The 137,009-nt window shown below is 48.9% G+C and overlaps 13 protein-coding genes across 22 annotated transcripts in view; 7 read left to right on the top strand and 6 right to left on the bottom strand.

Annotated features, from left to right (window-relative positions):
- The window catches only part of SPINT4 (serine peptidase inhibitor, Kunitz type 4), a 1,658-nt gene extending 1,280 nt beyond the window's left edge, over positions 1–378 (top strand). The window contains exon 2 of the mRNA XM_008161205.2: positions 197–378. Within this exon, the coding sequence (XP_008159427.2) occupies positions 197–378 (182 nt within the window). The remainder of the gene's footprint in view (positions 1–196) is intronic.
- A 28,930-nt stretch (positions 379–29,308) lies between these two features.
- On the bottom strand, positions 29,309–40,924 carry WFDC3 (WAP four-disulfide core domain 3). The gene is given in 8 exon segments (XM_008161221.3): positions 29,309–29,524; positions 30,152–30,324; positions 31,276–31,430; positions 36,737–36,787; positions 36,789–36,846; positions 37,513–37,665; positions 38,336–38,424; positions 40,843–40,924. Coding segments are annotated over 7 exon segments (735 nt in total). The 5' UTR covers positions 40,899–40,924; the 3' UTR covers positions 29,309–29,524.
- Positions 40,875–60,885, top strand: DNTTIP1 (deoxynucleotidyltransferase terminal interacting protein 1). 4 transcript variants are annotated; one of them, XM_008158795.3, is made up of 13 exons: positions 40,875–41,126; positions 41,703–41,773; positions 42,652–42,748; positions 46,799–46,897; positions 51,957–52,025; positions 52,257–52,313; positions 52,565–52,623; positions 53,780–53,825; positions 55,822–55,880; positions 55,969–56,029; positions 58,815–58,886; positions 60,378–60,433; positions 60,534–60,885. In XM_008158795.3, the coding sequence occupies exons 1-13, from the start codon at positions 40,953–40,955 to the stop codon at positions 60,670–60,672; spliced, it is 1,059 nt and encodes a 352-aa protein (XP_008157017.2). In that variant the 5' UTR covers positions 40,875–40,952; the 3' UTR covers positions 60,673–60,885. The 4 variants fall into 4 exon arrangements, with proteins under 4 accessions (XP_008157017.2, XP_054580373.1, XP_027993499.1 ...); XM_028137698.2 differs by having other exon boundaries at positions 40,877–41,126; positions 41,661–41,773; XM_054724399.1 differs by lacking the exon at positions 40,875–41,126 and adding an exon at positions 41,233–41,309.
- A 668-nt stretch (positions 60,886–61,553) lies between these two features.
- Positions 61,554–65,034, top strand: UBE2C (ubiquitin conjugating enzyme E2 C). The gene is made up of 6 exons (XM_008158806.3): positions 61,554–61,866; positions 62,288–62,315; positions 63,071–63,157; positions 63,754–63,958; positions 64,067–64,126; positions 64,805–65,034. Exons 1-6 carry the CDS (start codon positions 61,766–61,768, stop codon positions 64,861–64,863), a joined length of 540 nt encoding a protein of 179 aa, XP_008157028.1. The 5' UTR covers positions 61,554–61,765; the 3' UTR covers positions 64,864–65,034.
- A 5,326-nt stretch (positions 65,035–70,360) lies between these two features.
- On the bottom strand, positions 70,361–73,192 carry TNNC2 (troponin C2, fast skeletal type). Its single transcript, XM_008158827.3, has 6 exons — positions 73,078–73,192; positions 71,601–71,652; positions 71,320–71,463; positions 71,106–71,220; positions 70,818–70,954; positions 70,361–70,539 (listed from the first exon to the last, which is right to left on the bottom strand). Exons 1-6 carry the CDS (start codon positions 73,078–73,080, stop codon positions 70,508–70,510), a joined length of 483 nt encoding a protein of 160 aa, XP_008157049.1. The 5' UTR covers positions 73,081–73,192; the 3' UTR covers positions 70,361–70,507.
- A 3,809-nt stretch (positions 73,193–77,001) lies between these two features.
- Positions 77,002–83,918, top strand: SNX21 (sorting nexin family member 21). 3 transcript variants are annotated; one of them, XM_028137805.2, is made up of 4 exons: positions 77,002–77,123; positions 77,365–77,632; positions 78,104–78,261; positions 81,801–83,918. In XM_028137805.2, exons 2-4 carry the CDS (start codon positions 77,371–77,373, stop codon positions 82,473–82,475), a joined length of 1,095 nt encoding a protein of 364 aa, XP_027993606.1. In that variant the 5' UTR covers positions 77,002–77,123; positions 77,365–77,370; the 3' UTR covers positions 82,476–83,918. The 3 variants fall into 3 exon arrangements, with proteins under 3 accessions (XP_027993606.1, XP_008157060.1, XP_054579707.1); XM_008158838.3 differs by having other exon boundaries at positions 77,002–77,632; XM_054723732.1 differs by lacking the exon at positions 77,002–77,123 and having other exon boundaries at positions 77,508–77,632; positions 78,109–78,261.
- On the bottom strand, positions 82,895–91,336 carry ACOT8 (acyl-CoA thioesterase 8). Of its 3 annotated transcripts, none has more exons than XM_008158856.3 (6): positions 91,132–91,336; positions 89,713–89,849; positions 87,231–87,456; positions 85,244–85,401; positions 84,583–84,777; positions 82,895–83,141 (listed from the first exon to the last, which is right to left on the bottom strand). In XM_008158856.3, the coding sequence occupies exons 1-6, from the start codon at positions 91,248–91,250 to the stop codon at positions 83,023–83,025; spliced, it is 954 nt and encodes a 317-aa protein (XP_008157078.2). In that variant the 5' UTR covers positions 91,251–91,336; the 3' UTR covers positions 82,895–83,022. The 3 variants fall into 3 exon arrangements, with proteins under 3 accessions (XP_008157078.2, XP_054579709.1, XP_054579708.1); XM_054723734.1 differs by having other exon boundaries at positions 84,691–84,777; XM_054723733.1 differs by lacking the exon at positions 82,895–83,141 and having other exon boundaries at positions 83,962–84,777.
- A 158-nt stretch (positions 91,337–91,494) lies between these two features.
- On the top strand, positions 91,495–109,225 carry ZSWIM3 (zinc finger SWIM-type containing 3). Its single transcript, XM_008158858.3, has 2 exons — positions 91,495–91,885; positions 106,800–109,225. Exons 1-2 carry the CDS (start codon positions 91,731–91,733, stop codon positions 108,730–108,732), a joined length of 2,088 nt encoding a protein of 695 aa, XP_008157080.2. The 5' UTR covers positions 91,495–91,730; the 3' UTR covers positions 108,733–109,225.
- Positions 109,226–111,912: 2,687 nt separating this feature from the next.
- ZSWIM1 (zinc finger SWIM-type containing 1) lies at positions 111,913–113,790 on the top strand. Its single transcript, XM_008158868.3, has one exon. It carries the CDS (start codon positions 111,928–111,930, stop codon positions 113,296–113,298), a length of 1,371 nt encoding a protein of 456 aa, XP_008157090.2. The 5' UTR covers positions 111,913–111,927; the 3' UTR covers positions 113,299–113,790.
- Positions 113,791–114,426: 636 nt separating this feature from the next.
- SPATA25 (spermatogenesis associated 25) lies at positions 114,427–115,546 on the bottom strand. Its single transcript, XM_008158874.3, has 2 exons — positions 115,461–115,546; positions 114,427–115,083 (listed from the first exon to the last, which is right to left on the bottom strand). Exons 1-2 carry the CDS (start codon positions 115,513–115,515, stop codon positions 114,452–114,454), a joined length of 687 nt encoding a protein of 228 aa, XP_008157096.3. The 5' UTR covers positions 115,516–115,546; the 3' UTR covers positions 114,427–114,451.
- Positions 115,547–116,869: 1,323 nt separating this feature from the next.
- NEURL2 (neuralized E3 ubiquitin protein ligase 2) lies at positions 116,870–118,931 on the bottom strand. The gene is made up of 2 exons (XM_008158880.3): positions 117,876–118,931; positions 116,870–117,109 (listed from the first exon to the last, which is right to left on the bottom strand). The coding sequence occupies exons 1-2, from the start codon at positions 118,615–118,617 to the stop codon at positions 116,994–116,996; spliced, it is 858 nt and encodes a 285-aa protein (XP_008157102.1). The 5' UTR covers positions 118,618–118,931; the 3' UTR covers positions 116,870–116,993.
- A 14-nt stretch (positions 118,932–118,945) lies between these two features.
- CTSA (cathepsin A) lies at positions 118,946–124,691 on the top strand. Its single transcript, XM_008158885.3, has 15 exons — positions 118,946–119,031; positions 119,205–119,392; positions 119,570–119,681; positions 119,906–119,956; positions 120,045–120,131; positions 120,355–120,510; positions 120,837–120,928; positions 121,264–121,348; positions 121,895–121,986; positions 122,068–122,146; positions 122,231–122,370; positions 122,980–123,055; positions 123,716–123,805; positions 123,978–124,082; positions 124,344–124,691. Exons 1-15 carry the CDS (start codon positions 118,978–118,980, stop codon positions 124,425–124,427), a joined length of 1,491 nt encoding a protein of 496 aa, XP_008157107.1. The 5' UTR covers positions 118,946–118,977; the 3' UTR covers positions 124,428–124,691.
- Positions 124,622–135,755, bottom strand: PLTP (phospholipid transfer protein). 3 transcript variants are annotated; one of them, XM_028137764.2, is made up of 16 exons: positions 135,669–135,755; positions 134,957–135,067; positions 134,771–134,870; positions 133,921–134,049; positions 133,475–133,630; positions 131,483–131,546; positions 131,342–131,405; positions 130,179–130,270; positions 129,020–129,196; positions 128,871–128,930; positions 127,323–127,490; positions 127,158–127,225; positions 125,688–125,730; positions 125,521–125,584; positions 125,365–125,441; positions 124,622–124,939 (listed from the first exon to the last, which is right to left on the bottom strand). In XM_028137764.2, the coding sequence occupies exons 2-16, from the start codon at positions 135,054–135,056 to the stop codon at positions 124,808–124,810; spliced, it is 1,494 nt and encodes a 497-aa protein (XP_027993565.2). In that variant the 5' UTR covers positions 135,057–135,067; positions 135,669–135,755; the 3' UTR covers positions 124,622–124,807. The 3 variants fall into 3 exon arrangements, with proteins under 3 accessions (XP_027993565.2, XP_027993570.2, XP_027993550.2); XM_028137769.2 differs by having other exon boundaries at positions 127,323–127,487; XM_028137749.2 differs by having other exon boundaries at positions 135,659–135,724.
- Between the last annotated feature and the right edge of the window lie 1,254 nt (positions 135,756–137,009).

The raw sequence follows: 137,009 nt of genomic DNA, 5'->3' as shown, positions 1-137,009 counted from the left end.
TGTAATCAACTTACATGTCCAAGGGCAAACGTACCAAGTAATCCTAATTCCAAGAGAAAACCAGACCGTCCTTCAGTGACTTTGAAGATGGGAATATTTCCAGACGAATGTGAGTAATTTTTAAGGGCCCGTGAAAACAAGATCGCTTGCTGAGTCCTAACAAATTCCCCCAACTCAATGAGAACCTCTTGTGCAGACCCCTGCAATATGGACCCGAAACATGGCAGCTGCTATGAAGTCCACTTTAGATATTTCTACAACAAAACCTCCCAAAGATGTCAAAGTTTTATCTTCACTGGCTGTGATGGCAACATTAACAACTACCAGCTTAAAATAGACTGTCAAGTAGCCTGTGAGGAAGAGTACAGAGTACCGTAAGGAATCCAACTTTGTCCTTGGGGAGAGGAAAAGAGGAGGCTCTGGGACCCCAAGATAAACCCTGATTTGGGAAGGGGAAGAGGGAGGACTGTCTTAATCGAAAGGTTTAATAGTTGGGTTGAATCTCAGGGTCATTTGTCATTTGGCAGTTAGGACATCAAAAACCCAGAGAGAGAAAAAAATCCAGAGAGAAAATAATAACCACCATTTATGGGACAATTACCCTGTGCCAGACACTGCACTAAGCAATTTTCGTATATTGGTCCAAATTAAAATTAAAATCATCCTAAAGTAGGTGTGAATAATAAATTATTATTTTTATGTGGCAGATGAGGAAACCAAACCCAGCTGAGGTAACTAACTGGCCCCAAGGTCACGTTATTAAGTGGCATAAGAAGGTTTCTAACCAGATCTGATGGTCACCCAGGACTTGACCATCCTACTACATGCACAAGGTTACCCAAACCTAATCATCATACTTTCAGACCCGTAAACTCTCCATAGCAACGTGGTGTGTTACACAACTAAGCTGGCTCCCAGCCCACATTTGACCATTCCCCAGTCACAGGCACTAGAAGAAGAGAGCGAGAGGGCTATGGTATAGCTGATTCCCAGGAGAGGAAGATAAAGAGTGACCTTGGGAGTAACTCAAAAGCAGAAATTTTGTTCAACTAATTTAATACTTCTAGTGCATCTTTGCAGTGCCTGGCACATGGTAGGCAATAACTACGTTTTGAGAAAATGAAAGAATGAGAGATTAACCAGTGGAACTGAAAGAGATGGCATCCTTTGGGCTTCCCCTGAGATAAAAATGACAAATTAATCTGTGGAGACTTTCCAAAAGCTATAAGATAAATCTGTTGTGTTTTGTTTTGTTTTTGTGTTTTTTTTGCTCAAACAGGGGCCATTTAAAGCCAAAGGAAGGCGGTGGTGCCAGAAATGCCTGATACACTATCTGAAGACAAATGTTATGATCTTGGAAAGATTTCCTTGAAACTCCCATCTGTTTGCTATTCTCTTGACTTTAGTTTTGTCTTTCCTGAGAAATAACTGTATAACCATTAAAATGAGATAACCTTGTGTCAGCCTCCGTCCTCTCTGAATATCTCTCCCCCTGCCATATGCAGAGTTGGAATGTCACCTGGTCCTGTCCATGAGCTCCCTTCTCCCTCCTGAACCATTCCTCACATATGCACACAATAGTGACACTTTCAGCTGTGGTCAACCAAATTTGCATAGGTTTGTATCACCTCCTCTCTCAAGTTGAGCTCATTAGTGGAAACAAAGTGCCAAACCTGTGCTCTAATTTGAGGAAACATTGGAAAAATTCAGAATGAGGGGTTTTATACAAAATGCCTCGCCTTTACAGTCCCTTTTCTTTTAGCACTCACTGGGTCCTGGTACTTCTGCAGCCAGTGTATAAAGTAACAAGTTTCTACATCAATCAACCTATCTATACTAATAAAAGCCTAGGTGGCCCTCATGTGCGATGTCATCACAAGATGGCCGCCACACGATGGCCGCCACAAGATGGCCATGCACACAGCAGAGGTGGGGCCTGGCGGCCACTCTGAGCAGTGAGGCCTGGGGGTGCCATGGCTTCACATGGCACAGTGGAGGCTGGTCCCAGCGGAGGAGGTGGGTCGTGGCAGGGGAGGGCAGTTGGGGGCAATTGGGCCGGCAGGGGAGCAGTTAGGCATCAATCGGGCCGGTAGGGGAGTGTTTAGGGGGCAATCAGGCTGGCAGGCAGAAGCAATTAGAGGCAATCAGTCAGGCAGGCAGGTGAGCGGTTAGGAGCCAGCAGTCCGGGATTGTGAGAGGGATGTTGGGATCGGGCCTAAACCGGCAGTTGGACATCCCCCAAGGGGTCACAGATTGGAAAGGGTGCAGGCCGGGCTGAGGGACACCCCCCCACCCCCGTACACAAATTTCGTGCACCAAGCCACTAGTCTATATAATAAAAGCCTAAGCAACCTTTACAGCGGAACAACCAGGATGACTGGTCGTTATGATGTGCACTGACTGGTGTTCACTGCACTCCCACAGGGGGAGCACTGCTCAGCCAAAAGCTGAGCTCACGGCTGGCGAGCGCAGCAGCAGTGGCGGGAGCCTCTCCCACCTCTGTGGCAGCGAGCCAAGTGTTAAGGAGCAGTGAGCAGGTGGGTGGTAAGGAGCAAGGGGTCCCGGACTGCGAGGGGACTCCCAGACTGCGAGGGGACTCCCAGACTGCGAGAGGGTGCAAGCCGGGCTGAGGGGACCCAGCCCCCTCTCCCCCAGTGCACAAATTGCACCAGGCCTCTAGTCTTACATAAAACAGTAGGTAAAATGGAAAAATTTTGTTTAATTCTATAACACAAACAAGGACCAATAGATTAGATATTTGTCCTACACCTTATAAGGCTGTAGCTAGTTTTAATAACATCCTTCCTCCAAATGCATTCCATATTTCTTATCTTTGACCAGAACTTCTGTTTAACTAGTCTCTTTATACATTGGGTAACCTAAATGAACATTCTAGACAGAAGAAAATGAGCTCACGCTAGGACTTCCTGGGTAGGTTTTAATCTTTCCATCTTTCAGGCTTTTGTGCCTTCTAGCTTCCATAAAACTTTACCCATTAGGACGATGTGTTATACATGCTCTAGGGCATCAGAGTCCCTCCAGTGAAGCATCAACCATATCCCCCTTTATGGTCAGGCTCACTCACTTCAGATGAAATATAACCCTTCTTTTTCTGCTCTACCAAGAGAATTTCCATTGAGGCCATAAGTGTGGATTAAGGAATATGTGATAACACCGTGAAAAGAGGCACAACTGAGAGTGAAATATACCTACAATGAAATTGCCGGGTCCAATACAGACTCCTTATTCTCTTGATGGATTGCTACTAAGTACATGGGTGCCTCAAGCATTTCCCAAGAACCTTCCATTATTAGTTTTCTACCAGATAGAGCAGAAAATGCAACAGCAAAATAATAAAGTAAAAGTTAATGACCCTCCTTGTTTGCTACCTCACATCTCTTTCATCTAAAGTTCATGCTCTGTGCCTTCCACTGAAATAGAAAATCTGATTTTTCTCTCCCCCAAAGACAGAAGAGCAGAACATTCGCTGCCATATTTACATATGACAATGGAGAGAGACTTTATGCAAAAAACAAGATGTCCAGCATCCTAGGAGATATTTATTCAAATCATTATAGCCTTGGTCCTTTCTCATTCAGTTCTACTAACATCCATTCTTATTATTACTGGGAGCTAGGCTAGTTAGCAAGTTAGACAAAAACATTGACTCTGTGGGAACCAAGGAGCAAGGAATCTCTAGACTTCATCCCACCTGGCCCAACAATGAGAAATAAACATCCGGAATAGGAACATTCATAGATAAATCAAATAGAAAATCCAGAAATAGATCCAAGTAAATTAAGAATATCAATAAAGATTTTTTTAATAAAATAGTATTTTTTTTAAAAAAAGTATGATGAAGTTAGCATTTCAGATCAAGGGAAATTTTGATACATTTCTCAATAAATGATAATATAATTTGCTATTTATTTGGTATAATAGTCAAATTAGATCCCTATCTCCACATCATATGCAGAAATAAATTTCAAATATATTAAGGTTGTAAATGTAAAAAATAAAAGTATTAACTTATATAAGAAAACATTTTGCTAAATTTGGAGTAACCTTAATAAAGGCAGAAAACTCAGAAGCCTCTAAATGTGTTTGGGTATTTATGAATGACAGATTTAATTAAATAAATATCTATAATAATAAAAGCATAATATGCTAATTAGACCAGATGGGCCAACAGCAGAATGACCATCCAGACGACCTTCTGGACGAAGCCAGAGCTGCAAGGGCCAAGCCCCTTGCACGAATTTCATGCATCAGGCCTCTAGTATGTACACAATTGCATAAATGTTAAAAGTACTCAATTGAAGAAACCACAACAAATAATATCCCAGAAGAAAACATTTGCAACAAATGTAACTACTAAGACTCAGAATTTATAAAGTTTCTTGTAAGTCATTAAGAAAAAAAGATGTGTGTGTGGGGGGGGGGGGGGCAATGGTAAGATATGTACACATATAATCTAATCTAATAATAGACAAATATGCAAATTGACCATACCTCCGACACACCCACAAGCCACGCCCACAAGCCACGCCCACCATCTAATCAGAGCGAGTATGCAAATTAACCCAAACCAAGATGGCTACAGCCACAGAGAGCAAGGTTTCCTAGGTAACAGAGGAGGCCAAGCTTTCTGCCTGCCATTTCCAGGCCTAAGCCTCCACTCAAGCTACAAAGTTTCAATTATAGAAGGTAAACAAATTCAAACAAATGGCGGCAGAATGGAGCTTGAGAGAGCAGGCCAGGGTTGCCGCCGGCAACAGGGGAAGCAAAGCTTTCCACACACCCTGGCCGGGCTCACCTGCTTAAGGCAACATAGTTTCAATTATAACCCCAACACAATGGCTGCGGCCTCGGAGGTAGCCCCAGGCTTGGCTTGGCTCCGCTCCAGGCTACAAAGTTTCAATTGTAGAAGGAAAATAAATTCCAGATACCAGGGCCTCCGCTTGGGTTACCAGGGGGCGTGGCCGGCCTGCAAACCACCACAGGCCCCTCACTCAGGCCGCCCCACACCCCAAGGGAAACCCCACCTGATCTGGGACACCCTTCAGGGCAAACCAGCTGGCCCCCACCCCTGTACCAGGCCTCTATCCTATCTAATAAAAGAATAATATGCAGATTGATCATCATTGCAACACACAATATAGCTGCCCCCATGTGGACACAAGATGGCCACCACAAGATGGCCAGCAGGAGAGGGCAGTTGGGAGGCACCCGGCCTGCAAGGGAGGGCAGTTGTGAGGGATCAGCCCTGCAAGGGAGGGCAGTTGAGAGGGACCAGGCCTGCAAGAAAGGGCAGTTGGAGGTGATCAACCCTCCAGGAGAGGGCAGTTAGGAGTGACCAGGCCGGCAGAGGAGGGAAGTTGGGGGCAAACAGGCTGGCAGGGGAGCTGTTAGGCATCAATCAGGCTGGCAGCGGAGTGGTTAGGGGGTGATCAGGCTGGCAGGCAGAAGTGGTTAGGGCCAATCAGGAAGGCAGGCAGGCAAGCAGTTGGGAGCCAGCAGTCCTGGATTGTGAGAGGGATGTCCGACTGCCCGTTTAGGCCCGATCCCAGTGGGATCGGGCCTAAACGGGCAGTCGGACATCCCTCAAGGGGTCTCATATTGGAGAGGGTACAGGCTGGGCTGAGGGAGAACCCCCCTCCGTGCACGAATTTCGTGCACCGGGCCTCTAGTACCTTAATAAAAAAATGAAAAAAATAAAATAATCAGAAAAAAAAAAGATATCTCAAGATAAAAATAACCAAAGTGTAAGAAGAGATAATTCACAAATTCAAAATGCCAATACCCAAGCTAAAATATTCCGATCCCCACTGTTAGTCAGGGAAATGTAATTTAACCCTTTGCACTCGCTTGCTTTTTTTTCGATTCCTTTATTCTACTCAGGATTTAATTTTTTAAATACCCCAGATTTTACAAAGTGCAACAGTAGAATAAAAAACTGGAGTTTCTTTTCATACAAACTTATTTATTTGGATTTTTTATATTTCAAATTATTGATACATTCAAAGAGTAATGTTAATCTCGACATCCGAGTGCAAAAGGTTAAAACAATGGTCTGCCATTTTTCATTCATTAGATTTACTACAAAAAGAAGTATTGGCAAGGCTGTGATGAATTGGGTAATATCTGCTAAATTTTATAATGCTTACCTTTGGACAAAAACCCACTTCTAAAAATGTATGCCATAGAAATAATTTTACATAAGGATTCATGTACAATATTTACTACAGCATTATCTGTAATCCTATCTAATAAAAGAGTAATATGCAAATTGACCATCACTCCAAGACACAAAATGGCAGCCCCCATGTGGTCAAAGATGGCTGCACCCATGTGGACACAAGATGGCCACCACATGATGGCCTGCAGGGGAGGGCAGTTGTGGCCAGTTGGGGGTGACCAGGCCAGCAGGGGAGGGCAGTTGTGGGCGATCAGGCAAGCAGGGAGGGCAGTTAGGAGTGACTGGGCTGGCAGAGGAGGGCAGTTGGGGGAGACCAGGTCAGCAGGGAAGGGCAGTTGGGGAGGACACAGGTCTGCAGGGGAGGGCAGTTGTGGGGGACCAGGACTGCACTGCAGGGGAGGACAGTTGTGGGGGGGACCCAGGCCTGCAGGGGAGAACAGTTGGGGGGGACCAGGCCTGCAGGGGAGGGCAGTTAGGGTTGACCGGGCTGGCAGAGGAGGGCAGTTGGGGGTGACCAGGCCTGCAGAGGAGGACAGTTAGGGGCAATCAGGCCAGCCAGGGAGCAGTTAGGCGTCGATCAGGCTGGCAGGGGAGTCGTTAGGGGGTGATCAGGCTGGCAGGCAGAAGCAGTTAGCGGCAATCAGGCAGAGGCAGGCGAATGGTTGGGAGCCAGCAGTCTTGGATTGTGAGAGGGATGTCCGACCGCCCATTTAGGCCCGATCCCACCAGGGTCCCAGATTGGAGAGGGTGCAGGCTGGGCTGAGGGACACACACACCCCCGTGCACGAATTTCGTGCACCAGGCCTCTAGTTATCTATACAAAAACAACTTAATTGGCTATTAACACAAAAGAAGTTAGCCTAGCTGGTGTGACTCAGCAGTTGAGCATTGACCCAGGAACCAAGAGGTCTCTGGTTTAAGGCGGCCCACTGGGAGTGTGCAGGAGGCAGCCAACCATTGATTCTCTCTCATCATTGGTGTTTTTGTCTCTCCCTTCCTCTCTGAAATCAATAAAAATATTTTAAAAATATAAAAATGTTATGATACATTGATATAATCCATATAGCTATTTTAAAAGCTCAACAAGATTCATCTACATAGCATGATTTAAATTATGACTTTGTTATTTTTAAATTAAGATAAAAGCTCTGTCAATGAAACCCACTTAATGAATTAATTGACCTTCCATCTTCCATATAAAATATACTACTGTATTGTTCCCATCTTTGGAGACACAAGTAAATAGATGGCTAAAACAGAATTTACCATCAAAAAGGAGATTCTAGCATTTAGAGAAGCAAAGAATACTGATACCTAAAGATAGGTCTCTAAGCATATGGGGGGAGGGAGGTTGAAGATTGGGTGGAAGGATTAAGAGAAGTGACTTTCTTTACTTTAATTCAATAAAGAAAGTGATGAAGATAGAAAACTTTTTGTTTTTTCTCTAATACTTTTTTTAAGAACATTTTTATTGATTTCAGAGAGGAAGGGAGAGGGAGAGAGACAGAAACATCAATGATGAGAGAGAACCACCGATTGGCTGCCTCCTACATGCCCCCTACTGGGGATAGAGCCGCAACCCGGGCATGTGCCCTTGACAGGAATCAAACCCGGGACCCTTCAGCCAGCAGGCCGATGCTCTATCCACCGAGCCAAACCAGCCAGGGCTCTAATACTTTTTAAATTTTTTTTTTTCTAGAAAAGTTTAAGACAGAAAATTGTCAATGAATGTTTGGTAGAACTTATAAGTATAATCATCTCATCAGTAAAATCAGCATTTATGTAAATATCATGCATGTTTAATAATAAACTCAGGCATTTCGCTATATACTGAGTTCATTTGAGTCATTTCATTTTATGGAGATTTTTAAATATTTTTACAAACTATTTCCTAGTGAATTTTTCATCTCCTTCATGTTTGAGTTCTATCCTTTTCACATTCCTTTTATTGATGATGTTTATTTCTTTTTTATTTGTCAATTACAGTTGAAGTTTAATATTTTATATTAGTTTCAGTTGTACAGCAACATAGTGGTTAGACACTTTATATAATGTGTGAAGTGATCCCTCCAATAAGTCTAATATCCATCTGGCACCATCCATAGTTATTACAATATTATTGACTATATTCCCTATACTGTACTGTATATTCCTGTGACTATTTTGTAATTACCAATTTGTATTTCTTAATCCCTTCACCTTTTCCACCCCACCTCGCCCCCAAACCTCCTCCCCTCTGGTAGCCATCAGTTTGTTCTCTGTATCTATGAGTCTATTTCTGTTTTGGAAGATGTTTACTTCTTCTGTTTTTCTTAGCTATTCTTGCCAATGTTCTGTCTATTTTAATGGTATTTTTAAAGTACAAACTTTTTATTTTATTTAGCAATTCTCGTGTTTATTTAATTCCCTAATGTCACCTACTATCTTTATCAATCTCTTCTGTCTACTTCCTTTATATTTATTTTGCTGGTTTTGTTCCAGTTTCTTAAGTTCGAGACTATGTTAACTTACTTTCAAATTTTTACATTTATACAGGGTGGGGCAAAAATAGGTTTACAGCTATGAGAACGTGAAACACAGAGTTTATTCTTGTATTATTATTTTTAATTATTTTTCATACAAACGACTGGAAACCTACTTTTGCCCTATCCTGTATACTAACGCCCTGATAATAAGTTATTGACAGCTGCTTATTATAGAGATGCTAATATCTTGAGCCATGGGTAGTCATGATCCCTAGATATGGAGGAGAGAGGCAGAGGCTGAGGTTCCAAAGTAGAGCTCTGATAAACCGTGACCTTGCAAGCTACATGGGTAGGCACCCAAGCACATTGTGTCCTGCTCACTCAGCTGATTCGGATGCAACCGAACCCTGTCCAGGCTTGGGCCCTGGAGAAGTGAACTCAGAGATATAGGTTCAACTCCTCCCAAAAAGAAGCTCCACCCCCAAGATATAATTTCAGCCAAATCCAGGACACTTCTGTCTGCCCTCTGCAACACCATGAAGCCAGAATTGATCCACTTATTTATGTTGCTCCTCATCTTGTCCATGCCTCTCCGTACATTTTCTGCTTTCATGTTCCCTCTAAAGGTCAGACAACAATTGTGCGAAAGTGGATATCTTGGAGGTAAGGCACAATAGGGAGGACGACCCAGGAGGACAGTGTGGAGGAAAAGGAGATCTAGGAGCCTGGGTGATGTAGTTGCCAATAAGAAGGAATCAAGTTATCCTTTTATCTCAAACCGTATGGTTCTAGAGCATCTGATTCCAGGACTTACACTGAGTTCCATCTATTATGGATTGGAGAAGCAGAAAGATAAATGTAATTCTGGCTGGTTTTGCTCAATGGTAGAGCATCAGCCAGGATCAAGGACACGTATCTCGATTGCAGGAGGCAACCAATGTGTCTCTCTCATGTCAATGTTTCTCTCCCCTCACCTCTCTCCTCCCTCCTTTCAACTCTTTCTAGAAATCATTGGGAAAAATATCCTCAGGTGAGGATTAAAAAAGAAAGAAAAAAGTAGAACTCACTTAAGTATTTTTCCAAAGGGATTTCAATGTAAGAGAAGTGGGGATTATGAAAATTGGATTGATGTCAGGAGTGTCCAGAAAATTCCTTTACTGGTGTGTGTGTGTGTGTGTGTGTGTGTGTGTGTGTGTGTGTGTGTGTGTGTGTGTTAGATGAGTTTCTATTCTATTTAACACATTTATACAGGACCATTGTGTTACACTCCATGGTTATGAGGCTGAGGCCATCATTTGCATGCTTAGGACACTCACATTCTATTTAAAATTAATTTGCTTGATTCAAATTACAATGGGTAAATGGGACAAATTCCTGGTTATAAATAAGGGCTGTAGACTTCAAGAAGACTGACATTAACTCTTCCTTTGCCTCCAATATGGTCATCATTGTTCCTGCTCTAACCACCTATCTTCATGGTCTCAGTAAGACCAGGTGAGTCAGGAAGGGTAGCCAAAAGGGGGGGCTGAATGGAGAGGACAGACATTGGTGGATGACAGGAAGATCTTTTGCCAGGCAGGACATTTTAAGCCTCCAGGGGTAAGTGTAGAAAGCCCCTCTTAGCCTGTGTGCTTACAGAGATTCTGTGGAGGTGAAATTAAGGGCTCTGACCTGTGTCCTTGGGAGAACAGATGAGATGTTAACTTCCAGTGACATGGGAAAGCATTTGGAGAGTCAGGAAATGGGATATATTTAATATGAAGAAGGGATGCTGTAAGGGATAGAGGAAGCCTTGGGTCTTCTTTCTTGCTTTCATATCTAAGGTCCTGGAGCTACCTATTATCCTTCTCTAACTGTCTATCTGAAGCACTGACCCAGGTGATAGTCTAGAATCACTGCTTCGTATCACATATACAGTGAAATTTATGCTCAGGGAACTCTCCCAGTGGTAAAGAATCAGGTGGGTTTACATGGGTTGATGAGCATTAGCAGTCTGAATCCATGAGGAGAAGAATGCCAACTTGGCAGTGGGGAAGAAAACCTGACTGTGGAATTCTCATGCACAGAAATCTGCGACTATCCCCCAAAGGCCGGCACCTGTAAGCTAGCTTTGACCAGATTCTACTACAACACGTTGACACATTTGTGTGAGCCCTTCATCTTCACTGGATGTGCAGGCAACAGAAACAACTTTAAACAGAAACATTTGTGTGAATATTATTGTCTTCCTGAAGCGTAAGTCTCTCAACTCCTCACCCCACCTCCAGTGACACTAAGTATTAGGAACCAGGGGTATTTGTTTGTTTGTTTGTTTGTTTGTTTCAGGAAAAAGTAAGTGCAAGACCAGGGGAAATTGAGCAAGGAGACAAATTATACCTGAGTTGGGGACAGTCAGTCATAGGCACAAATTTCAATGTTTTGGGTCATTTAGTCCAACAAAACTCTTGAAATTGTGGAGATTGAAGCCCAGAAAGGCTAATGATTTTCCAAGTTCACTCAGAAGGAGGACATGGATCTGGACCCACCCAGCACTTCACTCCCATCATCGTGGCCTCAGGTCATTGGGTCCTGTCCAACACCTTATTGTTGCATGGTTGAAAGAGAGGCTGGGAGAGTGTCAGAGAGCAGGGGAAGACAAGTATCTTGGTTCAGTATGGTATAGTGAAGGGTGAAACCACAGCCTTATGCTCAAGAGCAAAGACGTAACTTTATTCATTTGTATATTGTCAGAGGTTGGCACTATATTTGCTCACTAATATCTTCTGGGTAGACATATAGATCAGGAGGGACACTAGTATTAAAAACAGATAATAAAGTTCTGCTAAGATGTATAGGACCCACTGAGTCTACTAATGACCGTATCAGTCACTAAATTTATTTATTTATTTATTTATTTATCTATTTATTTATTTACAGGGACTGGGGTGATGGAAGACCAAATGCTTAATGTGACAGAAGGAAGACCAAATGCTTAATTTGACAGAAGGAAGAAGGAATATTCTTTATGAAAAATTATGAAAAAATTATTCTGAGTAAATAAATTAGACTATTTTTGGAATGGGTTTATTTATTTTTTTAATTACTTTATTGATTAAGGTATCACATATTTATCCTCATCCCCCCCCATTCCCATCCCAAACCCCTCCCCACGCATGCCCCCACCCCCCTGTTGTCCGTGATCACTGGTTAGGTTCATATGCAAGCACACAAGTCCTTTGGTTGATCTATCTCCCTTATCCCCACCCTCCCCTACTTTCCCTCTGAGGTCTGACAGTCTGATCGATGCTGTTCTTGTTCATCAGTCTATGTTGTTCGTCATTTCCCCTAGATGAGTGAGATCATGTGATACTAGAAATTCACTTATAAGAACCGGAAAAGAGACAAGCAATAATGGTTATGCTGAGAGGCAAATGAATCAGTCTATAGTGAGTTTCTTTCTGGGCCAACAGTTCTTTTGAGTCCCAATTTCTATGTCCAACAGTTCCTTATGTGTATATAACAGCAATTATATTTCAGTTCTGGATGGTGGACAAATGGTGGTAATGCAGGTCCAACCCTCTCTGGTTTGGTCCTGGGCAACCTGCAGTGACGCACAGCTGCTGACTGCTAGTATGGCAAGACATCGTCAGCGTCTTCCGTCTCTAGACTGTTTTTCTTCTGTCGTCATGACTGGAGCATTCCTGTCAATTCCTCTCTGTTGCAGGAATCCACATGGTCTCGGAGTTGTTTTCTGAAAATATACAAACATATTCTCGACCAAAAGTTAATAAAGGATGCTTTTCTATAAATTTGACTTGCGATCCTTTTTCATTTTTTTGCCCAAACGATTTTCCTTTGGCTTGTTTTGATCCCATGTATGTTTTACATGGGTGTCTTGCTGTTAGCATTACAAATGAAAGTTAATTTTCTAAAGTAAAAATTTTCTAGATGTAATCTACTTACAGGATATTTATCCTTACATGATATTCTTCTGCTATCCCCCCTTTTTTGGTTTAAATATTAGGAGGCTTTTGGAAATTTTATGCTGTAATCTTGATAGCTTTTAAATTTTAATTTTAAATTAGACTATTTTTGGAAGGGGTTTATTTTTTTTTTTAATTTAAAATTCTTATTCATTTCTTTGCCCAGATTTGCCTTTCCTGCTGATTACATATATAAAATTTTCACTGAAAATTTTCTGTGTGGGCCCTGATCTAAATTCATTCATCTCTTCCATCCTAGATTCTTCCAACGTAAACTACAAAGGACCTCTCTATAGACACCAACCTAACCATTTAATGAGTCAGTCTGAAAAAGGCAGTCATTATTGATATCTTCTTGGTATGATCTGCCAAAATTTAATTTGCTTCTGTATTTTGTCACCTACTTTATCAGATTTCCATGTAAGTGGCACTAAAATAATCATCATTGAATTATTTCATCTTACCCAAATCAATGACCATTCAATCCCCAACAATGCTCCAATTCTAGGGAAATGCCTCCAGTGACCCAGGTGCCAATAATATAGAAATTGTGACTTCACATCTGGGAACTACAAGTCTTGAACCAAGCTGAACCTCAAGTCAGAGTATGGAGGGTCATTTATTCCCCTTTTCCCTGACTGCCCTATTCTTATTCCTCATCAAGGGCCCAGCCTCACAAATAAGTCCAGTGATATGAGCAGCCTAGGCCAGTATTCTAAGGTCCATATACAATAGGAGGAACTGCAGCCCAGGATAAGGCCACATGTGAGCATTCTAGCTCAATCCCAACCATGGCAACCCTTGCTTCTGGACTATGGGCATAGCCTTGGAAAAATCTTGGGAATTGGTAGAAAGCATAGGTTAGAGATGTTGCCCTAGACCCTGACCCAGAAATTACTCCTGTACAAATAAATAAATAAGGACAAATGAAACAAGAAGGTCACTTCTGGATAATGAGCCAAAGTCTAGTGTCCCACACCATTCTGAGTCCATATAAAACAGTTCTAGCCCTGACATCATACATCTTACCTGGTGCTCATCGATGGATTCTGAAGATTTTCCTCCCTCTGACTATTGTGATTTTCCTCCCTCTGACTATATATACACACACACACACACATATATATAAAAAGCCAGTGACTAGAACACCATAACGACCGGAATGACCAGCCGGTCATGACCGGCTGTGGCCAGCAAACCAGCCCAATGTGGGGTGGGGCCAGCCGGCCAACCCCCCTGTGGCCCTTACCCTGGCCAGCCCCGACCCTGATCTCCCCTCTCTACCCCAATAGGGGGCGGAGCCAGCCAGCCAACCTCCTGTAGCCCCTCCCCCCAGCTGGCCCCACCCCAGATGGGCCACCACCCCCCCAATCAGAGGCAGGGCCAGCCACCAACTGCCTGCAGCCCCTCCCCCCAGCCAGCCCCATTCCCAATGGGCCCCCACCACCCCAATCTGCCCACAACCCCTCCCCCCAGCCAGCTCCGCCCCCAACTCCAATCAGGGGCAGGGCCAGCCGGCCAACCATCCATGGCCCCTCCCGCAGGCCACTGGCCCGCAATTGGCCCCCACCACCCTATTCGGGAGCAGGGCTGGCTGGCTCACCACCCACAGCCCCTCCCCATGGCTGGCCCCACCCCCAAACAGCCCCCCACTCCAATCAGGCGCAGGGCCTGCTGGCCAATCACTTGTGGTCCCTCCGCCCGAATCGGGGTGGGCTGACCAGCCAACCTCCTGCCGTCTCCTCCTCCTGACAGGTCTGGCCCAGATCAATTGAGTGGGGCCTGGCCGGCTGGACCTCACCCATGCATGAATTCATGCACTGGGCCTCTACTTGTTATATAAAGAAGTCTCAAGTGTAACTTCCCTGAAATGTGTTTCAGAACTATATTCTAGTGTTCCAAGGAATTACTATAAGTAACATACTCTCTGAAGACAAAGAATTGGAGACAATAACTACCCAAAGTCCAATTAGCCTCAGGCTTTCAGGTTTCTTCTGGAAGTTACCCAAGTTTCCTTCTCACTCAGTCCTAAATTTGCCTCCTAAAAAAAAGGTGCATGTGTGCTGTCTGTGGTGCTGAACGAAGACATACACAAATGCACACAAACATCAGTGAAAAGGCACAGAAACATATTGACATTTGTAGGCCTTCCCATAGAACTACATACCCTCCTACAAAAAAAACTTCTACATAAGAGAAGTCACACAGGGCATAAACCTATATGAAACCCAAACGGGGGACATTACATTCGAGTGAGACATTTTGAGGGGATAGTCCTGATAAAAGGAGGTCAAAAATGAAAAGATAAAACAAGGTCTTAGGATACATTCCAAAGACAAAATGAAAATATTATAGTCCTGACTCTGGTCTCTTCCCCAAGTCATGTCTGATCATTATAGAAACTGAAAGGGAGCCCTAACTGGTTTGGCTCAGTAGATGGAGCATCGACCTGCGGATTGAAGGGTCCCAGGTTCGATTCTGGTCAAGGGCATGTACCTTAGTTGCGGGCACGCCCCAGTAGGAGGTGTGCAGGAGGCAGCTGATCCATGTTTCTCTCTCATTGATGTTTCTAACTCTCTATCTCTCTCCTTTCCTCTCTGTAAAAAATCAATAAAATATTTTTTTTAAAAAGAAAAGAAACTGAAAGGGAAATTTTTATTTATTTTTTTAAATATATTTTTATTGATTTCAGAGAGGAAGAGAGAGGGAAAAGAGAGATAGAAACATCAATGATGAGAGAGAATCACTGATCAGCTGCCTCCTGCATGCCCCGCACTGGGGACAGAGCCCACAACCTGGGCTTGTGCCCTAGACCGGAATCAAACGCAGGACCCTTCAGTCCATAGGCCAGGGCTCTATCCACTGAGCCAAACCAGCTAGGGTGAAGGGAAATTTTTAATTATTTAAGACAGAGAAATTAGAAGTAGTTTATGAATGGTTTATTTCTGGTTCCAAGGGCCCCAAAGAGAAAGGATTTGATGGAGCAGATGTGGGAATGTGGCACAAGTTTGGCTGTCATTCAAGAGATACTGAATGCATTTTGCCTTCACATCTGGGTGCAGAGAAGAGGTAGAGAAGGGGAAGTCCCATGATCATCAAGCTCTGATCTCTTCCCTACTCAACCATCCCCTTCCATCTCCTTTACCGAAATAAATAGATCAGGAGAACACCGCCCATCTTTCCTAAGTCTTGCCCTCATCGGATCTGAGAGATCACTCTCTCCTTGTCATTTCTGTAGTCAGCAGCCTGACACCAGTCTCATCATGCCAGGGCCTTCTAGTCAGATTCATTCATGACCTAACTCCTAACTCCTTTTAGTCTCTCTGCTGTTACAGAGTAATTATCCTCAAGTACCATGTATATTTTTCAGGCCCTTGACATAGGCAAGACATGCAATGTTTATGGTTAAAATATATTTTTAAAAATCTTTATTGTTCAGATTACAATTGTTTCTCCTTTTTTCCCACCACCCGGTTCCCACTCCCCCTCTGCCCTTACCTCCCCCGCACTGTCCTTATCCATAGGTGTATGATTTTTGTCCAGTCTCTTCCTGTACTCCCCACACAGACACCCCTTTCCCCCTGAGAATTATCAATCCACTCCCATTCTATGCCTCTGATTCTATTATGTTCACCAGTTTATTCTGTTCCTCAGATTTTAATTTTTTTTATTTATTTTTTTTTGTTCCTCAGATTTTTAATTCTCTTGACTTTTAGATTCACTTGTTGACAGATATGTATTTGTTGTTCATAATTTTTCTTTCTTCTTCTTTTTCCTCTTTTTAAAGAATACCTTTCAGCATTTCATATAATACTGGTTTGGTGGTGATGAACTCTTTTAGCTTTTTCTTATCTGTGAAGCTCTTTATCTGCTCTTCAATTCTGAATGATAACTTTGCTGGGTAGAGTAGTCTTGGTTGTAGGTTCCTGCTATTCATCACTTTGAATATTTCTTGCCACTCCCATCTGGCCTGCATAGTTTCTGTTGAGAAATTAGCTGATAATCATATGGGTGCTCCCTTGTAGGTAACTAACTGTTTTTCTCTTGCTGCTTATAAGATTCTCTCTTTGTCTTTTGCCCTTGGCATTTTAATTATGATGTGTCTTGGTGTAGTCCTCTTTGGATTCCTTTTGTTTGGGGTTCTGTGTGCTTCCTGGACTTGTAAGTCTATTTCTTTCATCAGGTGAGGGAAGTTTTCAGTCATTATTTCTTCAAATAGGTTTTCAGTGTCTTGCTCTCTCTCTTCTTCTGGCACCCCAATAATTCTGATGTTGGTACGCTTGAAGTTGTCCCAGAGGCTTCTTACACTATCTTCAACTTTCTGAATTCTCTTCTCTTCTTGCTTCTCTGGAGGAGTGTCCTTGGCCTCTTTGTATTCCAAATCTTTGAGTTGATTCTTGTGATCCTCTAGTCTGCTGTTGGGTCTCTGTATAGTATTTTTTATTTCAGTCAGTGTATGTTTAATTTCTAGTTGGTCCTTTTTCATATCCTCAAGGGTCTCATTAAATTTATCGGCCTTTTCCATGAAATTCTTGAAAAACCTTATAACCGTGGTTTTGAACTCTATGTCCAGTCGCTTGTTCTCCTCCATTTCTTTGGTTTGTGATCTGTTTCCTTGCCTCCTCATTTTCGCTGCTTCCCTGAGTTGGTAGGGTAGCTTTGTGTACTAGGTGTCCTATTGGTTCAATGGGTCAGCCTCCCAGTTACCTGAGGTGGACACTCTTGATGTACCCTTGTGTACTGTGTGTCCCCCAGCAGGAGCTACAGCAAGGACTAGTTTTCTCCTCCTTTGCTTGGGCGGTTTTGGAGCAGTCTGACTGGAGCTGCAGTTAATTTGGTTAAGCTGCCACAGAACAGGCCATTTATATGCAAAAGCCGCTGTGTGGAGCCTGGGTGGGTTTGTAGAATGTGTAGGGCGGGGCCTCAGGGCAGGGCGGTGTCTCAGGGCGTCACTAGGCTAGGGCGTGGCAAACGGCGATGGCTGTCTCTGCCTTTCTGCGTTTCCAAGTCCCCGTGTCCCACGCTCCAGCGCAGTAAACAATGATTGCTGGGCGCACCTCTGCAAAAAAGTCACTCTCACTTTCTGACCCGATGGCCGAGAGTCCAGCTTCTCCCCATAGATGTCTGGGTCCCCTGCATGTCCCAAAAAACTGGATTTCAGAGTGATCGGGAGCTTGTCTCCCTGCGGGTTGAAGAAAAGACGCTCGCCCAGTCACCCGCCGCCAGCCCGATTCTCACGCCTCCCTACCTCAGCTTTTCAGTGTTTGTGTTCCTTTCTCTCCTTAGTTGTAAATCTACCACTCATCCAGCTTTCCCGTGGTTCTGGGTGGTAGACGTTTTGTCTTTTAGTTGTATTTTTGAAATTGTGCGAGGCAGCAGATTAGTTGTTTAACTTTGCCGCCATCTTGGTTCCTCCTATGGTTAAAATCTTAATTCCACCCAATATTCGAATCCCCCATGTCTGTCCCATATTATTACTGTTTCCCACCCTGTGCTTTTATCTCAACTTCACTCATCTTTTTATGAAAATCCTGGGTTTTGAGAGGAGAAAGTGACCTAAAAGTTCATCTAATTCAGCTTGACCTATTATGCATCCTGGATCTGAAGATCTGAAATGTGAGATGACTTGACATATGACTCACAGTATCTCATAGTTTCATTTATGTCAAGCATGGGGCCCACAACGAATATTTTTGCAGCCCAGCCAAAATAACGGTATGTAAGAAATGTTTTAATAAAAATTTCGTAACTTAATTTTTACAATATCCTGTTATACATAATTTTTAATAATGAACTACAACGTTCACTAATTACTATAATCATGTTGCATTCATTTCCCTTACATGCTTTACACACAGGCGCACCATTTCTCTCTACTAATTCTAGCAGTGAATATTTTAGCAGACAATTGCCATGTCATTAGTCTTGTACTGACTTGTTTGGTATGGGCAGCAGGAAATATTTGGCTTTCAGAGAACAAGAAAAATGAGTTTATTTGTGTTATGCTTATTAATTTGAGCAGTTATTCAGTGTCTGGTAAGTGAATGTTCAAGAAAGAATATTAATTTTTATTAAAATGTTCTATTATTTTATGTTAACAATTACTCACTTATTTCAGCCCTTTGTATTTAGCATGTCTCTATCGAAATAAACTTATGTCTCTATGAAAATTGAAGCTTTTGTGTGTTTTTTTGCAGCCCACATAAACTTAAACCTTGTTTATTTGGCCCGTGTTAGCCTTTGAGTTTGACATGCTTGATTTATGTCTTAGTACCTTGACACTCAGTTGGGAACTTTTTTCCATATGTGATGCAATCTTTTCTACTTCTTCATTCATTCAACACATTCATTGAGCACCTACTATTGGCCCGATACCAGAGAATAAGGCATGGAATAAGGTAATGAGCAAAGAGGGACATACCTGTCCTCATGGAATTGGCAATCTGGAGAAGAGGCAGACAACCAAATAACCACTCAAGCATCTGATGACCAACTGTGATACATGCTCCACAAGAAAGGCATGTCATTAGCAGGTGGACGAGGGGAGCTTAGTCTATCCATAGATTCAGAAATACTTTCCAGAGGAAGTAATATTTGAGCTGACATCTGAAGCATAATTAGTCACAGGGGGACAGAAATTTTTCTCAGAGGAAACAATATGTGCAAACCTTGAGTTACCTAGAACATAACATATTCAAAGAATTGAGTGCTACCCATAGAGCTGGGGGCACAGTGAGGATAGAAAGGTTGGCAGGGTCCCAGTCATGTCAGGGAAAGAAGTTTTAATTTATCCCAACTGTCATGGATAAGAATGGAGGATTTCAAAAAGGAGAGAAATGTTTTTAAGAGACCATTCAGGAATTCTGGTTCTGATAATGGCAGAATAGTTTCTATTGAACTGACTATTCTATAGATAGATGATTATATCTTGACAAAATGTTTAAAAAAATAACAACACTGTTTTAAGGCAGTGGAGAGTGACAAAATAAAGCAGAAACTGTACTAGCTGTAATCCTTGAAAGAAAACAACCACATTGGGAGAGATCCATTTTACATAGTTTTTCACTGAGGACAATCCCAAATCCAACCTGCATGTGGCCAGCCCCTTCTCTACCTCTTCTCTGCACCCAGATGTGAAGGCAAAATGCATTCAGTATCTCTTGAATGACAGCCAAACTTGTACCCCATTCCCACATCTGCTCCATCAAGCAAAAAGCCACAGTCTGGTGTCCTGAGCAATCAGGAGACATTACTGTATTCAGGATGGACTACCAAAGCAACTGCATACTGAGAAGGAAATCCAGAGAGGAGAGAACCACAAAGGGAAATCTCCAAAATATTTGTATAAACATCTTTCAAATTCTTTTGTTGTTGTTGTTTTAATCTTCACCTGAGGATATTTTTCTATTGATTGTTAGACAGAGTGGAAGGGAGAGGGAGAGACACAGAAAGAGAAACATCGATGTGAGAGAGACACGCCAATTCGTTGCTTCTCGCAGGTGCCCCAACCAGGACTGGGGATCGAGGCTGCAACCGAGGTACATGCCCTTGACCAGAATTGAACCCGGGAGCCTTCAGTCCATGGGCTGATGCTCTATCCACTGAGTCAAACCAGCTTGGGCAACTTCTTTCAAATTCTTGATTGACTCCTCAGTCTCTTCTGTGCAGGTACGATTCCAAGGGTTCAAGGTGAGCAATACCAGGAAGGCTGGAAAACCAGAGATTTCAACTGCTGCCCATCAAAGAAGACGTCTGAACCCTGACACACGAACGGGACTTGATAAACACCTCAGCTTTATCTACTTTGAAAGCCTGGAAGAACCATGACTTAGGAGTAAAGACAATGTTTCAGGACTAAAGCACCCATCCTAGAACTAGGGGATTATTCAAACAGATCTGCCCTAACAAAGCATAAAGCCAAATCTTCCCACACTCAAGGTGATCCAGCAATAATTTCACTGCCTGCTAAAAGAAAATACTACACACTCAGAGAAGGATGACAATCCAAAGTCTCTACAATGTATCATCCACAATTTGTGTGGATTTACCTACTCTAGGTGGCCTTTTGTGTCTGGTTCATTTTGCTTAGCACAGTGTTTTCAAGGTTCATCTATGTTGTAGCGTGTATCAATAATTCATTCCTTTTATGGCTGAGTAATATTCCACTGGATGTATATGCTATGTTTTGTTTATTTATCCGTTGATAGACATTTGGGTTGCTTCCACTTTTTAGCTATTGCAAATAGTGATTCTATGAGCATTCGTGTGCAAGTTTTCGTTTTCAATTCCTTGAGGTATATACCTGAGAGTGGAATTGCTGGGTCATATGGTAATTCCAGGTTTAACTTTTTGAGGAAGCACCAAACTTTCTTTCTTTTTTTAACGTGGTTACTAAAAAATTTGAAATGACACATGTGGCTTGCATTTTTATTAAAGAGTGTTCCTCTGGCCAGCGTGACTCAGTAGTTGAGTGTCAAGTTATGAACCAGAAGGTCACGGTTCAATTCCCAGTCAGGGCATATGCCCCAGTTGGGGGATCGATCCCCAGTGTGGGGTGTGCAGGAGGCAGCGATCAATGATTCTTTCTCATTATTGCTGTTTCTATCTCTCACTCCCTCTCCCTTCCTCAATGAAATAAAATATGTATATGTGTGTCTATATATATAAAAGCTAAGCAACTAGACCGGCTGAACAACTGGAATGACTGGTGGCTATGATGTGCACTGTGCCAGCCAAATGACCGATTGGGGCCCCAATCACCCCCCACAATAGCCTGGAGTCCCTCTCCCAGCCGACCCTGCCTGCAGCCCCTCCCCCCAGCTGACCCCAACCCCGGTCGGCCCCCCTACCCCAATCAGGGGTTGGGCCAACCAGCCAATCTCCCATGGCCCCTCCCTCCAGCTGGCCCACCCCAATCTGCCCCAATCGGGGCAGCTGGCCAGACCACACCTGTGCACAAATTCATGAACCAGGCCTCTAGTATGTGTATATGTGTTTATCTACACTAATAAAAGAGAAACAAGCAAATTAACCATCACTCTGCTACACCCACAAGCCATACCCACCAGCCAATCAGGAGCAAGTATGCAAATTAACCCAACCAAGATGGCAGCCGGCCATGGAGCTGGAGCAAGCAGGAGGCTTGGGTTGCTCTGGCAATGGAGGAAGCCAAGCTTCCTGCCTGCCCTGGCAGGCCCTGGCCTCCCTCAAGGAGGCGCTGAAAAAAAAAGAAAAAGAAAAAGAAGGGGCTAGGACCTTGGGTCACCAGGGGGTGATCAGGCCAGGATGGGACAGCAGGGGCCGTTGCGGGTAAGCAGAGCAGCAGGGAGGCCAGTTGGGGGTGAGCAGGCTGTCAGTGGGGGTCAGTTGGAGGTGATCAGGACAGTGTGTGTGGGGGGGGCAGTTTGGAGTGAGCAGGCCAGCAGGAGGGCAGTTGGGGGTGAGCAGGCCAGTGGGGAGGGTAGGTGGGGGCAAGCAGGCCAGCAGTGGGTGCAATTAGGGGTGAGCAGGCTGGCACGGGGGGCAGTTGGGGGTGATCTGGCTGGCAGGGGGGCATTTGGGGGCGAGCAGGCCAGCAGGCAGGCAGGTGAGCGTGTGGAGCCAGCAGTCCCGGATTGTGAGAGGGATGTCTGACTGCCAGTTTAGGCCCAATCCCTGTAATCCAGCAGTAGGACATCCTTCAAGGGGTCCCCGATTGGAGAGGGTGCAGGCCGGGCTGAGGAACACACACACACACACACACACACACACACACACTGTGCATGAATTTTGTGCACCGGGCCACTAGTATATATGTATATTTGTATATGTGTGTATGCAACATGATGGATAATGTCCTCAAGATAAATGTTAGCAAAACAGCAGAAGCATTCCACATCATATGAAAAGGGATGGCATAATGTTAGGTCCTAATTTATTAAGTGCAATTCAGCAGGCATCTGGAGTATAGACCCAGCTACATAATGCTTTCTTAAAGTGCTCCAAGTGGCTTGGAAAAGCTGGGAGGAACTCAGTGATCAGTATGTAACTAGGCTTCTAGAATATGTTGGTTCCCCCTCCCCCCAGCACCACCCCCTCCCCCCATTTCTCTTGCCCGGAAATGGTCTATGATTTAGACTTCTGCTGCCCTCTGGTGGCTCTGAAAATAAAAGCACCCAGTGAAAAATCCACTCAAAACTCCGGAGGTGGGGGAGAGGGGGGAGCCAGGGAAGGGAGCATCTGAGTCCCTCACCACTTCAAATAGGTCTTGAGCCCTCACTGAACACCCTCACCCTTATCAACCCTTGACCTCTGCCTCCAACAAAATCCAAAATTTTAGTTCAGCCCTTCAACGACCTTTCTCTCTCCCCCTCTCTCTCCCCTGTCATTGCCTGTAAGCAGGTCTGCAGCTTCAACGTGAACAAAGGTGGGATGCCCCAGATGAGAAGGAAAGATCTAGAAAGGACCCTTCTCCTGGTAGTCAGCTTGAGCTGCTTGGGGCTCCCCACCTCAGCAGAAAATAATCCTATATTATTTTAAGACTAGAGGCTCCATGCATGAAAATTCATGCACTGGAGGGGGAGGGTCCCTTAGCCTGGCCTGCCCCCTCTCACAGTCTGGGAGCCCTCAGGGGCAGGAGGCAACCCAGCTATCAGGGGAAGGCAATGCCCCCATCACACCTCTGCTGCTGCCACTGCCAGCAGCGCAAACCTCGGCCAGCCCTGGTTACTTGAGCCTCGGGCAGCCCTGGGCGGCTGGGCTGCCACCATCCAAAGCTTGCCTGCACCTTGAGCTGGCCCTGGGTGGCTGAGAGGCTGAGGGGACTGGGAGACTTCGGAGGTAGGTGGGCGGATGCCGCATGCCTGCTGCCGCGGTGGGGCTGAGGGGACTGGGCACCACTATCTTGTGGCTGTGGGCGTCGCCATCTTTGTAAGTGTGTGACAGTCAATTAGTATATTCCCTCTTTATTATATAGGATTCCCAGACTACTATATTTTTTTTATTGTTTAAAGTATTATAAATAGTAGTACATATGTCTCTTTTTTTTCCCCATTGACCTTCCCTCAGCCTCCCCTACCACCCCCAGCACATGCACTCACCCCCGCCCCCCAGTGTCTTGTGTCCATTGGTTATGCTTATATGCATGCATAAAGTCCTTCAGTTGATCTCTTACCGCGCCCCCCTCCCTCAACATTTCCCAGCCTTCCCACTGTAATTTGACAGTCTGTTCGATGCTTCTCTGCCTCTGTATCTATCTTTTTGTTCATCAGGTTATAATGTTCTTTATTATCCATAAATGAGTGAGATCATGTGGTATTGTTCTTTCACTGCCTGGCTTATTTCACGTAGCATAATGCTCTCCAGTTTCATCCATGCTGCTGCAAATGGTAAGAATTCCTTCTTTTTAATAGCAGCGTAGTATTCCATTGTGTAGATGTACCATAGTTTTCTAATCCACTCACCTGCTGATGGGCACTTAGGCTGTTTCCAAATCTTAGCTATGGTAAATTGTGCTGCTATGAACATAGGGGTGCATATATCCTTTCTGATTGGTGTTTCTGCTTTTTTGGGGGATATATTCCTAGAAGTGGTATTACTGAGTCAAATGGCAGTTCCATTTTTAAATTTTTGAGGAAATGCCATACTGTTTTCCACAATGGCTGCACCAGTCTGCATTCCCACTAGCAGTGAAGAAGGGTTCCTTTTCCTCCGAATTCTCTCCAGTGCTTGTCATTTGTTGATTTGTTGATGATAGCCATTCTGACAGGTGTGAGGTGGTACCTCACTGTTTTGATTTGCATCTCTCAGATGATTAGTGACTTTGAGCATGTTTTCATATGTCTCTTGGCTTTCTGAATGTGCTCTTTCAAAAAGTGTCTATTTAGGTCCTTTGCTCATTTTTTGATTGGGTTGTTTATCTTTCTTTTGTTAAGTTGTATGAGTTCCCTGTAAATTTTGGAGATTAAACCCTTATCAGAGATAATATTGGCAAATATGCTCTCCCATGCAGTAGGCTTTCTTGTTGTTTTGTTGATGGTTTCCTTTGCTGTGCAGAAGCTTTTCATTTTGATGTAGTCTCATTTGTTTATTTTCTCTTTAGTCTCTCTTGCCTAGAGTCTGTGTCTGTAAAGATATTGCTATAACATATGTCTGCAATTTTGCTGCCTACGAAGTATTTTTTTTTAATTTATTTTTTTTCATTTTTTATTAAGGTTTTATATGTGTACATATCTTACCATTGCCCCCCCCCCACTCCATACATGCCCTCACCCTCCAGTGTTTTGCGTCCATTGGTTATGCTTATATGCATGCATACAAGTCCTTTGGTTGATCTCTTATCTCCCCACCTTTCCCTAACCTTCCCACTGTAATTTGACAGTCTGTTTGATGCTTTACTGTCTCTGTATCTATCTTTTTGATCATCAGTTTATAATGTTCTTTATTATCCATAAATGAGTGAGATCATGTGGTATTTTTCTTTCATTGACTGGCTTATTTCACTTAGCATAATGTTCTCCAGTTCCATCCAGGTTGCTGCAAATGATAAGAATTCCTTCTTTTTTATGCTGCCTATGAAGTCTTGTAGGATTTTTATGGTTTCTTGTCTTACATTCAAGTCCTTTAGCCATTTTGAGTTTGTTTTTGTGTATGGTGTAAGTTGGTGATCTAGTTTCATTTTTTTGCATGTATCTGTCCAAATTTCCCAGCACCATTTATTAAAGAGGCTGTTTTGACTCCATTGTATGCTCTTGCTTCCTTTGTCAAATATTAATTGAATATAATGGCTTGGGTCCATTTCTGGGTCCTCTATTCTGTTCCATTGGTCCATATGTCTGTTCTTGTGCCAGTACCAGGCAGTTTTGAGAACTGTGGCTTGGTAATATAGTTTGATGTCTGGTATTGTGATCCCTCCAACTTTGTTCTTCTTTCTCAGGATAGCTGTGGCTATTCGGGGTCTTTTTTATTCCAGATGAATTTTTGGAGAGTTTGTTCTAGATCTTTGAAATATGCCATTAGTATTTTAATAGGTATTGCATTGAATCTATAGATTGCTTTAGGTAGTATGGACATTTTAATGTTTTGGCCAATGAGATAAGAAGGGACATCTTAAAGCCCACTGCATGGGAAAACATATTTGCAAATGCTATCACTGATAAAGGTTTAATCTCCAACATCTACAGGCAGCTTATGCAACTTAATAAGAGGAAGATAAATGATCCAATAAAAAAATGGGCAACAGACCTAAACAGAATATTTTCAAAAGAAGACAGAAGAAAGGCCAAGAGACACATGAAAACATGTTCAAAGTCACTTATTATCCGAGAGATGCAAATCTAAACAACAATGAGGTACCATCTCACACCTGTCAGAATGGCTATCATCAACAAATCAACAAACAACAAGTGTTGGCGAGGATGCGGAGAAAAAGGAACCCTCGTGCACTGCTGGTGGGAATGCAGACTGGTGCAGCCACTGTGGAGAACAGTATGGAGTTTCCTCAAAAAACTGAAAATGGAACTCCCATTTGACCCAGTAATCCCACTCCTAGGAATATATCCGAAGAAACTAGAAACACCAATCAGAAAGGATATATGCACCACTATGTTCATAGCAGCACAATTTACAATAGCTAAGATTTGGAAACAGCCTAGGTGCCCATCAGCAGATGACTGGATCGGAAAACTGTGGTACATCTACACAATGGAATACTATGCTGCCATAAAAAAGAAGGAATTCTCATCATTTGCAGCAACCTGGATGGAATTGGAGAGCATTATGCTAAGTGAAATAAGCCAGTCAATGAAAGAACAATACCACATGATCTCACTCATTTAGGGATAGTAAAGAACATTATAAAGTGGTGAACAAAAAGATAGATACAGAGACAGTAAAGCATCAAACAGACTTTCAAATTACAGGGGGAAAGTTTGGGAAAGGTGGGGGAGTTATGAAATTAAACGAAGGACTTGTATGCATGCATATAAGCATAAACAATGGACGCAAAACTCTGGGGGGGGAGGGCATGTGTGGGTGTGGGGTGGGGGGTAATAGTAAGATATGTACACATATAATACCTCAATAAAAATATTTAAAAAAATAAAAAAATAAAAAATAAACAGCGTAAAAAAAAGAAGGGACATCTTAGGAGGGGTGGTTTCTGAGGGAAATGGCCTCTGTCATTAAAAGAAGAGGACCATAGCCCTAGCCAGTTTGGCTCAGTGGATAGAGCATCAGCCTGTGGACCAAAGGGACCCGAGTTGGATTCTGGTCAAGGGCACATACCTTGGCTGCAGGTTCCTCCTCAGGCCCTGGTTGGGGTGTGTGCAGGAGGCAATCAATCAATGTGTTTCTCTTACATAAATATTTCTCTCTGTCTTTCCCTCTCTCTTCCATTCTCTTTATTTTTTTTATTTTTTAAATATATTTTAGTGATTTTTTTTTTTTTACAGAGAGGAAGGTAGAGGGAGAGAGAGTTAGAAGCATCGATGAGAGAGAAACATCGATCAGCTGCCTCCTGCACACCCCCCACTGGGGATGTGCCCGCAGCCAAGGTACATGCCCTTGACCAGAATCGAACCTGGGACCCTTGAGTCCGCAGGCCGACGCTCTATCCACTGAGCCAAACCGGTTAGGGCGACTCTTCCATTCTCTCTAAAAATCAATGGGAAAATATCCTCAGGTGAGGATTAAAATGAGGATTAAAAACAAAACAAAAAAAAAAGACACCATTGCCCTGGTCAGTTTTTCTCGTGGTTAGATGTAGGGAGCAGCTTTAGGGTCAAGCCTCGGGCTGACCTGTGGCAGGGCCACAAACAAGTCCCAACCTGGAGGGCAGAGCTCCCTCCTAGCATAATTAAGCCGGTCCTTGCAGCCCTCCCTAATTCCTTCCTAAGTAGCTAATGGGAGGTGCAGCAAGTGTTGCCAAAACAAGAACATTTATATACATGTTAATAAAATAAACCATCAGCTTGCAGTCTGGGTCTTTTCTGTCCTCCTACAGGCATGGGAGATCCACCGAGCCCCAGCTGTATTCTCTTGTCTGTCTTTTCTTCAATCCTTTACCGCCCCTCCTCAGGTTCACCCTTGGCCGTACTGGCATGGCACAGTTAGAGTGTTGTGGGTTCAATTCCTGGTCAGGGGCACGTACCTCAGTCACAGGCTTGGTCCCCAGTCTGGTTGAGGAGCATGCGGGAGGCAGCCATTCAATGTGTCTCTCCCATCCATGTTTCTCTCTCCCCGCGCCCCCTCTTCCCTTCCTTCCACTCTCTAAAAAGAGAATACCATTTGAGATAACTTCTTGAGGTATTTGACTATTTGAGATAGTCTTTCTGCACTGTCCTCTATACACACCTTCTTCCTGCTGTGACAGCTAAAGCTGCAACAACCATCTCACACCCACGAGGTGAAGGGCACAAGGACAAAAGCCAACATAATGATGGTGGAAAAGGAAGGAGTGAGCCTGGTCGTCAGTGCTGTGGTTGAGCTGCTGAATGAGCCTCGCTGCTTCTCTCCAGACTCCAATGTGAGAAAAGGCAATGTCTTCACTGGCCAAGCCACTGTGAGTTAGGTTTCTATTACCTGCAGCCCAACAAATTCCCAACGGAGAGACCTGAGAATTACATTCATTCTTTCATTCAATAAATACTTATGGAGGGCCTATTTTTTTTTTTAGTTCTATTTTAAAAACTAGAATTCTGCTACTAAGAATTTACCCAGATTTACCTGTAAAAGTGGGCCAAGATTTATAGGTACAAGGACACTAATGTCCAACAAGGGTTGACTCATTAAATTAGCTATTTTCATGGAATTCTAGTAAAAGAATATATGTGATGACATAAAATATCTCAAAAATATAAAAAATGATCCATTTTATACACATAAAAATGTAATTTTTAAAAATTATCTTGGTTCTGCCCTAGCCGGTTTGGCCTGGTGGACAGTGTTGGCCTGTGGACTGAAGGGTCCCAGATTTGATTCTGGTCAAGGGCACATGACCGGTTTGTGGGCAAGTAATCAATGATTCTCTCTCATCATTGACGTTTCTCTCTCTCTCTCTCCCTTTGTCTCTGAACTTAATTTAAAAACATTTTATAAAAATTATTTTGGTTCCAAGAACCTAAAAACATCTCCTTTCTACAGTAACGCTACCTGGAGGACACAAATGGCCTGCCTTGGAGTAAGAGCTGTGCCCCCAAGAAAGCAGGTCCAAGTGACTATAATAAACTGCCCCTCAGCCCACTTTCATTCCCATCCCATGTTCTCTGATAAAAGAGAACTACTCCTGAAGTTTAAGAGTGATATCTATGGCAACTCACCAAGTTTTATCTTCCCATCTCTCCCCAGCACCCATTTTCAGTGTTCTCAGAATGGATCACCTCTCCTTCCCAAATAGTCCCACACAGCCATGCTCAGACCCCTAGCTCTCTTTCCTCATCTTAGTCCTCAAGCAGCACAGACAAGCCCATCTGGTGTGGCTCAGTGGTTGAGCGTCTATCTATGAACCCAAAGGTCATGGTTTGATTATTACCAGTCAAGGCACATGCCCAGATTGTGGGCTAGATCCCCAGTATGGGGCATGCAGGAGGCAGCCGATCAATTATTCTCTCTCGTCCTTAATGTTCCCCTCTCCGCCCGTCCCCCCCTCTGTTTCTCTCTGAAATCAATAAAAATATTTTTTGAAAAGTACAGACAAGAGGGTCAGCACCAGCCTTTATTGGGGCCAAGAAGCACCACACACCCATTCCCCAACCCCAGGGCTGTTTCTTATGCTCAGGCAGCAGCAGGAACAGAAGCAGGCAATGAGCACCCCTGGGAGTATCACAAGCCCAGGACGGCACCTCTCCTGGCTTCCAGGACAAGCCCCTTGGAGTCACCAGAGAAGCTCAGGATGAATCAGGACAGCTAGGGCACCGGGGTCTCTGCAAGAAGAAGTAATGTCAAGTCACAGCTGTGCCCTCCAGGCTCCAGGTCCCCAGGTGCTTCCCCACCACCGGAGAGAGAGAAGCTTGGCATAAATTGCTCTCAGAAACCTTAATTGGCTCCCTGCTTCCTACACAATCTAGTCCAAACTGGCAATGAAGACGCTTATCATTCAGATGTCAACTTTACCTCTCCTGCTGTAGCAACAGCCGGTCTGTTCCTTTGCCCACTCTCACCTCCCACCTCCGCCCCGACTCCCCAAACATATCACATACATTTCACCCTCTGTGCCTTTGCTAACAATCGCCAGACCCTCTGTCCTGCATGTTCTCTGGGTTCTCCTCCCTTTATCACATTCTGCCTCGCCTTTAGGGCCCACGCCAAATCCTCCTGCTAGCAGGAAGACCTTCCTAGGAGCCCCACCCACTCTGAAAGCCTATAAGTCCATCCCGTCTATGGAAGGGTTCTGTGATATATGATCTGGAACATATGATCTTGCTCTCCAACTAGACGCCAGGGCAGAAACTTGGTCTTGGCCTTCTGAAGTCCCAACCCAGCACCTAAGCCAGTGCCTCACACACAACAGTTTACGTCCATTGTTTTTGAGGATGTTGGGCTGTACTCACCTAATTCATGGTCCCGTTAGGGTTCATGGCCAGCTGGCGCTTCAGAACCGGTGGGGCACAGAAGCGCCCGCAGCCTGACTTGCAGCACTTTCTCCCAGCTGGACAGTTCTCGTCCATCATGCATTCAACAATGCACAGGCCCACCAAAACTTTTGGACAATTACCGGCCCGTCCTGTGGGGAAGCAGGCACAGGTAGACACAGGACGCTCGGCTCCACTGACTCTGACTTCCCATCTGGAACTCAGACATGGGGGCTCCCAGCAAATCCATCCCAGAACCAAAGATCTGGCTGGGAAACCTTGAGCTGGAGGATCTGAGAAGATCCACGAGAGCAGTTGGACCAACATTGTTCAAATAGGGTCCCACAGGGAGCTCCCTAGAGGGAGCTGGGGGGTTGACACTTCTGTGGGCGTGGGGGTGGGGCTGGGCAGAGTGCAGAAGGAGCAAGGCTCCCAGACCACTGGCCTCCCAGGTGCTTGGGCTCCACAGGGTCACTAGGCTTCTCTGCCACCCTAGACCATGTTTGTGCTTTGTGCTCCTTTCATCCAACTTGACTATAATCCACTCATTTGTCTACCTGGGCTATATGTTACATAAGGACAAGAGTCTGACCCTTTCCTGGGAATGTAAATACTGTCTAAAGACAACATCTGGGCCGGGGCTTTTGAAATGGAGTTCCACGGTGCCGGGCACAATACGAGCACTCAAAATGTACATTTGTTTAAAACATAATACTGAAGAAACAAAGAAATCATATCAGGAATCCTTTTATCTGTTGCATTTATGTCCCTTCCAAGTAAGATTTCAGGAGGTGGGGAAGCTTTGTGCAAAGAATTAGGTCAGAAAATCCTGATCTGGGGCAATGCCCTCATTGTACAGGTAAAGAAACTGGCTCAAAAAGAGGGGTTGGTTTACCCAAGGTCACACATATGTGTTCACTAGTTATTAATGCCAACAAGGACCACTGGCCCTAGGAGGAGGGGTTGCCTTGGGTTGAGGGGCCCAGGAGGACAGGAAGGGTGAGAACTCTGATTCTGCCCAGAAGGCCACAGATGACTCCCTCCCAAACTGACTCTAGGACTCACGGAGCACTCAGAGAGCCCTTCCCCAAAAGTCCACATACCTCCTATTATGTCTCCTTGGCAGTTGTGCCCACAGCCGGTGCTGCAGCATTTATGCCCCTGAGGACAGGACTCGTCTCCATCACACAGCTCCTTGCATGGAAGGGGGTCGGGAGGACATTCACCGCCAACCTCTGCCATAGAATCAGAGCAGTGGGTCCCAGAGGTGTTTCCCGCTATTTTTCCTGTGACTCTTGAGTACAAAATACTAGGACATTTCTCATGTTGTCCCATATGTACGTTAATACAGATGTATGTTTAAAATGAACATATCCGGGTGCATTCATGCACATGTGATGCTGATACTTTATATTCTATGTCTCCTTTTCTTAATGCAGGCCATCAACTACTAAATTCATTTCAAGACTTGCCATTTGAAAAACACTGTTGAGGTCTAACCCACTTTCTGACGGTGATCGACATCTACACTGGTGACCCCAATGAGCCCCACCTCCTGGGATTCCTGCCCTTGTATAGCCCTCTCCCAGATTGCCTCTGGTCTCCACCATGTGACTTGCTTTGACCAACAGGACATCAGCAGGTGTGACCGGTGTGAGCAGAGGCGGGATACACAGTTACATAGTGAGGCTGTCCTCTTAGAACACTCCCTCCTGGAAGCCAGCCGCCGCGCTCTGTAGCAGTTTGATGAGATGCCCCATTAGAGAGAACCTGGCTGAAGAGAGGATCCTGGGCATCTCAGCCACCGTCGGGCTCCCCACTGAACCCCCAGACACATGCGGCCATATAAGTGACCTCAGCTACACCATGTGTTGTAAGAGCTGCCCACCTAACCCACACTACGTTTGTGGGTGGTGTGCATGCAGCAATAGATAACTGAAACACTGGTTAACAGAACCCCAGGTTTGTTCTGAGAGGCAATGAGGCCAGCCAGCTAAAACGACTTGCTTCCCCATATTCCCCTGTAACTAGGGGTGGCCACACACTGAGACGTAGCTGGGCCAACTTTTGCTCTCCTGATGTAGAGACGACACCTTTCAAACTGCCCCTCACTTCAACCTTCTTCCAGTGCAAAGACAGACACAGCACTGGGTGGTACCGCAGCCTTCTTTCAACCAGGAGGCAACTAGGATAAGGAGAAGTCCAGGGTCGCAAAGAGAAAGAAATTGTTTCATCCTTGTTGGCGTCACGGAGCTGCCACCCCACCCCTCGCACCTACTTCAGGGCTTCTCCTTATGCAAGAACAATGAGCCCCTGTTCAGCAAACTTTCTGCCATGTACAGACACATGCAGTGTTCCTGTTGTGTCTCTTCGCCGTCCCTATGAAAAGAATGAAACTCAGAGAAGAGAAGGGGCTTGCCCGGACTACAGAGTGAGTCAGCAGCAAAGCAGGACAAAACTCAGCCTCTCTGCTCGCTATGAAGCACTCTTTCTGCTACACCGCCCTTGAGGCACGCAGACACCGCTCCAGGTCCTGGGGAGCAGGCACACCCAGAGAGGTCACATCCCAACCAAACCAACTCGCCGTGACTCATTCACCTCAGTGTTTACTTCAAGTTTTTTAAATGGAAAAAAGTGACAGGCAATTAAAGGCTTTGCAGAAAACCAAGGCAGGACTGGCTCAGTGCCTCTGAGTAACAACCGGTAATGCATTTGCATATGGCTGGCTCCAGGAAATCTGCCATGATGGAAAAAGCAAGTGTTGGCCTCCAGGGAGAACACACGTAGCTAAACAATCAAGATATAATCACCCTGCACCCTAGGGTTTTCCTGAACAGCTCCTGTTTCAAATATTCTGTGCCACTATCAGATCACATCAGAACTACATGTCCCAATTTTTATTTCAGAAATAAGGTCACTATAACCACCAGATGCCTCCTCATTCCTCCCCACCTGCTTGACAAACATTAAATCCGGTTAACAAAGAACAATGCCTTTTGTCCCGCGGTGAAATCTCCCTGGTGGAAAACAACCAGCAACATAAACTTCTCATAAGCCCTAGAAAGTGGTGCCTCGAGTGGCACGCTTCCCAGATTTCACGATTTTGCTGAGCGTGGCCCTGAAGTGACCAACGTCAGGAGCACTCTGCTACTGGAAGGGGGTAGAGATTTGGTCTCTATGCTGGTCCTGGGGATGAGGGCAGCTGCTGGCAGAAAAGTGAAATCCCAAGACATCCTAAGCCAAGAAGGGCCCTCTGAGCTCTGAAACCTACTCCTCTTCTCTTGCAAATAGACATCCAGGAAAGGAGAGGGCTTGACCTGAGATCAAAGAGGGCAGAATTGGGTCCCAAAACCACATCACCATGGTGCCCTTTGAACCACATCACTATGATCCCCTACTCCACAAGGATCCCCCCAACACAAACCAACAAGCGCTGGGACTCACTCAGCCCAGTTCTGCCAGAAGAGAAGGCCTGGTGGTACACGGTTGTAGGAGTTAGGAAAACAGAAACAAACCAGTGTGTTGGGAGCCCCTGAGACCATCCTAGGTTTGGTGATTCACTAGGGCAAACAGGACTCAGCAAATAGATATGCTCATGGCTCTGATTTATTAAGTCTATAATCTCAAACCGTGACAAGGACATGGAGGAAAATTAAAGGGTGCTGAGAGATAGAATAACCGGGAACTCACGTTAGATCGGATACAGTGGCCAGCTCCAAACACTGGGCGGATTGTACCAGGCCCTACAAGCTGGCAGTGAGGGACCCGCCTGAGACAGATTCCCAGGCTCTGGTTCCAGGGCTGGACCTCAAGAGTCCTGGCAAGGAGTACAACCCTCTATTCTCTCTTATGGGCAGGCTGCCCAAGAGAGCTGCCTATGCCAGGCACAGACAACTCCACTGGGCACGGGGAAGGGGCTGCCACCTACGGAGGTCTGGCTGGAAGGAAAGAGGTTGTTGCGTGGTATGGCGTGGCTGGGTCTCAGAGAAGATGGGATCAGGGGAGGAGAAAATTACCCTGGTTCCTGGTGAAAGGGCTAATTAGAAACTGCATCAGGACGGGTTTACCTTAAGAGGCAAATGGAAGAGAGCTCATGGGTAGTGAGGGCCAAACACTGTACATACTTTGAATCATTACAACAACCTGCGAGGTTTATTCTTCCCACTTTGCAGCGAAGGGAACTGAGGCTCAGAGAAGCAGAAGAGACTTGGCCAGAGACCCACTGGCCAGTGACTGGTGAGGCTGGCACTGGAACCCAGACCTCTGACAACCAAAACCTATGCTTTTTCGGTGTAATATGCTGCCACGTGTACTCCTATGAGAGAAGGTTCCAGTTCCTTTAGAAAGCATAATGGAAGGCATAATGTAAGATCCTATTGGAGACAGCATTGAAGATAATAAAGTAATCTGAGTATTATCAAAAAATACTTTAAAACTAGAAAACACCTTGAAATACACCAAATACACTTAGTAAATGGGAAGTCATAAAGATAGAACGTAAGATCTGCCCTAGCCAGTTTGGCTCAGCAGAAAGAGCGGCGGCCTGGGAACTGAAGGGTTCCGGGTTCGATTCTAGTCAAAGGGTATGTATCTAGGTTGCAGACTTGATCCCCAGCCCTGGTTGGGGCACGTGCAAAGGCAACCAATTGATGTGTCTCTCTCACATCAATGTTTTCCTCTCTGTCTCTCTCTCCTTCTCACTCTCTCTAAAAACCAATGGAAAAATATCCTCGGGTAAGGATTAAAAAAAAAAAAAAAAAGATCACCCTAAGTTAAGTTATACACCTCTCCAATAAAAGTAGCCTCAATCTTTAGAAGGGAGGAAGTGGGGAATAGACAATGTGATAATAAAACATATGTGGAAGCACAAGCAAACAGAAGTAGCCATGACCATCTGAAACAAAGGGACATGAGGAGGGGACAGCCATGGAGACACACCATCCATTTCTAATGCCTTTGGAGGGCCGCTCGGGGGATGGGGAGGAGCCGAGGAAGAGAGCAGTTTTCTCACTTCTACTTCCAAATGCTCTCAGTTGTGTCACCTTTCTCCATCCCCACTGACACCTCCCTAGTCCAACTGCACTCTGTCCACATCATTCTCTCCCTCCCTGTCTCAACCATACCAGCTTTCTTTCAGTTTCCCAGATGTGGCAAGCTTCTTCTCAGCTTAAAGACTTCTGCGCTGCTAAACCGGTTTGGCTCAGTGGATAGAGCGTTGGCCTTCGGACTGAAATGTCCCAGGTTCGATTCCAGTCAAGGGCATGTACCTTGGTTGCAGGCACATCCCCAGGAGGGAGTGTGCAGGAGGCAGCTGATGTTTCTCTCTTATTGGTGTTTCTAACTCTCTCTCCCTCTCCCTTCCTCTCTGTAAAAAAATCAATAAAATATATATATATTTTAAAAAGACTTCTGCCAAAACCGGTTTGGCTCAGTGGATAGAGCGTCGGTCTGCGGACTGAAAGGTCACAGGTTCGATTTCGGTCAAGGGCATGTACCTTGGTTGCAGGCACATCCCCAGTAGGGGGTTGTGCAGGAGGCAGCTGGTCAATGTTTCTCTCTCATCGATGTTTCTAGCTCTCTATCCCTCTCTCTTTCTTTCTGTAAAAAAATCAATAAAATATATTAAAAAAAAAAAAAAAGACTTCTGCACTTGCTTCTCTAGTTCATCACACCCTTGATCTGGCTAACTTCAACTCCAGGTCTCAGGTTAAATGTCACTGCCTCAGACAGGCCTCCCTTGACCACCCAATCTAAAGTGAGTTCCCGGTTATTCTATATCTCTTAGCACCCTTTAATGTTCCTCCATATCCTTGTCAGAGTTTGAGGTTACAAACTTGTTTCATGCTTGTCTGTTAAGCCTCTTTCTCCCCACGAGTCTACGATCTCCACGAAGACAGGGACTAGATCTGCTTTGTTCACCACAGTTTACCCAGAACCCATCGCTGGATCTGACATATAGTAAACACTCAATAAATAAATATATACAGAAATAATGTATAAATGGAGAATTAGTTCATGGGGACCCTGTAAGAGTTTGAAAGAAGACATCTCTTTCAAACACCTCTTTACCAGAACCAGAATAAAATAGGACCCATTTCCAACAGGAGACAGCAATCCTATGTGTGGACAGGGGGGACATGGAATCTCAGAAGCAAGTGAGGGGCGGGGGGCAGTGCTGCCTTGTACACGTAGCAAGATTCTTTTTGCTGCCTCTTTGCAGATTCTCCAGCTAAGAATTTCATAGAGAATACTGCAACTGATAACAGGAATTGGAAATTACCCAACAGCGTTCAAATCTGCCCACAAATATAGATATGCCAAGATTTCCCTTCTGGAGCCTCTTCTGCCTGCCGAGGCCATATCCCACAAACCACCATGGCTTGGGTAACCTCCCTATATCTTCTCTTAGAAAAGATCTCAAGATATAAGAGGCACTTTATTGTTTTTCAGAGTAAAGGAAAACCAACAACGAGATGGCATGTGCATATCTGAGAAGGAAACGAGGAAGCCAAGCAGAGCCTGGGGTACAGAGCGAGGTTTCTTATGCCTCTTCTGTTTAGAGATCTGACGACATGGCTCTTGTTGCAGCCAAACCTGCAGCATTTCTTGACATCTGACGCACCTTTTAAAACAGGATTGCTTCCGAACAACCCTGGGGCAATCTCCTTTCCTCCCTGCAGCGGAAAAGGAGACAGCCAGGGAGGGAGAGAGAGAGAGAGAGAGAGAGAGAGAGAGGTGCCTGGTGACACCCACAGTCATAGCAGACCAGACAATCAGAGGAAGGAAGCCCTGGGCTTCATTTAGGACTCTCCACCTGGTGCTAAAGCAGAGACAGTGACAACATGGATAATAGCTCACATTTACTGTGCCATTTACTTGTGCCAGAAACCTCTCATATGATCCTCACAGCAATTCTAAGAGGTACAAACATGTATCCCATTTTACAAATGAGGAAATTGAGCCTTAAAATTTAACACTTAAAAGAACTATTTAAGGCTGATTTAAGGCTTACGAAAGTCTGTCTGGCTCTAGGGTTTACTCCATTCATCCGATCTTAAACAGGCTTCCCTTCACAGCTCTGCCTTCCAGCCTTCACAAGAACCCTGAGTTCAAAGTGAAAGACAGAGATAGATCATCAGTCACATGTTCTTCCCTGATAGACAAAGGACTGGAGGCACTGGGTGTTAAAGGAGAAGAGACCCCAAAAGGAGAAAGAAGAGGTGCTCTCGGCCAGTTAGATTTCCAGAGCCAATGTAGGAGGCAGGAAGTTCTCTGGGTCTTTCTAGCCCAGAGGCAAGATCAGGAAGCACACTTGGATTTTGCCCCTCATTCCAACATACCCTTGGGAATGCCTCTTCGGCAGACCTGACCACAGCCTGTGCTGCAGCACTTCCGCCCAGCCAGACACTACTCATCCCCTTGGCACAAATCTTTGCACGGGTTCTTGTCAAGAGGACATTCTCCTTCTTTCACCGCAAAAGAGGTTGGCGTAACTGGCCAGGCCTCAAAAAATGGGGAATGGAAGCCAAATGTACTTCAAGAACTTTCAGCCTCTCCAAACACTCCTATCTAAATACCCCTGCAACCATGTACCTCTCCATCCACACAACCAATAACACACACACACACACACACACACACACACACACCACTACTAAAGGACCAACCATTCTGCAACTAGAGAGAGAGAAAGAAAGACTGGGGTGCTCCTGTTCTCATGTAAGACTCTCTAGGACAGTGGTTCTCAACCTTCCTAATGCCGCGACCCTTTAATACAATTCCTCATGTTGTGGTGACCCCCAACCATAAAATTATTTTCATTGCTACTTCATAACTGTAATTTTGCTACTGTTATGAATTGTAAATATCTATGTTTTCCAATGGTCTTAGGCGACCCTGCTAGCGGTTCTCAACCTGTGGGTCGCAGGTTGAGAACCGCTGCTATAGAGCCTAAGACCATCGGAAAACACAGATATTGACATTATTGACAGAGAGGGTGAAGAAAGCCTGGGAAACCCACCCTAGCTGTCCCAAGAACCTCTGCACCCAGTCCCGTCCTACCGAGATGGCCATGTCCACCAATGAGGCCCTCACTCTGGGAGGAGACAGGGGACGACTTCTCTGGTCACTTTCTGTTACTGCTAGCCAGGGATGATGACTCACCATGCTCTCCTGCAGCCACCCAGGACGTCAGGCACCCAAGAACAAGAAGTGCCTTCAGGAGGAAGAGGGAGCTCAACATGATGATGATGCTGAGAGTTGAGATGAGAGCTCAGGTCAGGCCAGAGGTGTTCACCTTGCCCAGAAAGGTAGGACTAGGAGACTGGCCTAAATCCAGCCCCAAAGTTTGCTCTTTTATAATAGTTGCCAAGGACGGCCTCTCTGACAAGAAGAAAAATGATTGGTTGCTGGTGTGTGGGAAAATTCCTGTCACTATGAAAGGGCACAGAGTGGTGATCAAGCTCTGTAATGCACAATACGCAATAGCCCTGGACAATGGTGACAAACCTGGAAAATTGGAGGGAAGGCCACTGGATCGAGGATCAAAGAGAGCCCTAAAGGGCCTTGGAAGGACACAATGACAGGACTTAGTAAGAAAATAACCAAAGTTCATAAAATGCACTGTGGCTCTTGTTCATCCTAGCAACCTAGAAAACAGATACTTAGAAACTCAAAAAGCTACAAAGACCTATCTTTGTGTCTGCTCAGAACTAATTTAAATGCACCAAAACCTGCATTTTGGTCCCTCTGGCCCACACAGGCCATCCTAGGACTGTATGAAGGCTGGTTGACAGAACCACAAAGAATAGTTGCTATGATTCAAGTAAATCTAGACCATATAAAATCCTTTTATTATCTCTTCTTGCTCTATTTCTTTTTAAATATATATATATATATTTACTTATTTCAGAGAAGAAGGGAGAGGGAAAGAAAGATAGAAACCTCCATGATGAGAGGGAATCATTGATCCGTTTCCTTCTGCATGCCCCCCACTGGGGATCGAGCCTGCAAACCAGGCATGTGTCCATGACTGGCATCAAACCCAGGACCCTTCAGTCCATAGGCCGATGCTCTATCCACTGAGCCAAACCAGTTAGGGCCTCTATTTACTTATATTTTGCTTTATCTATCTGTTTATGACTTTGGTCAGCCATGTTACCTAATACCAGTGGCACTGCTTAGCCCAGTGAGGTTAAAGGGCAGGGAACATCCAAGACTCAAGATAAAATCCTCCTAATAGTGCCAAAGAGTTCAGTGTCAGGAAGTTGCCTTGTTTTTGTATTGTGGTGTGTGTGTGTGTGTGTGTGTGTGTGTGTGTGTGTGTGTGTGTCTTTTGCCTTATTGTTTTAAGGCTGATATTGGAGCATAAAGATTGATGTGCTTTATATACATTATTTTAATCCTCACTATAATCTTGCAGAGGTAAAAGTAGCTCAGAGGGGCTGAAGAAAATTGCCCAAGATCCTAAAGCTACTGTGTGGTGGCTGCTGGAATTTAATAAAAGTAATGACAGCATTGCTTGAGGGTTTACTTGTGCCACAGTTCTAAGTGCTTTATATTAATTAACTCACTTAATCCTCACTGTAACCTATGAGTTTGTTACTATTATCCCCATGCTACAGATGGAGAAACTAAGGTGCACAAAGAAACGTGGGTCACACAGCTAGTAAACGGTAAAACAAAGATAGGCAGGCCAATTTCGTAGTTCTTAATCACCATTCCATACTGGATTTCAAATCAGATCTTGCTAACTGCAAAACTCACACAGACAGGGCACATACCCAGGTTTTGAGTTAAATCCCTGGTCAGACTGCCTGTGGGAGGGAGTCAATCAATGTACTCTCTCTCTCTTTTTCTCTCTCTCTCAAAAAGCAATAGAATAAAATAACTCACCCACTTCCTACTACCCTGTGTTGGGACCTGGAAAAAGTAACTTTCTCTACCATAAATCAGTCCAATTCTATTCAGGGCCTCCTTACATCTAAGGCAGAGTTAAGGGGAGCTCTGGGGAACTCTATGGCTGTTAAACCCCTGGCATCCCCCGCCCACCCCAGAATCAGAGTCTGGGGAGAGAAGTCCAGCTCCCTGGGATTGGAGCAATCCACGGTCCAAGTCCCAGCCTTTATTCTGATGCCTTCAGACCCAAGAGGATGGCAGCCCCTGGGGTGGAAGCCTGTTAAGACCCGGTGGATGCCCAGCCAGCATGGCTCACTGGTTGAGGGTAGACCTATGAACCAGGAGGTCAGGTTGAGGGTTGGATCCCCAATGTAGGGCATGCAGGAGGTAGCCAATCAATGATTTTCATCATTGATGTTTCTAACTTTCTCTCCCTCTCCCTTCCTCTTTGAAATCAATAAAAATATATTTTTAAAAAATAAAAAGAATGACCCGGTGGGTGAGTGCTAGGGATGGCCTGGGCTTCCTGTCGTGGGGGTTCCGTGTCCACTCCAGTTCTGGGGGCTCAGTACAGGGCATATGAAAGTCTACAGTTTTCAAAGACTGAACTGCAGACGCTGCTGTACGAAACGCTCCCCTAAATTCCCCAACTTCAACCCTGGAAACCTGCTCCCCTTTCTCTGCCCCGCACTTCAGACGGAGAACGATTCTTGACTGAGCACCCGGAGTCCACACCCGCTAAGCGGCCCCTCCGCGGAGGGAGCCCCGCCCACCCACTCTCGCCAGGTCTCCAGGGTCTCCCGGGCTGGAAGCGGCGGTTGGTTCCCATGGTAACTCCGCTGTTCGCCGCGGCGCGCTTTCAGGCAGGCGGCCGCGCGTTCCAATGACGTCACGGGGCCACTTTCCGGCCCATTGGCAGAGTCGGGCTAGAGTTGTGAGGATCGGGGGCGCCATGGGGGCCACTGGCGACGCCGAGCAGCCGCGGGGACCCGGCGGGGCCGAGCGGGGCGGCCCGGAGCTGGGAGACGCGGGCGCAGCGGGGCAGCTGGTCCTCACGGTGAGAGTGCCCCGAGGGAGGCCGGGCGGCCTGGGCTCGGGCCGGCAGGGCCTCGGGTTCCCGGGACCCTAGCCCGCGGGCAAAAGAACGCGGTGGCTGGAGCTGCCGACGGGGTTGGCGTTTTTCTCAGTCCGACGACCAGGATTCAGGTTCTGGTGCCGCCCTCCTCGCTAGGTGACGTGGGTCAGTCCTGTCAAGGCCCCCGTTTCTTCTTCTACAAAGCGGAGAAGATTAGTATCTGCCTCCTAAGGTTGTGGGGATGGGATATAAAAGCGGTAAAGCGCCCCCAGCACGCATCACCTGCCACCAGAGTAGGTCCTCGGTAAACACTGGTTCCCTTCCTCCAGCCGTTCCTGAAAAGGTGGGGTCGGGACTTTTGAGGCAGGAATCTCTCCCTGAGTTTCTCTTCCCTGGAAGGGCCTTCCAGTCACTGCCCGCCCCCGATCCATCGCAAGGTGGGAGAAGTGGTGCAAACACCTGAGAAGCAGGGCTGTCTAGGTTTAACTTCATACTCACCCTCCGCCTTCACCCCAGTGTCACAGACTTCGGTGACACCTGCTCCCTTGGTCCCCACAGAATCCTTGGAACATAATGATAAAGCACCGGCAGGTGCAGCGAAGGGGCCGCCGCTCACAGATGACCACCAGGTAAGGATGACTCTGGATGGGACTTACCTCCCAGGCACTGTCTTGGAAGGCAGCTTTGGGGTCCTAGTTGTAGAGGGCTGAGAAGAGAGCGTCGCGCAGTAGAATGACCACTGGACTAGAAAAGAGGAGACTCAGATTCTGTGGCTCTGTGTGACCTTGAGCAAGTCACTTCCCCCTCTGAATTCATATTCAAAATGAGGGGAACGGATAGATGAAACAGTGCCTGAGCCACCTAAGCCTGGTGTGGCTCAGTGGTTGAGTTTCAACCCATGAACCAGGAGATCACAGTTGAATTCCTGGTCAGGGCACATTGGGGGGTTGCTGGCTCGATTCCCAGTAGGGGGCGTGCTAGAGGCAACCAATCAGTCATTCTCATCATTGATGTTTCTATCCTCTCTCCCTCTCTGAAATCAATAAAAACATATTTTTTTAAAGTGTGGCTAATAGTATCCATAGAGTACTATTACCCTGTGGTAATAGGGTAATAATTAATAATAATTGTCATCATTAAATAGATAATAAAAGGGAAGGGAGAGAGCACAAGATGGGCCTTTGAAATGCTGATTATATTTTTTGACCTGGATAGTGATTAAATGGATGTTCACTAACACTCTTTGTTAATGTGTATAGACTTTTCTATATAAGTATTATACAGCATTTCATAACACTTTTAAAACAATATTCATTTCAGAGAGTTATGAGATGAAATAAAGGCATGCATCTATGTAGTTTACAGAGAACCTGGGCACATAGCTAGTTTTCAGTAAAAACTATCTATTATTGTCATTAAAGGATCCTATGTCAATAACTAGCTGGGCAGACTAAGAAAGGATGTGTTTGGGATGTGTCCCCTGACTGTGCCTCCCTCCTGAATGCAGTTTCACAGATCCTGCTATCTCCATGGACCTCCTTCGAGCTGTGCTGCAGCCTAGCATCAACGAGGAGATCCAGACTGTGTTCAACAAGTACATGAAGGTGAGAGGGGACACAAAAGTAAAACATTAATCGGGAGAAAGACTCATGAGCAGTCCTTTCCTGCTCACTATCTCCCTGGCTCTCTCTAGTGCACACAGATATCTAGAGTTTTCCCATTCTGAACTCCCAAGAACTTTTTTTCTCTTTAGGGGTAATTTGAACACCTCTTTGGCCAAACTATTGTGAGGATGAAATGACTTTAAGTGTAACGTGCTCAGAAATGTGCTTGGAACATAACAAGTGCTTTTATTATTGGTTTAATAATATCACCATTCTCATTATTTAAATTCTTTTTCACCCTAGCCAGTTTGGCTCAGTGGATAGAGCATCAGCCTGCGGACCAAAGGGTCCCAGGTTCAGTTCCGGTCAAGGCCTCGTACCTCGGTTGCTGGCTCCTTCCTGGCCCAGGCCCTGGTTGGGGCTCATGCAGGATGTGTTTCTCTCTTATCAGTGTTTCTCTCTGTCTTTCCCTCTCTCTTCTACTCTCCCTAAAAATCAATGGAAAAATATCCTCAGGTAAGGATTAAGAACAAAAAAAAAAACTTATTTTCTAGGACCATAAATAAAGTTCTACATGATTCTACCTGAATGCCTCTCAGATGCTTCAAACCCAGCATATTCAGAACTGAACTCTGTTTTTCTTCCTAGACCTCCCTCCTCTATGTTTACTCATTCATTCAAGAAGTATCTACTGAGTGTCTACCATAATGGCAGACACTATTCTAGGCACTGGGGATGGGGATGTAGCAGTGAACAAAATGGACAATGTCCTTGCCCTCTTTTAGCAAATTTGTACCTTGTTAGGTAACGCCAGAGAGAAGGGGAAGAGAGTGACCAATGGGGAACAGAGGTGCTATCTCATAGATTGTGACTGGGAAAGTCCTATGATAAAAGAACGTTTAACCTTTTGCACTCGGATGTTGAGATTAAAATTACTCTTTGAATGTATCAATAATTTGAAATATAAAAAAATCCAAATAAATAAGTTTCTATGAAAAGAAACTCCAGTTTTTTATTCTACTGCTGCGCTTTGTAAAATCTGGGGTACTTAAAAAATTAAATCCCAAGTAGAATAAAGGAATCGAGAAAAAAGCAAGCGAGTGCAAAGGGTTAAGCAGAGATTTGAATAAAGTGAGAAAAGAACAAGCCATGCAGAAACCTGGGTGAGAAGCCATCCCAGCTGAGGGAACAGGCCAGAGGCCCTGAGGCAGGACTGTGCTAGGCACATTCAAAGCCCCCAAGTGGCCAGTGTGACTGAAACAGACTGAGCCAGGGGAGAGTAATAGGAGAGGTGATCAGAGACATAGCAGGGGCCCAGCTCATGCCAGAACCTTGAAGCCATCGTAAGGACTTTGTGTTTTATTGTGAGTAAAATAAAGCTCTTTAAAAATGAACATTTTTTAAAGAGTTACTCTGACTGTTGTATAGAGAATATACTGCAGGAGGACCAGGTAGGAGACTTGAGATGATAGTGGCTTGAGTGTTAACAGTGCAAATGTTGGGAAAGAGTCCAATTCTGTATGTATTTTAAAAGTAGTGCCCGGCCAATGTGGCTCACTTGTTGAACATCTGCCTATGAACCAGGAGATCTCGGTTTGATTCCCGGTCAGGGCACATCCCCAGGTTGTGAGCTCAATCCCCAATAGGAGACAGCCAATAGGTGATTCTCTCTCATCATTGATGTTTCTCTCTCTCTCCCTCTCCCTCTCTGAAATAAATACAAATAATAAATAAATACATGCATGCATGCACGCATCTATATATATAAAAAGCCAGTGACCGAAATGACTGGAACAACCAGAACAACCGGTCTCTATGATGCCCACTGCGGCTGGCCAACCTCCCGTAGCCCCTCCCCCCAGCTGGCCCTACCCCTTATTGGCCCCCGACCCCAATCAGGGGCGGGGGGGGGGGGCAGGGCTGGTCGGCAAACCCGCAACCCCTCCCCCAAGCCGGCCACACCCGCAAATGCCCCCTCTTCCTGGCCAGGCTGGCTCCCATGGGGCCCCAATTGGAGGGTGGGGCGACGGCCAATCTCCCGTGGCCCCTCCTCCTGCTGGGCCAGCCCCTCCCCCCATGGCCCCGATGTGTGTGGGGGGGGGAGGGCCCTGCCAGCCAACCTCCTGTGGTCCCTTCCCCCAGCCAGCCAGCCTCCCGCCCATAGGCCTTGATCACCAGGCAGGCCAAGGGACCCCACCCATGCACGAATTTGTGCACCAGGCCTCTAGTACATAAATAAAATTCCTCAATGAATTTCCATTGTCTCTGGGTAAAATTCAAATTCCTTATGGCATATATGGCCCAAAGTGATCAGACCCCAGCCACACACCCCTTATTCCCTTCATTACTATCCCTACTTTTTGTATGTCCCAGAATGCACCATGTATTCTCATACCTCCACACCTTTACATGTGCAGAAATAATGAAGCCAGTAAGGGAAGGCTAGGCCAGGATTTAATCTGTGATTGCCTGCCTCCAAAGCCCTTTTCTTATTGCTTATCCCAATAATGGATACCATGATTCAGGAACCTTCTCCCCTGGACAAATGCTGGATAAATACTATTTGTGGCACTAAGCTTCCCTCTTTATAGTCAGTAAAGATACCTCCTTATCATACTTGTGTTTGAACAAAGTACAAATAAGTTGATTACATCACAACTTTGATTTGACCTGACCTCATCTGATCACTTTGTTTGACAGTGTTCAGAAAAGATCCAGACTAGAAGGTCCTGGTTGAATCTGACTTTGTCCAATCTCAAAGGAACATCTGTAGGATGGGAGGAGTGAGACCTGGCCAGGGCCTCAGGACACCAGCAGCTCCAACTGACTGGGGAAAGGGAAAGCAGGAGGTTCCACCCCTGGGTAAAAGGGAGAGCATGAGCCTGAAAACTAGGTGATGTGAGGCCCCAAACCAAGGACTGAGAACACATTCATAATGAGAGCCCAACTCATGTCTCTAGAGCAAAGTGTTAGATCCCTCAGTAGTCACCTTTCAGGTCAAAAATATATTTTGCTATATGTCCTTACTGTGATTTTCTTTCTTACTATGATTTTTAATATTTGCATATTTATGGTATGGCTGTGCCATAATTTATTTAAGTTATACCTGGACATTTAAGTTATTCTTTGATTTTGCACTATTTACACATTAATGCTGTAATGACCATCTTTTGGGCCCCTCTATGATTATGCTCCTCCTTAAATGAGGATAGAGTGGGGAAATGAACCTGGAATATGAATCTAAATCTGTCTGATCTCAAAGCCATACTCAGAATCACTTTTCCCTTCTGTATGAGATATGATAAAAGCTTCTCTTCTATTTATTTCTTTGTGTTTAACCCATTTAACAACAGTACAAGAGAACAAATTCACTTTTATTTACTTTTCAATAAGTTTAAATCCTAGAGCATTACACGGATTCTGTGCCCCAATAGGCTTAGCAGGAAAGTTGCTTCAGAATTGGGCAGGAGCCACGCCACTGTTTCTATGAGCTTGAGTTCCTTTCCGCAGATGACTCTGGTTTTGTTTGCTTTGCCACCAGGAGTCACTGTTCTTTACTGTACACATCAGCACATCTCTTGCCTAGATAGTATTCCGTTTCACCTCGAGCATAAACACCTTCAGTTTCAGGAAGAGCTGTGTGCGTCCTCTAGTTCCAGAAACCCTGCTCATAGCCAGCAAAAATGGCCTTGGACCACAGCCTTCCAGACGTATTTGTCATTTTAGAAGTCCTGTTCCCAGCAGGCTTCCCCAGGCTCCAAGATGGTGGAGATAGCTAAAAGCTTCTCTTTTTATATATTTTTATGTTTGAGAGAGAAAGAAAGAGAGAAGGAGAGAGAGAAAAACATCAATGTGAAAGCAAAACATTGGTCGGCTGCCTCCTGCATGCCCCCAACCTGGGATCTATTCTGCAATCCAAGCATGTGCTCTGACTGGGAATCGAACAGCAACCTTTTGGTGCACAGGATGACACCCAACCAACTGAGCCACACCAGCCCGGGCTAAAAGCTTTCCTTTTATATTCAGTTTGCTCTTTGTACTTCTCCCTAGTTCTTCCAGAAGGCAGCACTGAATGTGCGAGACAACGTTGGGGAAGAAGTGGATGCAGAGCAGCTGATCCAGGAGGCCTGTCGCAGCTGCCTAGAGCAGGTGAGACCAAATAGGACCAGAGATGTAGGCAGAGGGCTTAGCCCTGGGATCTCCAGTAAGAAGTGTGATCCCGTCATCAGTGGGGGATGCCGGAGAAGCCACTTACTTCCAGGTCGGGCTTGGGGTTGTTGCTGACAGAAGGGGAGGGAAATAGTTACTACATGCCGGATACCATGATAAATGTTTTTATGTCATTTGTTAATTTATATCTGGGAAGAAACTCTCTACAGAAGACATATTTTAATCCCTAATTTACGGATGAAGAAATTGTGGCTTACAACAAGCAAGAGTTAGAATAGCTAAGGTCCATCTCACCTCTACAAGTACTTGTGACTTGATTTTTGAAGTTGTCACAGCCCCTAAGGACTATCACCCTTTCTGCCCCCCTGTCTCTCAGGGTGTGGTCAGGAGGCATGACATCAGGTTTATAAATGGCTGTGTTCCCAGGATAGTAGTGAACCTGTTTGCATGTGTCAGCTGCTGTTATTAATAGAAATTGTCAGCATCACCCAGACTCTGTGCTTGACTGTGAAACCATTAGCTGTCAGAGATGGAAATTTCTTCCTAATCAAAGCCACAAAGGCTGGTTTAAGTTCAGGTCTATAAGGGTAATTATCATAAGAAGATCGGCTGGCTAGCTGCTCAGGCACAGCCTCAGAAAAGAGCAAGATCAGGGCCTGGACCTCAGCTCTGAAAGGGCAGAAGAACTCCGTGCTGTCCGTGAGAGCTTACTCCGCTTCTTGGTGGCATTTGTCACAGTGAATCATGTCATGTTTCTTAGAATGCTCCTCTTGGCTCCAGCCTCATTGGCCACACCCCCTCAGCTTCCTGGGCGAGCTCCTCTTCTCTCCCTGACCTCTGGCTATTGGTGCACTCCTGAGTTCAGTCCTCAGACCCCTTCTCTTCAGTGGCCCATTCTCATTCTGGGCTTTGAAGCCTAAAAATTTAACTGCTGATGATTCCCAAATGTATGTCTCAGCCCTGAGCTACTTCCTCCATTCTATTCTCACAGCATCCAGACCCATCTTTTTTTTTTTTTTTTTTTTTTTTTTTTTAATTTCTATCCTTTTTTTTTTTTTTTTAATTTATTTTTTTTTTTATTAAATTTCTTTATTGATTAAGGTGTCACATATTTGTCCTCATCCCCCCATTCCCATCCCACCCCTCTCCTCACGCATGCCCCAATCCCCTGTTGAACTTAACCGTTGGATAGGCTTATATGCATGCATACAGGTCCTTTGGTTGAACTCTCCCCCTCCCCCCCACCCTCCCCCTACCCTCCCCTATCCTCCCTCTGAGGCCCGATAGTCCGATCGATGCCTCCTTGATTCTGGTTCTGTTCTTGTTCCTCAGTCTATGTTGTTCATCATTTCCTCTAGATGAATGAGATCAAATGTCACTAGATATATACTAATAAGAACTGAATGTGAGACGAGCAATAATATTTATGCTGACAGGCAAATGAATCAATCTGTAGCGAGCTTCCCCCTGGACCAACAGTTCTTTTGAGACCCAATTTCGATGTCCAGTAGTTCCTTATGTGTACATGTCAGCACTGACCCCTCAGCTCTGGATGGTGGACAAATGGTGGTAATGGAGGTCCGACTCCCTCTGGTTTGGTCTCGGCCGAACCCAGGGGCACGGCGTCACCTGGACTAAGGGGCACGTGGCCTCACCCATACCCAAGGGGCACGTGGTCTCACCCGGGCCTGGGACCCAGCCTCACCCGGATGGATCCAGGGGCGCACGGCCTCACCCGGACCCGGGATCTGGCTTCACCCGTACCCAGGGACGCTTGGCCTCTCCCAGACCCAGGGGCACGTGGCCTCACCCGGGCTTAGTTGCACAAGGCCTCACCTGGATCCAGGGACACATGGTCTCACCCAGACCCAGGAACGTTTGGCCCCTCCCAGACCCAGGGCCACTTGGGCTCACCCGGGCCTAGGTGCACGAGGCCTCATCCGGATCCAGGGACACATGGTCTCACCCGGACCCAGGGACGCTTGGCCTCTCCCAGACCCAGGGCCACTTGGGCTCACCCGGGCCTAGGTGCACGAGGCCTCACCCGGATCCAGGGACACATGGTCTCACCCGGACCCAGGGACGCTTGGCCTCTCCCAGACCCAGGGCCACTTGGGCTCACCCGGGCCTAGGTGCACGAGGCCTCACCCGGATCCAGGGACACATGGTCTCACCCGGACCCAGGGACGCTTGGCCTCTCCCAGACCCAGGGCCACTTGGGCTCACCCGGGCCTAGGTGCACGAGGCCTCACCCGGATCCAGGGACACATGGTCTCACCCGGACCCAGGGACGCTTGGCCTCTCCCCGACCCAGGGCCACTTGGGCTCACCCGGGCCTAGGTGCACGAGGCCTCACCCGGATCCAGGGACACATGGTCTCACCCTGACCCAGGGATGCTTGGCCTCTCCCAGACCCAGGGCCACTTGGGCTCACCCGGGCCTAGGTGCACGAGGCCTCACCCGGATCCTGGGACACATGGTCTCACCCGGACCCAGGGATGCTTGGCCTCTCCCAGACCCAGGGCCACTTGGGCTCACCCGGGCCTAGGTGCACGAGGCCTCACCCGGATCCAGGGACACATGGTCTCACCCGGACCCAGGGACGCTTGGCCTCTCCCCGACCCAGGGCCACTTGGGCTCACCCGGGCCTAGGTGCACGAGGCCTCACCCAGATCCTGGGACACATGGTCTCACCCGGACCCAGGGACGCTTGGCCTCTCCCAGACCCAGGGCCACTTGGGCTCACCCGGGCCTAGGTGCACGAGGCCTCATCCGGATCCAGGGACGCATGGTCTCACCCGGACCCAGGGACGCTTGGCCTCTCCCAGACCCAGGGCCACTTGGGCTCACCCGGACCTAGATGCACGAGGCCTCATCCGGATCCAGGGACACATGGTATCACCCGGACCCAGGGACGCTTGGCCTCTCCCAGACCCAGGGCCACTTGGGCTCACCCGGGCCTAGGTGCACAACAGACCCATCTTTTTAAAGATGAACCAGATTGTCTCACTCTGCTCTTTGAAACATGTTAGTGACTTCACTTTGCAGGTAGAATAAAACCCTCCTGCCTTGCTGTGACCCACAGAGCCCTGTGTGGACTGGCTCCTGCCTCTTGGACGTCAGCTCCTCCCACCTCACTATTGACTGTATTCTAGCCTACTGAACTCCTGCTTCTCCAGCACACCAACTCGGGGCCTTTGCACTTGCTGCTCTCACTGCCTCACGTGCTCTCCCCTTAACTGTTTAATAACTGGCTCCATCTAAAGTAGCCCCATCTCACTTCCTTCCCCACCTCCAGTTACACTCTGTCACTTCACGTGTTTATTTCCACTATTTGTTTCAACTTGAAATTATTAATGGTTTGTTTGTTTGTTTGTTTTCTGCCTTCCTTCCCCTAAACTCTGCTATAATCTTGAATTTTATAAGAGTTGAGGCCTTCCAGCGAAACCGTGCCCACATCCCTGGGACACAGAACTTACGAGTTGTTAACATTTGTACATGTAAAGGTGATGAAATGTCAGTTGGCAATAATAATAAACACAAACTCTGAGTTTATCCTTGGAAAAAAAAAAAAAAGAGTTGAGGCCTGATCTTGTTCACTGCTGTATTCCTAGCCCTAGAATATGACTCTTAATATTAGTACATTAAGTGTTTGTTGAATGATTGAGAGAGTAAGTGAATGAATGAATGAATGAACGAACAAGCAGAGTTCCTGCTTTCCTAGTTAAGTGAACAGGTATGAAATAACAAACATGTGTGTTGAGACTATGCACTCTTCTCTTTTGGTGGAGAAAATCAGAGGGTCAATTTTGGACCTAGCATATTTGAGTCATCCATGCATAGACATGAGCAGGCTGATATATAAGTCTAGAGCACAAAGGGGAGGCTACAGCTGAAGATTAAAAAGAAAATTGCAGTCATCAATTTATAGATGTTAATTGAAGCTGTGAGCATAGAAGAAAGCAGACAGAATATCTAATGAAAGAGGACAGAGTGAAAAGAACCAGATCTAGGAGAACGAGCCAGCAAAGAAGGCTAAGAGAGAGCAGCTAGAGAAATAGAAAAACCAGGGAAGTGTGGCCACAGGAGTCAGTAGAAAAGTGTTTCCAGAAGGAGGCAGTGCTCAGGGCTCTCAAGTGCTCCTCCTCCTCCTCCTCCTCACGTCAGCTCAGGCTACCTTCTCAGCAAGGCCTTCCCTGACCTCCTGCTTCACGGAGCCCTCCCTTCTGGCAATTCTCTTGTCACATCTGTCTGTGGTTTTTTTCTTCAGAGCATTTATCATGATCTGAGTCAGCTTGTTTATATGTTTATTTATTTGCTTATTATTCACATCACCCACAGAATATAAGCTGCGTAAAAGTAAGGACCTTGCTGTGTTATTTCCTGCTGCATCCTCAGCCAATTACCTCCTAGGCACATAATATTGTTAAATGAAAACGGCAGCTTCCTGAGGAGTATATAGTATATCAATGCATTTAGTTAGAAAACACACATAGTATATATTTATATCAAAAAAAGTGAGGAGGAGCCCTAACCGGTTTGGCTCAGTGGATAGAGCATTGGCCTGCGGACTGAGGGGTCCCAGGTTCAATTCCAGTCAAGGGTATGTACCTTGGTTACAGGTACATCCCCAGTAGCGGGTGTGCAGGAGGCAGATGATTGATGTTTCTCTCTCATCGATGTTTCTAACTCTCTATGCCTCTCCCTTCCTCTCTGTAAAAAAATCAATAAAATATAAAAAGAAAAAGAAAAAAGTGAGGAAGAATTTACGTTGAAATGTTAACAGTATTCTGTGGATACTGAGATGTCAGGTTTGATTTTTTTTTTTTTTTACATTTTCTAGTTTTTCAACAATGATCATTAGTACTCAATTTGTGTGTGTGTCGGGGGTGTTAATGAATATCTGCTTATGTGCATGTACTGGAGTGCCTTTGTACTGACCATGAAACAGCTGTCACTCAGTTTGGAGTATGTAAAAATGAAGGCAGAGAGGCTTCCCACAAAATAAGTGACTGTTAACACAATCTTTTCCTTTCAGGCAAAACTGCTGTTCTCAGACGGAGAAAAAGTTATACCCAGATTGACCCATGAGCTTCCAGGGATAAAGGTCAGAGTCACTGTCTTGGGGTTTAAAAGGGGGGCAATGATCAGACTGGGAGGCAGGGGCATTCCATGTTCCACCCATTTGTAGGACCAGGTCCAAATAGCATCATGCTGGGAGAGTGTCTGGGGCCTGGCTCAGGGAGGGTGTGGTCCAGGGCCCTGTCTTCTGCAATCCCAAGGAGCCTGCAGCCCCCAGGTGCCGGCCTTCCACTGATTCCCTTTCCTTTTTCTGCAGCGTGGTCGGCAGGCAGAAGAGGAAGGTGCTCATCGAGGAAGTCCCATTCCCAAAAAGGTAAACCATCCCCACGTTTTCTGGCTGGGCAAGGCCTCGCAGCCCCAGGGAGGGTGTAGGCTTCCTCGGTGCACCCTGGGGCCTTTCTAGCATGAGAGGCAGGAGCCCTGGGAATACTCTCTCTTCCTGTTCACTCTCAAGCACCATTTCGTCTCTTTGGAAAAACCATCTCTACCAGCGACCCTGGACCTGCAATAGGGTGGGATGGGGCTTCCACACGGTCAGGCTCTGACAGTTGTTCTTTGTGGCAGAGGAAGGGCCGGCCTCCTGGACACATCCAGTCAAATGACCGGGCAGCCCCTGGCATGGTGTGAGTAGGGACCAACAGAGCTGAAGGGAGGAGCGGGAGGGAGTGGGCCTGGAGGAAAAGCGGCCAGAGTTCTGTCCCCGTAGAAGTGAGATCTGTTTAAGTCACCATGGAGGAGGGTCACCGGGTTTGGGGGGTAGGAAAAGAAAGCAGCAAGGAGGAGGGTGTTTTATCCTGCTTTTGCCCCAGAACAGTTCAGCCAGCTTGATTAAACACCAGACTTTCTTTGTTGTTAGTATATATTAAATGTTTATAATGTGCCATAACTGGTCTAAACTCCTTACATATGTACTTTTTAATCCTTACATCAACCCTCTAATGAAGGTGTAATTAATTTTGCTGATAAGGAAATAGACTCAGAGAATTACTTGCCCAGCATCATATAGCTACTAAGGGGCAAAACTCCATTCCCTCTAGGATGGCATTTTCAAAGATTTTTAAAGCAACAGAATTTTTATATATATACATATATTTATTATTATTATTATTATTATTATTATTATATATGTATATATATATATTATTTCAGAGAGGAAGGGAGAAGGAGAGAGAGATAGAAACATCAATGATGAGAAAGAATCATTGATAGGCTGCCTCCTGCATGCCCTCTAGTGGGGATTGAGCCTGCAACTCGGACATGTGCCCTTTACCCGAGTCGAACCCAGGATCCTTCAGTCCACAGGCTGATGCTCTATCCACTGAGCCAAACCAGCTAGGGCCAGAATCTTTTTTCAAACAAAACTTTACATGGAAGCCCAATATTTAAAGCAGATAAAGCCTTACTGGTCTGGTTAAAAGCGATGGGGATAGCTGGTGCCCTGGATTAAGAGATGGAGTAGTAGTAATCATCAGACCTAGATTTGTGTCCCACCTGAGCAAGTTCATTCCTCACTAACACAACAGCATTGCTGCTGGTATTCCTTTTGACAGATGGGAACTGCAATTCAAAGAGGTTCTTGGACTTGATATCAGATCTCGTCCTGGGATGGCTTCTAGTCCAGTGCTTTCTCCCTTTGTGCCTCCTCTAATGGGTTACCTGGATGAAGTACACCCAGGCTAAAGTGAGAGTGTGTGGGGAACTCCCACCACCACCAGCAGGCTTTCTGCCAATCCTGGGCCTGAACTTAGAGAAGTTACCTTTCTTCTGTCCCCCAATCAGGTGGAAACCAAAATCCTGTGAACCAATTCGCCGAGAAGGCCCCAAGGTATGATTATGTGAGCATAGCAGCGACCTCCATCCTAGGGGGAGACTCAGTCAAGACTCTGGGCCCAGCAGGAGGGAAAGGGGCTGGGGTGGAGAAGGATGTGTGCATGCCATTCCAGAACCATCTTGCCCCTTCCCCAACCCCCAACACTGGCCTCCCAGAAGGAGCCCAAGCAGGGGTTGGAGTTAGGGGTAAACAAAGGGAAGGCTGAGTCTGCTGAAGCCTTCTCCCTGTCAAAGCTCGTGGTGTTTCCAGTACTCAGTATGTGACAGGCATGGCCCTCAATCTTCACACGGCTTCTCTCATTTAATCTTTATAACAACCTTATGCAATAAATTCTGTTACCCTTCTGTAGTTGAGGATCTTCCTTTCCTGCCAACTCCCTGTGAGCAGAAATTACATTTATTTAGTTATCTTATGTGCTTAGTACACTTGAGTCTATACTAAGGCTTAGGGACAAGTTCAAAGTCGCATACTAGTAAGTGGTAGAGCCAAGTCTCAAACATAAGATCCGTCAACACCAGAGTTTGTGTTGTTAACCATTAGCCTCTGTTGCCTCCGGAACATTGTTTACACGCCCTTTTAGCAGTAGAATCCTCTTTAAGTAAAATCACATGTGGAAACGCAGGCAGGTAGGTGAAAGGTTCACTGTCCTGGTTGAGGCTGTGTCCAGTATGAATGGCCCACCTCTTGTTGCGCTGGCCCTTTGCCTTCACACAGTGACCACACCTTTCTTCTAAAACTCTGCTCCCTAAAACAGGTGGTCCTGCATTCTCCGGGGTCTTTCTGGTCTTCCTCTCTTTGGGGAGTTCTTCCTCAGCAATGACCCATATAAAGGGGCATTCCCCAAAATTCCCTCCTTGGCCCACTTCTCCATCTAGTTCCTCTCTGGATGATCTAAATAATTCACTCCTATGGTTTCAGGGACCACTGTAGTAAACCTGCCATACCTCTTGGTTTGTCCCACACTCCCTTTCTAGTTTAAAACTGGTATATCCAACTACCTACTAGATCTCCCTGCCTGGAATTTCCATGGCATTTCCAACTCAGATATCCAAAATGGATATCAGAATCTTTCTTCAGCTGTCTTTTATGGTCTCTACTTTAGTTATCTTTGCCTCTTCCTTTCCTTCCACCCTGGATGCTTCCACCTCATAAATATATCACAGTTGCTATTCCCTCCTCTTCCTTACTGCTATCCTGGCTCAGACCCTCATCTTCCTCCAAAACTGCTCTGTTACAGCAACCTCTGAGCTGCACCCCCTGCCTGGAGTCTGCCACTTCAAATCCAGAAGCCACACTGCAGAAGAGTGAGCTATCTTTAAAGCAGATCTGCTCCTCGGTGACTCCCCATAGCCTCCAGAATGAGCAAATGTACTAGGGCCTTCAGCCCTCTCTGCTTCTCTCTCCAGCCTCATTAATTGCCACACCCTAATCTGTGCTCTCTCTTTTAGCAACACAGAATGGTTCATGGTCTCTCCAGCATCCCACACCAGCTCTCACCTGCCTTTGTTCATGCTGCCCCTTCTTCCTCCCCCCCCACCCTAACTTGTGCTCATCCTTCCGGAATCAACTTGCGAATTACCTCTTTAAGGAAGCCTTCTTGTTATCCTTCTCTTTGGCACCCCTCCCACCTACACTCGCCTGTATATCATTGCCCATCTCATGATGGTATAATTATCTATACCAAGCATGTCAAACTCATGGTCTGCAGGCCGCATGCCTCGTTTATTTGGCCCGTGTTAGCCTTTGAGTTTAACATGCTTGATCTATACACATAAGTCTGTGGACTCTGGAGTACAGAGACTATCTTACTCATCTCTTTATCCCCAGTATCTAGCACAGGGCCTAGCATAGTGTAAGTATTCAGTTTCTTGAATCAACTGTTTTGAATAATGGAATAAGGGTGGTGTTGGTAGAGGGGAGGGAGAGGAATGTTTCTTTCCTGCCCATCAGAGAAACCTCACCCTCACCAGCCCATCTATTTTTTGTGTAGTGGGACCCAGCTCGGCTGAATGAATCTACCACCTTTGTGTTAGGATCTCGAGCCAACAAGTAAGTCTTGGAGCTTTGGCACTGAGGAAGGAGTCCACCCCTAGGACTACAACTGCAGGAATCCTTACACATGTCGGTTATTTTTCAGAGCCCTGGGGATGGGCGGCACCAGAGGGAGAATCTACATCAAGCACCCACACCTCTTTAAGGTAGGTGAGAGCTGGGGGTCAGGCAGGCCATTGCAGGGGAATATGTGACACTAGGAACTGTACATGGCACCGATCTGGGAGTCAAGGCATCTGGGTTCTAGTTGCCCTCGACCTTTACCTTTTATAATTTACACAACAACTCTGTGCCTCAATAATAGCTACTTGTCTTGTGTGTTTATTGTGTACCAAACCTGGTTTTAGGTGCCACACATTATTTCATGGAGCTTCCTTTAAGATGGAATGGCTAAGTGAGAAAGGCTAAGTGAACTTGTTCAGAATCACTCAGTGGTAACTAGTGAGTCAGGTCTGTCCTCAGCAAAACCTGAGCTCTTGTGCATGTTATTAAACTAAGCCTCCCTCATTTTATTTTTGTTTAGTTATTTATTGTTAATCCTCACCTGGGGATATTTTTCCATTGATTTTTTTTTTTTAAATATATTTTATTGATTCTTTACAGAGAGGAAGGGAGAGGGATAGAGAGCTAGAAACATCGATGAGAGAGAAACATCGACCAGTTGCCTCCTGCACACCCCCTACCGGGGATGTGCCCGCAACCAATGTACATGCCCTTGACCGGAATCGAACCTGGGACCTTTCAGTCCACAGACCGACGCTCTATCCACTGAGCCAAACCGGTTTTGGCTGATTTTTTTTTTTTAAGAAAGTGGAAGGGAGGGCAGGAGGGGGAGAGAGAGAAACATCGATGTGAAAGAGACATCGATTGGTTGCCTCCCGCACGAGCCCTGACCAGGGCAGGGATCAAACCTGCTACCCTTGACCAGAAATCAAATCCATGACCCTTAGGTGCACAAGCCAGGGCTCCTTCATTTCATCATAATGGCTGTATAGAATTCATAAAATAAATATTCCATCATTTATTTCACTACTCCCCTGTTGTTAGATATTTAAGTTTTTTCCAACAGTTGCCATCATAAACAATGCTGCAGAGGCTCCATCACCATCTTCCGCTAAACTACAAAGTACAGAAGAAACCCATTTCTCCAGATATTTAATTACTGGACACACCTAATACTAGAATAGATCCCAGAAGATTTCTTTATAAATATTCATTTATTTAAAAGTTGATTGAGGAAGTCATTCCTAGCATCTTGGCATCATTGATTCAGTAGGGCTGACTCCCTAGGGGTTGGTTCAACCACAGTGTGACTCTCACAGCCCCCAGCATCCTCGAGTCCACACAGACTTAGACACATTCATCACAGGGAGAACATTCTTGAGGCTTTGTGGCAACTAAACCTTTATTTGTTAAAGGTTAATCCAAGGCTGTAGCAAACATACTCAATAAGGGGGTGATTAAATTTTCTTATTAAGTGTAATCAGGGAGCTTTGTTGTCTGGATATCAAGTTAAAGCCATAACTGGAAAAAATTCCTCTGAAGACAAAAAAGCATAGCGTTATGACTATAATCATATATCGGTGATTCTGAAGGGTAAATCCCGGGAAATGGGATTTTTCTGGGTCAGAAAATGCACACTTTTAAGTTTTTGACTGATGCTTATATTAGAGGCCCAGTGCACTGGGCAGGGGGGGAGGGGGATCCCTCATCCTGGCCTGCACCCTCTTGCAGTCCGAGACCCTGAAGGGGGTCCTTAGCACTGCTGTGGAGACCAGAGAAGCTCCCGCCAGCCATGAGCCTGGCTTCTGGCTGAGTGACCACCAGGGGGCAGCTCCTGCATTGAGCATCTGCCCTCTGGTGGTCAGTGTGCATCATAGTGACCAGTCATTCTGCTGTTTGGTCGATTTGCATATTAGCCTTTTATTATATAGGATGGGAGGTGAAATAATTATTCAAACTCAAAGTTAATAACCATACAGTTCATCTCTATTTCAAATGTTCTGACTGTTTTTATAAAACCTATCTATATTGAGCATATTATGTGTCAGATACTATGTTTAGCACTTTTTATGCACCACTTTATTCTTTTTTTTTTTTTTTTAAGAGGACGTTTATTAAAGTTGGGGACAGTGAAACAGGAAAGGGCGGGGGAAATGAGCCTAGGATGGGCTTCTTTAGCTCACTAAGAAGTCAGAGAAAAGGGGGCTCTGGGGACAGGTTTAGGGGGTTTGCCCAGGATGAATTGCCACTGACTATTGTTGCCCTAGTTGCAAGCCTTGTGGGGTCCCTTAGAGTTTAGGAGATGCATCCCTGTGGGGAAAGAAAGGGGGAAGGCTTGGGCATGCAAGCAGGCCCATTTTACTTATTCTTAACAACAACCGTGTAAGTATTAATACGGTCTTTTTCACAGATGAAGAAACTGAGCCTCAAGGAAATTACTGCCCAGGTTTATACTGTCTAATAAGTGGCAGAAACCGGACTTTAAACCTTTTTTGTCTAATTCCAAAACCAGGTTCTTAAATGTGATGCTATCCTTCCTTCCCCTGAGCATGAATTGTCCTGGTTTTTGTTTTAGAAAATATGGTCACCATAGTAGTCATATATGTTATAAGCTTCCTCAAATCATTATTTCAAAGAGGAGTAGAGCTCTATAATAAGAGTCAAACCCGTTGCCTGAGATGCTGTGTATTGAGAAACAAAGGGGTTGGGGATTAGATGGAAACTAAATCTCTGGAAATTGGGTCCCGCATCTGGTTTCCTGGGCTCAACTTCACTTTTTCTGAAGAGGTTGGTGAGCCCTCTGCATCCACCAGCTAGGACAAGGTCTTGTTCATAAGAACTGCTCAAGGGCCAAGAGTATGATCTGCGAGCAAATAAGGAAAGCCCTTCACACCAGGCTGATGTCTCCTGTGACTTCATCCCTCACAGTACGCAGCTGATCCCCAGGACAAGCACTGGCTGGCCGAGCAACATCACATGCGGGCAACCGGGGGGAAGATGGTGAGCACTGTTCCCTCGTGACACTGCCAGAGACCCACGCAGCCCAGGAGCCAGGGTTCTGGCTATTGGTGGCAGCTTACCTCCAAATCTGAGAGACTCTCAAAGTCTGAACGTAGAAAGGCAGGCGTGTGAGGGCAGAGGGGGCCCGTTCCTTCGTGCTGAACAGCAGGCTGGAATCCCTGGATTCCCTTTGCTGTCCCTAGGTCTCCCGCACAGCACCCCCTCAGCCCCTCCCCATCTCATTCCTCATTCATAGCTTTTATTAGCTAAACAGAAGAATGGCAGGTACAGGACACACTACTGATTAACCCTTGTGCCTGTTGACAGATTTCACTCATCGATCACAACATTCTTCACCTGACACCATTAAAGAATCTTTTCTCAACACAGTGCTTAGTCAGTCCTGGGATTGCTCTTATTATACTCTAATGGCCTTACAAACCAGTATGCCATCTCCTTTCTGGTATTGAAAGCTACCTTTCATTTTACTGCTATATTTATACCTACACCCTGTTTCAAAAAAATAGGTGAGGGGAGATAGGATCTAATATTAGGCCATGAGCAAGACTAGTGTTTTGTTTTGTTTTGTTTTGTTTTTATTGCTGACTTTGGAGACCAGTGCACTTCGGAGTTTCCAGCTCTAGGCCCCTCTCAAGAACACCTGGTCTGTTACAAAGTTTGCTGTGTCCTTAAGATGACAGTCAAATGACCCAAGGGACACACAACTAATTATTCCTGACCCTAAGACTAGAAAGACATGTCTCCCACAGAAGACTTTTTCATGTGATGAACAACATCCTCTATGGGAAGTTCACAAGAGGGCTCTCGCCCACTGCAGCCCATGGCATTGTGCCAGCAGCTTTACAGGCCCCAAGGCAATACAGCCCAGTTACTAGCAGTTTTCCCTTTTGCCACAAAGTTCAAAACCAAATAATCTTGGTTCCCAGAGTTAACACAGCTTCCTCCAATTTCCTGTTTCCATGTATATTTCACTAGCTCTCATGCCATTTTGTTATTAAGTACCTTGGGATCCTTTTTTATTTTATTTTTTAATATATTTTTACTTATTCCAGAGAGGAAGAGGGAGAGATAGAAACATCAATGATGAGAGAGAATCATTGATTGGCTGCCACCTGCATACCCCCTACTGGGGATGTAGCCCACAACTGGACATGTGCCCTGACTGGGAATCGAACCGTGACCTTATGGTTGAGGTCGATCCTCAACCACTGAGCCACACCCGGCCAGGATCAGGGTCCTTTTTTAAAAGAGGAGAAAGTTATAGTTACCAGTTTCCACTCCCCCACCCATAGTTTCTGTTTGAGTGAAAGATTGCCTCAAGGAACTGTCCCTATTTACTCCCCCTACTAAGTTATAAACTATGCCCCCCTCCCTACAGCCCTTATATCAAGCAAATGTTTAATAAAGTGTGGTTAAGCAACACAGAAATGAATCAGAGTTGATGATCACTCTCCTTTGCTCCTGCACCAGGCCTACCTCCTCATTGAAGAGGACATCCGAGACCTCGCTGCCAGCGATGATTACAGGTAAATCCAGATCTGTCCCCTACTCTCTCCCTACTTTACAGTACCAATGAGCCAGGGCCTACATCCTGTCTTCAACTTTTTTCCTCAATGTCTTTGTCAGAGGATGCCTGGACCTGAAGTTAGAGGAGCTGAAATCCTTTGTCCTACCCTCCTGGATAGTTGAAAAGATGCGAAAGTACATGGAGACTCAACGGACAGAGAATGAGCATCGTGCAGTTGAAGCACCTGCACAGACCTGAAGCCAGGTGGCCTGGCCACACTAGGCAGCCTTCCTCAGGACCCTTTTTCCCTATGGCTGAGGCCACCACTGAGACTGCTCCCACATGGATGATAGCGGCATTAAGCTGTGCCTCACAGGGGTGATTCACTACTGAGCATCCCCAGACTGGCATGTAGTTCTATATTTGTAAAGTTATTAGGATAAGAAGCAATTAAAGTTTGTAATAAACACAGATGATGAGCCTGCTGTGTGTTCTGCCTTGTGGAGGCTAACAAAACATCAAGGACTCTAGAAGTGGGTAGAGGAATGGACCAGGTAGGTACCCCTCTCCCATCCCAGGTTAGTCCCAGGAAGGTACTGCTGCCCTTCATGCTTTATGAGATGACGCTGGGAATACCTTGCACACCTCCCTGTCCCTCTGTTTCTTACTTCACCCAACTACGGCATGGAAGTAGCAGAATGTAATGGGTGGCAGACCAGAAGAAAAATGCAGAGTGGCTTTTATCACCCCCATTTTATAGGTTAAAACACTAAATATGTAGAAAGGCAGTATATGAGCCTGTTTTCTAATAGGGAGTCTGCTAGATTGCCATCAGCCTCAAGATTTTCCCCTCGCAATGGGCCCAGGACATAATGGGAGAGAGGCAGGGGTTGCGGGTTTCGGGTTTCAGGGAGGGGTACCAGGCAAGATTAGAGGCCCTCTCCTTCCCCGGGAGTAGGGTTCCGGGCTGGGAGTGCTGGGAGTTGTGGCCCGTAACCCGGCGATTAACCTAAAGGGGCACGTCCCACGTGCACTTTTTCTTAGCCCTTTAATGGTCGCCGTTTTCCAAAAGCCACCAATCCACTGCAGACTCGTTTTAATGGCAGCCTCTCCAGCCAATCGCCTGTCAGAATCAGGATTCCCGCGGCTCGGGAGTGGTGCGCTGGTGAATGCGTCCAGCAGTTTTACCGTGACGGCCCTCCGGAGCGCCCCATTGGCTGGATCAAACCCAAGCGAGTCTCTGATTGGCCAGCGCTGCTGGAGGGTTCAATTCAAATGCGGGCGGGTGAGCCCGCAGCCCTGCAGTTACAGTCGTGTTCTCCGAGTTCGCGTCGCTGCCAACGCTGCCCGGATGGCCTCCCAAAACCGCGACCCAGCCGCCGCCAGAGTCGCCGCAGCTCGTAAAGGAGCCGAGCCCAGCGGGGGCGCCGCCCGGGGCCCGGTGGGCAAGAGGTGAGTGGTGCGGAGGTGAGGCCCGGCCTGGCACGCCCTGGGCGGTGGGGCCCAGAGCGCAGGCTTCCGGGACCCGGTCGCCCTGGAACGACTGAGATATGGGAAGTTGGGGGGCACGCTAGGAGCTCAGGCTGCCCTAGAGACCCTCCCAGAGCAGTATAGAAATTTCGAGGTCTGGGCACGGGCAGAGACCCCAGAGGAGCAGTGGGGGTTCCGAACACGCTAGAACAGCGCCTACAAGTGGGGAGAGCGAGGACTCGCCAGGGCCCCCCTGTGGAAGTGGGAGTGTGCCCCCAAGCGGAGTCTCGCCTCAGGGAGGGGAATCCTTGGCAGCTCTTCCGGAGAGATGGGGTGGGAGCGGGGACCAGCTGAGGCCTGGCCCATCCAGACTCCCAGCTGACTCCAAACGTTCTGTCTGCAGGTTACAGCAGGAGCTGATGACCCTCATGGTGAGTGGCTGCCTGCCCGGATCCCCTGCCAGTTGGTCCACCTCCCACCTTGCACTCCTTCTTCAGTAGCTTCCTTTCCCACATCAGGCTCTTTGCTAGGCACAGAGAAAAGGGGTAAAAAGATGAGTGCAGTTTGCTCCCTTCTGGGAACTAGTTCCTATACCTCACCGACACCTTTTTCCCCAGCAGTCCCTACTCCTAATCCCATCTCCCCACAATGAAATTATCTCTAAAATAGGTTCCCTGAAGCCCTAAGAGACCTATCCCTGTTTCCCTGCCCTCAACTTTAACCACGCCCCGCTCTCCACCCTTCTCAGTATTGCCAGTTCCACCCCTTCTTGGAGATGCTTCCATCCTAGGTCCTTTTCCTACATTAACCCTGAATATTCCACTCAAATCCTTCAGTGCCCATATTGTTTGTCTCTCTCCCTAGTCCGACTAGGCTTTGCACAGATAGAACTGGCACTCTAGCACGGTGAATGGTATTCCCAGCAACCAACAAGACTGGGTGCTGGGAGCCTTCTGCTCCCCTGCATAATCCCTCCCTCCCTAGCCTGGCCCTGAACCACTCTAATCCCCACACTCCTCCCCAGGGGGCATGTTCAGCTCCCAGGAGGCCAAGCACTTTCTCAGAAAAGGCTATCACTTAGGTCTGAGTGCCTTATTTTGGATCAGAACGTGATGGGATTAAGGGGTTCGTCCATTGTTCCCAGAAGTGTTCTCGATATCCCCAGAGCTTTGTGTTTCCTCCCCAGACGTCTGGCGACAAAGGAATTTCTGCCTTCCCTGAATCAGACAACCTTTTCAAATGGGTGGGGACCATCCATGGAGCAGCTGGCACAGTAAGTGTGGGGTTGGGGTAGGGGAGAGTGATGCTGGGTCTGGGGAGAGGTGGGAGATGAAATCATGTGCCACATCTGCTTCCAGCCTTTAGGCTTGCAGGACACGCCCCTGTGTCTGAGCCTTCGGTCCTGGTCCCCCCTTCTGAACAGCAAGAAGGTGGCTTTAAAGCAAGGTTGTCCATCTTAGAGTCTTCAGGGGGCCAGGCAGCAAGGCAAAGAATGGAGGACAAGTGAGGACTTTGGCCAACGAGAGGGCATAAGTCAGCTTCCCATGGCTGTTTATCTGGTTTAAGAGAAGTCAGGACTTCAAATCTATGCCCAAAATCTCCCAATTTTTACATGTTAACAACTAATATTCTAATTGGACTAAAAAGCAAGCTGTGGCAACCCTCAGGGTACCAATTTACAACCCTTAGACCAGAGGATCCCTAATGCCTCCACCAGATGAGAGAAATTACCAGAACCAGTGTAAGAGTTTGTCTTCTGTCAAGTCCTAGAAAAACTAAAAGGTCCTAGCAAGGTCCTTATGTGGAGCTTGGGCTGGACTATGAGGTTCAGGGTGGCAAGCTTACTCCCGCCTCTTTCTCCAATGCCAGGTATACGAAGACTTGAGGTATAAACTCTCCCTAGAGTTCCCCAGTGGCTACCCGTACAACGCGCCCACGGTGAAATTCCTCACGCCCTGCTACCACCCCAACGTAGACACCCAGGGTAACATCTGCCTGGACATCCTAAAGGACAAGTGGTCTGCCCTGTATGACGTCAGGACGATCCTGCTCTCCATCCAGAGCCTGCTAGGAGGTGACTTCTGAGACTAGCCCTCCTCCCCCTGCAACCCGGGAACCTGTCAGGACTCCCCCAGGCAGCCTCTTCTGCCCCCTTGACCAATCTTGTTCTCTTCACCCACAGAACCCAACATCGATAGCCCATTGAACACACATGCTGCGGAGCTCTGGAAAAACCCCACAGGTGGGTCCTTCCTCCGCCACTGGGTGACCCCTCCCCAGCCTTGAAAGTCTCCCTCAAACAAAAGGAGCTCAGTGACTTGGGAAGCCGTTCCTACCTCTGCCTCGGTGTTTCTGGTTTGCCTCTTTGATATAAAATCAGAAAATTGATGTGGGTTGAGGGACTTTTTTAAAAAAAAAAATTTTTTAATACTCACCTAAGGATTTTTTCCCCCCATTGATTGGACTAATTTCCATTAGTCCAATTAGAATATTATTTTTCAGAGTGGAAAAGGGGGTCGGGGGCAGGGAGAGAGAAAGACATTGGTGTGAGAGAGACACACAAATGGGTTGCCTCCTGGTGGGCTGGGTATCAAGCCTGCAACCCAGGTACCTGCCCTTGACTGGGAATCTGAGACCCTTTGGTGCACAGGCCAACGCTCTAACCACTGAGACCCTGGCCAGGGCAGGTTGAAGGGGCCTTATAAGTAGAAGGCAAAGCTTTGTGCAAATGACTTGCTCACTAAGGCCCCCTAGTCCCCTCCCCAGAGTCACAGGAAGCCAAGTCCATCCAGGAGCTCTGACTGGGTGGACAGCAGAGGGAGAATCTGTTCTGGGAACTCGCTCCCCAAATACTAGCCCCCTTTGCATTCCTGCTGCCCTTCTCCCCGTCACTCACCAGGATCTGCCTGTTCTCTCCCAGCCTTCAAGAAGTACCTACAGGAAAACTACGCAAAGCAGGTCTCCAGCCAAGAGCCCTGACCTGGGCTGTCCAGCCTGTCTCCTTGTGCTGTCTTTTTACTTTTTTTCTCGGATGGTCTGTCCTTGCCTTGATTTCTGTATAGGACTCTATCTTCAGCTGTGGTGTCATATTTGTTTTGTGTCTGTTTTTTAAATTAAGTCTCTGGTTGAGCCCCTGTGATGAATATATTAAATAAATACGTTTTGAATTTTTGGGTTGTTGTGTTGTTGTTTTTTTTACAAGTTTCTGCCTTGTAATTACCTTGGGGCGGAGTCAGGTTCCTAGGATCTGGGCTCATGGCCCTGCTTCTCTCTCCAGGGAGAAAGGTTTGTCCTTCAGGATGTCCAGGCTGTAGGGCCAAGCAGTGGAGTGACTAGGATTTGTTCCCTTTTGACCTTAGTTTATAACTCGACATATATTTCCTCGTCTATAAAATGGGTGTCACAAAATACCTATTTCTTTGGAGTTGTGACATGCACTAGGAATGTTAGTGGCTATTAGGGCTGCCCTCGATGTGCTGCAAATGAGGCTGAACCAGTCTGGGGGTGGGGTGCAGATGACCAGCCACCTACCTTATGACAGTAGATGCTCTGGCCCTGAAAAAGAAGGCTCAAGTCACCCCGAAGCAAGCCCAGGATCTGGAGAGGCAGCCACAGAAAGCCCCTTCCCTGTCAGAGCCAAGACAGCTTTTGACTCGCCCCTTACCCCAGGTCCCCCACAGATGGCCCCACACTCCAAGGGGGCTCACTTCCCTCCAGCTACTCTACCCAGTGGCCCAGCCCCTCAGGCCATCCTTCCACTGGCCTATGGACCCCTGGCCAGCTAGGACCCAGCAAAGGGAAGATCAAGAAGACAAACAGCATCAGGTGTGGCCCTGGTCTCAGGCTCTACCCAAACGGGTCAGCTCTGCCTGCAGCTGCTTGTGCAGGCCTGGGGCAGAGGATAGCAGGGGGCCCTTCTGGCAGCACAGTTATCACCTGGAACTTGCTAGAAATGCAAATTCGTGGCTCTCACCCACCTTACTCCAGCTATCCCAGCCTCTTTTCTGCCCTCTGACCCCCTCCCCCCACCAAACCACATGTGAGAGTTGTCAGATCTGGTAGAACTTGGTGTCCTCGCTCAGTTTCCTTATCTCTAAAGTTGTGCTCCCAGCTCTCTCTTTGGAACTCGGAGCTGTGCTTATAAATCCAACTGGGATCTTGTTCAAATGCAATTTTTTAAAATATATTTTTATTGATTTCAGAGAAGAAGGGAGAGGGCGAGAGAGAAACATCAATGATGAGAGAGAATCATTGATTGGCTGCCTCCTGCACGCCCCCTTCTGGGGATCGAGCCCACAACCCAGGGATATGCCCTTGACCAGGAATCAACTGGTGACCTCTTGAGCCACGCCTGGCTGGACCAAATGCAAATTTTGATTGATTTGGTCTGGAGTAGGGCCTGAGCTTCTACATTTCTCATCAGTTCCCAGGTGCTGTCATTGCTGTGGTCTAGTTCAGAGTATAGAGCAGTGTTCTCCAGGATTCGGGCAGCACAGTTATCACCTGGAATTTGTTAGAAATACAAATTCTTGGCCCCAACAATCTCTCCTGGTGATTCTAATGCTCTCCAACTTGCAAATCACTGGGTTAGAGGATGTCTGAGAAGAGCAGAGCTCAGAACCTGGCACTAATGCTGGCCAAGGTGTATGTATTTTTTAAATTTTTTTTATCCTCACCTGAGAACTTGTTGAGAAAGAGGAAGAGAGAGAGAGAGAAACAGCTGTATGTGCCTCAACCAGGGATTGAACCTGCAACCCAGGTATGTGCCCTGACCAGAATCAAACCAGCAACTTTTTTAATATACTTTATTGGTTTTTTACAGAGAGGAAGAGAGAGGGATAGAGAGTTAGAAACATCGATGAGAGAGAAACATCGATCAGCTGCCTCTTGCACACCCCCTACTGGGGATGTGCCCGCAACCAAGGTACATGCCTTTGACCGGAATCGAACCTGGGACCCTTGAGTCCGAAGGCCGACGCTCTATCCACTGAGCCAAACCGGTTTCGGCCAAACCAGCAACTTTTTGGCGCTCAACCAACTGAGCCATTCAGCTGAGCAGGGAGAACATACTTTTTGCCTGCCTTGGGAAGCCTCCCCATCTGGTTCTTGATCACGGTGCTTGGTCCCCAAGATGGTCACGTGGCCTACCTTGCGTCACTCACAGGGACCCAGCTCTACACTGTAGTTCAGAACCAATCAGTGTTCCCTGGAATTATCACTAGGAGAAAGTGAAATTATTTTACCTGTTAGGTTGCTAAAAGAGGAGGGAGCCAGCCTGAGTTGCTGGTGGAGACAGCTGCAGATGGAAGAAAACCAAGCAGAGACAAAGAGCTGAGAGATAGAGAGAGGTGACATTGAGACTCCAGCCTCCAGCTCATACCTTGGCATCTCAGTTACATGAACCAACAAATCCCTTTTTGGTGTAAGTCAGTTTGATTTTTTACACTTGCAACAAGAAGCCTGGTACACTTAGTACAGGTATATTGACCTTTTGGCTCTTTAAGCAGCACCATGGCAGTAGGCAAGAACAAGTGCCTTACAAAGGCAGCAAGAAATTTGGAGCCAAGAAGAAAATGGCTGATTGATTTTCTAAGAAAGATTGGTATGATGTGAAACACCCGCTATATTCAATATAAGAAATATTGGAAAAACACTAGTCAGGAGAATTCAAGAAGCAAAATCACATCTGATGGTCTCAAGGGCCATGTTTTTGAAGTGAGCCTAGCTGAGCTACAGAATGATGACATTGCATTTTAAAAATTAAAGCTAATTACTGAAGATGTGCAGGGCAAAAACTGCCTAATTTCCATGGCATGGATCTTACCTGTGATGAAATGTGCTCCATGGTCAAAAAATGGCAGACCATGATTGAAGCCCTCGTTGATGTCAAGACTACTACTGATGGTTATTTGCTTCATCTATTCGGTATTGGTTTTACTAAAAAAATGCAACAATCATATTAGGAAGCCTCTTATAAGAGCTCAGCATTAACAGGTCTGCCAAGCCCAGAAGATGCTGGAAATCATGACCCAAGGAGGTGCAGACAAATGACTTTAAAAAGTGGTCAATGAATTGATTCCGGACAATACTGGAAAAGACAGAAAAGCCTTGTCAGTCTATTTGTCCGCTCCATGACTTTTCTTTGTTAGAAAAGTCAAAATGCTGAAGAAGCCCAAGTTTGAATTGGGAAAACTCAGGGAGATTCATGATGAAGCGAGCTGATGTATTTGAACCCCCAGTCGAAGAAGCTGTTTAAAATACAGATTTTTTTTATGATGACAAAATAAAAAATCCTATTTGTGATAACTTTTATTTAAAAGTATGACTATTATTATTCCTATTCACTTCATACAGTTGAATGCCTACAAGGTAAAGGCCATATGCTTGGGGATAAGAACACAGGGAAAAGGATGCAGTCCTGGCCCTGGCTGGCTTTGCTCAGTGGTTAGAGCGTCAGCCCGAGGCCCAAAGGGTCACGGGTTCGATTTCTGGTCAAGGGCACGTACTTGGATTGCAGGTTTGATCCCTGAGCCTCTCTCTCACATCGATGTTTCTCTCTCTCTTACCCCTTCCTTTCCACTCTCTGGGAATCAATGAAAAAATACCCTCGGTTGAGGATTAACAAAACAAAAAAGGCCCACAAAACAAAAAAGGCCTGTGTGTCTCAGTAGGTGAGAGTCCTCAGGGCACATGCCTGGCTGCAGGCTCATTTACGGGAAGACAGCCGATCAATGATTCTCTCATCATTGATGTTTCTCTCTCCTTCTCCCTTTCTCTGAAATCAATAAAAATATTTTTTAAAAGACACAACAATAACAAAAAGACTCAACCAATGAGCACATAAATAAGTGGAACAACAAATCAATCTTTCTCTCTCTTCCTCCCTTCCTCTCTAAAATCAATTCGAAAAAAATGGAGATAATTAGATTATGTGCCCCTGTCTCATTTACTCATGTGGGTAAATGAGACAATGCCTGCAAGGCACAGGGCACTGCATACAGTAGGCACCAATCGTGATGATTATAACCCCCAGCACTGATCCTGACTGGAATAATAACTGGAAACATGAATGGCAGGTGAGAACACAAAGGAGTTGGAGAGGGAGGGCTGTAGCAATGAATAGGAGTGGAGTTCAATGTTTCAAAAATGATGAGCCAGAGCATTAGAGATCTTGCTTCCTGGCAATTGTCATCAGTTTGGCTCAAAAAAAAAAAAAAAAAAAAAAAAAACCATAAAAAAAAACACCTCAAAAAAAAAAAAGAATGATGATAATGATATTAGTAATAGTATTTGTTAAATGCTGAAACTATGTGCCAGCACCTTGCACACATTAACTCATTCTCCCAACCCTGTGAGGTAAGTACCATCATTATCCCCATTTTACAGGTTAGGACACTGAAGCACAGAGTGGTTTAATTTGTCTGGAGCAGTGAGGATTCAAACGCAGGTAATCGGACTAAAGCGAAGCTACCACTGCACTTGGTTAGCTGTGACCTGGCGCCTGCTGTAATTGGGTTGTGTACCAAGAACTATGGAAGCTAGCTGCAGCCAATGAGAGCAGGTATCAAAGGAAGGGAGGATGGTGTCTGAGCTGGGTCTTGGCATCTTGGAGATGATATCTGAACTGGGTTGAAGAATTTGCCAGACTTATTAGAGGAGGAAGGGCATTCCAAGGAAGGAAAACAGCATGTGCAAAGGCCCAAAGGCTTGAAAGGGCACCCCCACTGTCCATAGCCGGAATGAGAAATTGCCCAGTGTGGCTGGAGCCCACGAGAGAAAAGGCAGCTGTGGGAAGCAAGGGACGGAGGGAGGGGAGGAATTTGGATTTGATTCTAGAAACCATGGGGAGCCTTGAAGTCCTTTCAACAGGGGCGTGGCCAGGCCAGATTTCATTTTAGCTAGATCATGCTGATGGCCCTCTGTTGAACGCACTGGAGGGGCCTGAAAGCTGGGGGACCAGGCGAAGGCAGGGATCCAGGGTGGAGATGGATCCTTCCTGACCTCCTTCCTGGCTGAGTCCCCACCCGCCCCTACCGTCACCAGCAGACCTAGAGGCGCTCAGAACAGACGAGGTGGAAACGGCCAAGCGGGAATAAAGCTGCCTGGGATGGATGGACACCCACTCCCCCACCCCCGGCCCTGTGGCCTGCACCCCAGAAAGGAGGGTCAGTGGGGAGTGAGTGTCAACACTCCACCCCGCCCCCAGTCCGGCCTCCTGCCCCGCCTTCACCCCCACCCGCGGACCGCGGCTCATCCTGACTCAGATCCAAACCTCTGCGGCCTCCCTCCGGCGCCACGGCAGCGAGTCCGCCGAGCTGCCCACGCCCAGCGCCAGCTGCGGGCGGCCCTGCACTCGGCTCCCGCGACCGTCCGCATCTCAGAGCCGGAGGGCGCTCGGGTGGCGCCCTGCACGGGGGCCCAGCCAGGCGGCCCCTGACACCCGCTCCTCGGTCCTCCCCTCACTCAGGCCACGCGCTTTGCAACGTTTGCTTTTATTCCTTCTAGAAGGGGATCCGAGAAGGGGCCGCGCCACGCTCTCGGGTGGGGAATGACACCGGGTGGGGGAGAGCCCCTACGGCCGGCCGAGGGCCGCGCGGTCTCGGCGGAGGCGAGCGCCGACCTCTTACTGCACGCCCTCCATCATCTTCAGGAACTCTGCGGGAGCAGGAGGAACAGCGGTCAGGGGTCCCCTCGGGGCGCGGAGCCGGCGCCCGGGGTGCAGCGTCAGGCCGCGCCGGGGGGGCGGGGGCGGGGGTGCCCGGGCGCGAAGTGATGAATTGCACGAAACCGGCCGCGGCCCCGCACCCGCCGGCGGGAGGAGCGTGGACAGGCCCCGCCCCGCCCCGCCCCGCCCCGCCCCAGGCTGCACCGCGCCCCGCCCCGGACGCTCCCGCGTGGCTCGGTCCCCGCCCCCCACGCTCCGCGGCCCTCACCGTCGAAGTCGATGCGGCCGTCGTTGTTCTTGTCGCCGTCTTTCATCAGGGACTCGATCTCCTCCTCCGTCACGTGCTCCCCAGAGGCCTTGAAGATCTCGGCCAGCTCCTCCGCGTCGATGTAGCCGTCGGCGTTCCTGGGGGCGGAGGGGCAGGGCGGGCTCAGGGCAGGCGGGCGCTCGCCACGCTGGGCGCCCCCTCCCGTACCCTCACCCCGAGGACCTCCGGGTCCTGTCGCCAGACCGGGACTGCTGGGCGCCTGCCTGGCCTCCCAGGCCCCCAACGCACCTGTCGAAGATGCGGAAACACTCGGCCAGCTCCTCCTCGCTCTTCCCCTTCGCGTCCTCTTTCATCTGGCGCACCATCATGACCAAGAACTCCTCGAAGTCGATGGTGCCGCTGCCTGCGGGGAGCAGGCGGGGCGTGAGCCCGAGTCCCCACGCCTGGGTGCTCGCCTCGCCCCGGCACCCTCGCGCCCTGCCTCAGAGGGCTCCGCGCTCACCGTCCTCGTCCACCTCCTCGATGATGGCGTCCAGCTCCTCTTTGGTGGGTGTTTGGCCCAGCATCCTCATCACCGTGCCCAACTCCTTGACGCTGATGTCCCCGCCACCGTCAGCGTCAAACATGTCAAAGGCGGCCTTGAACTCTGCGAAGGGAAGGAAGGCAGAGGGCTGAAGTGAGCCAGCCTCGCATCGACTACCCTCCCAGCCGCGGGGGGAACCAAGCGCCCCCAGCACACATCAGCCCGACAGACAGACAGACAGCCTGCCCGCCCCCACTCACCAGCGATCATCTCCTCGCTGAGGTAGGACCGGGCCTCAGCCTGCTGGTCCGTCTGCACAGGAGACACAGAGTCAGAGGGTGCAGCCTGGCCTTAACCCCCTCCTCCTCAACCCCCACCTCTGCTCGCGCCCCCTTGGTCCTCCAGGAGAACAACTCCAGACTCACCACCCCTCCTGCCGGCTCCCACAGCCCCCAACCCGGTTTGGAGAGCTAGAGAGGAAACAGATGATGCCCCAGGCTTTCTCACTTGTCTATCGGAGGTCCAATCAGCAACCCCCCAGGAACCTTAGGATGAAATGGAGTCAGGGCTGTGAAAGGACTTTATAAAATGGACACCATTCCGGCATGACTTTCCCATTTTCCCTAGCTCCTAACAGTGCCTCGTACTTTAACAGGTGCTCAGTAAATGTTCTCCAGTAAGTGCCACACCACCAAGTTATCCAGCACCTCCTAAGTGTCAGACCATACACAGGCCCTGGGACCACCAGGCAGAGTCAGGCACATCAATCCTCCCCTCCGGGAACTTGCAGAGACAGAGATTTTAAGCGTCCTTCGTATGAGCAGTCACGGAAGTAAATGCCATTCATGTGGGGCAGAGCATGATGGGGGCCTTGTGGGGGTGAAAATAATACTTTGGCCCGGGGGGGAGGGGGTGTTCTAATGACATCTAAGCCAAGGAAGGCATTTGGGTAGGGGCTTTGGGCTGCAGCTGGTGGCGGGGAAGGGCTGAAGCGTCCAAGTTCTTCAGCTCGATGGGTGCTGGCCCTCCTCCTTGCTCCCTACCCTCTTCCCTCCTTGCCCATGCCAGGCGGGCAGGCTAATTTTAGTCTGGCGAGGGCAACAGCAGCTGGCCTCCAGCGTTTAGTTACTCCTTGAAGTGCAGTGGGGAGGGGGATCTCAGAGGAAGGTGATGGCTCCGAATCAGAACGCCTCTCTGGGAGGCTGAGGTCTCCCTAACTCTGGTCTGTCGTCTCTGCCCCTCCTCATCAATTTGGAGTTCTTGGGCTCCTGCACCTGAGCTGGCTCAAGGCCCTGCAGGGCTCCCATCTCCAGAGGAACGGAACCTTTCTTCTCTCACTGGCCGTGGGAGGGCTTGGCCAGGCTTCCAGCAACTCCCGGCCACCCGTTTCCTGGGGGACTCACTCTGGCCCTGGGTGTCTCCATCTCTCCCAAGCTAAGGTAGACACAAGCTGAGGCACATACACCCCTCACAGTTCTGTGACCAACATTGCTGGAAGTCTCAGAAGGTCTGCAGGGAATTGGCAAGCCTTGCGGATCAATGCCTACTACATCCCAGCCCTGCCCTTTGGAGAGAAGTCCAAGGCTCTCTCCCCAGGCTTCCTCCTGGGTTTCAGGAACCATCATGTTCCATCATCAAATGTCCAAGTTACTGCCCCACAGAGCACCCAGATCTGGCCCGAAAGAGGCCCAGAAACGCTCCAGCAAGCAAAGGGATGAAGTCCCTTCTTGTCCTTACCATGGTTGCTGTTCACAGGGACTCCTCTGCTGCAGGCCACTTCCTCTGCACTCCACCACCCAAAGATGTTCTGGCCTGCTCCAGCCCCTGGGATTTGTAGGGGCACCCTCTCCTCCCACCTCCTTGCTCCCCAGGACTGGATGCCCTAGCCAATCAGATCCTGGGGTCAGAGAGCTCCCCCTCCTTCCAGTATCCTAGCCCATTACCTAATTTAGCCAAGGGCCCTTGCAGAGAAATTGAAGCCTCTGAGCAGGTGGCAGGCCTTGACGTCCTAGATTCTTGTGAGGAGAACCCGCCCTACCCCACTGCCTGAGCGACCTCCCTTCAAGAAATACACTTGCTCCAAGATGGGTAAGGACGATCGGAGTAGAGAAAGGTGAGGGTACATGTAGAATGGGGCGAGCACAGGCCTTGAAGTCCAAGACCCAGTGCCGCCCTGAACTTCAGTTTCCTTATCTGTGAGATGGGGATCCTCACAACCTCCTCAGAGAGGCTGTGGCATATGAGAGCCCGGGTATAAACCACCCAGCTTGTGCCAGTTACATGGGACTGGTACTTGGCAAGTGCAATGTCCTGTCTTTGAACCATGGTCAGGGGCAGAGGGCAGGAGGAGGGGAAATGACAGTCACAGTTATTGAACCTCTCCGACATCCCACAGACTGTGCTAAGCATTTTAATCACATGATCTCATCTAGTACTCCCTCACCCTATGAGGTGGCAACTATTATTATTCCCTCTTTATTGGGGAGCTTTGGAAATCATAAAGGACTGTAGTCATGTTGGTGATTCTTATTTATCTTGACGGAGGGGAAGTTGGGACAGACAGTCCTTGGGGACCCATCCAGAAGGAGAAATGTCTGTAGGGGTCCAGGACACAGGGTGTGCACTTGGAGGAGAAATCAACATTGGAAGCAGATTCTTCTCTCAAGTTTACCTTCTGCAGGGAAAGGCTTTTTGGGACTCACATTCTTGGGGAGGAAGGGACGAGGGGGAGTTTCTCTAAGTAGATGGTGGGGTAGGTGGCCCCTTGCCAGAGCTCAGTGAAGAAGTCAGGAGGTGCTCAGCTGGCCGCCTGGGGTGGATAGATCAGGTTAAGTCCCAAGGGAGCCCTGCCTGAGAATCCACAGGGTCCAGGCTGGGTGTTGGGGGGTAGGCATTGCTCATGGTGAATGGCTAAGTCAACAGAAAGAGCAGTGAGACAACCGAGTGCAGATTCTGGGGCCAGTGAAAGGGGGCTGGGCGCCAAGGAAGGCAGATGGACAGTGGCAACTGGGCTGCCCTCTTCCCCTATATATAGACATTCCTAAGGAAAGCTCAGCGGAGCCAGGCTGGGCTAAATAAGGCCTCCCCCAGCCAGGCAGGGGGCCAAGGTGCAGCAACAACTAGGGATTCCAATTTGGACACAACGATTAGAACCAGGTGATCCCTTTGGAACAGAGTGTGGGACTCTCCGCAATCATTTGTTCACTAATTTGCCCTTTCATTTATTCAGGGAAATAGATAAGGTCCAAACTCAGTGCAGCCAAGCAAGGTCCTACTTACCCTTGGTCAGACTAAAATATAGCTCCAAGCATCACCCGTCATAGCCGCCAGGCCTTTACACATGCTGTTTTTTCCTTCCAGGACTTCCCATCTTCCCTTTCTTCATCTACCTACTTCCCTATCATCTTAGTTTTAACATCACTTTCTCCAGGACTTCTTCTCCCCTACACCCAGGCCAAGGTAGTCCTCAGTCATAGCACTGAGCAGGCCACATAATCACGACCTGCTCTGAGTTCCACCAGAGACGGTATCCTGCTCACCATTGCATTTCCCAGCACCCAGCACTTGTTCAATAAAGTATTGTGCGCTTTGTAAGGATAATTGAACTGAATGGCATCTGGTTCAATATAAGGAGGAAGTTCTTAAGAGTCATGGTTGAACAATAACAGGACGGGCAACCTCAGGAGGTAATGAGCTTCCTGTTACTGAATCTATGCAAGCAGGAATTTGATGACCTTCTCTCAGAGACTGTAGGAAGACATTCATACAGAGTCTAAGAATAGTGGAGAATACAGGACATCCCGAGATCTCCTTGTTCTGGCCCTGTTTGTATGATCCAGGGTAAGCCCCTTCCGTTCACTGAGCCTTAGACTACCCATCTGGAAAATGAAAGTGCTAGTCCAGATTTCTGAGTGACCTTCCGACAACCCATGGTTTTTGCTTTGTATCCAGACTTAGGAGGCATATGCCAAAGTACAAGTTAAGATTTAGCCAACATTTGGCAAATGCATGAGTGTTGAATGAATGAATGAATGAATGAACTGTGCTTTTTTGCCCAGCACCCTGCTGGTAAGCTGAATGAAATCTACTATTACACAGACTTGGCCTTAAGTTCCAGCTCCTCTATTTTCTAGCTATGGACTTTGGGAAAGTCAATTTGCCTCAGTTTCTTCATCTTTTAAAAAAAATTTTTTTTTCATTGATTTCAGAGATGAAGGGAGAGGGAGAGAGATAGAAACATTAATGATGAGACAGAATCATTGATTGGCTGCCTCCTGCATGCCCCACACGGGGATGGAACCCGCACCCCAGGCATGTGCCCTGACCGGGAATCAAACCGTGACCTCCTGGTTCATAGGTTAAAGCTCAACCATTGAGCCAGGCCGGCTGGGCGTCTTCATCTGGACAATGAAAGAGTATTGTCCAGTAACAAACAACCCCCTCCACAAGATGTTGTGAGGCGCGATGTGACCTCATGTAATGTGCCTAGAACAGGATGTATGACACAATGGAACCTCAAGAAATGAGAGCCCTGCCCTAACTGGTTTGGCTCAGTGGATAGAGCGTCGGCCTGCGGACTCAAAGGTCCCAGGTTCGATTCCAGTCAAGGGCATGTACCTTGGTTGCAGGTACATCCCAGTAGGGGGTGTGCAAGAGGCAGCGGATCGATGTTTCTCTCTCATCGATGTTTCTAACTCTCTATCCCTCTCCCTTCTTCTCTGTAAAAAATCAATAAAATTAAAAAAAAAAAAAAGAAAAGAAATGAGAGCCCCGCCCCTTCTGCATGTAGGGAGGGCAGGGAGTGTGTTTTCCACTCAAATCTGTTTTCCCGGACTCGCCATGCCATTCAAAATGGATAGGGACTACTGCCTGGCTTTCTTTGCTCCATTGTATGACTAGCAATATCTGCCCTTTTAGGCCCTGTGAGGGACTGACATCTGGGCCTTCTGACAGGAAGCGACAATAAATTCTTCTCGACCTGCTGCTGCCCTCTGGATAAAAGATGAAACAGCCCACCAGCGGAATTGCTGACATTACCCTGCCTGCTTCATGGGAAAAGAACAGGATTCGGAACTCAGGAGACCTGCGCTGCAGAGCCCCGCACTCAAACCTCTTGGCAAGCTGTGTGACTGGGCAAGTCTTGGGGTCTGTTTCCCCGTTTGCCTCCTTTCTATGTGTGAGGCTCCCCTGAGGTTGTAAAAGTCTGTGAACGACGCAGAAACGATAATCATGTAACTGATCATTTCGAAGTCCCTGCTCTGTGCCAGGCACTGGACTAGGTAGGGTCCTTACAAGAGCTGCAAAAATCATGGTTCCTGTTTCATGTTTGAGAAAGCCCAGGCTCAGCAAGGTCAGATGCCAACCCAGATCACGTGTCTGCTCTTGGCCTCAGTTATCTCACAGGAGAGATGGGCTCGCCGCCGTCAATTGCCTTTGGAGAGTAAGAGTGCTGGTTGGAAACGGGGGGCTGGATGGGGACCGGCCTGGGTCTCCACGAAGGGCGGGAGGGCCCAGGAGGAGGTGAGCCCCGCGGGCTGGGGCTCACTCGGGCCTACCCAGGATTCCAAGTCTCCCGGAGCGCAGGGCTCGGCATTCCCGGCGGCTCCGGGCCGGCAGACGGGCGGGCGGGGCCGGGGGCGGGGCGGGGCGGTGGCAGGAAGCGGCGGAGCGGAGCCCGGAGCGGCTGGGCCCCCGCGGAACCCCGCCGGCTCAGTGAGGCGCCCAAGGCGGCCCCCGGACCCGGGGGAGCGGCGCGCCCCTGAGTGCACCGCGGGGCTCAGAAGGTAGAGACGCACCAGGGGCGAGAGAGACGCGGGAAGGTCCCGGTGGCCCCCGGGAAGGGCGCGGCCCCCCGGCGGCGCGGGTGCGGGGAGGACGGCGGGAGCTGAGTCTTGGGGCTCCCAGGACCCCGACGGGCTGGGGCGGGTGCTGCGCGGCGTCCTCCTCCCGCGCCCGGGCCCCGCCCCTCCGCGAGGGCTGGCCTGACTCCCGCCGCCTGGGACCCGGGTCCGGCGTCCCCCGCAGGGTGCCATGGCCTCGCGGCTCCTGCTCCGGCTGCGGCACGCCCTGGCCAGCGAGGGCCCCGCGGAGGCGGCGACCGGCCCCGAGGCCGAGCAGTTCCCGGAGAGCTCGGAGCTGGAGGACGACGACGCCGAGGGCCTGTCCTCCCGCCTCAGCGGCACCCTGAGCTTCACCAGCGCGGAGGACGACGAGGACGAGGACGAGGAGGACGATGAGGTGGCCGGCCCCAACCCGCTGCCCCTCGGGGACCGGGCGTCGGGAGAGGACGCAGGCGAGTGCGGAGGAGGCGGCGTGAACCCCGGAGCTCCGCTGGGCCTCCCCCTCCGTGGGGGCTGTGAGTGGGTCCTGCCTAAACTCCGAGATGTCCACACTTCTTTAAGGGTCCCAGCCACCACTTGGCTGTGTGCCCTGAGTCACAACACCTCTCTGGGCCAAGTTCCCCCTCTGTGTCAATGGGGGAAATCATCACCCCACCTCCAGGCTGTTGGGGCATTCGATGTAGTCTGGCATAGAAGTGGTAATTAATGCGCTAGGGATGTTTTGGGGGTGGAGATATTTATTTAGCGCCTGCTGTCTGCCAAGCACGGTGTTTGGCATCCAGCTTCTCAGACCCTCAATTTCCACGTATGACAAATGGGGATAAAGCTGTTGTCACCTGTTGGGAGGAGTGAGGTCATGGCACATGGTGTATGTCGACCCTGGCTCCAGGCCTATTGATGTGACGGGTCATGTCCTCATGCAGAACAGAACCCCTCACCTGACGGGCAGCGGAGCAGTCAGCTCCTGGCGCGGCAGTTGCAGGATTTCTGGAAGAAGTCCCGGAATACCCTGGTGCCCCAGCGGCTGCTCTTCGAGGTGACCAGTGCCAACGTGGTCAAGGACCCTCCTTCCAAGTACGTGGTGAGTGCGGGTCCAGGAACCCCTGGTTGTGAGTCTACAAGTCTATCTAAGACAAAGTAGGGAAAATTCCAACTTCCTTGGTGAGGACAAGCTGCCCGTGTCGTTGTACACGGCTGCCCCCATTTTACAGATGGAGAAACGGGGCAGAATGGGGATGTAACTTGAGCAAGTCCTCATGCAAATGACAGCTGCTTTGAGACTGAGTTGACGGAGTTAAAAGAGGATTGTGGACCTGCCACCTCTCCTGGTTTTGAAAATAAGAGAACTGGTGTGTGTGCCCCTACTCACCCCCCCACCCCCAAGGTTTTGCAAAATGTAGCAAGATGCAGTACACAGGAAAGAATATTATCTGGATCAGGTTTGAGACCCAAGTGGCATTGGTTAGTGTTTGTTTTTGTTTTTAATGGGTTTTGGATGCAGAACTTGATTTAAATCCCAGTTGTTTGACCTTGGGTGAGTTGTGTTACCTTGATGACCTTTTCCTCATCCGAGTAATGGGAATAATGCAGAGAATTGTCACAGGAATTAAATGGGACAGTGCACAGAAAGCCCTTAGCACTGTGCCTGGCATTTTGAAGTGCTCAAAGAAAATGTATAATAAAATAAAAAATCGCTCCCTTATTATTCCTTAGCTTTGGATTGAAAATGCCTGGCATCTGGGGCCTGTTGTGGCCTCCTTACAAGCCAGGTGAATCAGTTCTCGAGCAGCCATCCTGTATAGAATAATCTTGTTGTAAGGGCTCCATTTAGGGGGGTTCAGCGAAGAGCAACGTGGGGGAGAACCTGGGAGTCCCTGTTTTCTTCTCTGTGGAAAGGAGAAACTGACATAGAAAGCGGTCTGCCAGGTCTTCTCCGGGCCAGCCTGAAACCCAGTCGGACCTGGCCGGTCCTGGCAGCAGCTCCCTTCCTCTCACTTCCCTCCTCCTCACCACCCTCCTCCATTCCTGACTCAGCAGGAAGGGGCCTGGAGCCCTGTCCCACATCTGGACCTCTCCACCCCTCTCTGCTGCTATTAGTAAACAAGGGCCACACCCATGGGGTGACTGTTCCATCTGAGCAGGGATGGATAATCAAGTCTTAAGTGGCAAAAGTCCCAGCCAGGCATCATGCATAGGAAGGGGACCCCAAAGATCAATTATCAAGGAGCAGCTGCGAAACAAGGAAGTATGGGGGTGACTCTGGGAGAAGAATGACAAGAGAGAGCAGGATGACCAAGTATGCCCTGGCCAGTGTCTGGGGAAACAAATCACCTCCTTTGTCCAGAGGGGACCCTAAATTCTGATTGAACTTCTCCTGTGGGGTTAGAGCACAGGCTTTGGAATTAGGTCAACCTGGTTTTATTTATTTATTTTTTTAAATATATTTTATTGATTTTTTACAGAGAGGAAGAGAGAGGGATAGAGAGTCAGAAACATCAATGAGAGAGAAACATCGATCAGCTGTCTCCTGCACACCCCCTGCTGGGGACGTGCCCGCAACCAAGGTACATGCCCCTGACCGGAATCGAACCTGGGACCCTTGAGTCTGCAGGCCGACGCTCTACCCACTGAGCCAAACTGGTCTCGGCAGGTCAACCTGGTTTTAAATCCCAGCTGGGCCATTTCCCAGCTGTGTGACTTAGGAGATGTCTTTTATATTTTTTTAAAGATATTTTTATTGATTTCAGAAAGTAAGGGAGAGGGAGAGACAAAAACATCAATGATGAGAATCATTGATCAGCTGCCTTTTACACGTTCTCAACCAGGGATCGAGCCCAAAACTTGGGCATGTGCCTCAACCAGGAATCAAACTGTGACCTCCTGGTTCGTAGGCCCATGCCAAAAAATAAAAATCAAAGCCAAAGTAACATAAGGGATCATTATAGACCAGTTCTTACTGAAGTGTGTTCTACAGAAAATAGGTTTCCTTCCCTAGCCAGTTTGGCTCAGTGGATAGAGCAGACTGAAGGGTCCCAGGTTCCATTCTGGTCAAGGGCACATACCTCGGTTGCAGGCTCTGCATTCCTGGCCCTGGTTTCTATCTCTCTGTCTCTCCCCCACCCTTCCACTATCTCTGAAAATCAATGGCAAAATATCCTCAGGTAACAATTAACAAAAAAAGAAAACAACTTTCCTGGAATGTTAATAACTATTCCTTAAGAGAAAGATTTTGCAGTCAGTATGTTTTGGGAATGCAGAGTTGAAGAGTAAAATAAAGTTTTACTGTTTGACTTTTTAATCCTTAATATTAAAGTACACTGTGAATCTTTGAGAAAAGGATAGAACAGGCAAACCTAATTGACTAGAGGTGGCTATAATACTGGTAGTTTCACAGAACAAATTCAAGAAAAACATCTGGGTTTGTTAGTATGCCTTTAACATCGAAGGTTCTTTAACATCTGAGGTTCGCTAATCCCCTTTTTAAACTTGCTGGCTTAGCATTCTTATAGATTAATCCATGTTTGGGTTCTCAGACCTGGGGGAAGTCTCATGGTGATCTCCTTCAGTGTTTTTCCCCTGAACTTCAATTCCAGTACCACCTTCACAAGTCCTGTCCCATCTGAATGCTGCTTGTACCATTCTCTGTTTAACATTTTTCTTTAAATAAACCTTTTTCTTAAGTAAGTTTAAAAGACAACTTTATAGCATACTGTATGTGGAAAGCCTCACTTGCCATAACGAGAAGATATCCGTAAAAATAAAAGCAGTGAAAAAGTCATTAAACCCTGCCTGGATGCTGTTGCCTGAAGGCCCTGACCCAAGATCCATTTCCTGGTTCTTTTCTAAAAATGGAGCTGAGACGTGTCAAAGTGCTCTCAATCTGCAGTCAGAAAGAGTCAAAGAGGACGAGGGGGAGTCGCCTCCTGCCTCAGGTTCAGTGTTATTTACTCTAGCACATCCTCCTAAAAATCTCAGGACCAACATTTGTCCACGCCCCACACCTGAGTAAACACTGACCTGGGCCAACATGTCATTCACTAGAGAAGGAAGCTGACTGGAGGGGGACTGCCTTGGCTGATGTCACAGTGAGGAGTAGCTGACCTGGGGTTAGAACGTGAGTGTGAGCCCAGTGTACTTTTCACGTGGTCATTCCTGGGGTGTCTGAAGACCTGTCTTCCAGGTCTGGGTTGGAGTAACCTGGCTAGGGATGTGGGAGCTCTGTGTTAGAGTAGAACAAAGCTCCTAAAGGTTGGCTCAGAGGCCTGAGATTGGCCTGGGTTTCCACGGACCCCTGGTTTTCCGGAGGGGCTGTCAGAAGAGCTAACTGCCCTGATGGGAGGGGAGTACCTTCTGGAAGGGGCAAAAAGGCAGCAGCTCTAGGCACTGAAGTTCATCTTTGTCTTTCTCTCCCCGTGCTGCCTTGGGCCTGGGTCATTTCAGACGAGCCTCAGGTAAGACGGACTGGGCTCCCTAGCTGCTGCCCCAGCAGCTCCCACCTTCCTGGGCCCAGGCTTAGGGGTAAAGGGAAGAGGTGGGGCAACAGAGCTGGAAGTGTGGGTATGGGGCAGGAAGGGGCCCCTGGACAGTTTGCACCTACCCTGACCCCCACCCTCCCTGCAGCTCTACACCCTCGCCGTGATGGGGCCGGGGCCACCGGATCACCAGCCAGCCCACATCTCTCGCCGTTACTCGGACTTTGAGCGGTTGCACCGAAACCTGCAGCGGCAGTACCGGGGCCCCATGGCTGCCATCTCCTTCCCCCGTAAGCGCCTGCGCCGGAATTTCACTGCAGAGACCATTGCCCGCCGCAGCCGGGCCTTCGAGCAGTTTTTGAGCCACCTGCAGGCGATCCCCGAGCTGCGCCATGCCCCGGACCTACAGGACTTCTTCGTACTGCCGGAGCTGCGGCGGGCACAGAGCCTCACCTGCACTGGCCTCTACCGTGAGGCCCTGGCGCTCTGGGCCAATGCCTGGCAGCTTCAGGCCCAGCTGGGCACCCTCTCCAGCCCAGATCGCCCTCTGCTGACCCTGGCTGGGCTGGCTGTGTGCCACCAGGAGCTGGAGGACCCTGGGGAGGCCCGGGCTTGCTGCGAGAGGGCCCTTCAGCTGCTGGGGGACAAGAGCCCCCATCCTTTGTTGGCACCCTTTCTGGAGGCCCATATCCGGCTCTCCTGGCGCCTGGGCTTGGACAAACGCCAGTCAGAGGCACGGCTCCAGGTCCTGCAGGAGGCAGGCCTGACCCCCACGCCACCCCCCAGTCTCAAAGAATTGCTCATCAAGGAGGTACTGGATTAGTCTTGCCTAGACTTAAGGTCACTCTGGGGAGAGGCACTGCCCCAGGATGGCAGCGGTGGGGGACCGATGAGGCATGAGGACCTGAACAGCAGCTGGGAGGCTATAGGGGGTGCTGGGAACCCCTAGGAGTAACACAAAGAATTTGTAGAGATCGAGGAAACGTGGCTCTTCTGCTGGGCTGAGCTCAGGGAAAGCTTTGGCTGGGGATGCCTGGGATCTGGGATGGTGCAGGGAGGAAGTCTGATGCGCTCTCTTCAGCATATGCACAGCTGGGGGGTGTACCCCAGGCCAGGGTCAGTGTTCCCTATTCCTTGGGCCTCCAAGCCAGTGAAGGAGCCCGAGTAAAGGCCAGGGACTCTTGGAGTTGATGGCTGGAGGGAGGGCTGCAGTTCTGGCCCAGGGAATTAAAGGCCAGCAGGTCCAGTGGTAGCAGTCTTTATTGGATATGGGGGACAAAGCCCAGCCCTCAACTGTAATTCCTGCCTCGCCTCAGGAGTGGGGGGAGAAGGGAGATCCTTGAAGCCCCAGGCCACGCTGGTACCTCTGGCTACAGCTTGCTCTCTGTGACCTGGGGCTTCACTCGGATCACGCCCTCCTGGGCACAGGATATAGCCAGCACCCCGTCCCGACGCCACAGCTGCCCACGGACCAGCCCCCGGGAGCCACCTGCGGGTGAGAAGGGTAAAAACAGCCTTCTCTCTCCTTTAGCACAGCCAAGCAGGCTTCTTAAGAAAGGTACAGTCCAGGTTGGGCTGCCCCATACAAGGGCACACTGCGTGTTGTGCCCCTTTATGAGCCTGTGTGCAGTCATCAGGGGGTACCCAAGGGAACCCCACAAAACAGTTTAAAAGCACTTTACACGTTCTCGGGCTTCCTCAACAATCACAGGGGAGTTCTGAGAACAGTCTCCGTCAGTAGCGTGGCTAAGCAGATCTACCGGACCTCTGGCCACTTGTGTTAGGAAACCCATCAGATCCCTTTATAATAAATCAAACCAGTCGCACCAGGCTGGTATTATATGAAAAACACCCCCAACCCCAAGGGGACAAAGGCGCTCAGGGGAGAGGACCTGGGGCCATGGAGTCTGGCCAGCCCTGCCTCCCCACCTGCAGATTTCCTCTCCCTTGTCAGCCTCGGGCCTGAGCTGGTGTTTATGAAGGGAGCTGCCGGGTCCCTTCCATGTAGTACAGCTCACTTAGTCCTCACAACAGCCAAGCAAAGCAGGGTTCGTCCCCTTTTCTGGATGATGAGCTTAAAATTCAGAGAGGCTCGGGAACTTGGCCTTAAGAATCGGGCCAAGTATCCTAACTTCAAGGCTGTTGAACCTGTACTGTGATGCTATTGGTACTTTTTGTTTGTTGGTTTGTTTGTTTTGTTTATTTTTTTATGCTATTGGTACTTAAGAGCCCCCCTTCCCTGAGTATAAAGAGCCTCTTAAGTTTTGTCCCTGTTTTACAAAGCAATTTTCATTTGGAAAGTACTTCCTTGGAAAGGAATCCAGGGCTCTGACAGCAGACATTGATGAACGAGCCTGGGATTCTCTATGTCTCTGATGAGGAGTGTCCCAGCAGAGGGGCCTTTAGAAACTGTTGAGTGCCCTGAGCCAACCAGGTTAACTGGCAGAATCACTTAGGGGGCTTCTTAAAATTATAGTTTCCTGACCTCTTCCAAGACCTGCAGAGTCAGAATCTTAGAATCTGAAAATCTGTTTTTAAAAAGCTCCCTGAAGTGGCCACCAGGTTTGGCTACTACTCCACTAACACAACTCTGTTTATTTAAATGGGGAAACTGAGGCTCAGGGAGGAGATAGGACTTGTCCAAGATCATACAGAGATTCTGAAGTGTTTCTGGGACGAGAACTGGGGTCTCTGAGATAGAGTGGATCATATTCCCAGCATGTTACAGAAATTAAGGGCTGATTATGTGTCCTGTCCTCCAGCCTCACCCTGTTATTTTGAAGATAAGGATGCCAAAGCCTAGGGGGCAGGAGAGAAAGTGGCCTGTGCAGTGCCCCATAGAATGTGGGTGTGGAACAGCATAACCCAAGAAAGCGGGCTCCCTGCCACCCCAAGGCCAGTGCCCTTGTCCCATGTGGCCCCACACTCACCAGCCCAGGGGCTCTCGCACTCATAGAGCATCCAGTGGTCAGCTCGGAAGGGGGCGTGGAACCACATGGAGTGGTCCAAGGAGACCATGAAGTGCACCTTATGCTTACACTGGTGGGGCAGCAACGCTGTGCTCAGGAAGGCAAAGTCCGAGATATAGGCAGCCACGCAGCAGTGCATCTTGATGTCGCCCTCCCCTGCAATAGGTCCCGGCCCCATCAGCCCTGGGCTCCTGGCCTTTACAGCTCAGGACCTGCAGGGAGGTGGGGAAGACAGGGGCTGCCGTGCACAGATATGCAGGCTGTTCACTGCACGAGGGCACCTGTCCCAAGGTGTATGTGATGGGGGAGAAGGAGGCAGGGATGGGGCCCTCCCCAAATCTCCCACACAGGCACCTTAAGATTAGCAGTGTACCCGGAGAAGAATCTCAGCAAAGTGCCTGCCTTCCCCAGAAAGGGCCTACATTAGGATTACAGCCACCTCCCATTCTCCCCAGGCAAAGGCCTAGTAGGGCCCCAATGAAAAGATGAGCCAAATCCCCATCATGGGGATGAGGAAATAGGCCCAGAGAGGGGAAGTAACATGCCCAAGGCCACACAGCAAATACTATGCAGGCCTAGACCCCTGGAGAGTGTTCTCTTCCAGTCCAGGAGGTCCTCTTACCAATATAGCCCTTGGCTCGCACCCAGAACATCTGTTTGGGCTCCATGTTCTGCAACTGGCTCAGGCTGGATGGGTTTACTAGCTTGATCTCAATGGGCACATCCTTTGCAGCAATCCGGTTCAGGCCCACTCGGTACTTCTCTTGGAGGTTAGGGTCCCTGAAAATAAAGGATTAAGGGACTTGAGGAGACCCAAAGAGAGGGGAAGCCTATCTTCGGAACTGTTAATTCTGACTCCCCTCCTTCCTCCAGAGGGCGTCCAGACTTAGCCTGAAAGTCTCCCTCTCCTCTGGCAGGCAGGAGCGTCAAGTATTTGAAGCCATTCTTTGCCTCTTATGAGCTATGTGGCCTTATGCAAGCTAGTAATCTCTCTAAGCCTATTTTCCCATCTGTAAAATGTGGATAATGACAGTAACCTACCTGATAATAAACATTGTGGAGAAGACAAGATCACGCATGTAGTCATGAGGCGCACCCCCAATATGCACCATTAGAAGCATTTCACCCACATTAACCCATTCCTCACAACAACCATGTGAGACAGCTGCAATTGTCACCCCCCAATGATACATGAAGTAAGCACAGAGTCCAAGCAGCTTGCTCAGGAAGTAAAGGCAGGCTTTGGACCCAGGCAGCCTGACTCGGTTCACACTCTTAACCACTTCACTATCCCAAACACTCGGGAACCAGGCTGCCCAACTGGGACTGAGTTATCGAACCCTAATCGGGAACACTGTGTCCATGGGGAAAAGAGCCATTTCCAGGGAAGCCCCTTCACCACAGTAGCAGCCACCCTAGTGCGCACCAGGATTTCCATTTTCAGCTCTATTCTCTCAAGCACTGTCCGCAGAACCTTCAGGGATGATGGAATGTTCTGTATCTGCATTGTCCACGGTGGTGGCCACTAGCCACATGTGGCTACTGAGTGCTTGCAATGTGGTTAGTGTGGTTAATAGTGAGGAACAGAACTATTAATTCTACCTGATGTTAATTAATTTAATCCTATGTAGCTAGTGGCTTTCTTACTGGACAACACAGCTCTAGATTTAGGGACCTTTAAGAACATTACAGCAAAAAAAAAAAAAAAAAAGAACATTACAGCAAACATTTTTAAGCTCTGACCGTAAACCAGGCTCCAAGCTTATTCCTGTCAGTCAATTATATAACTACAATTTACTGAACACTTAAGTGCCTTATTTTATAACTGAGGGCACAGGCTCAGAGTGGGAAAGCTAGCAGAGACAGTCTAGATTTGAACCTAGACCTTTCCCAGGTTCAAACTCACATCCGCCCCATCACACCCTGCTGCCTCCCCAGCCAGCACTAGACAGAGGCACTCTCCCTCATACAGCTGTGAAGTAGGCAGGGCAGAAACGTACACTTTTCAGATGAAGAGGCAGGGCTCTGAGAGGCTGGGGAGTTGGGCAAAGTCACAGAGCAAATGGGCACGAACAGCACAGCCTTGGCCAAAAGCCATGTGTCTGTCCTGTGTCAGAGCCCAGAGCTCTTTCTCTTGCCCTGGCATTTTCCCAACTTTATCAACTGTGATCTAAGTAAGAAATATATTTTACCAGGTGACATTTAAAATATTTCACACACACTAAGGCAAAGGCAGTAGGAACCCTCACCCTGCCAGGCATTACCTCCTAGGCTGCCTGATCATGTGACCTTGAAGGGGGAGTCACTCAGGGACTAGGGAGGTGAGTATTTGCCAAGTAGTTAAAGAAGTAGTTCAATATTTTAACAACCAGTAAAACTACTGTACCTGAATTGGCTGAATCATAAACCTGCGTTTTACATCTTGACCCCACACACAACTGAAACTAACCTATCACAAAAGGATTCTTACCCTTATTATACACAATACATTCCTATATCACCTTTTCTAGTCCATATTTTTAAATAGTCAAGACGCACTAAAGGATTCCATGACCCAGGAACAGGAAGCACCTGCAGTCTGAACACTCCTGAGCCTCCCGGTCTCTCACCTTAAGCACTGGTCAATGAGGGTCTCATAGTCAGGCAGCTCTTCCGGTGGGGGCACAGTGGGCATGGAGAACTGGTGCTGTAGGGGGCTGGGCTGGGCCTGCTGGAAGGAGGCCTGGCAGATGAAGATGGGCCTGCCATGCTGCACAGCCTTCACTGATCGCACTGAGAAGCTCGCCCCTGTTCGCGTCCGCTCTACCTGGTACAAAACAGGCACCTTCGGGTCCCCTGCAGGGGGCACAGGGACATGGTAAACCTGAGTGAGCCCCACAGGCCCTGTCATCATCACCATGGCTGGAGAGGCACCTCTGCTACTCGTTCTCCATTCCTTTTCTTTTTTTTTTAAATATATTTTATTGATTTTTTACAGAGAGGAAGAGAGAGGGATAGAGAGTTAGAAACATCGATGAGAGAGAAACATCGACCAGCTGCCTCCTGCACACCCCCTACTGGGGATGTGCCCGCAACCAAGTTACATGCCCTTGACCGGAATCGAACCCGGGACCTTTGAGTCCGCAGGCCGACGCTCTATCCACTGAGCCAAACCGGTTTCGGCTCCATTCCTTTTCTACTTGGTAGCTACTGACTGAGGCCTGCTAAGGCCCATATACTGCAGATACAGAGAGAACACCAGACCCTGTCGTAAGGATGCTCCCAGTACAGGTGGAACTCTTCTTTCGAAACAGCACAGAAGAGACATTGCCAGATACCTTGCATTCAAATCCTAGCTAATTAGCTGTGTGACCTTGGCAAAGACACTTAACCTCTCTGAGCAGTTTACCCATCTATAAAATGAGGATCATCATGGTATTCATACCTCTCAGGATTTTTATGACAATGAGTTCATAATTGTAAAGTGGTTAGAATAATATCTGGCACACAGTAAGGATTACAATATCAAAAGCCTAGCACTTTGGAGTTTGCAACCAAATTGAAGAAATAGAGGACACTTTTGCTCCCAATTGGCTTAAAGGTAAGAATGCAGGGTAAGTATTCAAATACTTTATAGCAGGCGTCCTCTTTATAGCAGGCGGGCCACATGCGGGTGTTTTTGCCATTTTGTTTTTTTACTTTAAAATAAGATATGTGCAGTGTGCATAGGAATTTGTTCATAGTTTTTTTTAAACTATAGTCCGGCCCTCCAATGGTCTGAGGGACAGTGAACTGGCCCCCTGTTTAAAAAGTTTGAGGACCCCTGCTTTATAGCAATTACTGTCAGGGAGGGTCCAGAAATAAAAGGATAGAAGTGAGGGGAATTGGGATGTAATATAAAAAAATTACATATATTACTATCTACACTAATAAAAGAGAAATATGCAAATTGACCATACCTCCATGACACCCACCAGCCCATCAGGAGTGGGTATGCAAATTAACCCAACAAAGATGGTGGGTTAATTTGCATATGCAGGCACAGAGCAAAGACTGAAGAGGCTTGGCTTCTCCACTGCAGTCAGAGAGGAGAAGCCTCAAGACTTGGCTTCTCCGCTGCAGCTGGAGCCAAGAAGCCAAGGCTTGGCTTCTCCTCTGCGGCCAAGAAGAGAAGCCTAGCCTCGAGGCTTGGCTTCTCCGCTGTGGCCAGAGCGAAGGCCTGGGTCCCTGGTGCCGGAGGAAAACTGGTGCTGGCAGCCAGGGGAAGGAAGGCCTATTGCACGAATCTTTGTGCAACGGGCCTCTAGTATTTTATATTTATAAAAGGAAGGGGGAAACCCCACTATTGTTTTCTTAATATGAATCACATATTGTTAAGTTCCATACATTCTTCTCAGCTGATGGGGCTATGCAGAAAACAGTGTGACTCTTAAAATTGGGGATACCTGCCTTAGGAGTGAGGGAAAGGGAGGGTTAGCAAGTGAGATTTTTTTCAAAGGAGAGCCTGGGTTGTAAAAGATTACTTTCTTGCTCCTTTAAGCTGCAAGCAGCTATAGAGATCATCTGGAGAACACACTTGGTCCCGCCCTCATCCATTTTTCTGATGAGATGAGCAAACCAAGCCTCAGGGAGGGGGTAACCTCGCTCCAGGTGGCATGATGGTGAATTGGTACTGAAACTAGACCCATTGTCTCTGGATTCCCAGGCTGGTGCTCTTTCTTCTCCAAGGCAAGGTGCCTACCTCCACACTCCTAGCAGAGGTTACGGCACTGCTCTGAGGATTCCAGCATAGTACTTAGCTACAGGTGTATAAACAATGAACAAAAGACCCACGGGAGAAAAAAAAAAAAAGAAAAAAAAGACCCACGGGGAGTAGTTAAGCCAGTCTTGTGTCTTTTGGGGCCAGATAACAAGCAGTTGTGAGGTCTAAGACTTCCTGGCTCCACCCAGGCCTTGTTCCTCTCCAGGCTTCCCTGTGGGTGGAGATCAACTAATTCCTTCCCCACTGTCTCCTCCCAGTCCTCCTCTCTCTCCTAAGTCAGCCCCCGAAGGCCAGGAAGAAGTGGCTTCTGGGCCTCCAGGGCTGGGTTGGGGGCAGGGAGGGGTGCTTACCTGCCCGGACGAAATAGCAGTGCAGGGAATGCACTTGAATGTCTTCACTCACAGACTTGGCTGCAGCCACCAGGGCCTGCCCCATGATCTGACCCCCAAACAGCCGCTTGGTTGTGGGTATCCAGTAATGCCTTCCTCTATGGGGAGAAAGAGAAAGCAGGAAAGACTTCAAGGTTGGGCCAAATCCGGTGACAATCATTGAGCTTCTAGTGCAGATCTCATAACTTTATTAGAGTTTGGATCCTTTTGAGAATATGGTAAAAGCCCTGGACGCTTTCCCCAAATTTCTTACATCATTCTACATGACAGCATACATCGTCAAGGCCTTGGAGATTGCCTAACCCTTCTGTGGACTTTAAGATAAGGAACTAACCCCCATATTTTAGTAGAGAATAGGGATCAGAGAGGGAAGGCGACTTTAGCAAGGTAACCCAGGTAAACACTGCTAATCCTTAGAAGTAGCTGGGTCTTTTGACCCCAAGTCTAGTATTTCTTCACTGCCCATACCAGGGTAAGGCAGAAGCCTCTGAAGGCCTTGGGACTACAATGAGCCCCAAGAGCTAGAATGGACTGCATCAAGGCCTGCCACTTATACCCCTCAACTTTGACAACCCAAGAACTAGGTTTAGAGCTCAAAGGGCCCTCAGACTTCAAGTGTAATCCCTTCAGTGTGCAGATGAGAAAACTAGGGGCCAGAGGTGAAAAGGGCTTGCTGAGTGCGTGAACCTTACGGAGGCTAAAGGATTTGGGTCTCTGGCTTTCCAAGGCCCAAACCAGTTAGGCATTTTTATACAGTGCATTGTAAATAGCCCTCCAGGAAGTTATTTGTGGTTTCTTAGGTAGGGGGAAGAGAAGTTAGCACCCTAAATAGCTCCCAATGAGCCAGTAGGAGCCTTGGCGGCTCAAACTGTAAAATCCCCAGCTGCAGTCAAGAATTTAAAGAGTGTGGGGAAGGAAAATAGCTCAGGCCTCAGAAATATGTAAATTGACCATACCTCCATGGAGCTATCACACCTCAAGTGGTGGTGGGGATGGGGTATGTAAGAGGGAAAGGATAGTGAATATGCAAGGGGCTGAGGGTACGTTTTAAACCTGATTAGCCCTTGGACTCATCGCAGCCCTTTTTAGACTGGTTCCCAGAGCCATGGGAAGCTGCTGAGAAGCGTATCTTTTATTTGCCCAGGCGGCCAGGGCCTCCTAGGGGAGGGGCTGCGCAAACCCGGCGTGGAGAGGGAGTAAGCCCAGGCAGCGAGGACAGCTGTCAGGAACAAGTTCTCTCCCAATGGCGACAGAGCCTGTATCCCACACGGAGCCCATCTTCTTCCGGGAGACCATGAGCAGAAGGGCTACAGGGTGGTGGCAGTCGAGATCGGGAGCATCTGTCCCAATGCGGGGTGCGGGCCAGATGCGGCAGGCTACCTGAAGAGATCTTCGTCCAGCGGCTCGAGGTTGAGCACGCTGGTGACCAGGACGCTGCGAAGGTCCCCGGGGGGGTCGCCACCGCCTTGCCCATCCTCTGGGGCCTGCGGGGACGACATGTGGATCGCCTGCCGGAGACTCTGCGCTGAACCCGACGCGCGGAGACCTGCACCCAGCTCGCAGACTCCCGCAGAGTCCCGCAGAGTGCTCCAGTAACCGGAAGTCTGCAAGCCCTGAAAATAAGGGATGCAAATGATGATTGGACAATGCTCCTGTCAGTCTGCGGGTGCGTGGCTCCCTTCTTCTGCCTATTGGAGAAAATGAGTGCCAGTCTGGGGCTCCGTGCGTGATTGGAGGGGCGGATCCCAGGGACCTGATAAGGAGGGCTGAGCGTCATTTCCCCTCTGTCAGAGAGCAAAGACGACCCCAGCCTCTTTTACCGCCTCAGACCTAGGGCTGCTCCGGCGCTTCATTGCCGGCCACCCAATTGGGGCCGAGCTCGAAGGCATTCTGGACCGACGGCAGACCCTCACAGTGTGACCTCTGACCCCTGGTATTGATCGTAGGGCCAACCCCTGGCGTGGGCTGAGGGGGCAGCCATGGAGCTGGGCAGCTGCTTCAAGACCTACGAGGATTTCAGGAAGTGCTTCAGCCTCTACAAAAAGGAGAACAGTTGCTCCTTCATTCTCAGGGACCGCGTCTCCGTCCGCTGCCACAACCTCAACCACGGCACCTCCATCCGTGAGGACATCCTGTAAGGGCGGGGTGGGGGTGGGGCAGGAGGGGGGGGAGGAGGCCGGACTGTCACCTGGAGGGCGACCTGGAGGAGGGAGTGCAACGGGGCCCTTGTTTCTCTGCGCATTCGACAAGCAATCAGTAAGCACCTGCTGGATGCCTGGTGAAAAGAGAGCAAAACCTCCACAGGCATCCGTTTTTGACCCTCCCACTTCAGCCTCACTCGCTCACACCTACACTCACAGCTTTTGTGGAATCCCTAGTAACTGCAATTTGTCCCATTTTCTGAGCACCTGCAGTATCCCAGACACAAAATATGGCCTTCACACATGGATAAAAATGCCTTGGTGATAATTTCCTTCATCAGTCTCCTCTTTACAAAGCGGTAATGTGGTCCCTTGTTGGTTGGTTCTGTTCGTTCGTTGGTTCATTCACTGGTTCATTCATTCATTCGGTTTTGAAATAGTTCTTGAGCTCCTGAGATGAACAACCGTTTTTCAAACACTTCCAATGTCGCATGGTAAGCAGCATTCTCTGGTCTGTCCATTCTTTACCCCATGTACGGAGAATTATAGATAAATGTTATCTCTCCCGTTTAGTAGATGACACAATGCGGTGGAAGAAAGTTTACTTTTAATTTTACTGTAAGAAAAAAGGATGGTGAAATTAACAACCAGCACCAGGGCTTTGTGCTAGGAGCAGCAAGTGTGAGTGGGGTAACGTGGAGAGCAGGACCTGTCTAATCAACCCCAGCTGATGGCTCCCAGGTGAAAATAAAGATCCATTATTGCCAGAATTTGGGGCCAGACAAGTCAAATCCAGGCTTGACGTGAATTCTTCCACTTTTTACAAATGGAGAATCAAAGTACATCTGAGGGCGCTGTGTTGAGATGTTTGGCCAAAGTTCCCATCTAGGAGGGCATGGTGTGTAGTTCCCCTGCTCTGAAGCCCAGTGCTGTGCTGGGTACAGACAACAACGATGAATAAGGAACCAGCCTACCCTCAAAAAGCTCAAGGTGGGATGGCCCTGGACTGTGTGGCCCAATTAGTTGAGCGTTGTCCTGTGCACCGAAAGGTTTGTCTGTTCAATTCCTGGACGGGTCACATGTCTAGGTTGCAAGTTTGCTGCGTACAGGAGGCAGGGAGGCAGCCAATTGATGTTTCTGGTTCACGTTAATGTTTCCCTCCCCTTCTCACTTCCTCTCTGAAATCACTAAAAACATATTTGGGGGGGAGCTTAAGATGGGATAGAGTTGGACTCCAGTAAACTGACTAATATGTGATAAATGTTTAAAAGAGATGTACAGTCCAGCTGGCATGGCTCAGTGGTTGAGCATCGACCTATGAACTAGGAGGTCACGGTTCGATTCCCAGTCAGGGCATGTGCCTGAGTTGCCAGCTCTATCCCCAGTGTGGGGCGTGCAGGAGGCAGCTGATCAATGATTCTCATCATTGATGTTTCTATCTCTCCCTTCCTCTCTGAAATATATATATATACTTGGAAGAGGAAAATAATAAGAGAACCTATAACAAAAATCACCCCCACCTTCAAAATCCCCTGGGGTGAGCCAGGGAAGTCTGAATTTGGTATGGTTACAGCCAAGAAAAATGGGAATTGGCAGAAAAGAGGGGGCATGTTGGAGCAGGGAGTAAGGTAGGATTTCAAGAAACTGGTATCTATAAGAAAGCACCTCGGTGTTAGGACTGAAGGTCGGGCCCGGCCTGTTTATTGCCAGAGCTCTTAACTGCCCTACTTAACCAATGGGTTGTAACAGGTTTTTATCCCACTTGTTAATTCATTCATTCAACAAACTTCTAGTAAGAGGGAAAACGTTTACCCGCAGGTGTCGAGCTGGGATACAGAGATGGGTAAACTGTGGTCTCTACCCTTGAGGACAGTAGTGGACTGAGCTAGTTTACGAGGAAGTGAATTAGTGAGCAGCCCTAGCCTTTAGCAGACACAGATCGACTGTTTGTTGGGATGTTGTCAAGAATAGTCTTGTACACTGTGTTGGGCTTTTGGAATGGTACATGGATGTGTGGAATGAACATTTCTCATGTGGAACTGCCAGGAGGGTGGAGGAAATGTTTTTAGGAGATAATTTAGCAGAGTGCAACGTTTCTCGCAACCAGATATGCATATTACTAGTGGACAGGTGAGATTATTTTATAGTAACTATAATGTTAGTACCCAAACATAAAGATCCTATTAAATAGAGTAAAGTGAGCTGATTTAAAGAAAACCAGTTGAAAATAATAATGCAAATGTTATATGGGTGGCCATGGCAGATGTAAAAAGTGGTTTGTGATTCCTAGAAGTTTAGGAAAAGCTGGCAAAATGATTAAGAGTGAGAGCTCTGGAGTCTGAGCTTCACCCCTTTACCTTGGGCAAGATTTTTTTAACCTTTGCCTCATGGTGTATTCCTCTGTAAAATGAAGAGGGTATAGTAAAAATTAAATAAGAAAACACATGTAGCCCTAACCAGTTTGGCTCAGTGGATAGAGTGTCGGCCTGCAGACTGAAGGGTCCCAGGTTTAAGTCCAGTCAAGGGCATGCACCTTGTTTGCGAGCACATCCTCAGTAGGGGGTGTGCAGGAGGCAGCTGATCGATGTTTCTCTCTCATTGATGTTTCTAACTATCTCTCTCCCTTCCTCTCTGTAAAAAAATCAATAAAATATATATTTTTTAAAAGGAAGCAAATACATGTAGCCCAGCCAGTGTGGCTCAGTGGTTGAGTGTTGATCCACGAACCAATAGGTCACAGGCAGCCACATGCAGATCTGGTCAGGACACATGCCCAGGTTGCTGGCTCGATCCCCAGTAGGGGACATGCAGGAGACATCCAATCAATATTTATCTTCGATGTTTCTATCTCTCTATCCCTCTCTCTCTAAAAATAAAATAAAAACATTAAAAAGAAAAAGAAGAAAAGCCCCAGTTGGTTTGGCTCAATGAATAGAGTGTCAACCTGAGGACTGAAGGGTCCCAGATTCAATTCTGGTCAAGGGCACATGCCTGGGTTGAGGGCTTGATCCCTTCTAGGAGGCAACCAATCAATGATTCTCTCATCATTGATGTTTCTCTCTCTCTCCCTTCCTCTCTGCAATAAAATATATTTAAGTATATATGTATATATATACATACTAGTATATATAAAAGAAAATACATGTAGTGGCTGAAGCATAGGCTACGTAAATATTTGCCAAAGATGTAACTGTAGTACATGATAGAAAGTGGTAGATATTTTAAGAGACCCAAAGAAATGTACTGTGGGAGTTATCACTAAATGACCAAAAGTTCCAGTGACTGGGTAGATTCTATAGTTTTATACACAGTTTCCCATCCCATATCTATCTATCTATCTATCTATCTATCTATCTATCTATCTATCTATCTATATAAGCCTAAGTGATCGTTAAGACTGGTAGACTGAACAACCAGTTGACTGGTTTCTATGACGTGCACTGACCACCAGGGGGCAGACACTCAATGCAGGAGCTGCCCCCTGGTGGTTAGTGCGCTCCCATAGCCGGTCAGCCTCCCAGGGTCCCTTCCCCCAGTGCTGGCCCCAATTGTCCCCAGTGGCCAGCCAGGCTGAAGAGCCCCACCCGTGCATGAATTTGTGCACCGGGCCTCTAGTTTTTATATATGGCTGTTGGGGGCTTTTTGTTGTCTTTTTGGGGATTGATAGTCTTCAAACAATCCATGAAATATTCTGATGTCTGTCTTCATTGCCCTTCAGTTTAATAGTCCCCCCCACACACACCTTTGTTTAAGGAAAGTTGGCTGATTCCTTTATTGTTCTGGGGGGAGGAGGAGCTCAGAGCTCTTGGTGGGGCAGCCCACTTCCTCTTCACCGTCAGGGGGTTCTGGCTGTGCAGGATGGCGCTGGCCCAGAGGATGCAGCCATGTGCAGAGGCTGGCTGCCAGGCCAGATCCGCGGGACTTGTTCTTTTTTTTTTTTTTTTTTTTTTAATATATTTTTATTGATTTCAGAGAGGAAGGCAAAGGGAGAGAAAGAGAGAAACATCAATGATGAGAGAGAATAAATGATGGGCTGCCTCTTGCATGCCCCACACTGGGGACCGAGTCCACAACCCGGCCATGTGCCCTTGACCGGAATCGAACCCGGGACCCCCCAGTCCGCAGACCAATGCTCTATCCATTGAACCAAACCAGCTAGGGCGGGACTTGTTCTTAATGGATCACTGTGCTGAATGCTGTTCTGGGTGGCCCCAGCATTCTTGGCAATGGTGGTCCGCATGTAGGAGGCAGCTGGCTTTCGCTGGCCCGATCTCTGCTTCATGATGACCCACTGTCTTAAGTGAGTCAGGCCGGTATAGCGAAGGGAGTTAGTTGAGGGCCTTCAGATTATTGGGTTCAGTGTTGTACGTCTGCTTGTTCGTCTGGATCAGGAAGCTGGAGCAGTTCCGAATGACCATCCATTGCAGATGTGGAGGCAGCTCCTCTGGCTGCGGGGGAGGCGGGAGACTGAAATAGCAATAGCTGCCTTTTTAAACTTCTTTTGGGATTCATTACAAACACTCTGCTAAGAGCTTTACAGGCATTGTTTTATTTAATCCTCACCACATCCTTTGAACTATAAGCCCTGTTCGCTGAGTTTTTATTTTCCATGTGTCCATAGTCATAAGGCTGCGTGCGTAGGAAAACAAAAATCTTGCTAATACACTGGCCACTTACAAAATGAGTCAGTACTTACTCATTCCTTCCTACTTATCCTTACCAGTCCCATCAACATCTTTGGAAGTCAATTTCTGGCTAATGAATAGATGTGATAAACATCAGGGTAATACAATGCAAATAAAAATGATTGCCAACTTGAAATTACACATCACCCAAGAGCTGTGGGACTTGGTGAATCCTTACATCACCCTCAGCCTTATGTCAGTTAACAAATGGAGAAGGGAAATCAAGCAAGGAAGCTGATGTTATAGGAACTTGAAAAGCAAAGGCTTTACATAGCAAAAAATTAAATTAGGTCTTTGAGAAACATGATAAAGCCCAGGAATATTTTGGTAAAACCAATCTTTACATATTGCAAATGTGAGACAGAAGGGGAAAATATACCATGAAAAAAAAAACAGTTGATACTTAGTTTTTAAATTTTTTATATATTTTATTTATTTATTTATTTATTTATTTTTTTTTAGAGAGAGGGATAGAGAGTCAGAAACATCGATCAGCCGCCTTCTGCACACCCCCTACTGGGGATGTGCCCGCAACCAAGGTATATGCCCTTGACTGGAATCGAACCTGGGACCCTTCAGTCTGCAGGCCGACGCCCTATCCACTGAGCCAAACCAGTTTTGGCTTAAAAAAATTTTTTTTTATTGATTTAGAGAGAGAGAGAGGAAAGGAAAAGGAAAGAGAAAGAGAGAGAAAAACAGCAATCATTTGCCTCACGTCCCTGACTGGGGATCAAGCCTGAAACCTGAGCATGTGCTCCAGCCAGGAATCAAATCAGCAACCCTTCAGCCCTTCAGTGCACGGGACTGCGCCCAATCAACTGAGCCATACCTGCCAGGGCAACAGTTGACACTTCATTATTATTATTTTTAAATATGTTTTTATTGATTTCAGAGAGGAAGGGAGAGGGAGAGAGAGATAGAAACATCAATGATGAGAGAGAATCATTGATCAGCTGCTTCCTGCCTGCTACACATTGGGGAGTGAGCCCAAAACCCTGGCATGTGCCCTGACCGGCTTTTGTTGCTGTTTATTATTATTATTGTTTTTAATGATTTCAGAGAGGGAGAGATAGAAAACAGAACATGACCTCCTGGTTCATAGGTCGACACTCAACCACTGAGCCACACCAGCCAGGCAACAGTTGACACTTTAAGTCATTCTTTGATTATTCTAAGAATTGCCATATAGCTGCATTATCACTTACATTTTGTTACGTATATTAATTTTATAATTTTAGTCTCATTTTTTAAGATAAAATTCCATTCAAACATATTTTTTCCTACTACTTACTATGATATGTTTCTAAAGATGTTTTTGGCTTCAATTAACTGGAAACCATCTCAAAATGCCTTATTTCTTTTTAAAAATATATATATTTTATTGATTTTTTACAGAGAGGAAGGGAGAGGGATAGAGAGTTAGAAACTTTGAAGAGAGAGAAACATTGGTCAGCTGCCTCCTGCACACCCCCTACTAGGGATGTGCCCACAACCAAGGTACATGCCCTTGACCGGAATCGAACCTGGGACCCTTCAGTCCGCAGGTCGACACTCTATCCACGGAGCCAAACAGGTTAGGGCTAAATGCCTTATTTCTTAGACGCCCAGAGGTTGCCCTTTGAAGGGGATTGTTTAGTGGCCCAGGCTTTTTGCTTCATTCCACTCTGCCATCCTCAGGTCTCAGCGTTGCCCTCAGGATGGCTTCCCAAGTGGCACAAGTGCAGAAGTCACATCCAGGAGAAAAGCCTTCCTTGGTTTCCTGCAGATTGCCTCCCATGCTTCTTTGTCCAGAATTGGGCTGGTCTCCGTGCCCATTTCTAATGAGATTACTTTAATCGGTTTAGATGAAGCCTGAAGCAGTTAGCTCTATGGGAAAGGGAATGACTTTCTGTTCAGAAGGGAGAAGGGGGCAAAGGGATGCTGGATGGCAACCAACAGATCCTGTCAAAGGCGTTTAAATGAATTCACGTTTACTGGTACTGATTATTCTTGGATTAGGTGCTGATTATTTATAAACAGTACTCTTGTTAGTTTCATATTTGTAGATTAGGGTTTGGAGGCTTAGAGGAAGTGAAGTGACTTATCCAAGTTCACACAATTAAGTGGTAAAGCTGGAATTTAAATTAGATCTTCTGAGTGAGTCTTGTTCCTAACTCAAGTTATATTGTCTAAAATGGCTTTATCCAATTATAAAAAATTATATTCATCGCTCCAGGTGCAGTTTACACACAAAAAGGATACAAATCTTATGAAATGAATCAGAAGTTTTAGTTAATCTGTTCTAATTTCCATAGTCAAGGTGAGTGCTATTCAGTAATAGTCAAATCTTGGTTTTGGAACATGTCCATCTCAAACAATTTGGTTCTTGACCGAGTTAACAGAAAAAATGTTTTGATTGTCAAACAGAACTTCAGTTCTCCACCAACAACCCTTTCATGCTGATACCTGTATGATCAGCCACGTGTGTCTCTCAGGTGACAAACAAAGGAGGGAATTTGAGAGAATGAGTAAGTTTACTATTAAACCTCACATTGTTAACATCTCAAGAAATTGTGCTGTGAATATTTTCATGTTTTTGTGCTTTTGGTGCTGTTTATTATTATTATTATTTTTAATGATTTCAGAGAGGAAGGAAGAGGAAGAGAGAGATGAAAAACAGAAATATCAGTGACAAGAGAGAATCATCCATCAGCTGCCTCCTGCATACCCACTGCTAGGGATCAAGCCTGCAATACAGGCATGTGCCCTGATGGGGACTCAAACTGTTTATTATTATTAAACTAGAGGCCCAGTGCACGAATTCATGAATGGGTGGGGGGAGCTGGCCTGGCCCCAGTTGGGGTGGAGGGGGCGATTAGGGGCAGGGCTGGCTATGGGGCAGGGTTGTGGGAGGTTGGCTGGCCAGCCCCAACCCGGCCGGCCCTGCACCCGATGGGGTGGGGGTGCCAATCTGGAGTGGGGCTGGGTGGGGGGAGGGGCTGCAGGAGGTTGGCTGGCTGGCCCTGCCCCCTATTGGGGTAGGGGAGCTATCAGGGGCTGGGCCGGCCAACCGCTACCCTGCCCTTGATCGGGGTGGGAGAGTCTGATCATGGGCGGGGCTGGCAGAGAGGAGGGGCCATGGGAGGTTGGCCGGCCGGCCCCACCCCCTGATCAGGCTGGTTTGCTGGCCACAGTGGGCATCATAGTGGCCGGTCGTTCCAGTCCTTATGGTATTCTGGTTGCTGGCTTTTTATATATATAGATAGGTACAGTAAGTCACCATGGGTCCTAAAAAGGTTAGTGATAACTGCAAAGTGAAAAGGAAAGTTGTGAGAATGACAATAGAGTTTAGACATGTACTGTATATAAGAAAGTTGAAAACAGGGAATCATTTAGGAGTCTGCAATCAATTAATTCAATTTATATTATTTCTAATGGGAAAAAATGATTCTGTTTTTGAACAAATCACTTCTCCAACAGCCTTCCGGAATGAATTAAGTTTGAGAACTGAGGTTCCACTGTCTAAGTATATTGTTTGTACCTCTGTTTAATCATTCACCACTTAATATTGACTTTATTGGCCATCTATTTAATAATTTTTCTGTTCCCTAGACTGAGAGTAGAGAATATCTAATTAGTGTTATGTAACCTTCTAAGCAATTAGCAGTGCTTGGTACATAGTAGGACTTAGTAAATGTTTGAAATTAAACAAAGGACTTATTCAAAGTTATCTACACTAATAAAAGAGAAATTAAAAAAAGAGAGAAATATGCAAATTGACCATACCTCTGCCACACCCACCATCCAATCAGGAGTGAGTATGCAAATTAACCCAACAAAGCTGGCAGGTTTATTTGCATATGCAGGTGTGGAGTGAAGACTGAAGGCTCTGGCCCGAGCGAAGACTGAAGACTGAAAACTGAAGAGGCTTGGCTTCTCTGCTGCGGCCGGAGCGGAGAAGCCAAGCCTCGCTGCAGCCAAGCGGGAAAAGCCTAGCCTTGAGGCTTGGCTTCTCTGCTGCGGCCGGAGCAGAGAAGCAAAGCCTCACTGCAGCTGGAGCGGAGAAACCTAGCCTCGAGGCTTGGCTTCTCCGCTGCGGCTGGAGCGAAGGCCTGGGTCCTGGTGCCGGAGGAAAACTGGTGCCAGCAGCCAGCGGAAGGAAGACCTATTGCATGAATCTTCGTGCAATGGGCCTCTAGTGGTTAATAAGACTAGAACCAGGTCATCTGACCAAACTCTCCTAGTGAACATCCTAGTATTCTACTCATGATATAGGAAGAATTTCTATATCGTACACATTCATTAAGGTCATTCAGTATGTGTGTTTACAGTACCTAGTCTGTGCCTGGTGCAGTGCCAGGCGCTGGGAGTACACTAGGGTCACAGGTAAGTAGGGGAATACAAATACCTACAGCGTAGATTAGAAAGAATCAGCAAAATTGGATGACTCCCTTTAGATCCTGGTTGAGCACTCTTAGATATAAGCACTAAGGGAGATTTTTAAAAGAAGTGTTAGCCCTCCATATCTGCAGGTTCTGCATCCATATATTCAACCAACCACAGATCGAGAATATTTTTTTTGGGGGGGGGAAGATATGTTGTTGCTGACATGTACTATGTAGTTAGGCATTTGATGGTTGATGCTTGTGTCTGTACTGAACATGTATAGACATTTTCTTCTTGTCATTCCCTAAACAATACAGTATAATGACTATTTGCATAGCATTTGCATTGTATTAGGTACTATAAGTAATCTAGGATGATCTAAAGTAAATAGGAGGATGTGCATACGTTATATGCAAACACTACGCCATTTTATATAAGGGACTTGAGCATATGTGGATTTTTTTTTCTGGTTAATACTCACCCAAGGATATTTTTTCCATTGATTTTTAGAGAAAGTGGAAAGGAGGGAGGGAGAGAGTGGCGGGGGGAGAGAGAGAGAAACATGGATGTGAGAAAGACACATCGTTTGGTTGCCTCCTTCACATGCACTGACCAGGGCGGAGATCAAACCTGCAACTCAGGTACATGCCCTTGACTGGAAATCAAATCCATGACCTTCGGTGCGTGGGCCAACACTCTAACCACTAAACAACACTGGCCAGGGCAAGCATATGCAGATTTTTATATTCTTGGAGTTCCAATCGCTAGCAGATACCAATGAATGACTATATAAAACCCTATTCTTGTCTTGAAGGGAATCTTTGCTTTAACCTGAGAGACAGAAGTACAGATTAAAACAACTAAAGAAATCAAAGAATTCTTTTTTTTTTTTTTTTTTTGCATATAGAATGGTTTTAATATTGGAATCAAGTTTTGTTGTTTTTACTGTTTACAATGTTTTGGTTCTTCCTTTTCTTTTTTTAAATTTCTTTATTGATTAAGGTGTCACATATTTGTCCTCATCCCCCCATTCCCATCCCACACCCCTCCCCACGGATGCCCCCACCCCCCTGTTGTCCTTAACCATTGGTTAGGCTTGTATGCATGCACACAAGTCCTTTGGTTGAACTCTCCCCCTCCCCCCACCCTCCCCTACCCTCCCTCTGAGGCCCGACAGTCCGATCGATGCCTCCTTGTTTCTGGGTCTGTTCTTGTTCATCAGTCTATGTTGTTCATCATTTCCCCTAGATGAGTGAGATCATGTGTTACTAGAAATATACTTATAAGAACCGAATGTGAGACAAGCAATAATAGTTATGCTGACAGGCAAATGAATCAGTCTGTAGTGAGTTTCTTTCTGGACCAACAGTTCTTTTGAGACCCAATTTCAATGTCCACCAGTTCCTTATGTGTACATGTCGGCACTGACTTTTCAGTTCTGGGTGGTGGACAAATGGTAGTTATGCAGGGAAATCAAAGAATTCTTACAAAAGAATGTGTACTTCAATGTATGTAAGTTATATCTCGATAAACAAGCTTAAGGGAAGCAGGAAGAAAATAACAGGCTTCAACCTAGTACCCATTGAGTCTGAAAAGCATGATGCCAACGAGGACAGAAAGTTTAGAGATCTTTAAGGGAGTTATTGAACCTGAACAACCAACGTGTTGAGGGTCAAGTTGAGGAAGGTAAAAGGAGAATTCAGAGAAAGGAGAAATATTTAGAAAGAAAACAGGCAGCATAATGGTTAACTACGCAGACTGTATCCAAGCAGGCTTAGTTCAAATCCCATATTTTTCCATTTTAACTGGAGAATTAAATTCCAGATTTTCATCCTTGAGAAGAACCTCTTTAAGCCTGGTTCCCCAACTGTAAAATTTGGATAATAGGACCCTTTTCATTGTATAAAATTATGTATTTTAGAGAGTAACATGTAGCCTGGCATATAATCTTTAATACGTGTAGTAGTGAAAGGATAGAATTTAAAAGTCTTGTTAACATATTGGTATAGATACATGGAGAAGGAGGAATTAAAAAGAATGCCAGCACTGGCCAGGTAGCTCAGTTGGTTAGAGCACCGTCCAAACACGCTAAGGTTGCAGGTTCGATCCCCAGTCAGGGCACATACGAGAACCAACCAATGAATACATAAACAAGTGGAACAGCAAATCGATGTTTCTCTCTCTCCTTTCCTCTCTCTCTCTAACATTAAAAAAAAAAAAAAAGGAAGAAAAGAATGCCAAGCTTTCTACACTGGGAGTTGCTGTCATTAATGGAACCAGGAAAGGTAGAAAGAGCTTTATGGTTGGCACTCATCATTACCTTTCTTTGGACTAACTTAATAAATGTGATAAGAGCACGTAAAGTCCATATAATTTGATGAGCTAGAGCTATGCTAGGATGTTGAGCCATCAAAAGGGAAGGACCCAATCTAAAGGCTCAGGGAGCCCTGACTGGTTTGGCTCAGTGGATAGAGCACCAGCCTGTGGACTGAAAGGTCCCAGGTTCGGTTCCGGTCTAAGGGCATGTACGTTGGTTGCGGGCACATCCCCTGTAGGGGGTGTGCAGGAGGCAGCTGATTGATGTTCCTCTCTCATCAATGTTTCTAACTCTCTATTCCTCTCTCTTCCTCTCTCTGTAAAAAAATCAATAAAAAATATATTTAAAAAAAATAAAATAAAGGCTCAGGGAAGTCTTCCTAGAGAAGGTGATGTTTGCAGATAGTCCTGAAGAATGAGTAAGCTTTGAGATGAAGACTGGTGGGAAGGGCATTCCAGACTGAAACAAACATGAGCAAAGGCATAGAGGTGACACACAGCATAGTGAACCTGGGAAGCTGTAGACAGTTTGACTGCACACACAAAAAACAAGATGGTGAGGGGGTGGTAAATGAAGCTGGAGACATAGGCAGAGGCCACACCACAGTCATCCTTCACGGTTGTGCCATACTACAGGGCTGCTCCATGGCCCTGGAGGTGGGGGTGGTGTTGCTGGCCCAGCACTGTGAATACATGTGCATTTTCAGCCCTGGGCCCCTCCTCCCTGTTATTGAGGTCCTGGCATATCCTGTTTTTCTAAGCTTACCCCACAGGGTGAGCAAGCAGGACCAGCTGGCATAGGGTGTTTGGAAAGGGATTGATGAAATGTCCAGGCTGTGTCATGTCATGTCATGCCAGAGGCTGAGATTTTTTCCCCCCCTCCTCTAGTCTTTGGGCTGTGACGCTTCCTGAGGAGGCAGGGGTGTGACCCATTCCACCCACCAGTGGTCCGTGAGTCATTTATCCAGCAGATCTTCAATGAAGGAATAGCGAGCATTATGTTAGGTGCTTGGAAAACACTGAGGAATAACTCAGTTTGGTCACTTGAAGACAGCCCCATCCAATTGGAATGTAATGTACTGCATAAACACCCAGGTGAATGTCACAAGGCATAACAGCTGTGATATCAGTAGCTGACTTTTATCAAAATAAACAAAAGAGCCCTGGCCGGTTGCTCAGTGGTTAAAGCATGGAGACCGAGTCTCAGGGGTATGCATTTTCAATATGGTGAATAGGTAGCAGAGGCTAAGGAAACCCAGCACTAATGTTATTATGATGTTTATTTCTATATCTTAATCCATTGTTATTTACAATTGGAAGTTTAAAAATTTTCTGTCAACACTAGAGAAGTGTGGCCTATTTAATTCTCATAACAACCCTAATAAGATAGTTTCATTTTATGATGAGGAAACTACACACAGAAGTGAAGTGAATTGCCCAAGGTCAAACAGCTTCTGAGTGGCGGAGCTGGAATTCAAATCCAGTAGTTAGCCTCCACTGTCTCCATTGCTTAACCACTAGATATACTGCTATCCAGAGAAGCTCCTAAGCCTTTTATTTTACATAAGTGCTATAAATACAGAGAAAGGAGCAATTACCATGGTTTGAGGGCATCCACAGTGGCTCCTTGGAGAACGTGGTACTTGATTGGGGCCTTGAAGCATGGGTTGAAAGTTGATAGGAAGAAAGAGCAGATAATCAATTTACTTACCCTTCTCCTTTGAATCATCACTTTCCTCTTAGAATGGGAAAACCAGCAGGGACCCTAAAGACTATGTAGCCCAGGGGTTCTCAAAATCTCTTAGGATGTGGACATTTTTCTTTAAATGAAAGGTGAACAGAGATCTTCTGTCTTAGAGAAGAGACCCAGACTTAACCTTACTCGTGACTCCCAAGGGCCACTTTTTTATTTTTATTTATTAATCCTTGCCTGATGGTATGCTTTTAAATTTATTTTTATTTTTTATTTTTTTAAATATATTTTATTGATTTTTTACAGAGAGGGAAGGAGAGGGATAGAGAGTTAGAAACATCGATGAGAGAGACATCAATCAGCTGCCTCCTGCACACTCCCTACTGGGGATGTAACCGCAACCAAGGTACATGCCCTTGACCGGAATCGAACCTGGGACCCTTCAGTCCACAGGCCGATGCTCTATCCACTGAGCCAAACCGGCTAGGGCAATTTATTTTTATTTTTAAAAATATTTTTATTTGTTATTTATTTTTAAATATGTTTTTTATTGATTTTAGAGAGAGAGAAACATCAGTCAGCTGCCTCCTGCACTCCCCCTACTGAGGATGGATCCTGCAACCTGGGCATGTGCCCTGACCTGGAATCTAACCGGTGACGTCTTGGTGTAAGGGACATCACTCAACCAACTGATCCACATGGGCCTGGGCTTTCATTGATTTTAGAGAGAGGGTTGGGGTAGAGGGGAGAGAAACATCGAGTGCTTGCCTTCCCATATGAGTCTTGACCAGGGATAGAACCCAAAACCTAGGTATGTGTCCTGGCCAAAAATCAGACCCCCAACCTTTTGGTGTACTGGATGATGCTCAAATCAACTGAACCACCAGGCCAGGACAGGGTCATTTTTATCCTTGCTGTCTAGAGTAGGCAGTGGCTCCCAAAAGGTAGAAATGAAGTGGACACTTTTTTTTAAGTTTAGATCTTTACACAGTACTAGAGGCCCGGTGCACAAATTTGTGCACGGGTAGGGTCTGGCTGGCCCCCCTCCCTGATGGGGGCTGATTGGGCAGGGCCAGTGGGGGGAAGGGGCTGTGGGCAGTTGGCCAGCTGTCCCCACCACCAATCTGGAGGGGGGGGGCGATCGGGGGCCGGGCCAGCAGGGGCGGGGAGGGGCCGCCCCCCTACCCAGCTCGTTGGCTGGCCACAGTGCGCGTCATAGTGACCAGTCGTTCCAATCGTTCTGGTGTTCCAGTTGCTTGGCTTTTATATATATATAGATTATTGATTGATTGATTTCAGTGAGCGAAAGGGAGAGGGAGAGAGAGAAACATCAGTGATGAGAGGGAATCATTGATAGGCTACCTCCTGCCAGACCCCTACTGGGGATAGAGCCCGCAACCTGGGCATGTGTTCTGACCAGGAATTGAACCCTGACCTCCCAGTTCATATGTCGATGCTCAACCACTGAGCAACACTGGCCGGGCAGAAGGGAACATTTTAAACAGTAACCAGCTAGGTACTCTGCTAGTGCCTCTTATCTATTTTCCTTTGTATCTTGCTCAGATTGAATTGTTGGCAGCTACAGATGAGCAACAGAGTGAATGAAAGGAGTTGGGGCTTAGAACTGCAGTAGATGAAAATGAAGGGAGTTTTAGCTAGATAGGGTCTAGAAGCAAGAGCTGCATACTCTGGGATTGGAGAATAAGCATAAATCTTCATTCCCTATATCCTACAGTGCATTGTGGTCTCGAGAAAATATATCAGCCACCGTAAGCCCAACAGGGCCTTATTTTATAAAAGAAAGGGGGTGGCCAGCACCTTTCTCATTGTCCCTTCTACTTTCCCTAGATATGTGCAGGTGAAATTTGTCTGCAGTCGGACCCAGTCAAATAGGAAGAGAACACCAGACGCGGACATGTGCCCAGCATACTTGCTCCTGCGGTACAATGAGAAACTGGATAGACTATTTATCAGTGAACTCAACACCCAGCACATGCATGTTGACTCCAAAACTGAGGATCCTGAAGGAGACACTGCTGAATCTCAAAAGACAATGTATCAGCAGAAACCTGAGCCTGAGCAGCCCACATTTATAAAAGACCTTACCAGGGCTGAGAAGCCCCCGGTTGAACCTTCATTTTGCTTAGGTAAGGTCCAAGCAGCCTCAAAGCCAGAGCAGGAGGGTATCACTCCTTCTGACCTGGCCAAGATCGCAAAAGTGATGAAGAACTTTCTGAAGGTGGATGAGGGTTCCATGGCCTCCCTCAGTGTGGGCAACAGCCAAGACCTGGACCGGCTCAGCTTTCAGAGCAGCAAGATGGGCAACCTGTTCATCCGCTTCCCAGAGAATCTCCTGCTGCACCGGGTGGAGAATGCCCAGGGCCACATCCTCTACGCTTTCTTGGTGGAGAACAAGGAGCGAGAGAGTCGAGTGGTACACTTTGCTGTACTCGGGGCCGAGACAGCCACGTCTGTGGCCAAGATGCTGGGCATCTTCACAGAGTTCAACTCAGATTGGCCCAAGATCAAGGTGATCTTTGTGGACCCATCCTTCCCTCACCGAGCCATCCTGCAGGAAATCTTCCCTGCCGCCCGCATTCTCCTCTCCATCTACCACACAACCCGACTCTTGGAGAAGAAGTTGCATCGTAGTTCAGCAAATCCATCCTTTAAGAGCCTCATGAAGGAAGCCCTACGGGAGGCTGTGTTTGTCACCTCTGATGCCAGCCTGCAGAATCTCTGTCAGATGTCCCAAGGCCTACTGGATGAGGAGCTCTTCAGCTTCCTGCAGGCCCACTGGTTCTCCTGTGAACTGCTGTGGTACATGCACGTCAGGAAGGGCCTGCATGCGTGTAACACCTACATGGACAGCCTAGACATCGTCACCAGCAAGGTGTCAAGCCTCTTTAGGAAACAGCAGTCCCTGCTGGACTGCATCCTCCGCTTTGTGGATTACATCGACTTCTTTAATACCAAAGGTGTGAAAAACTTGCCCACAGCTCCTCCCAAGTTAAAGAAAGCCCGGCCAGCAAGCATGTTACCGAAGTCCAAGAAGCCTTTTGAAATCTGTGGCGGGAGCCTCGCCAGGCTCCCCATGAAAGAGACAAAGCCATACCCACAGCAGGTGCAGCTGGAGCAGCAGCCACAGGTGCAGCCCTTCCAAGGTGGCATGCTAGACACCTTGCACCAGAGTGGCTTCGAACTGGCCTACAAGCTGTGCTACAATGAATGGGAGGTGGTACAGAACTCGACCCACCTGATGGATGTGGCTGGCTCCTCAGTGGACATTAAGCTGCTGGAGGACTCTCACCAGGTTAGCAAAGATGGCTGTAGCTGCAACTGTTCCTTTCAACAACGGTACCACCTGCCATGCCGACACATTTTGGCCCTGCTACACAACAGCCAGAAGCCAGTGGGTGAAACCATGGTTTGCCGCCGGTGGCAAAAGAGGTACCAGCACCTCCTTGGGCCTGGTGGGGAGCTTCGGGACCCTGTTGTGGTCCCAAACACAGGCCAGCCTGGGAAGCAAGGAAGGAAGGACATGATCCAGGACCTAAGCAGGGAACTAGCAAACCTGCTAATGCAGAGTGAGGGGCCAGAGCTGGAGGAGCGCTTTTCCACCTTGCGCAAGATTGTGGACATCTGGGCTGATCCTTACCAGCCACCTGCGCCCACCCAGCAGCCAGGGGACTTCAAGGATGTGGGCCGCCTCCCCTTTCTCTGGGGGAAACAGGAGGAAGGGGCGGGATTCCCTCTTGCTGGAGCCACGATTCATGATTAAAGCACTTGCTCTGGTGCATTGAACCGCAAACCCCTCTCCTTGGAAGTCTGAGAGCTCACAGTGGGCAGGTCATGCTAGGGGTCAGCATTTTAACCAACGCCTTCCTAGGTAGGGCTAGGAAGATTGTTACAATAGAGAGAAGAGGATCCCACTGTGTGACAGTCCTTTGAATTTCCCCCTTTTTGCCCTACCTTTGGCATTCTTTGGGAGCCCCATTCATTGTTCAAGGCCAAAGTTGTCTCCATGTTGAAAGGTCATCCCTCTGTCTCCCCCAATCCCTGAGAACAGATCTTATTCACTTTGCAGAGATAAACCTCATGACCCAGGATAGGGTGAGATGAAATGGACCTGGTAAAAGGGCTTGTTTTCAGGGACAAAGGGAAGGAGGGTGATCCTTGATTATTGCTGCTTTTTACAAAGAATCTGTTCCGTGTGTCTATTTTTATTCATATTAAAGGTTTTTGTTTTTTTAAATAAAATCAAATAAGGGAAATGTGTGCTGCTTGAACAGGGAAGGAATCGAGTAGGGGTTGTGAAGCAAAACAACTTGATGCCTCAGATTCAAAGACTTAACCCACCACTTCATCCTCTTTCTACCAAGCAAACCTTCCATTGATTTCAGGCTGCCTCCTATTCCAACAGGATGAGGCCAAATAGGGAGAGAAGAAACCAGAATCTTTTTATTTTTTTAATTTATTTTATTTTTAAATATATTTTTATTGATTTCAGAGAGGGAGAGAGAGATAGACGCATCAATGAGGAGGGAGAACCATTGATCGGCTGCCTCCTACATGCCCCACACTGGGGATAGAGCCTGCAACCTGGCACGTGCCCTGACCGGTAATCCAACTGTGACTTCCTGGTTCATAGGTCCACGCTCAACCAGTGAACCACGCCGGCCGGGTGAAACTTATAATCTACTTACACAATAAAGTTGGGCAAGTCATTTAACCTCTTATAATCTTATAATTAATTGCCCGCAGCTTGCAGGAAGACTGTAGGAAAGTCCCTAGTTTCTTTGACCCGGGTTTCCTCACCTGCAAAAATCAGTGTTTGGCTCTGGCAGGTTTGGCTCGGTGGATAGAGTGTCAGCCTGCGGACTGGAGGATGCTGGATTCGATTCCGGTCAAGGGCACATGCCTGGGTTGCGGGCTCGGTCCCCAGTGGAGGGTGTGCAGGAGGCAGCCGATCAACTATTCTCTCGCATCATTGATGTTTCTCTCTCTCCCTCTCCCTTCCTCTCTGAACCCATAAAAAATATTTTTTAAAAATCAGCGTTGGCCTAGTTTCCCCTCTAGATTTATATAAATGGAACATTTTCACCACAGTTATAAGCATCAACCCTGACTTTTGTTGCTGCTCGTTTGTAATCTTAATCACCCAGAGCCTGGTAGCCAAGCATCTTCAGGGGAACTGAGGTCAAAAGATGGCAGTCCGTCTTGTTTCTTGCCTTAGTTCACCATGACCTTAAGTCACAGCTTCATTTTGGATCTCTCTTTCTGTAAAATCTGGGAGGGGTTGGCTGGGCAACACCAAGCTCTCTCAAGAGCTGGGTTTTCTCAAATCCAAGGGCTGGGCTCCTAACCCCTGACCTCGAGGCGGAACTTGAAACCTGGGCCTCAGTTTCCCCAAGGCAGAAGACTCAATACAACTACATATGCACCCTTTCCTACCGCCCTCCCCCACACACACTCGGGGCCTTTGGAATTTGACTAGAAAAGAAGAAAATTCTTGAAACACTACTATTTATTTTCCATTTCATTTTCGGCCGCTGAGGGAGTTTCCATAGTAACACGTCCTTCTAGTCGGTTCCACAGACAGGAGTTTCCAGAGTTCCAGGTTCAGGTCTCAGACTCTCCAGGATGCAAATATTCTCAGGCTTTTATTGGTTACCGCCAGCCGAGCCCCCTCGTAACCATGGTAACAGCACCGCCCACAGATTGCCGGGCTACGATTGGTCCGAGCTCGAAAGACCTAACGAGAGCTCCTCAGGCCATTGGCCCGAGTCACAGGAAACTGGCGCCGCGGTTGGTGAGTCCAGAGGTCAGTCAGAGCCAGAGACTGGGTCAAATAGGGAGACATGGCGACTGAGTCAGCCCGTGGGTGAGTGATTTCGGAAGGGGTGGAGATACAAGGCAACTGCTTACGGTCCGCCTGGACACGGCTCCCAAGGGGGTGGGAGGTTGACGTCTCTTCTGGCTCCGGCCGGACTCCGTTTGGAAAAGTCTGACATCAACATCCTCCCATCGGGCAAGAGGTGAGAGGTCAGAGGCCGCGTCCGTTCTCTGTCCCTGGTTTATGGAGCTCAGGTGCTTTGAAAAGCAGTCGGGGTCCCGACCCAACGACTCAGCGTCCAGCTACTTACACAATAATGTTGGGCAAGTCATTTAACCTCTTTGAGCCTCAGTTTCTCATCTGTAAAATGGGGACAGTAACCTGCTTTTGGGTCAAATAGCGGAAACATTTGACGAGAACTTTGCTCTTCACATCGGTATTTACGGAGCGGCATATTTGTTAGCCCCGTTTTAAGGCTGAAGAGATGGAGGCTCAGAAGGTGTCACTGACTTGCCCAAGATCACACAGCAAATTTGGGGCAATTGCATTTCTCTTGAATACACCAGGACCAAATGAAAGAATGGATGCCAAAAGGTAATTTGTAAATATAAAGTGCTGTACAAGTATTTAAAATGCTGTTTTAAAAAACAGACTATGTGCAGCACTAGCCTTCACACCCATTTAGATCTTATGGAACCAAATGGCTGGCTTATCCGTTAGGTCTCAGCTCCAATGTCATCCTCCCTTCCCCCAGAAAGGACTTCCCTGAGCACCTTAGCTAAAGTTTCCCTCCATCCCCAGTTCACTCTCTGTTACCCAGTATTGTGGTCTTTGTAACCTTCATTATCTGATATATCCTCGTTTATTTGTTTACATGTTTATTGTGTTATGTCCCCCAGAACAGTGCTACTACACAGTAAGTGTTCAATAAATATTGTCTGAATAATTGAAGAGCCATGCCCCTACCATCTCCTTAAACCTGTGTTCCTCTCCATAGGCCTCTTTGGAACAAGAGCTGGGAAATACAGTCCAGCCTCCAGCCGCAACTTCGTTGGAGCTTGAGAGACTGGGAGCCTCCTGTACAACAGCCTTGCAGAGAAGTATTTTGACCTTGGCATCTAGACATCTCCCATCTCCCCCATGGCCCTGACAATGCTGACTGAGCTCTTCATTGAGGACCCAAGCCCACCTATGCTGCTGTACCAGATTAGCAAGACTGCCAAGTTAGATACCTTCAACTATCAGAGCTACTTTATGCAGGACATCTTTGCCCATTTCCCTGATATCTTATTTATCCACCGGACCTATAACCCAATGGGCAAGGTGTTATATACCTTCCTGGTGGATGGCCCTCAGGTGCAGCTGGAGGGTCATTTTGCCCGGACAGTTTACTTTGCCATTCCTGCCAAGGAGGATGCTGAAGGCCTGACCCAGATGTTCCAGATATTCAAGATGTTTAACCCAGCCTGGGAGAAAGTCTGTACTATCCTGGTAGATCCCTACTTCTTCCCTCTGCCCACCCTAGCTATGGAGTTCCCCACAGCCGAGGTCCTGCCCTCAGCCTTCCATATCTGTAAGTTCCTCCAGGGCAAGTTCTATCAGCTTTCCCTTGAACAGCCTGTGAAGCAGGTGCTCCTGACCGCCCTGCAGAGCACCATGTGCTCAGCCACTGCTGGCAACCTGAGGAAGTTATATGCACTCCTGAGCAACTGCATCCCCCCAGACCAGCTGACCAAGCTACACTTACACTGGCTGCTCAATGACCGCATCTGGCTGGCCCACCGTTGGAGAAGCCAAGCCGAGAGCAGCCACTACTTCCAGGGCCTGGAGGTCACCACCCGCATCCTCAGCCAGTTCTTTGGCACCACCCCATCTGTGGAACAAGGCATAACCTCCCTGCTCCGATTCGTGCAGCAGAACTCTGGAGACAAGGCAATCTTCAGCCTGGGCCTGAGTCCCCAGAGCAATTGTGCCCCCTCGGACGTCAGCCCCCACAGCCCCAAAGTGGAACAGTTGGTAGAAGCCTGCATCCAGCACTCCCTCCGCACCATCTGCACAGAGCCAGCAGCCCAGCTCTGCCTGGGTGAGCTTGCCGTGGTCCAGAAATCTGTGCAACTCATTGGCTCTGGCTCTGAAAAAGTGAACGTACAAATCCTGGAAGACACCCATAGAGTGCAGCCCCAGCCTCCTGCCAGCTGCAACTGCTACTTTAACCAGGCCTTCCACCTGCCCTGCCGCCACATCCTGGCCATGCTCAGCGCCCGGCACCAGGTGCTCCAGCCCAATATGCTGCCACCTCAGTGGACAGCAGACTCTGCTGCTAGTCTGGATGACATCCTGGGCAGCAAGTGGAGTGAGACCCTGGATAAGCACTTGGCTGTGGCTCTCCTCACTGAGCAGGTGGGTCAGCTCTTACAATACTGCAGCCAGGAGGTGTTTGAACTGCGGTACAGCACCCTGCGGGAACTGGCCGACATCTGGATTGGCCCTTACGAGCAGGTCCAGCTGTGATTACCCTGTGCTGAGAGATGCTCATACACAGGTACACACATCCTCCCCTACACACACACTCACACGGTTGTACTTCCCTGGACCCTCCCTCCAGGACAAAACAGGCCTTCTATTGCCTCCTGCTCCCTACAATATGTCTAGTTTTCTAAGACGGGAGTCAGCAAACCTTTTCTACAAAGGGCCCGACAGTAAATATTTTAGGCTTTGCTGGCCATATACAGTCTATTGTACTTAGTTTTGGTTTTGTTTGTTTGTTCTTTTTACAACCTTTTGAAAAGGTAAAAACTATTCTTAGCTCAAGGGCCTTACAAAAACAGGTGACCCCTGCTCTGAGAGAAGAGGTACAGACAGAGATCACGGTCTGGGATGAGATAATGCTCCTGACTCCCAGAGGAAGAGGCCCCTCAGAGGACCTGGTGCAGCCAGGTTCCCAGTCTTTTTACTACCCCGGCCCCATCCTGAGGTCATTAAAGTTGAATGTTGCCTACTTTAGCACTCGTCTATTTTTTTAACTTGCGGAAGGCACTTTAGGAAATGACATGGGAAGAATAGAGATGTTGGAGTCCGATGCTGCCTGCAAATCCTGGTTCCTTACTTGCCTGATTCTTGAGACCTGGTCTGCCTGTTACTAGCTGTGGGACTTCAGGCAGGTCACCTCGCTAAGCCCCAATTTGTTCATCTCTAAAAATGAAGGTCCTCACAGCACTGGTAAGATTAAAGGAGTGGGCATATAATGGGCCTGATGCCCAGTGGGTGCTCAAATTAAGTATTAATTTCCCTTCCTTGCCTATGGTCTCATCACCTGCCTTCAGCAGGCTGGGAAATGTGAGGCAAGAGGAAATTCACATTGCCTATGACTTTGTACAAGAAGTTTTGATCAAGTCCCAAAACAATACAGAAGAAACCTCTGCTCTCCAAGCAGGGTCCCCTACCTCAGGTAATTTTCATTATAATTACTCTGACAAGACCTGTCTCCTGGCTTAGTGGCATCTAGAGAAACTTCCTGGGGTCTGGGCCCTGATGAAGGACTGGTATTCATCTGAGTGGCTCAATCACCCACCCTATCCCCATCCCTGCCATAGGCACCCCCAACCCTATCTGCCCAAAAATCATACGGAGAAGCCGCCCTATGTGTCTGATGCTATTTCATCAGCTACAAGCAGGAGCCAGGAGGCTGGCCCCTCCTGGATCTCACTAGGGGCAAGTGCCCAGAGGCTGTGTGGGCATGCACCTGCCCCCACTGTACCCCCTCCACAGCCCCCTCTGGCTCTGGATGGGCCATCATGAAAGCTTGAGCCGCCCGGATTAGGTCCTCTTCCCGCAGGCCTGGGACCGGCACGGTGGGGATGCCAGCAATCATCATGGCCAGGGTAAGGATGCAGATGTCAGGCTGGGAGCCGGCCTCCTTTCCCCCTGCCTCAGAGGGCTTTGGCACAACTCCTGGTGATAGCCCACACAGTAGTAGGGGCCCAGGCCTGCTGGAGCCACCCAGGTGGGGAGCTCTGCTTCTGGAGCAGCCATCCTCCCAGCCCAAGCTCTCAGGCTGCTTCACATGGGGGAGCTTGTGGCAGTATCGGCCGTACTCCTTCTGCCGTAGTGTCTCCCAGCTAGGCCCCCCAGGGCAGCCCCTGGCTTCCGGCACTGCCAGAGTTGGGCCCCAGGCCTGGACAGCAGGTACCACCTGCTCAGTTTTCTGGTTCAGTTGGCCTCGTCCAACAGAGGCCACCGCCACTGGCTCTACAGGACTATAGGGGCCAAGAGATGAGCCTCTAGAAGCAGTCTCACCTGCAGAGACAGGAATGAGATGGACTATTATTCTTGGTCTCTTTGAGAGGGAGGCCCTGAGGGGCAGGGCATAGGAGCAGAGCACTGGGAACAGAAGCAATTAAGGGCAGCCGAAGAGGGTTGTCGAATGGTTGGGAACTCGGTTATACTAAGATCCACACTCCCGTCCCCAACTCTAAGTGATGGAGAAGTGTTTGTTGAATGAGTGAGTGAGCAAGTGGGTAGCTATTGGCAAGCACTTTGGGAATGGATTTTCTTTGAAAAGAACTGGGGGCCAGCCCCAAAATGCTTAGCAGAAACCTCCACCTCCCCAGAGCCAGGAAGCAAGTTCTCAGGGGAAGTTATACCCATTCCAGTTCCCAGAGCCCCTCTCTCACCTTGGCCGGAAGGCAGAAGACCTAGATGAGTTTGTGGAGACATGAAATAGGACATGGCTACCCCAAAGCACCTATTTGTGAGGAAATAGTCGTCTGCCCTCTCTCCTGCCCTCCCCACCATTCTAGAATGTCACCTCATAGTCCCTCCCTTCTGTACCTGGAATCTACCTCACAACATGGACCTGTTCATTCTAGAACCTCTATAAGACAATACGATGGGGTTAAAGAAGCACTAACCCAGGATCTGGGCATTCTAGGTTCTTGCCTTTACCTTGGGCGAGTCTCCTGGACAGTTTTGTTCCTTGATATCCTCATCTCTAAAGTGGGGGTAATGACTGCCCACTACCTCACCAGAAGTTGTGAGAACTAAATGAGACCATTTGTATGGAAGCAAATGATCAGGAATACAAATAATGGAGTCTAGTGCTTTGTGGCTGTAGTGTGAGAGAAGGAATTCTCTGCATCGATTCATTTCCTTTCTGACCTCTGGGCTTCAGTTTCCCACCAACAAAATGAAATAGTTGGTCTCGAGCACTGGTTCTCAATCCAGGTTGCACATTAGTTTCCCTTGGGAGCTTTTAGAAATCCTGATGCCCAGCCTCATCCGAGACCAATTAAAGGAGAATTCTAGGGCTCAGACCCAGTTATCCATCTTTTTCAAAGTTCCTCAAGTGGTTATAATATGTGCCAAAGTTGAGACCTCTGTTCTTAACTCTGGCTGTACATTAGAATCTCAAGGGGAGCTTTTACAGAAACGATGTCTAGGCCCAAACCTCCAACAAATCTAACGATCTCTGGAGATGGAGTCTATACACTGATGAGTAGCCAGGCTAGGAATCACTGGTCTAGATGATGTCTAAAATGCTCTCTCTTGCCCTGGCCAATGTGGCTCAGTTGGTTGGAGCATCTTCCTGTACACTAAAAGATGGCGGGTTTGAGTCCCGATCAGGGCACATACCTGGTTGTGGGTTCAATCCTTGGTCAGGGTGCATGTGGGAGGCAACCAATTGAAGTGTCTCTTTCTAAAATGAAATTTTTTAAATAAAATAAAGTAAAATAAAATGCTTTCTCTTCCCCTGTTCAGGTAGCTCAGTTGGTTAGAGAAACATTCCTGATACACCAAGTCACCCCCATACACCAAGTCACCCCCATACACCAAGTCATCCTGATACACCAAGGTTGTGGGTTCAGTCCCTAGTTGGGGCACATACAGAAATCAACCAGTGAGTAAAACAATAGGTGGAACAACAAACTGATGTTTCTCTCTCTCTCCCCCTTCCCCTGTGAAAATCAATGAATGAATTTTAAAAAAATAAAAAAATTGTTGTCTCTTGCTCTGACCTGCTAACCAACCCACAGTCATTCTAAAAGAAGTGCTCCTCACAGGCGGCAGGGGCAAGGAGACCCTCTAATGATCAGCACCGGCTGTTTATTTCTGGTTCGGGCTGACAGCAGGATGGCCATCTTCAGACCAGCCACAGCTCCGGGGCCAGGACGCGACCCTGGCCCCTGCTCCAGGGCAGCTGCGGGCCTTCACTCATACTTGCAGAAATCCTTAAGTCCTTTGGGCAGGTGGAGCCCATCAATGGCCAAACGGTGCACCACGCTCCTCTGGATCACCAGGCGGCACAGGGTCTGCAGGGATGGCACTGTGGAAAGAAGATGGTCAAAGGCAACCTGAGCAGGAGGGCAGGTCTAAGGCTGAGTCCCCAAAAGATCTAGGTCTTGGTCCCCGCTTCGTCGTTAAGTTGAGCAATTCCCTTCTACACTCTAGATCCCCCGTGACTCATGGGGCTGTGCCTGTGCTTGAGATAAGCACTCTTACACAATACTGTCACAATGCTGCAGCCCTATTTCTAGTGTGACACTCAGTACCCTCCCTTCCCCGCCACGTAGCAGCTTGTGGGGGCAGATTTAGCTGTGCAACTCCTGCCTCCAGCACAGAGTGGGCTCTGGTTCACGGCATACCTAAAATGAGATCAGCGGTCCAAATAAAGGGTTTATCGGAGCTATAATGAACCAAACGTCAGGATTCAGAAGCTCTCAATCTGGAGTCTGTGATGTCTTTAAACTGGTATGCCCAAATCTAGGAACATTGGTTTAATAAAAGAGCACACAACTCTCAAAGAGGCCCAGAATCTAAAATCAGTTCGGATTAATACAGAAAATATTGTCCAAGCCAGAAGGGAACTTGGAAGGCATCCTAATCATTCACAGCCAAGACGGTAACTGAGGTCCAGAGCTAGGGAATGACTTATCCAAGATCACAAGCAGTGGCATAATGTGGGGTCAGATTCGCCACCTTCTAAATTAACGCTGGACAGACCAAGGCCTTGAGCTGGCTCGGAAGCCTAGCAAGTTCAGGTCCGCACACTGGGCCAGGAGGGGTCGCTATCTAGGAGGTGGGATACCTACAGCCATACTCAAGCTGGACCAGGCGCACGCTCTTAGTGGAGGCAAACACGTCCACCACTGCGTAGAGGGGCTGGGCAGCTGGCAGCCCCCGGGCGCTGGGGCCCATGTCCTCGCCGTTGATGACGATGTGCATGTCGGCTGTGCCGTCCGGGCGTGGGCAGAAGAGAACGCCCAGGCGGCTACGGCGCGCGGTCGGAGGCAGCACGTTCAGCTCATAGAGCTGGTCCAAGAGGTGGCTGTAGAGTCCGGGCCGACTGCGGCCCACCAAGCGGTCGCGGGGAATGCGAAACTGCTCAATGCACAGATACGGTTCCACCAGGAGGGCTGGGGGTCGGCAGGGGACCGCTGCCTCTGCAGCCGGGCGGCCCTCCCGGGGCACGCGGTTGTGATGGCGCGTGATGGCGAAGACCCAGGTGTGGCCGAGGCTGACCAAGTCGGGCAGCGAAAACTCAGGCACGGGCGCCAGGCCGGCGGGGTCCAGGGCAGTCAGGCCGAGGCGCAGGTGGCCGCACCAGCCCAGCTCTTTCTCCTCGATCTCGACCAGAAATATCTGGCCCGGGGCCAGCGGCTCGCGACTGAAGCACACGCCGTGAGCGAAGCTCTCCACGCGTGTGGCCCGCGTCCCGGAGGGGTCCACGCGGATGTTGGCACCGTGTACCCGGTGGAAGCGGGTGGGAGAGGGCTCGGGGCGCGCGGGTCCCCAGGGCGCACCCAATTCCATGGGGTCGGAGACAGCAGCCATCTCCCCGCCATGAGGCAGGCCTGTGGGCGCCGGGGACTATTTTGGGCAGCTGGCTCAGAGGTGACCGCGGGGGCATGTAAGGTATTTCCCCCCTACTGCCGTCCCGGAGGCTCTGTCCGGGGGGTCCTAGTGCCGCTTCCTTAAGCCATCCCGCCTTAAACTGCCCCAGGGAAGGCTGGGGGATCCTGGCCGTCCACACCCAAGTCATCTGGTCACGGGCACCCGAGATGTGACTAGCGAGGCCCCCGACCCTGACTGGGCGTGGACCGCCCCCGCCCCCTCCTTTCCTGGGTCAGCATTCCCCGCGGAGCCGCGCGAGGCTGTCACGTGACGCCGGAGCACACGTGACTCAGGGTACACATGACTTCCCGCCGCCCGACAGCTCCCGGAGAACAAGGACGCGGGGGAGCAGAGGTGAGGGGACGCCGAAGGCTGGGGGGGGGGATCCCGGATCCCCCGGCGGCACGCGGAGCGAGCGGGGGAGGCTGGGCTGGGAGCTGGGGCCGGGAGCGCCGCCAGCTCCTCCCTGGGGACGGCTGCACGCCGCCTGGGAGCCAGTAAACAGCCGGCGCCCGCTTCCTCCGCAGATGGTCCGAGCCGCGCCGTCGCCGCTCTCCTTCCCGCTGCTGCTGCTGCTGCTGCTCTGGTCGCCCCGAGGCGAGGCAGCCCCCGATCAAGACGAGATCCAGTGTCTGCCCGGGCTGGCCAAGCAGCCATCTTTCCGCCAGTACTCGGGCTACCTCAGAGGCTCGGGCTCCAAGCATCTCCACTACTGGTCCGCGGCTCTCCCTCCCAGGGCGAGGGGAGGAGGGGGCGCAGTGATGCCCACCTGGGGAGAGGACTGCGGGGCGGGGTGGGGGGTTCTGAAGATTCCTGAGGGAGCCTGGCAGCAGGGAGGGCTGGAAGGGGCCCCTCCACCTGCACCCACCCAGGCCTGACCCCTCCTTCCCAGGTTTGTGGAGTCCCAGAAGGATCCCAAGAGCAGCCCTGTGGTGCTCTGGCTCAATGGAGGGCCGGGCTGCAGCTCCCTAGATGGCTTCCTCACCGAGCACGGCCCCTTCCTGGTGAGTGGAAAGCAGCTCTCTCCTCCATGACCCAGGAAAAGGAGAGGGAGGGGACATTCCCAAAGGAAAAGGCCGGAGAAAAGGACTTTGGTCTTTCCCCCCCAAAATGTGCCCTTTTTCTGAGCCTTACTTTCTTTATCTGTACCATCAGCTTGACATGGTGGCCCTTTGCCTCCACCCAGTTGGCTCTTGGGACTTAATCAGCCATACCTTTTCCTCCTCAGGTCCAACCAGATGGTGTCACCCTGGAGTACAACCCCTATTCTTGGAACCTGGTAGGGGCGGTGCTGTTTGTCCTGTGGGATGTCTGGGCACTTGGACGGGGTGTGGAGCTCTCTGCAGCCGTGTCCTCCTCCCCTCTAGATTGCCAACGTGCTGTACCTCGAGTCCCCAGCCGGGGTGGGCTTCTCCTACTCAAAGGACAAGTTTTATGCGACCAATGACACTGAGGTGAGTCCTGCACCTGCCCGTGTGCCCAGCCTCCCTGGTTTTCTAAAGGTGGCATGATACAGGGAAAGACCATGGCTTTGGAGTCCATTTTTGGCTGTTAAATGCTACCCGGTGTGATCTTGTCACTATGAAGCCACTTCCTCTTTCACAAACAGGGTGGGTTGGTGTCATTATCTGGAGGATCTTTCCAGCTCAGATACCCCCTCCATCCTGCCATCCCCAGGTCGCACAGAGTAATTTTGAGGCCCTTCAAGATTTCTTCCGCCTCTTCCCGGAGTACAAGGACAATGAGCTTTTCCTGACGGGAGAGAGCTATGCCGGCATCTACATCCCCACCCTGGCTGTGTTGGTCATGCAGGACCCCAGCATGAACCTTCAGGTGCAGGACTGCTGCAGGGGGGAAGGGGGGAAAGTGGTCATAGCTTCCTGATCAGGGAGGTCAAACAGGTCAACTCCCCCATCCAACCCAGACTCCTTCATAACACCCTCACCACGAGCTCGACTCTCTGCTCACATGCCTCCGGTGACAGGAAACTCATCTGTCAGGCTGCCAGCTCTGTTCTCTATGTTGTGTGGCCTCCCGCCCACACACACCCCCACAAAACACCCTGGGTTTCAGTTTCCATATTGCTGAAGGTCTGGGTGTAGGTCAAGGGAAGTTCCTTCTCCCCAGCCTCCCGCTGAACTGGATGCCCTGTTTCATAGGGGCTGGCCGTGGGCAACGGACTCTCCTCCTATGAACAGAATGACAACTCTCTCGTCTATTTTGCCTACTACCACGGCCTCCTGGGGAACAGGTATGGGACGGGGGCAGCTGGGCAATCTTCTGGGTGGGACAGGGTCACAAGATCTCAGGTCTGTCCTCCGGGCACATAATATCCTGAGCCCTACTCTGGTTTATGAGCAGAAGATGGGGGCTGGGGTTGTTAGGAGGGTGCTGAAAGGCCTAAGACTAGAGATTAGAATTTAAAGGGACCAAGGAGGGCTGGTAGGATGGCCCAGGGGCAGCTGGGTTGGGGACTTACATACACACCCTGTGATATATTTCCTCCTCCCCTGGGGTCTGGTCACCATGGGAGGTTGGAAGGAGAAAGTGGGTGTCTAAGCACTTTCACTCTGATCTCCTATCCAGGCTCTGGTCTTCCCTGCAGACCCACTGCTGCTCTCAAAACAAGTGTAACTTCTACGACAACAAAGACCCAGAATGTGTGAACAGTGTAAGGTCCTTCCCCCACCGCGTGTCATCCTGGTATCCCCAGTCCAGGGAACAGGACCACATCTCCTCCTGGGGGACTCCCTGCCCCCACCCCTATTGTCCTATCCTGCATCCTTCAGCAATTGGGGTTCTCTGGGACACATGAATATGGATGCCAAGCCATCACCCCATCCTGTGATTTTCTGGGTAAATCCCGTCACCCCTGGGAGAGAAAGGTGTTCTCTGATCGACCACCTGCCCTGTGCCAAGGCACATCGTATAATCTTCAGTTTCTTCTTTAAGGGAGATACATTATTCACATTTTCCAGATAAGGAAACTGAGGCCAAGAACGTTGACGTCACAGTGCTAGGAAATAGAAGCACTAGGATTTGAACCCAGGTCTGGCTGATTGCTTCCACTGAGCCTCATTTTCCCTATGTGTGAAAAAAAGTAGAGGAAGGGTAATGACAGGGTGAGGTAGGAAAGCACTAAATCTTGGGACAAGTTAATGATGTCACAGGGAAGCCAGGTTTTCGTAAAGCATGGTGGCGCGGGGTGCCGTTGCAGCTCCAGGAAGTGTCTCGCATCGTGGCCAGCTCTGGTCTCAACATCTACAACCTCTATGCCCCATGTGCTGGGGGGGTGCCAGGCCATGTAAGGTAAGAGCTGCTGGGTGCCCATTGGGACAACCGCAGCCCCGTCTTGAGGCTCAAGCACCTATCCCCCCACTTCTCTTGCAGGTATGAGAAGGATACTGTCGTGGTCCAGGATTTTGGCAACATCTTCACTCGCCTGCCAATGAAGCGAACGTGGCATAAGGTGTGCAAGAGTCTGGGCTTCCTCTTGGGGTCGAGAGAGGCAGGGCAGGAAAGTGAAGACCCTGACTCTGTCTGTGCCCCTCAGGCACTGCTGCGTTCTGGGGATAGGGTACACCTGGACCCCCCCTGCACCAACACCACAGCCACCTCCACCTACCTCAACAACCCTTTTGTGCGGAAGGCCCTCCACATCCCCGAGCAGCTGCCTGGCTGGGACATGTGCAAGTGAGGTTCTGTGGCTGCTGGTGGCTGGGGGTTGGCAGCCTGTTGGGGCTTGTGGGCATCAGAAAAATCCCCAGGAATCTTTTGGCACTCGGGGCTACAGTGAGTTGTTTTCCAGGGTGTTTAAACCCTACGTTGATTTTCAACCAGTTCATTCTTAAATGGCCACGTGGTTGTTAAAATAGTAGACACACTCCCAACTCCCCTCCCTCACCTCCACTCCAGTGCCATCCCAGCAGCTCAGCTCTCTGTTGACCCAAGTAAAAAGGTGATGAGCGGCAAGCAGGGACCACTTGGGTCCCTTTTGGGTTGGTCCGTGCCCATGCCCTGCTGTTATATGCTGTGGTTCTCACACCTACGAGCCTCTATGCTCTAAATGCCAGTTGCATCCAGTCATTGAAACAACCCAAGTGTCCCTGTGCCTTTCTAAATGAGAGTGGGCTGAGGACCTCTGAATTCCAGCCCCCGTCTAGAGAAGTAGCATGCCCGAGGAGGGGACTGAGTCCCAGCTGTCTGCCTCCTCGGCTGGAGCCTGGGGCTGGGAGAGGTCTGATCTGTTGACTCTTTCTTCCCCTGCCTGGTCTTCCCGGGGACTGCCCCGTGCGCCCGCAGCTTCCTTGTGAATATACAGTACCGCCGTCTCTACCAAAGCATGAGTTCCCAGTACCTTAAGCTGCTTGCCCCACAGGTGAGTCGGGGCAGCACAGCCGGGTGCACCAGCAGCCTCAGGGCCCTGGAGCCGTGTGGCAAGGCAGAGGACACGGGAAGCTGAAACTCCAAGAAGTGAAGCACTTGCCCGAGGTCCTATAGTTGGGTCAGGATTTGAATCTGGCTTTGGCCCCACCCCATGCTGCTCTGGTGTAGGAGGTTGAGGGGTCTGCTTTAGCCAAGAAGCCTTTAGGGTGAGAAGAGCTAGTCAGATGGTGTTACAGATAGGCAAATGGAGGTCCAGGATGGGAGAGGTCTTGTCCAAGGTCACCTAGGAGACACTCGCAGAGCCAGGTTAGGACCAGGTCTGTATGCACAGTGGTTAGAGCGTGGGCTGAGGGTCAGATTGCCTGGGTGCAAGTTTCTTTACTAGCCATGTGACCCTAGACAGGTTTCTCACATATCTTGAGACTCGGTTTTCCCAGCTGTAAAATGGGATTAATAATGGCATCCACCTTCATAGGTAAAGCATTTCATAGAGCACTGGACACATAGGAAAGCTGTCAGAAAGCACAAGCATTTCCTGGTCCATCCTGTTTAGCTGGGCCCCTTGAATTCCCTTAGGGGTAGGGCTTGAACCTGATAAGGGCGGAGACCTGGGCTTGCTCCAGACCTCCCACTTGCTCCTGCTCTGCTCCAGAAATACCGGATCCTGCTCTACAACGGAGATGTGGACATGGCCTGCAATTTCTTGGGGGATGAGTGGTTTGTGGATTCCCTCAACCAGAAGGTAAGGCAGGGATGTTGGTCCCGGGGTGAGGCTGGTGCAGGGGTAGGGTGAGCACGCCTGGCAGACAGGGCAAACCTGGAGGAGTTCCCGGCCCCTATGGTCTTGAGGTTCGGTGTCTGTGAGCAGGGATGGTGGGTGGCTGCCAGCTGCTAAGTCTTTCCTGTTGGGGCAGATGGAGGTACAGCGCCGGCCCTGGTTAGTGAACTACGGGGACAGCGGGGAGCAGATTGCGGGCTTCGTGAAGGAGTTCTCCCACATCGCCTTTCTCACCATCAAGGTAGGGCCTGGGCCTGGCGAGGGACGGCTAGCTGGGGCGAGAAGGATGGGGCAGGACCCACCCGTCCTTCCCTTCCCATTTCCTTTTATGCTGGGTTCCATCTGGCCCCCCAAGGGCAAGTTTTTGGCAGTGAGGGAATGAAGATTGGAAGGTTTGGGGCAGGGTGGGTGGAGGAGAAACGTCATTGGCTGGGGGGATCCAATGGGATGAAGGAAGCCCCCAGGGGCAAGGGACGGAATCTTACAAAGCTTTGCTTCTCAGGGCGCTGGACACATGGTCCCCACCGACAAGCCCCAGGCTGCTCTCACCATGTTCTCCCGCTTCCTGAATAAGCAGCCATACTGATGACCACGGGGGCAGCCCCTCCAGCCTCTCCCGCTAGAAGGGAGGGCCTCCTTAATGCAAAATGCCCCTGCAGGGCAGTGAGGGACTTAGCACTTTATTCCTGACGGGAAGGGCCTGGTCCCCTCCCTGCTTAAACAATGCCCTTAATGCACTGATGCCGCCCCAGGAACACAATAGAGCTCAGGACAGCCCACTGGGAGGTTGGACGGACTGTAATTGATGGACTGAGTGTGATTATGGAATTAAATTTGGTACCACTTACAACCTCTTCTTCTCTGTGGCACTGGGGGTTAAAGAGGGTACTGTAAGCTGTGAGGGGGTGAAGGAGGGGATAAGAGGCATTGGTCCTGAATGCAACTGCCAGGGGCGGGGTTGAGGGTTCAGACAGCTGCTGTGGAAGGTGGTGGGGCACTGGGTATCCCGGAGTCCATGTTGTTCGCAGGCCGGTTCTTCTCAATCACCTCTCGCAGCCCTTTGGCAAAGTGGAGGTCAGCCCCAATGGTGAGGAAGCCCTGTGCAGCGGGGCAGGGAAGGAAGTCTATTCATTCCAGTACTGAGGCCAGAAGTTTAGAGATAAAGAGAGAGTCATGGCCTTGGGGGCTTCTCAGTCTAGTGGGACAGATGGAACAGCAAAGCAGTTATAACTTGCTGTGAAGGGTGCTGAAATAGAGGCTGCAGGAATACAGCCCGTGGGGCTCAAGGAGGCCTTCCTGGAAGAGATGACCTCTTAGCTAAGACCTGAGAGATGAGTAGGCACTGGAGCTGGAATCATTCCAGGGTGAGGGCCCAGCCTGCACAAAGGGCTGGAGGGTCTGATGTAAGATTAAAATGGGAGGGAGCAATTGATGAGGGAGGAGCTCCTATCAGGTTGGGCTGCACCCAGCCTGCTGAGGAAGAGGAAGGCTCTGCCCTCCTTCCCCACTGTGCCCCCACTCACCGCGTGGTTCGTCACCACCTCTCGCACAAAGTCCATCCCCTCGGGTAGTGGGATCTGCACCCCACGTCGGGTCCGCTCTGTGGGTGGGGACAGCTGGCTCAGTCTGGGCCCACCCAGGTCCCCCTCCTCCCCTCCCACCTCATACCCCCACCCTACCATTGAGCAGGGGCATCACCCCAAACTGCAGCATAGTCTTCAGAGGGGCCTGTAGCGGGATCAGCTGGGAGGGAGGTGGGGCGGAGTCAGGGTGGGAAGAGTGGGTGGGCTTACCTTAGCCGCTCACCCTGACCCCAGCCTCGGCCCACCCACCATTCCCAACTCACTGCCAGGGACTCCAGTGCAGACTGGTTTGAGTAGATTCGGAACCTGTGGGAGAGAGAAATGCCTGGTGGGCGTAACTCCCCTCCACTAGGCCACCCAGGCCTAGCCACCAGAAGCCCGAGTTTCAGTCTCGGGTGTCCCACCTCTACACCTTTCCAGGGGGTTCTACCACTCCAGGTGGGTATTTTTTTAAAAATATATTTCTATTGATTTCAAAGAGGAAGGGAGGAGAGAGAGCTAGAAATATCAATGATGGCAGAGAATCATCCATCAGCTGCCTTCTGCATGCCCCCTACTGGGGATCGAGCCTGCAACCTGGACATGTGCCCTGACCGGGAATGAACCATATCCTGGTTCATAGGTCGATGCTCATAGGACATCCAGATGTGTCTTCTTGGTGAGCCACTTCTAGGTCTTTTTCCTACATTGGCTGCTGCTTATTTGTAGAGCACTTCGTACATGCCAGACTTCTGCGGACAGCTTGTGTTATTTATTATTATTTTTTTGTTGTTAATCCTCGCCAGAGGATGTTTTTCCATTGATTTTTTTTTTAGAGAGGGAGGGAGAGGGGAGAGGAGGGAGGGGGGGGAGGGGAGAGGAGGGAGGGAGAGAGAGGAACATCGATTGGTTGCTTCCTGCATGTGCCCCAACAGGGGCCGGGGATCGGGGCCAGGGATCAAACCTGAGACCCTTCCATGCATGGTCTGACACTCTAACCACTGAGCAACACTGCAAGGGCATGTGCTGCTTATCTTTAACAAAAAGTGCAGTGCTGCCTTAGCCGGTTTGGCTCAGTGGATAGAGCGTCAGCCTGCGGACTGAAGGGTCCCGAGTTCAATACCGGTCAAGGGCACAGGCCCAGGTTGCCAGCTCAGTCTCCAGTAGGGGGCGTGCAGGAGGCAGCTGATCAATGATTCTCATTGTTGATGTTTCTATCTCCCTCTCCCTTCCTCTCTGAAATCAATAGAAATAAAAGAATAATAAATTTTAAAAAGTGCAGTGCTTACTCCCTGCCAGACACTAAATGTGTTTAAGAAGTTAGAGTCCTGGCCAGGTAGTTCAGTTAGAGCATCATCCCAATATGCCAAGGATGCTGGGTTCGATCCCCAGTCAGGGCACATACCAGAAGTAAGGAATGAATCCATCAATAAGTGGAATAATAAATCAATGTTTCTCTCCCCTCTCTCTAAAATCAATAAATTTTTTTTTTTTATTACAAAGCTAAGTTGTGCTGGGTTCCTGCCAAAACCCCTGTTCTTAGTTGCTGCGGTGTGACTGAGCATGTCACTCAGCCTTGCTGGGCTAGTTTGGTCATCTCTCAAATGAGCCCTCTGTGAAAGACCACAGCTCCTCAGTGGCTCATTGGAAAGACAGAATTTTAGCTCCCCAGTTCTGTAGGCAGATGTGATTATCCTAAAGACACTGAGGCTCAGAGGTTAAGGGCTTGCCCGAGATTTTCAGACGTCTCATACTTGCGCAGGTCCAGATGTACGCGCAGCGCGTTCCCCCGGAGGGCCATCTTGGCACTGAGACGGGCGTCCTGGGGGAACATAGGGAGGGGCCGTGTGTTACTGACCAGGCAGGTACCCAGCCCGCTTCTCTCCAACCCTCCGCAGCCCTCCCTCGGGCGCCCGCACCATGATCATGCTGGACAGCTGGACCTCGGGCTGGTTGGGTGGGACCAGGGCGATGGTGACACTGGCCGTGACAGAGATGGTGGTGCCGGAGGGCTTGATGGTACAGCGCGGTGGTGCCACAACACGCAGCTCCAGCTTCAGCGGGGAGTCTAGCACTGCAGGGCTCTGCTGGTGGAGCAGGGAGGGAGGGTCAACCCCGGATCTGTCCCCAGGTGAGCCCCGGAGGAGGGGGCTCGAGGTCTGCCCTCGGAGAGCCCAGAGGACAAATACGGAAAAGGTGTCGCTTCCCAACCCTGGTGTCCAGCCTCTGTGCCTTTGCTCACACAAGTGTCTTATTCTAAGAATGTCCCTCCCTTCTCTCTCTGCTCTCAGTTCTCAGTATTCGTGATCCATCGTCCATCCACACTCCTCGGAGACAGTGTCTGCATTCCATGTCCCAGTCCCCTGCCCTATCTCCTCTCTCTAAACTGCTGTGCTGTTGCTTCTAGGGGGCAGTGTGGAGAACTGCTAGGTTTCCACACTGATCAAGGGCTTACTCTTAACCAGACATTTCATTTAAACCTCACCAGAACCATGTGAGACAGGTATTCCTTTGGGAGGTGGGAAATTAGGGCGCAGAGAGGTTAAGTAACCTGTTCGAGGTTATGTAGTTCCTCGTTGCAGAGCTGGGATGCAAACCCAGGCAGTCTGACAATAGAGCCCATGCTCTGAACAGCGCGTGGCCGTAAGTTTGATGATGTGATGACATCAATAATAACGGCAGCTAGTGTTCAGTGAGCACTTACTCTATCCCAGGTACTGTTACACTTGCTTTATGCGTGTTAATTCATTTAATCCTCATGACAACCCTACGAGGTTGTACAGTGTAGTGAATGCCAGTATGACCAGGAATCAGAGAATAATCCAGGTTCACATATCAGCTCCATCATTTACAAAACTGAACCAAGGACACCGAAATACTCCTTGTTAAGTTTTAAACTCCCTGCCCTGGCTAGTTTGGCTCAGCGGTTAGAGCATCAACCTGCAGACAGAAGGGTCGTGGGTTCGATCCCCAGCCAAGGGCACGTACCTCGGGTACCTTGGGTGCAGGTCGTCCCTGGCCCGTTGGGGCATGTGCGGGAGGCAGCCAATCAATGTGTCTCTCTCACGTTAGAGTCCATGTTTCTCTCCCCCTACTTTCCCTCCCTTTCCCTCTAAAAAATCAATGGAAAAAAAAAAAATCCTCTGGTGAGGATATCCCCCTTAAGCAAAGGAAAATAAGCAAAAAGAAGAACATCAGTCACTAAAGCCCCTACACGTCCTTGCAGAGCTTGCGTTCTCAGCTCGTCCTCATCGCGGCTTCAGGAAGGACAGACGGAGCAGGAACTAGTGAGCCCCTGCACAGACTTAGCCACAGGCCCAGCTAGGTGAGGAGACTTGGCCAGAGGCCAGGACTTCTGTCTCCTCCATGGCTGCCACTTGGGGCCTCCGCCTGCACACCTCACGGGTGCCCTGCGGGTGGTGTGCGCACCCACCCTGGCCACCTCCCTCCGTCCCACCAACACTCACCAGCAGGACAATGCTCCCAAAGTAGGAGGCCCTCAGCAGCATGTCCAGGTCGTGGGGCACCTGGTCAGGGGAATTGGGGGTGAGGCAGGGTCAACAGGAGCTCCATCACAAGCGCCTCTTGCTCATCCCACACACAGGCCCTGGCGTACCTTGTCCCCCACCAGCGACAGCTGCAGGGCCCCCGCCTGGAAGTAGCTCTCCAAAGCTGAGTCAAAGAAAAATTCAGAGAAGGCCACGTACACCATCCGCTCCTCGTCCTGCAGCTGGGGCTCCACTGCCTGGTTAGGCAGGCTCCAGTTCCCCTGGGCCAGCGGAAAGAAGGCCCCCTGGAGTGGGGGGATCAGGGTCAGGACCAAGGCAAACTGGTCCCACACACGCTGTCTCCAGGCCCGGTGCTAGGCACTGTGAGGAGTGGTGGGGAGTTGGACCCCGTTGTCCTTGGGGGACCCATAAGTACATTTCTTAAAAGGCAATGGGCCTGGCCAGAGTGGCTCAGTATTTGTGCGTTGACCCATGAACTAGGAGGTCATGGTTCGATTCCCAGTCAGGGCACGTGCCCAGGTTGCAGGCTTGGTCCCGGTAGAGGGCATGCAGGAGACAGCCAATCAATGTTTCTCATCAATGTTTCTATCACTTTATCCCTTTCTCTCTCAAAATCAATCTAAACAGCCCAGTTGGCATTGCTCAGTGGTTGAGTGTCGACCTATGAACCAAGAGGGCAGGGTTCGATACCCGGTCAGGGCACATGCCCAGGGTTGTGGGCTCCATCCCCATAGAAAGGTAAAGCCACTTGCTTAGGGTCACACAGCTAGTAAGTGGCAGAGCTAGTATCTGAACTTCAGGCATTCCAGCTCTGGAGTCTGTGCTCTGAAACTGCTGTCCCCCACTAGGAGCAAAGGTGCTGTGACATCACCTCTGAGCAAGTCTCCATTTCTAAAGGGGTACTTGACTCACAGGATTATGAGAGGGTGAACTGAGATTATGTGCACAGAGTTCTGTGCCCAACTCCTTCAGGGGACATGGGGAAAATTAGTGCTTGAGCAAAGGCCCTGAGGTAGGAATCGAGGGATATATTGAGAAAGAGGAACAGGGTGAAGTTAGGAAGGGGGGGGGGGGAGGGGGGCAGACAAGAGTAACAAGCCTCCAATGCTACACCCAGGAGATGGCGCTAATGCTGTCGGCAGTGGGAGCTGCAGCATTCCCGGCAATGGAGTGGCATCATCAGAGCTGAGCTTTAGGAAGATGAAACTAGCAACTTCGGGGAGAAGAAGGGAATTTGGTGACAGACGCACCAGCCGGGCAGCTCACCCGGAAGTCCATGTCCATAGTGCTGGTGGAGACCACGGGGTCCTTCAGGAGGGAGTAGTCAATGCCAACGAGATGGTCCACAGAACTTCGTACTGTGGGGAAGAGCTCAGTTACTCTGAGCTGGTGAGGCACGGTGCTTAAGCTGTCTGGGCCTCAGTTTCTCATCCATAAAATACTTCCCTCACAGGGTTGTTACGAGGATCAAATTAGTTTTATGTGGAAAGCACTCGGTGCCTGATGTGCTTAAGTGCTCAATAATGGCAGCTATTACTATTTTTACTACTACTACTTGCTACTACTACTACAGGGGTTTCATCAGATCCCTAACTACTACTACTACTACTACTACTACTACTACTACTACTACAGGGGTTTCATCAGATCCCTAACTACTACTACTACTACTACTACTACTACTACTACTACTACTTCTACTATGACTACAGGGGTTTCATCAGATCCCTAACTACTACTACTACTACTACTACTACTACTTCTACTACGACTACAGGGGTTTCATCAGATCCCTAACTACTACTACTACTACTACTACTACTACTACTACTACTACAGGGGTTTCATCAGATCCCTAACTACTGCTACTACTACTACTACTACTACTATAGGGGTTTCATCAGATCCCTAACTACTACTACTACTACTTCTACTACTACTACTACAGGGGTTTCATCAAATCTCTAAACAAGATGACAAGGGATTCCTTTCCCTCATGGTTTCCCCTGCTTCCTGCTTTGCTGCCCATCCCCACAGCTGAGAGGTCACAGCTTCGGAAAAGAGAATTCACATTAATTAAGCATCTGTTAAGTGCCAGGTGATGAACACAAGTAAGGTCCCAGTGATCAGCAAGCATGTACTGAGGACCTTGACAACCAGCCCCTCAGTTAATCCTCACAGCAACCCCGGGGGGAGGCCTCACCAGCAGCATGAGGAGACCAAGGCCCGGAGAAACGTGAATACTTACCTTGGGTCATGCAGTGAGTCAGCAGAGGCCACAGACCTCCACAGCTGGGGCTCCATGTTCTTAGGGGTTTACTCTGAAGCACGGCATGCCAGCTGTGGACCCAGCCTCCTCCTCACCCCCATTCCAGCCCCAGGGCTGACCCAGAGCCCTCCACTCCCCGCTCCCGCCAGCACCAACTCACCAGGCACAGTGTCCAGAAGGGAGTTGAGCAGCACCGTCCCTGCATGGTAGATCACTGGGCAGATCTGAGGTGGGCACCAGAGTCAGGGTCTTTGAGAGAAAGGTCACCCCCACTGTCCCCCAGACCTGCCACTGCCCACACCTGCTGGTTGAGGAGGAAGTGCATCCCTGAGGTGATGAATGTGGAGAGGATGTCATACACCATCCTGTGAGGAGAGAAGAGAGGGGTGAGTCCAGTCTTGCCCCTATCCCAATCTAGGTCCAGGAGAAGTCACTGATCAGGGAGATGGAGGCAGGGGGTGGGACACATCAACTCTGACCTGAATTACCAGCGCTTTAATAGAGGTTTTCCATGACTCATGCCCAAATCCCCTCATTCTTATTCTCATGACCTCTCCTACACCAGCCCCTGACCAGCCAAATGAATCTAGCCACAGTTCCTCAAACCTGTTCTGAGCATCTCCACCCTCATGTGGTTACCCATGACCTCCCTTCCACCCTCAATGCCCCCATACCATATTTCCCCGTCTGGGCTCAGATGCTTCCTCTTTTAGACAGTCTCCCCAGACTGCCCTCCTCTGAACCCCAAGAGCACTTTCTTAGTCCCTCTCAAGGCCCCAATGACAAATGTTTTTTTCCCTCCAACTAGCCTCCTGAGCTCTTTGCTGAATCCTTGGGAACTGGCATACACCTTGTTGAACAAGTAAAAAATTGACAGTGTACTTATACCAGATGACAAATCTTCCATCCCCTCTCCCCGACCCTCTTCCAGAACCAGCATAAAGTCCCCTTCTCAGCCCCAAACCTGAGCCCATGTTATTATTTTTGTTATAACTAGTAAGAGCCAACAAATATTGAGAACCCAGTTCATGTCCAATTGTGCACATTTATCCTCACGGTTAAGTGGCTAGCCACTTATTATTTTACTAGAGGCCCAGTGCATGAAATTCGTGCATGGATAGGGTCCCTAGTGGCTTCTGGCTGCTGGCCGGGGCCTCCCTTCATTCCACGCTGCCCTCTGGTGGTCAGTGCATGTCATAGCGAGCAATCAAACTCCCGAGGGGGACACAGCATATTAGGCTTTTATATATATAGACTAGAGAGCCGGTGCATGAAATTCGTGCGATTGATTGCCCCACGGAGGGAGGCCCTGCCCACCGCCGCCGCCTGGGTAGCCTGGGCCTCCCTCTTTTGGGTGATTGTGGAGCCCCCCCCCCCCCGGCCGGTGGCCTAGGCTTCCCTCTGCGGGGCGATCATGGGGTGATGGTGGGGCCCCCCAACTAATCACATCGCACCCGCCTTGGCAGCGGCAGTCAGTCCTGGGTTGCCATGGTGCCCATGACCTAGGAGGGACCGAGAGGTCAGCAGTTCAGCCTGCTTGCCAGTCCCCGCCCACCCGAGCCTGCTGCATGCACGCAGCCTGGTGTTTGGTCGTCCCTTCAGTCATTTTGGATGTTATGGACCCTGGCTCTTTATACACTGAGTGGCCAGATTATTATGATCTCTGAATGCATAATAATCTGGCCACTCAGTATAGATAGATAATAGATAGAGAGATAGATAGATAGGTATTAGAGGCCCAGTGCATGAATTCGTGCATAGGTGGGGTCCGGCTAGCCTGGCCAGGGGGAGGGGACATGGGCGGTTGGCTGGCCTACCTGCTGGTCGAACTCCTGGTCGAGGGGACAATGTGCATATTAGCCTTTTATTATATAGGATATACACTGAGTGGCCAGATTATTATGCATTCAGAGATCATAATAATCTGGCCACTCAGTGTATATTAGGATGCCAGGTGCTGTTCTAAATAGTTTTACGTATATTAACACAAACATGCCTCACAACATCTTTTTTTGTGTGTGTGTGAACCCCCCCCCCCCCCCCCCCGCGCGGGACGCCCCACTCACCCTCACAACATCTTATAAAATAGGTTCGATGATCATCCTCATGTTACCAATGAGGAAACTGAGGCACAAAGCTTTAGGGACTTGCCAAGGTCACACAGCCAGGGCATGGTGGCGCTGAGATTTGGACCAAGTTGGTCTGACTCCCAAGCCTATGCACTCTGCATGGCACTAGGTGGATGGGCTGTGGGGCCCGAAATGGGTGCACTGGGGTTGGGAATGGGGCTTACCTGAAAGTTCCTCCGAAGGCTGCGTACAACTTGGAGACAGAGGCCTGGCAGGAGACGTTGGCCACTTTGATTCGGCCAGTGGGGTCTCGGGAGAGCTGCAGAGCAGTGTGGATGGATATACCCTGGGCAGAGGCATTGATATAGCCCCCATCATAGCTGTCGGGAGGGGGCACGTGGTTAACGTTCACCCAATCTTGGAGTCAACCAAGCCTTCACTGCCTGCTCCCCACCCCCATACATCATGATACCTCTTAATAAGGCTTCACTTTTGCACAGTTTACCAGACATTCTGCCAAACCTTATCAATCCCTACGAAGTGGGTATAACTGTCCCTATTGTACAGATAAAGAAATTGAGACTCAGAAAGGCGAAGGGATTGCCCACAGCCCCACCTCCCCAGCCCTCCTGATCCACGTGCCACTCCCCTGAGGGTGCCAGGTCCTCACATGAACCAGTAGAGAAACTGTCTCCGAAAGCGCAGCCCCAAGGAGGAGTTGCTGGTTTGCAGCACCAGCTCCTGCTCTGGCTGGAAATGGAGCTCAGAGGATGTCAGCTGCAGCTCTGTGACCGTCACCCTGCAGGAGGCCTCGGGGTCACATTGCAGGCCAAGAGGGGATCCCGCCCAACCACGGGAAATTCAGCCCCTCCGCTTCCAGTCCAGGCCTGGGGAAACCGGGATGGGTGGAATGGGTTATCCCATTGCCCCTCAAGTGCCCGCCCTGGACTTGGGTGGCTCAACTTGGGCTGGGAGAGCTCAAAGATGGGCTTCTCCTGACTCAGGTGTTAAGAGTAAGCTTCATCTCTTCTCTTGGAAGCCTTGTTGCTTGCACTCCCTTCCCTCCCACACCCTGGATTTTTGTCTCCATCATCGAAGATCCGAGCCACCTGTCGCCATCGCCCTAAACTACAGGCCTTCCTCTGCTCTCGGGGCCTCTCCCATGAGCTCCACCCGGGTGCCCTGGACCCCACTCTCGGGACCTCTCCCATGAGCTCCACCCGGGTGCCCTAGACCCCACTCTCGGGGCCTCTCCCATGAGCTCCACCCGGGTGCCCTGGACCCCACTCTTGTCCATTGGCGAGTTTCTAGACTCCTCTTCTCCGGTGCTCTTTGACCACGCCTCCGTTCCCCTTAGCTGTTCTTAGTCCCGCTCACGTTTCCTAGGCCACGCCCATCTGCTTGATCCCACCAATGCTGGCAGGCTTAACCTTCATCGGCTTGGCCCATCCTATGAAGCACCGCCTCACCTAGTTGGCCACGCCCCCACGTGGAAGCCCCGCCCCGTGGCCCCTGCTTACTCGGAGATGTTGTAGTAGAAGTGGCCCTCTCTGCCTCCCAGGTCCGGAATGGTGATAGTCTCCAGCTCTTGCTCCAGAAAGCGCAGTCCCTCCTGCTTCACTGAGGCCGAAGCAAGACCTCAGCTCCTGCGCCCACCCTTGGGGTGACCCCACCTTCAACCGCCCCCGCCCGCCCCCACGCCTTACACAACTCCAGCGCCTTGGAGGTGATGCGGATCTTGCAGCCGGGAATCTCGGCGTGAGCTCCCGCCAGCAGGGCTAAGAAGAGGGCTGCGAAGCGGGCCATGACGAGCGGGCCTGGGGGTAAGGTGGGGTCACGGGAGTCACCAGGTCACTAAACTGTCCTCGGATGTCCAGCCAGGAGGCGGGGCTGGTCCGGATCGTTACCCTCGAGATAGCTCTTCGGGAAACTTGGACCAGTAATGTTGCCCCCATTTGACAGATGCAGAAAGTGAGGCTCAGAGAGGCGTAGCGACTGGCGCTCTGGCTTCCAGAGGATGTGGGGCACGGGAGAGGGGGAGGGGACATCCTTGGCTCCCTCGTGCCACCGCTCCGTGACGAATTTGGACCTTCCGGGGAACAGTCCCGCGTCTCCCCAACAACCTCTCCTTTTCTTTAGCGGAGGGCGGGCACGGCTAGCACGTTACCATGGGAACGGCTGCACGCGCATTCTTGGGGGGTAACTTGCAGTCTCCAAGGCCCGGAGCCTGGGGGGCCGGGGGTGCGGGGCGGAAGGGTCTGCCAGCTCCCCTGGGTCCTAGATCCCTACCATCCGCAATTTGCCCGGTGACCCCCATCTCAGCGCCCTCCTTCATGGGGTCTCCTCCCCACCCTGGGTTCAGTAGACCGCGCTGCTCGGCGAAGGTCTGGGGGTGGGTGGGGACGCACCCCAACTCACTGCTGTGGAGCTGGGAAGCGAGGGTCGGCGCGGTCACGTGGGGCGGCGGGCAGCGCTGGAGGTCTGGGCGGCGGGGTCTGGCCGGCCGCGCGGTTGCAGCCGCCTTTATAAAGCCGGGCCTCCCCGACCCCCCTCCTCTTTCCGCTCTCTCCTCCTCCCTCGTGGGCTGGGAGGGGATGGGGCGGGACGCTGGCAGCCCCGAGAGTGGAGAGAGCTGTGCAGAGCCCCGTGACAAGCCCGGCCTCTGTCAAGACAAGTGGGGGACCCACGCTGGGTGGAGGGAGGGAAGTGCAGGAGTCGGCTCGCTGGCCCGGCACCAGCAATCCCTGCTTCGCTGGGATCTTGGTTCAGATTCCAATTGGCCATCTCCTCCTGCACGGTCCTGGGCAAGTCACTTCGCGGGTCAGTCAGTTCCCTCGTGTAGCAAAATGTGTGTGATAAAAGGAACTGCCTCTTAGGCCTTTATTACAGCCCAGGGCAAGCCAGAAAGTCAATGCCAAAGGCACATTTTTTCCTTCCCTTCCACCCACCATCGGCTCCTTGCCAGGCTTCACTCTGAGACCCCCAACTGCCTCTCCTAAAGGGCCCTGGAACCTCTCCCACGGGGGTCCAAGTCCACACAGGCTGCTGGAATCACCCCTGAAGGAGGTTTGGCATTAGCCCAGGAACTGTGAATTTTTGTGTGTGAACCTTTGGAGCTAGGTTCCCTGAACAGTAACACCCCCGCCCCCATCTCCCTCTGAAGATCTAGGGCCTCCAGTGTTCCCAGCGCCTAGGACAGGGCAGAGTAGGTGCTTGCTACCTTTTGGTTGTCCAACTGACCAAAGAGGAGCGGAGAAGCAATACTGACTAATGTCCATTGAATACGCATTGAGCGACAAGCGCCGTGCCCAACTTGTCCTGATTTGCTCAGGGTTTTCCTGGCTTTGAAACGGAACGTCTCAGGAGCATTTGAGATCTTGCTTCCCAGGATGTCATCAGCGTGGCTTAAATAAACGCTAATAAAAATTCTCGAAAAGAAAAGAAACAGAATGTCTCCCTTCCTGGGAACCCCTCCAGTCCCAGGCAAACCAGGACGGTTGGTCTCCCCAGATCAAATGAACTAAGTGAGCTTCCGAACCTGTGAGGTGGGCACTATTGTTAAACCTCCTCGGGGAACTGAAGGTAAAGGCCATCCTGTGGCCTCTGTTGGGGAGCCCATGAACTGACTGCTCATGGGAAGGTGGCAGGTGGGTGGTCACAGCCCGGTAGCTAAAAGCTGAGACTCTTGTGTCTCACAGACCAGGGTTCAAATCCTAGGCTATAAATTCTTAGTACCAATTCTTGGACCCCTGACGTAAG

The sequence above is a fragment of the Eptesicus fuscus genome, chromosome 12 (assembly GCF_027574615.1).
Source record: "Eptesicus fuscus isolate TK198812 chromosome 12, DD_ASM_mEF_20220401, whole genome shotgun sequence".
In the NCBI taxonomy this organism is placed as follows: domain Eukaryota; kingdom Metazoa; phylum Chordata; class Mammalia; order Chiroptera; family Vespertilionidae; genus Eptesicus; species Eptesicus fuscus.
Note: the sequence above shows the minus strand (reverse complement) of the source record. Positions and strands in the feature narration are given on the sequence as shown.

Bases quoted from the DNA above. Each gene is read 5' to 3' on its own strand.
- SPATA25 (XM_008158874.3), bottom strand. From the start codon at position 115,515: ATGTCCTATTTCATGTCTCCACAAACTCATCTAGGTCTTCTGCCTTCC. The intron at 115,084-115,460 runs GTGAGAGAGGGG...CTGTCTCTGCAG, and splicing joins TCTTCTGCCTTCCGGCCAAG to GTGAGACTGCTTCTAGAGGC.
- SNX21 (XM_028137805.2), top strand. From the start codon at position 77,371: ATGGCCTCGCGGCTCCTGCTCCGGCTGCGGCACGCCCTGGCCAGCGAG. The intron at 77,633-78,103 runs GCGAGTGCGGAG...GTCCTCATGCAG, and splicing joins GGCGTCGGGAGAGGACGCAG to AACAGAACCCCTCACCTGAC. The intron at 78,262-81,800 runs GTGAGTGCGGGT...CCCTCCCTGCAG, and splicing joins ACCCTCCTTCCAAGTACGTG to CTCTACACCCTCGCCGTGAT.
- UBE2C (XM_008158806.3), top strand. From the start codon at position 61,766: ATGGCCTCCCAAAACCGCGACCCAGCCGCCGCCAGAGTCGCCGCAGCT. The intron at 61,867-62,287 runs GTGAGTGGTGCG...TTCTGTCTGCAG, and splicing joins CGGGGCCCGGTGGGCAAGAG to GTTACAGCAGGAGCTGATGA. The intron at 62,316-63,070 runs GTGAGTGGCTGC...TTTCCTCCCCAG, and splicing joins AGGAGCTGATGACCCTCATG to ACGTCTGGCGACAAAGGAAT.
- PLTP (XM_028137764.2), bottom strand. From the start codon at position 135,056: ATGGCCCGCTTCGCAGCCCTCTTCTTAGCCCTGCTGGCGGGAGCTCAC. The intron at 128,931-129,019 runs GTACGCCAGGGC...TCCCCTGACCAG, and splicing joins TGTCGCTGGTGGGGGACAAG to GTGCCCCACGACCTGGACAT. The intron at 125,585-125,687 runs GTGAGTTGGGAA...CCTCCCTCCCAG, and splicing joins CTGCACTGGAGTCCCTGGCA to CTGATCCCGCTACAGGCCCC.
- TNNC2 (XM_008158827.3), bottom strand. The intron at 70,955-71,105 runs GTGCGTTGGGGG...CTCCGCCCCCAG, and splicing joins TGTTTCCGCATCTTCGACAG to GAACGCCGACGGCTACATCG. The intron at 70,540-70,817 runs GTGAGGGCCGCG...CTGCTCCCGCAG, and splicing joins CGGCCGCATCGACTTCGACG to AGTTCCTGAAGATGATGGAG.
- NEURL2 (XM_008158880.3), bottom strand. From the start codon at position 118,617: ATGGCTGCTGTCTCCGACCCCATGGAATTGGGTGCGCCCTGGGGACCC. The intron at 117,110-117,875 runs GTAGGTATCCCA...TTCTTTCCACAG, and splicing joins GGTCCAGCTTGAGTATGGCT to TGCCATCCCTGCAGACCCTG.
- ZSWIM3 (XM_008158858.3), top strand. From the start codon at position 91,731: ATGGAGCTGGGCAGCTGCTTCAAGACCTACGAGGATTTCAGGAAGTGC. The intron at 91,886-106,799 runs GTAAGGGCGGGG...TACTTTCCCTAG, and splicing joins TCCATCCGTGAGGACATCCT to ATATGTGCAGGTGAAATTTG.
- CTSA (XM_008158885.3), top strand. From the start codon at position 118,978: ATGACTTCCCGCCGCCCGACAGCTCCCGGAGAACAAGGACGCGGGGGA. The intron at 120,929-121,263 runs GTATGGGACGGG...TCTCCTATCCAG, and splicing joins CACGGCCTCCTGGGGAACAG to GCTCTGGTCTTCCCTGCAGA. The intron at 121,349-121,894 runs GTAAGGTCCTTC...GTGCCGTTGCAG, and splicing joins ACCCAGAATGTGTGAACAGT to CTCCAGGAAGTGTCTCGCAT.
- ZSWIM1 (XM_008158868.3), top strand. From the start codon at position 111,928: ATGGCCCTGACAATGCTGACTGAGCTCTTCATTGAGGACCCAAGCCCA.
- DNTTIP1 (XM_008158795.3), top strand. From the start codon at position 40,953: ATGACGTCACGGGGCCACTTTCCGGCCCATTGGCAGAGTCGGGCTAGA. The intron at 41,774-42,651 runs GTAAGGATGACT...TCCTGAATGCAG, and splicing joins CGCTCACAGATGACCACCAG to TTTCACAGATCCTGCTATCT. The intron at 58,887-60,377 runs GTGAGCACTGTT...CTCCTGCACCAG, and splicing joins GGGCAACCGGGGGGAAGATG to GCCTACCTCCTCATTGAAGA.
- ACOT8 (XM_054723733.1), bottom strand. From the start codon at position 91,250: ATGTCGTCCCCGCAGGCCCCAGAGGATGGGCAAGGCGGTGGCGACCCC. The intron at 87,457-89,712 runs GTAAGCACCCCT...TGCCCCCTGCAG, and splicing joins CTGCTATTTCGTCCGGGCAG to GGGACCCGAAGGTGCCTGTT. The intron at 84,778-85,243 runs GTAAGAGGACCT...GACCTATTGCAG, and splicing joins GCGAGCCAAGGGCTATATTG to GGGAGGGCGACATCAAGATG.